The sequence below is a fragment of the Melanostigma gelatinosum genome (assembly GCF_949748355.1).
Source record: "Melanostigma gelatinosum genome assembly, chromosome: 22".
NCBI classification, from domain to species: Eukaryota; Metazoa; Chordata; class Actinopteri; order Perciformes; family Zoarcidae; genus Melanostigma; species Melanostigma gelatinosum.
Genome location: NC_136655.1, coordinates 15,631,965 through 15,753,860, shown reverse-complemented (window position 1 = coordinate 15,753,860; position 121,896 = coordinate 15,631,965). Strand labels below are relative to the sequence as shown.

Below are 121,896 nucleotides of genomic sequence, written 5' to 3'. Positions count from 1 at the left end.
ATTTCAGTACACTGTGATAATCAATGTGCAATATTTGTTTCATATTTTGGGAAATACACTCACATCATCCTGTCCATGATATCTACTCATGCTGTCGTTATTTACTGTTTGAACTTATACCTACGAAAAGTATATAACCCACGTAATCGTGAGCCAGGACGTGCAGGGCTTCCACTATGGAAGTCAGGTGATGTATTGAAGAGCAACAAAGTCTGTGCAGAAACGCACAATGCCACATGGTTAACGTTGCCAAACGATTGGTTAGGTTGAGGCAACAGAACTACTTGATGATGGTCAGAAAAAAAATAACGCTTCGTGTTAAGACGATAACGTAACACCATATGGTAATGTTACTCGATCAGCGTAAACACAAGATTCATTTTTGATTTCACACAGGACAATAACAATGGTCTCCTGGGTGAAAGTCCTGTGTTTGTTCCATCCACCACTCCCTCCATCTCCAAGTGAACTTTCTCACTCTTAAGACTAGTTATTATACCAAGTAACTTTTAATAATGGTGGCTTGATATACTACGTCACTTGCTCTGCACAAATGCAAAAATGCTCTAATAACATTTTAAAAACATTTTGGGATTCAACGTGTCCGTGGTTTGCAGAAATGTATGATACCAACATTTCTTCTTCAGGGCTGTGTGGGGTCTATCACATTTTCAACATCTGCTTCGATTTGAATAATATTTTAGTGTTGGCCAGCCTTCACTTTTGATTTTCATAGTGCACCGAAATGAAACCAAAAAGACATGAAGGTAAAATAATAAAAAACAAAGTTATGTAAAATATTTGTAATAAATGGGCTGAAGGTTGGAAAACCACAAGTGTGGTCCTGCATGGTACTGAGCTGGTCCCAGCGGTTTAGGGGTTTTAATCCAAAATAAGATACTAAATGTGGAGAACCAACAACAAAATGGGAAATCATTTTGAAGACCATGCATTGGCTGATAACCACCCCCTTAAAGTAGATACGCTCTCTAGCTGTCACCCCAAATGTCAGTGAGGTCACTGGATCATCACATAAGTTCCCCAGATAAAACCATACTGTCAGGCATAGTTCCAGGCCTTGCCAAATACCTGCCACACAGACAAGTCATGGTATGGCCTACTTCCTGTTTGAGGTGGGCACTGTTCAATATGAGTCTTATGAAAAAAATGATATGAAATGCTCTAAAATTTATAATTGACAGTTTTTTTCTTCTTCCTGAGAATGTATTATATTGTAAATGGGTGAGTGCATGTGTGTGAGAGAGAGATATTCTGAGAATGAATGTGTGCAGTAACTGTGTTTGTGTGTGTGTGTATGTGTGTGTCCGTGAGTTTTTGTGCTTTGTGCCTGTGACAGAGAAAGAGACTGTGTGTGTGCGTGTGTATGTGTGTGTACTTTAGTCCAATTTGTAGAGGAATAATTTTAACGTTTGTGTTAGTCGGTTGTACCCAAAGAGAGAAACTGTAACGCAGTGTTGTGCCATTGTTTGGTCCATGAAACTCCAGTACTGAACGAATTAAAATGAAACAGTAGCAGAAAACAGTCTCGGGTCGTCTCTTTTGTATGTCCCTGTAGAATGTAGAGCAGAAACGGTAGGAGCCCTCGGAGCGGCTCGTATCTGCTCATTATATCTCTTATCTTTCCTCAGATGTGGCTCTGTGTGGCGTCACACACACAACCGGCCCCGGAAGTATGCTTCCGGAATATTTAGCTGACGCTGCTAATGTTGCGCTTAACTTCGAGCGACACAATCAGCGAGGCAGATCTGGATGCTGCGAAACACTCATCATTTTTTCTTCTTCCCATTGACGTTCTCTTTCTTTGTCTTAGAGGGAAAGGGGGGGGGGGGTAACCTGTTTGAAACGCCCCGCTGTCAGGACATCTCCACTCTGTGTGCTTGCTCACCTACTTAAGTAAAGTGGCATCCACTCGTTCAGGAGTTGATGAATCCTGCTGGTTGCTTGGGCTTTTGAAACCAGAACTGACACGAGAGGGTTGAGTTAAGTGCAACCGAACGATGGATAAGATATTCTTAGGCGACCAAAATGTTACAATTAACTTTCATGAACTGAAAACACACATTATAAATTGTTATTATACAACCCATACTGTGACATTTTTATGGCATAGTCAATTTTATTGACTCGTAAATAAAATTGTCATGGCATATTGCATTGTCACTGGGACATATTTAATGAATTAATTTCATATTTTAATGAATAAAATGTACTTTTTCATGATAGTTTTGTGGCATACTAAACTATAACATTATTTAAAACATTTTTATGGCATACCATGATTTTGTGTGCCAATTTGTATGACAAACTATACTATTCTATTTTTAAATAGTATACTATAACTTCTTTCATGACACTTCTCATGACATGCTTTATTATAAAATGTGTCTCCATCCAGTCTGCTGCTTCTCCCCAGACACGTTTGTCTTTTCTCTGAGAATCAACAGCAAAGACCAATGAGCTCCATAAAACAGCTGTAATGTTAGCTTCAGGTATTCAGGAGTATTGGATATCAGAGATAACGATATTCTTGGGAAGTGAATGATGCCTGAATAACCATGTCTATTACAGACCATATCCTATCATAATTTCATAATGAAGTTCATAATGAAGCTAAAGAGGCTACTTAAATTGCTATATAATTGCAAATAAACTTTTATAAAATGTATGGTTACATAGTCAGCATTAAGAGTGGAGAGTGGAGTGATGTTCATGAATAAAATGCCAAAGATGACAAAGATACACAGGATTTGGACAAACCTGAAGACCCACAGTTGCATGGACTGTGTGAAACAGACCACCTGCAAACATCTGTACAATAAAATAAATTGAATAAAGCCATCAGAATTTTGAGTTGCATTCATTTTAAGTAGTGTTGCACATATTCAAACCAACCTTGGTGTATGAAATAAAAAGGGGATATCTCACTAATAAATTATCTTACAATTCTATTGATTTCCATTTATATTGGCCTTTATTAATTCATCATTTAATACAATGAAGCTTGCATGAAATTGTCTATTTACATTTAAATATAGATAATTCTGCTCACAAGAGCAACGTTGTAGTTTTTAAGCTGTTGATAATGTGAGGCAAAGACAGAAATAGGAGAATATGCGCAATAAATTAAAACTGCGCCATGAATAATAATGAAACTGCTGGTGAACATGTTACACATGCAGAGATTATTTACCATAAGAAAACACATTTAAGCAATATGTCAACCATAGTATGTATGACGTCTGTACAGAAACTATTACAGAACAAGCGACAGTTAGCGGCACACATTAGCCATTGAGCCACTTTATTGTATATTTCAATTTATTTCTTAAACTCTACCGTCTTACACTGTTTGTGAGTGTTGTGTTTATTACCAGCTGTTGTTGCCCTCCTCCCTGTCCACCTCTATCTTTTTCTTTCCTCTCGATGTCGTTCATGAGTCTGTAAGCTTGTCCCTTTCGCTGAGTGCTCTTGCACAGGTGGCGTTGATTTCCTCTGATAATAAGGAAAGTAGAATAAAATCAGTAAAAACACCACGCTCCTCACAATATTCTCTAGTTTTTACAACGCATTATTCGGGTGGATTTGTTTGTTCCTCCCAAACAGATAATGTACCACTGTACAGATGTTACTGGTTCTACTGGACAGAGAAGCTGAGATGACTAGTTATAGTAGGACAGAGAGGCTGAGTGGACTGGTTATAGTGGGACAGAGAGGCTGAGGGGACTGGTTATAGTGGGACAGAGAGGCTGAGTGGACTGGTTATAGTAGGACAGAGAGGCTGAGTGGACTGGTTATAGTGGGACAGAGAGGCTAAGTGGACTGGTTATAGTAGGACAGAGAGGCTGAGTGGACTGGTTATAGTGGGACAGAGAGGCTGAGGGGACTGGTTATAGTGGGACAGAGAGGCTGAGTGGACTGGTTATAGTAGGACAGAGAGGCTGAGTGGACTGGTTATAGTGGGACAGAGAGCCTAAGTGGACTGGTTATAGTAGGACAGAGAGGCTGAGTGGACTGGTTATAGTGGGACAGAGAGGCTGAGTGGACTGGTTATAGTGGGACAGAGAGGCTCAGTGGACTGGTTATAGTGGGACAGAGAGGCTGAGTGGACTGGTTATAGTGGGACAGAGAGGCTGAGTGGACTGGTTATAGTGGGACAGAGAGGCTGAGTGGACTGGTTATAGTGGGACAGAGAGGCTGAGTGGACTGGTTATAGTGGGACAGAGAGGCTGAGTGGACTGGTTATAGTGGGACAGAGAGGCTGAGTGGACTGGTTATAGTGGGACAGAGAGGCTGAGTGGACTGGTTATAGTGGGACAGAGAGGCTAAGTGGACTGGTTATAGTGGGACAGAGAGGCTGAGTGGACTGGTTATAGTGGGACAGAGAGGCTGAGTGGACTGGTTATAGTGGGACAGAGAGGCTGAGTGGACTTGTTATAGTGGGACAGAGGGGCTGAGTGGACTGGTTATAGTGGGACAGAGGGGCTGAGTGGACTTGTTATAGTGGGACAGAGAGGCTGAGTGGACTGGTGATAGTGGGACAGAGGGGCTGAGTGGACTGGTTATAGTGGGACAGAGAGGCTGAGTGGACTGGTTATAGTGGGACAGAGAGGCTGAGTGGACTGGTTATAGTGGGACAGAGAGGCTGAGTGGACTGGTTATAGTGGGACAGAGGGGCTGAGTGGACTTGTTATAGTGGGACAGAGGGGCTGAGTGGACTGGTTATAGTGGGACAGAGAGGCTGAGTGGACTGGTTATAGTGGGACAGAGAGGCTGAGTGGACTGGTTATAGTGGGACAGAGATGCTGAGTGGACTGGTTATAGTGGGACAGAGGGGCTGAGTGGACTGGTTATAGTGGGACAGAGAGGCTGAGTGGACTGGTTATAGTGGGACAGAGAGGCTGAGTGGACTGGTTATAGTGGGACAGAGGGGCTGAGTGGACTTGTTATAGTGGGACAGAGGGGCTGAGTGGACTGGTTATAGTGGGACAGAGAGGCTGAGTGGACTGGTGATAGTGGGACAGAGGGGCTGAGTGGACTGGTTATAGTGGGACAGAGAGGCTGAGTGGACTGGTTATAGTGGGACAGAGAGGCTGAGTGGACTGGTTATAGTGGGACAGAGGGGCTGAGTGGACTGGTTATAGTGGGACAGAGGGGCTGAGTGGACTTGTTATAGTGGGACAGAGGGGCTGAGTGGACTGGTTATAGTGGGACAGAGAGGCTGAGTGGACTGGTTATAGTGGGACAGAGAGGCTGAGGTGACTGGTTATAGTGGGACAGAGAGGCTGAGTGGACTGGTTATAGTGGGACAGAGAGGCTGAGGGGACTGGTTATAGTGGGACAGAGAGGCTGAGTGGACTGGTTATAGTGGGACAGAGCGGCTGAGTGGACTTGTTGTAGTGGGACAGAGAGGCTGAGTGGACTGGTTATAGTGGGACAGAGAGGCTAAGTGGACTTGTTATAGTGGGACAGAGGGGCTGAGTGGACTGGTTATAGTGGGACAGAGGGGCTCAGTGGACTGGTTATAGTGGGACAGAGGGGCTGAGTGGACTTGTTATAGTGGGACAGAGCGGCTGAGTGGACTTGTTATAGTGGGACAGAGAGGCTAAGTGGACTTGTTATAGTGGGACAGAGAGGCTGAGTGGACTTGTTATAGTGGGACAGAGAGGCTGAGTGGACTTGTTATAGTGGGACAGAGAGGCTCAGTGGACTGGTTATAGTGGGACAGAGGGGCTGAGTGGACTTGTTATAGTGGGACAGAGAGGCTGAGTGGACTTGTTATAGTGGGACAGAGAGGCTCAGTGGACTTGTTATAGTGGGACAGAGAGGCTCAGTGGACTGGTTATAGTGGGACAGAGAGGCTAAGTGGACTTGTTATAGTGGGACAGAGAGGCTAAGTGGACTTGTTATAGTGGGACAGAGAGGCTGAGTGGACTTGTTATAGTGGGACAGAGAGGCTCAGTGGACTGGTTATAGTGGGACAGAGAGGCTGAGGGGATTGGTTATAGACTATTTTTCCTCCATCATAAGCAGCCAAATTGCTGTTGTTTTTTTCTAGAAAGTATTAAAATAACAGCTTCCACAAAGCGAGGTAATCGATCAAAGCGTGACACCGCCATTTGTTTTCATCTAGGTTCATGTTTTTTTCATTGTGTCTGAGCTGAACTGAGTGTTTTCACATCACCGCTGCATTACACCACACTCTCCTTCCTATCAATCAGCTGGCACCAGAAGAGAAAGTTTGCTTCAGGAAATGAACAAGTCACCTTACAAACTTTAGTAAGGTAATCCATGTCCTCTTCTTGTGTCTTTTTCTTTCTCAGTTGTCTGTCATTGTAATGCTTACTTAAGACATCCACAAAACAATTACATGAGCATGGTTACAGAATAATCAGTGTATTCACCCAGATGTGAATGGCCTATAACTCCGACTGACAGAGCCAGTCCTGTAATGATGGAGTTCACAGCCTGTTTTATTGTTGAGTCCTCATCTACTTTGCTGTTGGTCATTAATCATATTCGACAGGCAGATCTGATATTTCCTACGTGTTCTTTCCAGGACGTCCAATCAGCAGCCGGCATCTGCAGGCAAATGCAACTGTGCCAAATGCTGAGATTACTCTCCCGTCGCTATCTTTTTGACTTTTTACCATCAGTCGCTTCGCTCAAAGTTCACTGGATATGAAGCAATAAAGGCGACAAGTGACAAGAATGTGGCAGAACTGCTTTTTGGTCTAATTACCAGATGAATCTGGTGCATTTAGGGCAGCGATTTATGATACATGTTACAAACCTGCAAAATGCAATGTGTTTTGTTCACAAAATACTGTATATTTGCATCAGAAAGAACGGACGGGAACACACTGATAGATCTGCAGCCTTGTTGCCAGAGCTAATAGCACATTACCACACTTTTATTAACACCATTATAAGACCACAGATATGGCTTAACATAAAGTACAAAATGTGCAAATATGACGGCCAACTAGTATGATGAATCAGAGAAATCATGACAAATTAATTAACGGATAGGGTAAAAAAAAAGAAGTCAAGCCTTACTTAAAACAATGGCCATGTGAACATTGAAATTCCTCCTGTTCATATCGCTGAGAGAGATCCATTTCCAAAGTATTTCTAATAGCCAAAGTAACTATCAAACATTTTTGATAAATAGTAAATAGCGTGCACTAGGGCCCGACATAACTACAGCAGTATTCAGCAGTATTGAGAGTTTTGCTTAAACGCAGCCTTGAAAAATGTTCATGCATCGTATCTTTATATGAAAGTTCGTACGATAACTTACGAAAAGCTGTCAGTGCGCCGGATCAAGCTCCTACAGTGCGGAACCTGTTTCGGCAGCAAAACTACTTGGTTACGTCAAGGAAAAGTTTGTGGTTTGAGTTAAAGTAGGTGTATTGGATACGTAACATAGTAACCAGACTAGTTTATGTACCGTAGTTAATAAAAAGTAAGGTAAATTAAGTCAAAGTTGACTTTTGGTCTCCTGGTGCAAAGTCCTGTGTGCCAGCTTTGTCGCTCTTCCTTGTTGACACCTGACTTCCTCATCGGCAGCCCTGCGTGTCCGCAGTCACGATTAGGGTTGGGTACCGAAAAGCGGTGGCAATATGGAACCGGTTCCTATACGTCCGGTATCTACCGGACCGAAACGCAACGCAGATTTCGGTGCTTCCTTTCGGTGCCTGAGCCGATTGAAATACTTTTTTTACACGACTCTGATGACTCCGTCCTGGCAGCAGGACTCGGTCCTCCGCTCCTCACTCATAGTATTATTACAACGGGGTACTTAGCGCTGCCGCTCATAAGCACAACAACACAGGCACGTGAAAGCTTCTTCTTCTCCTCCTTTGAGACCAACTGGCGGTTGGCAAACGACGAATTGGCGCATTACCGCCACCAACTGGTAAAATAAAATGAGACGTGTCGTATTTGGCCAGAGGAGGAAAATATGCTCATATTTCTGCAAAATAATTGCTGAAGTTTGAAGCTGTAGTGTGTGTACAGAGTGTGTGTGTGTTTTGTATTCATTTATATTTATAGTATACTTTAAACAGTTAATATATTGTTCAATTTGAAGAAAAAACAATCAGTTCAGACACCATTTAGACACCGCTATCGTTTTAAAAGTATCGTTTCAGCACCGGTATCGGAAAAAACCAAACGATACCCAACCCTAACCACGATTACATGGGCTATATACAAATTATAGTGCATTTTTGTAAGTGTAAGAAAGAACAGCGAATGAGAATAGCCTGAACTTTTCAAAGAGAATGAGTCCGCCACCTCTAGAAAAGGTAAAGATATTTTTGCTGAAGGGAGTGGAGCTTTTAGGAGCTTTTAGGATTATTGCTCAGTGGATCCCAATTCATTGACAAATCGACCACATACGGCCAGCAGATGGCGGACTCACTCCAACCTGAGACTGGAGGCTTCCACCTAAACTGGGGTGGTTATGGATGCATGTGTTTGAGCTCCAGATTGTGGTCTATTTGTTCAGCTCATTACCAGCCTCAATCTCAGTCCAATTACCTGCTGATAAACAGGAGCAGAGGTGGTGAGAGGTGTAATGCTGTAATTTGACTGATTAACCCTTACACAACCAATCGTGTGGGGAGTGAATGGCTTTTTTCTCATTTCAGCACAAATGCAAAGAGGATTTTCTCATAAAATACAATTTATTTTTCATCTCCAGGATGCCATGTCCTGATCAACAACGATATATGTCACCGAAAAATGTGTGTCATTGGTGGGTGGATGAAAGGTAACTAAGCACCAGGTAAAGTCCTTGAGCACAATTTTGATGTACTTGCACTAAACCTTCAATTTTAATGTAGTTGATACTTCTACTCCACCACCATTCAGAGGGAAATATTTTTACATTCTACATTTATTTTTTTGAATATTGTTTTTGTTTGTGTCTAGTTGTTTCAGATGTCACTGAGTTGTTACCAGTTCCACTAGTGAGACATTCCCCTTTAAACACCTAATTTCAATAAATGATCCTCACAAAAAGAGAATTATCAGTTGTTAGAGCGTATTTTGTTACTCTACCTCCGTAGGCCTTTCTCATCTATTGGTGAGATGGATCATCGCAGGGAGGTTCAAGGCTGCATCCTCTGGCCGGAGTAATCATGAAGGAGGCAAAGGAGGATGGCGAAGGAGGAAGTCAGGAGAAATAGTGTGAAGAGCGACAAAGATGGATGGATTACGTAGCAAACGTAACGTTGTTAATTCACTTACGTTACTTAGGTTTTGTAACATACTTATCTGAACCCAAACCATGATCTCTTTCTAAACCTAACTAAGTAGTTTTGTTTCAATCAAATAAAATGAAACAGCCATAATTACAAATGTGACTGGTTCACAAAGTGCGGGTAGGTGCCGTTTTGCCCCGTCTGAAGCGTTATAATAGTGGTGATAACGACTGATAACCATGGGTACCAAATGGGCCTACCGGGCCCAGCTCCTGTGGGGCCCCTAAGTAAGAGCTTCTGCACAAGTTTGCATATATTAACTTTGCATTTTTGTAAATCTTGTTGAGATGCTGCTTACACATTGATGCATCAGTAACAACAATTTGATAATATCAAATAGAATATATCAGTCACAGCAATTGTCTACATTTTGCTAATAATACTTCTTTACTTTTTCTTACATCAGATTTTGTTAGCAGGAGTTGTGAGTTATTGTTTTTTCTGCTGGTTCTTTTACTCAACTATAAAGGATTTGAATCCTTCTTCCAGCACTAGAGAGGTGTGTCAGTGTGGAAATGTTGTAACATTTGGTTTTTCTTCATGAATATAATCGGTCAATAATCATACATGCAGATGAGACATCAGGGTTCTTTGGTACTGTGCAGATGGGGCACTGTATGTGTCTTTCTCCTGCATCGGTCCATGGTGGTTTTAACTTGCTTTCTTCCTTTTGGGATATTTTGAGAAATGAGAGAGAGAAGAAGCCGATTCCTGCTCTAACGTCTATCTATATGACGCATGAGTCTCGAAAATAAACGAAAAAAACTGACTTGTGTTTGTAATGAGTGATGCATAGGTCCCTGCACTGATATCATCGGGAAGACATTGACATTATCTGAGCAAATTTGACAATTTATAATTAATTCAAAGCAATAATGTCTGCATTTCCCTTGTTCCTGCTTCTCAGATATGAATATGTGTCTTTGTTCTCTAACTGAACAGAACACTTTGGAACGTTTGTCAGCTGTTTGAATGTGTCAACTTGAGCTTGTGATAATAGTTTTCCGTGTTTTTCTGACATTTAATCAAACAAACGAGTGCTGTACTTAAGTATAATTTTGAGATGCATGTACTTTACTTGAGTATGCACAATTTCTGATACTTGATGTTTTCGAACCACGATACATTCATTCCGAAGTAATTACTTTGAAGATCAAGGAACGTTTATCAAATATGATGCAATGTCATAGATTAAACAATACAGCAATATATGAAGTATGAAAGTATATGTATAAAGTAGCTACAAGACTGCTGCATACAGTATGTATCAATAATTCCAATATGCAATAATAAAGCGTTTTTGCTTTTGATACTTGAAGGCTTTTTTTTACATCCTACTGTAGGCTACTTCGGTATCTGCACAAAGGACCTTTACTTGAGTCTTTTTTAGATCTGAATACTTATTCCACAACTAAATAAATACATAAACTAAAATACATATAATTTATTTAAAGATGTTTTTTGATTCAATTATATTGTTGTCAGTGAATGCGAAGGCTTTGCTGCCTTTAAATCATCATGTTGGATGATGACATGAACAGAAAACATATTTGGTCAGTAGAATTATGGACATGACAGAATCAACTTTTACATTGAAATATTTGTTGGGGGAATAAGGGACTCATGACCTCAGTATTCATTAAATCCTGGACACTGGTGGCCCTGCGTGGCCCCATCAGCGGGAGCCTCAGAGTAAATGTGACCGGGGATAAGCTCTGTGGAGCCGCGCAGCAGCTCTCCGTCCTCCCTCCCTCCTCTGCTCCTCCTCAGTGTACCGCTCACCGGGAAATACGGTGGGAGGGACTGATCCGGGAGAGAGAGAGAGAGAGAGAGAGAGAGAGAGAGAGAGAGAGAGAGAGAGAGAGAGAGAGAGAGAGAGAGAGGCTCCATCGGTGCACCACGGGGTCCGTATTCAAACTGACCAGCGCGTCTCCTCTCAGTGAGCGCACGCACCGTCCTCTCTCCACACCCGTCCTCCAGCAGCCTCACTGCAGCCCACCACCGGAGCCGGTAGGTTGATTTCTCTTCATCATCTTTTAGGTGCATTTACGGGTCAGAGATTTGCACTGCGGCCACAGAGCGCTTACGCATTTCCCCGGTTCATCTCTGCTCGGGACCCTCATGTCTTATTTCCCCTCTCACATGTGAGCGGGATTCTGCGGACGTCTGAGAAGCCTGGCTTTGATTGAACGGTACGCATTCACGTTACCAGATATAACGCATTCTAGCAGCGGAACGCTCTTATGTTGGATCAGGTTTCAGCAGCATCGCGGACAGTACAGGCTGGAGAGGCTTGTGGAGCCTCCATGTCTCAGAGAGACCAAAGTTTTATTGTAGTGTAGTTAACCAGAGCGCAGGCTGCAGATTCTGAAGAGTGGAGGGAAACGTCTTCACTCACCACACAACACTGAAAAGGGATTCAATGTCTGATTTTAATTTAGGCTTACATTATTATATTACTCAAAGTAATCCATTGAAACAAATAGTGTGTGAGTGAATTAAATGTGAATTTGGCCATAATAATTAATAATTGTTCAAGAGTAGCTCCAAGAAAGAAATGTTCTTATTATTCTTCCGTCATTTTCCCATCTCGGGTGATTCTATCTTGTATTTTTTTCCCTCCTCATTGGTTGTGAATGTATTTTACAGAGCTGTAAGTCATGTGCATGAAATCAGATAATATAGCACCACACTCAGATGCACTTTAATTTTTTGTGTGTCCATATGTAACAGAAATGTTTTTGCGAATAAGCGGAGGAAATTGCCACACGGTCTAATGTGACGGCCTCCTGTTAAATAGGAGAACGTGCCCAAGAGGAGAGAGCATGGATCAGACAGCCTGTCTTCTCTTTCTGCATTTATTAACCGCTCTAGAGCCTCAACAGCATTCCGTACAGTACAGGACTCTCTCTGCTCTATCTGGATCTGGATCTGGGACTGTTCTGGTCCGTATGGATGCTGCTGCTGCCATCAACTTTGTTCCTCCTCTCCTCTCCTCTCCTTTCTTCTCTTTACACTGAACAAGGTAGGGGCCCCTAAAGTGGAGCCTCTGTGAGCTTTAATTGTCGTTAACATCTCTCGTTGCAGAGAAGAACTCAGTCGTGTCAATAGCAGAGCTCCAAATAGTCCAGCCTAAACATCGATGTCCATTTAGTTTGTATCGTTGTGCATCTTCACCAACAGTTAATACTTCTCCTTCTACTTAGATAACATTTTTACATGTTTTAATTTTTTGCCTGCTGTGAAAACAAATTCCTGCTTTGGAAAAATAGCTGTTCTGCATCACGGACTGTAATTGAATCTAGTTCATCTGAGTTCATAGTATAACTACAGAGCACGAGCATGGGTGAAAATCGATATGTTGGCATGGTTTTGTATTTAATCTTGAAAATACAATTTGAATTATGTTTTAATCTCTTTCCAAAAATATGAAATGGTAGAGATATCTGGACGATGTGCTCTGTCTTTTTCATGGGACAAGTAATCATTCTCCTTCTTTGTTGTATTACTTATCTGTAAATCCTGGTCGACACTTTTCTCTTGATATGATTTTATGAAGTTATCGTTCCTGGGTAGATGCATATGTGTATATAATGCTCTTAAAAAACATTGAAGGTGACTTTTTCACTCCACTGAGGATGTCACAGGAAAGAGAGTCATGTTTCTCCTAAGCCTGAAGAAAGCAAATGACTGAATATTTCTGAATGTATTTAGTCGTCTCAAAATAAAGGGATATTCCTTTTAAATCAAGATAGTACTGTTAAGTGTTACTTATCCATAACACCATCCATAACAGGCAAATCCACACATCTCTTATCTTCTTGTGGGGATTCTGAATTGCAAAAAGTCTGCTCTCATATTAACGTCAATCATAAAAGTCAATCAAACAACTATAATGACGACACAGAGAAACAAAACAACCATAAAAGCGACTGCAAAGAGATGCAAAATGACCAAAAAGAGACACAGGATGCCCCCAAAGAGACGCAAAACAACCACAAAGAGACGCAAAATGACCAAATAGAGACACAAAACGACCAAACAGAGATACATAACAACCACAAAGAGACGCAAAACCACAAAAAGACGCAAAACAACCACGAAGAGATGCTAAATTACCACAAAGGATGAACATCATGTGTTAAAAGCATTAAGTAGAAAGTGAACAAACCCTATCATGATGGTGTTGTAGAGCAGTGTCTAGAACATTTACTGGTGTGTACCGCGACGCTTTACTCGTCAGTCTGTCGGTGTGGTGGGCTTGTTGACTCTTCCTGGTGTGGGCACTGCAGAAGGAGCGGGTGTGCAGAAAGCAGCGGTTAGAAAGGGCATGGATTTAAATTGAATCTGTTGCCATTAAAACTTTGACACATATTGAAAGCTGATCAAACCCTAACTTTTGACTTCAGACAGTCAGAGTGAATACATTTGGGGCTGAGATTGGACAGGCGGTGGTGTTATTGTTGGTGAGCTGAACATTCAGTCCTCCTGTGTGGCGCTGCACGATCCAGAAAACTGCATTTGGGCCCAATGTGTTATAATCTCGCAGCATCTGCTAATGCATCTTCCTGTCTCACACTGGCAGTGGGAGGGGGCTGTCACTGTCACATTCATGACAACAGCAACACATTTCAATGTGCATGCACAGGCCCGCATACACATCAAACCGCATGCACGCGCAGAACACACAATGCTCGTAATGTATGCACTCCTGAACACACCGAGCACGCTGGGATTTGCCCGCAACACAACAACCACGGTGTGAAGCGTATCTGTCACGTCGGTGGGTTGTCAGTGTGTGAGGTTGCAGTGAATGAGAACTGCGAGATGGCGCGCCGACATCGCATTGGCGGTCCAGGCCGACTTTGCCAAAGACGCCTGTCCCCAAATTATCACCTCCGTCTCCAGCATCCTCGTCATCTCAGCACCTCTCAGCGGCTCCGCTTCCTCCCAGCAGTTGCCAGAGCCTCCAAAATATGAGCTGCACAGCTGACTCCATTCTTGATGGGCGACACCTCACTCACCGGGGACAGGATTCTTTATATCTCAGGAGCAAAGAAATGAAAATAATATACTGTAGCCTGCACATGCAGGAAACAAGAAACTTTGAATCGAAAATAAATAATAAATCGTTCTTGAGCTATACTTTCCAGCCTGACTTACATTCCGCATCCGCATTACCGTTTTTCATGAATTTAAATATCAGATTTAACCTCCACTAACAGATACACTTGTACTACACTCGCTGGAGGGGATGCAGAACTCGCATTGTAAGCTTTCGAAAATCACCACAGTTCTGTCATTTAATAGATCGCCAACAATTTAGTGTTTAATCAACCAGGTTCTTAAATCCAGGGGTTGCATGCCTTTGTCCTTTCTAATTTTCCATCTGTATTTTCTGTCAGGCTATGCATGAATAATTGTTTTATCAGGTTGTTGTTGTGGAGGCCTGCCACATGCAAATCATCAAAAAATGAGCAAATCAAAAAATCTAAACGTCACACACTTTTTGGGACTATTTGTGTTCATTCGCGTGAATCGCACAAATCGCGCTGGATGCGCCGGAGAGGGGGCGTGGCTTATCGCCCTGAAAGCCATTCAACTGTCCGCCATTAACCATGAAAAAATAACCTCTATTTCTGCTTAGTACGTGTTCTGGAAGTCACAGATATCCCGGGAAACTAAACGCCGTCATGTCTGGTTCATAACGTTGTCCAGAGGAGCTCCGTGGATTTTATCGAGCTGTATTCACTGTCTAGCAAGCCACACGTTGCTGTTTATTACAGCTGTATGAACACTAAATAAACTGATTTGGCTGTAAACAGCAATAAAGCGACAAAAAGGGACTCTGAAATAACTACGTAATGATGCCGATTTGTAGGTTACTGGTCTTCTCAATGGAGCTCTGATGGATCGGTGCTAGGCTATGCTAACATCGTAGCAGCTCCACCAGCACTCAATAACGTCACGTAGACGTAAATACGGCAGCGTCTATTCATTGTTTGTACCGTATGGTTTACACACACACATGCATACACATAGTTTGGTCCGGTCTCTGTTGATATGAGGTATCGTAGAGCTCTGGGTGAACACAGACGGCTACAGGATTTATTTCCTGATTCAACAACAGCAGTCAGTGATGACAGGAGAAACATCTCAATGCTGATAGGCTATCGCGCTGGGGCGTAACGCGAATATTTCGCCGAAGTTGAAAAATTTCAACTCACACATTTGGGCCGATTTGGCGTTTGATGCGAATTTGCGTCAAACTCGCTGCAAATTTGCGTCGCTCCAGTCTCATCGCGTCTGTGCATTGACTTTGTATGTAATCTACTCGCGTGAATAATTCGCGCCGCGTTTGGTGTGAACGCACCATAAGACGTTTTTGTGTTCAAGAACTTTGTTGAAGTTGTTTTTGAGCTGAGATGGTTTTCTGCTGCTGATGAATAGATCAGTTGGTTGGCAGCAACAATTTTGATGATCGATTATTTGTTATAGTGATTTAATTAATCCAGCAAAAGTGGCAAATATTCTCTGCTTCCAGCTTCTCAAACGTGAGCATTTAGAAAATCTTTTGCCTTGGCCTGGTGGTCAGACAAACAAGACATTTGAGATGTCACCTTGGGCTCTCAGAGCTTGGGGGACATTTTCCAAGGATTCACAAGTTTATCGAAAAAAAAAAAAAGATTGATATTAATTGAGAATAAAAACCTTTTGTTGTAGACCTAAAATGTTCCGCTAATTTATGAATTAGTTGATCAACAGACATTTTCAAAGAAAAATACTCACCATAGCTCCACCCCCTTAATAGTGAGGATTCACTGCTTCTTCTTTGATGGTAAATAGAATATCTTGGACTCACTGGATACAACTAGATCCCTGATAATATCAGTTTGGGATATTGTGTTCGGCATTTTTTCATTATTTTCTCACATTTTATAGAACAAACGATTAATCAATTAATAAAGAAAATAGTAAGCAGATTGGTGCCAGGGTTGGTTATTGAGAAAACATTGAATCATAATTTGGTGGAAGGAAATGATCCTTAGAAATCAAAGGATTTGTAAACTATTGTCTCTAATATCTAAGAAGTTAGTTTCAGGAATTGTCATGAAATTGTCCCAGGAAAGGTACCAGAGATGACATAGACCCCAAAATATTCAGTTTACAATGAAACAAAACAAATAAGTAGCATCTAAACTTCCCATTGAAGAAGAAACTATTTGGCTTCATAGATGACTTCAAACTGTGAAATCCATTATTTTTGCTCCACCATTTCTCAAAACTCCTGTCTTTACCACACATTCTTCATATCAGCTCTGCTCTGTCGTTTTCATAGAGAAGAAGAGAAAGAGGAGGAAGGAGGTGATGTCCTCTCCCCAGCTGACCGTGATTGTTTGCTCAGCAAGGGTTTGAGCCCGTCAGGACGCCTCACAGCAGCCTCTCCTCGAGCCTGGACTAGCTGCTCGCTATCCTGGAGCAAAAACAACAAGTAGCTAAACTTCCCCTCCCGACACCTGGCCCTCCTACACCCCGCTCTGCTCCGGTCCCCTGTGCCATGGCCTTCACCCTGTCAGAGATCATGGCAGCAAGACGGCAGCAGTCGCAGGCTCAGTCACAAGCCCAGCGAGGCAACAGGACGGCGGTGGAAGTGGACGAATACAGCACCAACCCAACTCAGGCCTTCACCTTCTACAACATCAACCAGGGACGCTTCCAGCCGCCACACGTCCACATGTGAGTAGATATAAGAAACAGGTGGTTAGGAGCATACAGCCATCATTTACACTTAGAGCCCATTTCATTTTGTTGACATTTTGGTTTGCATATCCTCGGATATAACACAGCTTCTCTAACTTCCATATGTTCCGCATTGGTTTCAGTTTTAACTTGAGTTCATATAACCAAGAATAAACTGTCATATTGATGCTCAGAAAGAGCGGGGCTCCAAAAAGCATCATTTTACATTTCCGAATACCCACATGTAGAAATGAAACATTCTCCATGAACCCATATCTGTATTTCATTACTTTGTGACTCTCCTACATGACATCTCCTTTTCCACTTCCACCCGTCTCTCTCTTGTGGTGGGGTGCAGAGGAGGAAGAGGAGGGGGTGGAGGCTGGGCTGGGTGTTATCGTACCTGGAGGAGCGCTCGCTAAAGTGGGCCACGGTTATTCACCAGCTCCCCTCTTTCCCCCCTGGAGACCCCATGGATCTGCACACTCGCTGCAGATCCCACAGGACTCTGCTCTTTTTCTATATCTGTGCTTTATTGTTTTTCTATCTCTGCACATTCCTTTCTGTCTCTCTCAGCACCGTGCTTTTGTTGTGGCCTCTTGCTTCTCGCTACGTCTCTCCTTTACTCCGCTGCCTCAGTCTGTGGGGATGATGTTCTGCTGGATACCAATTCAAACTTCTTTCATTGTCAGCGTCTTACCACAGAGACTTTGCATACAGCCCTGCATCTCTCTCTCTCTTCTGTATTTTTTAAGTTATCCAAGAGCCGCAGTGACCGTTTTTTTCCTCTCCCCTCTCCCTTAACTTGCTTGTATTTTGCTGTCCCTCCTCGCTTCAGGGTGGACCCGATGCCCCATGACGCGCCCAAGCCGCCGGGCCACACCCGCTTTGTGTGCATCTCGGACACCCACTCCCGCACCGACAGCATCCAGATGCCGTACGGAGATGTGTTCATCCATGCCGGAGACTTCACCGAGCTGGGACTGCCCTCCGAGGTCAAGAAGTTCAACGACTGGCTAGGTTAGCATCTGAGGGAGTTGTGGTTCTGGATCCAGAGTGGGTCAAGGCCCGGGTTTTCTCTATCTGGTTCCCATTGTGACGGTCAGTGTCAGGCTACAGTTACTATGCCACAAATTTTTAAGATTGCTTTCATTAGCAGAGGATTCTCAGGGCAAAAATGCTTTTGTTCCGGTTTTCACTGTAAATTAAAGGGCCAGATCAGGGGTTTTACACATTTTACAACATTGACTGCAAAGATATACTTGACTTTACTGTTGATGGTTTTCCCAAGCATGCCATAAATCGATTTCCTCCTTAATGAATAGATTTGAGTCTTCTCTTCCTTGTTGGTGAGTTCAAGGACGCTCTGAGAGCATCAAAGCTTTGAGTCAACTTGTGAACAGCACATATCCTAAGCACATATGTAATAAGCAACACTATTTCCTAGTCTGCTTCGTGTTTGTCCTCTGTGTTCAATTTTCTTACAACAGAGCTCATGAATGCATCGCTATGTGGCAGCCGATTCCCAAATCTTTGAGGACTTCCTTGAACACACCACAAAGCAGAGTTGTTTTTATCAAGGTTCTCTGCTCATAACTGCACTTCCACACAATGAGAACTTTGACAAAAGAGTGAAGTAGACTGAGTGTTCACTGTGATGTACAGGAGGTCTCTGCAAGTAGATTTTTTTAGCGTAGCCTACTGACATTAATTGGAACCAGCCGCTGTCTGGAAATAAGAAGAAAAAAAATGGAACTGGTGCAGTGCTTTGGAACACAGACCACAGTATGTAAGTTGTGTGAAACATGCAAAAACCCGCAGTATGGTCCTTTAAGTGTGATGTGGTACGGCGTGAGTCTGGTTTGTGTTACGTTGCTCTCAGCTCATCCCTGTAGTTTAACACTGACACCACTGATACAGAGCAGGCTTTCAAAAGCCGATGGAGCGGATGATCCTCACAATTTGAATATTTACATTCCACTTTTAACATTTGACACTATTTATAGACAGACATTTAACTTATTTTTATGTTCTGACTGCTTCTCCATATTGACAGTTTTCTTTGTTAAGGCCAATCTATTGGAGCATATGCATGTCTGTCACTCTGCCTGATGTTAGATTCGTTGTTTGTTCACTTCCATGAAGGTCCTTTGGACCCCTGGTCATTGGTCCTGTTCTTGTTAAGGGGTCGCTCACATTGTTTTATTCTTTTACCTTGTTGTTCACGGCACGATGTATTGAAGCACGTTGTGCGCACATTTTGCACATTTGTCCGCCCCTGTAGGTACGATCAAAGCTTAATTGGCAGGGTCCGCCTTTCCGCCGTGGGATTCACATTGCTTGAAAAATATATATATGTATATATATATTATATAAATACAGTATTTATTTATATATATATATATTTATTTATTGATTATAGCTGCTTTTAACACAAGATCGAATGGGGTTTGCTCAGTTGTAATGATGGCTCAGCAGTCATCACTAATGCAGCGTTGACGCTACAAGCGATGCAGCAACAGTCATTTTTAAAGGAGGACGTTCAGCTACAAAGTGAGGTGTCGCTGCGTGATGGAGGTGACATGCTACAAAACAAAGTTGAGCCGGTCTTAACTTTCCTTAGCGCTCCGTTGCGACGGTCTTGAACACTGCCCCTATTTTTAGGCCTCTGCTCGACAATTGCATACCCATACTAAAGAGAGTGTATTTCTGCAACTACATGGTCTATTTTAATAATTTTTGATTGTATAATACAGGTAACACTTGTGAGATGTGCTGATATCTGTAAAATTGTGTATATGTTACTGGTTCCTTTAACAAATACACATATGGCACAGCTCAAATTGAAAAAGTTTCAGGTTCGCCAGAAAAAAAGCACTTGTGTCTAAAATATTACTTGAAATAAAGCCAAAAAATTTCAATGGCATAGCCACAGTCATAGCACAACCGGTTTTACAGTCTCTAAAACTGATTTGACTTCGATTGAGTGAAGCAGGCCAGCATAAACCAAGCAAAGGCATGCTAAATTATCATTTTTCGAAGCATTTGGTTGCATTGCTATATTCAAATTTTGTATAGTATATAACTAAATATTAGCTATATATTCACTTGTCTTACCACTAAGAGTGTTCAATAATCCTAATAAAGCAGTTTGACACCATTTGGAATAATTTTGAGCAGTTATGAATGTCATATCTATCAATCATAAAACTATATGAATCATAATTTGTGTCTGTGTGACTGTAAAATGGGCTGTGCTTGCTCGATTTTCACAAAAGACACATTTTTCGATGTGGGATAGTCCAACGGGAGCCATGCGGGGGTGTTTGACAATCTCCTTGTCTGTTTACTGACTAAAAATCGGAAAATGCTGGGCGAACCCCCCTCCCAACATTGGTCCAGCTCACAGTTTCGCCTGCCATTTCCTCATTCAGTGCGCCAGCACATTGATACCACTCACAGACACACATCACAACATGGGGCACACAGCTGCGCCAAAATCCGCTGGAATAGAGCCGTTTTTCGTCCATAAAATCATCAAAACGTACGTTTTTTTACCCAATATTTTTTGTCGTGACCTGTGGCTGATATTGGCATGTATCCCCATAACTTTTGAACGGTTTGAAAGAGAGTAATTTCGAAAACTATACGCGAAGTGGGGTCGAAGCATGGTCCTCTGGATGTGCTCATCCGTCAAAATCGCTCCGTGCTTTCTCATCAGAGACCAAAACAAAGAGGATGGTACTGCAGTTTTTTGCCCAGAAAAACGTGGTTTTGTGGTAAAACTTGTAGTGTTCTTCTAGATATGATCTTAGTTCATGTATAATTGTGTTTTGCAGTGTGTAAAATGGCTCCCGTGGTTCTTTCAGCAACCGGAATGAAATGACCCCGTATAAAGCCAGTGCATCATGGAAAAACGTTTGTCTCGGTGAATCTACAACAGTGGAGGTATAGCAGAGCGGTCCCCGCTATCATCTCCATCATCATCGTCATTGTCGCCGGTGTCATCAACACCTTCGCAAACCTCCTCCGAGAATGGCGGAAGCCTGTTAGTGGACGCCTTTGTGTATTTGTCTCTTTCTCTGAGGGAGTGTGGGGGGGGGAATAAGGGGAGGACTTGTTGTCCTTCTCCTCCTCTTCACACACACACACACACACACACACGTGCGAGCTGCAGGGAGCACGAGCTACAAATCCGCTAGCCCCGCACTCCAGCGGCGAGAGAGGCAACGGGAGAGACGGGGAAAGAAAAGATAAACCGAGCCAAACGCGCCTGCTGCTGCCTCTGAAGTCACTTTCTCTCTCCTCTCTTCATCCCTATCTCCTCTCCTCTGCCATTGTCTCCTTGTCTCCTTGTCCCCCTGCAACTCTGCCAGCTCTTCCTTGTCTGCTCGTGTAAATATTTATAATCCGGCTATTCCAATTCTTTCTCTCTCTATTTTATTCCCCCCTGCTCCCCGTCTCTGTCACACACACTCACACCCACCCACACACATACACACACACACACACACTCGCACCCACACATACACACAGTCCCATTCTGTAGGCTACAGTAGATGAATATAACTCCTGCTGTTCAGTCTGCGCAGAGCAGATTTACAGGGAGATCCGGTTGAGCGTATTCATTAGACGGTTCAAGCTGATCAAGTAACGCTATCTGCTCCCAAACTTTCTACTCTTTTATTTTTCTTCCGATGGAGTCTCCTCAATCTTTTCTTAATCTCTTCTTTTGCTCTTATTTTGTGTCGTGCATCTCCTTCAGTTTATTTGTTTAACCTCTTGTACCTCTTTTCTCCTTCTGTCTTCCTCCAAACTTTTTCTCCCACCTTTATTTCCTCTTTTTTTCTGTACTGATTTTCCCTTTTCCTCTCTTACTCTTACTCTCATACTCCAAACCTCTCCCCAATTTCAGCCCTCGGTGGCAGCTCTGTGCGATTCTTCTCTCAGCTCTTATTTTTAGCAGGAAGTCAGTCGGCTTCAGGGACCGCTGGCAGCCGCTCAAGGCTTTGTCAGGTGCGGCGAACGCTGCAGGAGAGGCGAAGGAGAAGAGAGGAACGGAGAGGACTGAGGAGGCAGGAGATGAAATTCATGCAGAGTAGAGAAAAAGGAAGTTCGAAAATTAGAGGAATGCAGGGAAGGAGGCGGAGGAGGAGGTTGAGAAGGACTAGAGAGGAGGAGGAGGAAGACTTCTCCCCAGAGGAGGGTTGCCTTACCTGGGTAAAGTCACAGCTCACAGCCCTGGAGACTGATGCCAAACTTCTGCCCTCTGTTGTCATAGTGATGCATGCAAGTCTAGCTGTCAGTCACTGTATGAGGACTGTGTGTGTGTGTGTGTGTTTCTATAATTTTGCAAGTCACTTTACTTATTTAAGATTTTGTTGAAACCATTGGATTTAAGTAGTTGTACAATTTTGATAAACAGGTGTTGAAGTCATTTGTCATCCGATCATCTTGTAACACGTGAGAACGTGCTAATTTTCTTTGTTTTATACAGTTTTAAATCAAATATCTTCTAGCTAAATAAATATAGCTCTGGGAAACTATGACGGGCGATTGTATTTTCCGAAGGTTTATAGAATAAAATTATCAAGACATTAATTATTAATGGAAATAATAGTTGGTTGGAGGCCTCAATGAGAATAATTTTCTACATATCGTTGCAAATCCCTTGTTTCCAAAGAATGATTTCTTCTCCTCCTATTCCTCCTCTAATGTAGAGTTCAGTCGCGTGTGACAAGCCAGTTAAATATATCTAGAGGATCTGCACACTTTTTCGGTCACATGATATACAAATCAATTCAGCTTTATTGGTATAATACTTGCGTGCCATGCAATACAGTCTCGTTATAAATGTGTGACTGCTCTTTGGGAGAGAAAAAACGATGCATCAGTGACTGTTATAGTATGAAACCATAATGCGTTCATTAACATTTAAGACTGAAGGTTTGTTTAGGATTATGACATAAAACTCTCCCTGCTCTCTAAGGGGAGCAGTAAAATAACAATGATACACACATGCGTTCACACATTACATTTAAAGGGGCGTACCATATGACACTTTGCCACTTTACACCAATTCTAGTGTTTTTACAATTTTTGAATTAACTTTTTTCCAGGCATCCATTAATTTCCATCAACTTCCGTACAGTATGAAAATCAAATAGCATATGCCTGACATTTGCTGAAAGAGCAACCTAACACTCCATTTCTGATTGAACATGACTGTCTTTCACAGTCATCTAACTAATATAGGCCGAGCCTTTTTCTTTAAACATGTCCTTCGCTTTTCTGGACAACAGTTCATCCGATCAACGTTTTGGTCTGCTTAATTTTCTCTGTAAAAGGGTAAAAAGCTGACATTGCACTAAACACTATAGACCCGCCAATAACATCAATGGATAGTTTGATAAAGAGAATACACATAAAATACTAACAAAAGTTTATTTAAGTGACCCTTTAAGTTGTGTAAACCAACACATTGAACATCCAGTCAGCTTTAGTTTTTTTTGTGTCAAAGTTACATTTTCAATGTCTTGTAATGCAGTGCAGACCTTTATCCAGCTGCACTTTAACTGTATTACAATGCAATAATAGTGTAACAAAAATAAATGCAGACTTCCTTTTACTGTGATGATTACACAATTTAAGCAGGAATTAAAGATTTTTTAGACTTGACAAAGATGATGGTTCCTGGAGCATCCTAAAATCAAAAACTGTACGGCACAAAAATGTTAAATATACATAATTTGTATAAGGAGCTATAACTTGCCATCCAAGTGATTTATGTTTCTATTAGTGGTTGTGTTCTTTATAATCATGGTGACTGTCTTCATAAGCCTGTGTGTATATGGAGGTCCGCTCTTTGATAGGTTGACAAAACCCAAGGATTCAGGTCCCCTTTTGGTAATTTCTCAAAATTAAAAGGAAGTTTGCAGTAATATTAGCAGAAAAGACCGTAAAAGTACATTTTCTACTCTATTTATGTTTTTTCAAAGTGACTAGAAACAGAAGTCCACACTTTGTAGTGTAGAGTTACGGTCCAGTGTTGGTAATATAGTAACTCAATGTATGTGTGTGTTAAAGGTGTAAAAAAACAAAAAACAAAAGCACATTGGAGCTTGTGAGCCTGAGGAGCTGTGATGGCCAAAAAGACGACTGTAAGCGGTGTTGAAAAGCCTCCGTTTGTGCAGAAGCCAGTGTTGGTTTGTCGGGGATGGAGGCTGATTACTCGGGACAGGTGAGAGGAGACACAGAGGAGAAAGATTGAGAAAGAGGAAGGGAGGAGAAAGAAAAGGGTTATTGAGAGCGAGGGGGAGACCTCGGGCTTGCAAGCAGCAGCACTTCAGACCAATTGTCTCCAATAATGGCCTCTTTGATCACAACTCGTGGCTGTGAGCACACACACGCCAACAGGCATCCGCACGGATTTCGTAAGCCGAGCCAACGCTTCTCTCGGTGTTTGCGTGTTTGTTTGCGCATGCCGCCCGCTTGCCGTAGACTTGAGTGACATCTTTATTCATGCCCAGTGATGGCGTGAGCTAGCAGAGCGGAGCGGGAATACACTGCAGTGAATGTTGTTTAAATATGGATCTCATTGTGTTCGGGAGTTGACTCGAGGTCAAGAGAGGAGCAGTTTTAATTCTTAAAGGCTTTGTACTCTCTTCTTGTGTGTCTGACTTCAGTTCAGTGCGCTGCTTTACTGGCATCACACACAGAGCAAAATACTTACCGTACTTTCCGGACTATAAGCCGCTACTTTTTTCCCCACGCTTTGAGACTGCGGCTTATGTACAGATTTTTCCGTAGCTTTGCGCCGCCAACACATTTAACATAAATATTGTAATGTTCCACTTACGAGTCGGAGACAGGGTCCTTGCAAGCGCTCTTATTGCCGAGCAACTCCCTCGAACATTATCCGTACAGTGTTTTCAACAACCACAACTTCCGGTTCCGGTCTAACACAACATTTACTAGCTCCCGACACAGAACAGTTAACCCCCTCCTCCCCTCTGCTACCAGCTGTTACTGACAGGGTCGCTACAATATGGATGAAGTAACTTTGACGTTTGACCTACCTCTCACTAGGACTGTTAACAAAATTGGTTGAACAGCAAGATGCTTTTAACAGTACTAAAGTTGTCTTCTTCTCTGAACATCATAACATGTCCGACTCGCTAGCTTCTAAGCTAATTTTAACATTACCGCCAATGGGGAAATGCTAACCGCGATTAGCATTAGCGAATATAATATATCTTCGTACATCTTTTCATGCAGACATACTTACATTACAGACTGAGGTCTCTCAAGGCTACCAAACAGAAGAAGTAAAACGAAGCAGCATGTCTTCTCATTAGAATCTAAAAGCAACGAGGCAATGGAGTGGTCTCACTGACGTCACGATCTCCTTAGTTACGAGGTCGGTCGGCCATGTTGGAGTACATACAGATCCTCCATGGCGGCGAGTAAACAAGGAAGTGCGGCGAAAATACAATACTTTGAATCACTGGATAGTGCATCAAAGGTTCGCTACCTTGCCAAATTGAAGGTTATTGGTAACTTGGATCCTTATACGATGAGTGCAGATCGTTTCAGTGCCGATCCTACTTACCTTCCATCGGTAAACTACGCCAACATCTACACGTATCTCGTGAACACCCCGAGTCCTTACACGAAAGACGAGCTGGAGTGCTACAAAGGGCTCAACGCTTATAATCAGTTTGTCAGTGGATGGGTCCGAGACGTCAAAGCAACGGTCGTCGACAATTCTCATCTCGTCATTGGAAGAGTAAATATATACAGATCTGGTCCGATATTTAGCAATATTCAATGTTTACTCAGCGCAAACAGACACGTGTGTTTGTTTACATTGTACGTGCATGTCATTGTGTGCGTGTGTGTAGGAATTCACTTTCAACTAACTCCTAACTTCATCCCCCCCCCACACATATATATATATATATATATACACATATATATATATATACATGATACGACGTTAAACTCATATCAAGCAATGCTGAGGCTGCATCTCTGTGTTTCGCCTGTTGTACACGCTCGACATCTCTGGCACCGACTGCTGTCACGGGCCGATGAAGCTTCGGTAACCTTCTTATGTCCAAGTTTAATTTATATTTCCTTTATTAAATACTGTTCACAAACGAATTTGCAAATAAAATCACTGACCACTTATAAAGTGATCCGCACATACTCGAGTGTACCCCAAATTCGATTCCTTTATATCCCGAGAGATGCGCGACAGCCATTTCTGGCGACGTCGCTTGGATAGCTCCTTCGTGTCATTTCCTTGATGTGTAATAACCGCTGGCAAACCAAAGAATGATTTCTTGTCTCTATCAGCTCTGCTGCCACAACCAAAGACAGCACAAAAGTTCACCATGATCGATAGGTTCTGCGACTCAGCCGTGCATGCCAGTGGCTGTGTGTACTCCAACATGTACTCCAACATGGCCGACAGCTAAACTGTGACGTCACACGAGACCACTCCATAACTGTTGTTGCTCATAGCTCTGAATAGCTGTTGTGCTAGCAGCAACTGGCCAAGCCAGTTAGCCGTAAATGCTGTTCAGAGCTACGAGCTACGTAGACACGTTGCTTCGTTTTACTTCTTCCGTTTGGTAGCCTTGAGAAAAACAGAAACAACCTGCCTGAAAAAGGCAAAAAAAGCTTTGTAAATTTGAGGGGAGCTGCAGAGATGGGAGCTGATCCTCTGGGTTAGTCAGTGCATGTGACACCTCTCACATTATATGTAGTAGTTTCATGCATTCTTCAATGCAAAACTATATATTGGTGCAGCTTTAACAAGTGCATTTTGGAGGTACACATGCATAATAACGTTTACAAGAAGAGAGCTTGTGTCACGGGAGTTCACAGGTAGGACCCAAACGCAAGACCACAGGAGACAGAAGTCAATGGAAACAGGTTTTATTTAGCCAGACTAAGACAGGAAGGTGTGGAGCCCGTGGTCCGAAACCCGAGTGGCAGATCGACGGTGTGAGTCCCGTGGCTCGACACCGGAGGGCTGGCAGCTTGACGGCGTGTGTAGTCCGTGTAACACAAGGCGGGCAGAGCGGCGGAGTGTAATCCGTAGAACACAAGGAGGGCAGAGCGGCGGTGTGTAGTCCGTTTAACACAAGGAGGGCAGAGCGGCGGCGTGTAATCCGTAGAACACAAGGAGGGCAGAGCGGCGGTGTGTAGTCCGTTTAACACAAGGAGGGCAGAGCGGCGGCGTGTAATCCGTAGAACACAAGGAGGGCAGAGGATGCCACGGGGTTGAAGCGGGTGAAAGACGGCACGACATGACAACCCCAGACTGCAGGACCAGAGTTTATATAGAGACAGGGGGCTCACACAGAGCACATGGCACACAATAACAAACAGGGGAATGACAGGACACATGAGGAGAGGAGATCAGGGGAAACACACAACGGGTCAGACAGGGATCCTGGATCCTGACAGCTTGTTGGAACCAGGCGGCAACCTCTCTACTGACCTGCAGGGGGCGACTCCTTTGGTTGCAAAACAAAGTCAGATTGTATGGATGTCGATGAGAAAATTACTTCTTACTTGATAAACATTGTAAACATGAGTTTATGGTTTCAACCACTAGTTTCAAGTCTTCAATACAGCTTGATGTTCATTTAGCAAATTATGGTCCATTTAGAGTCAAATAGACCATAACGCAGATTATGCTTTAGGGCGGGCTTACTGTGATTGACAGGTCACTGCCGCTACCAGAGCTGTATACAGCATCTCTACGTTAACTTTCTTTTATTGGTTGCTAAAAAAACAACACGTGGCAGCCAAAACCCAAGATGGCGACGCCGAAACAGCCAAACTCGCCAAACTCAAGGTTTCAAAATGGCAAAAACCAATGGGTGACACGATGACAACGTCCACTTCTTTTTATACAGTCTATGGTTGGAACCAAAGTAATCATTTCAGTCTTGGTATTGATATTATGTGTCAGTGTATCTCCTAGTAAAACCACCACAGGCCTCTCCCTCTCTCTCTCTCTCTCTCTCTCTCACTCTGACTCTGGGCTGCGAGGTCTACAGCCTTTAGCATCTCAGCTACAACTCTTTATTTACCGCCTGCTCTACTCTTTTCCCCTCAACTGCTGAATAATAGATGAGTGACGACCATGATGCGATTGCCGTGTCGGCGGTTTAAATGCGAGTGTGCTTTTTCTTCTTCGCCCGGGAGAGTGTGTCTGCCCCACTCTGCAACTTTACAGCCATGTATGTGTGTGTGATTCTTGGCCCTCGGCCTTCATCTTCTGTCAGGTGTTGACCCCCCCCACACCTCCCTTTCCAACCTCATTTTCACCTCAACTTCCCTCACTCTCCTCTTAGCTTGCTCCCTTTAGCTTGGTAACAGCGAGGCATTCAACTTTCATCACTGCTGTCTTTTTCTAGCGTGCTCTTCTTCTCTCCTCCCTTGCTCACGCTCTTCCTTCCCTATTTCCCTCATTTCTTCCATCGCAACTTTCCTCTTTCACTCGTTTCTCCTTCCTCCCCTAAGCCTCATTTATTTTCTCGCTCTCTCCACTTTCCTTCCTTCCTGCGTTTTTTCTTCTTCCCCCTCTCCTGTGTTTACCCAGCAGTGAGTGCTGCTGGAGGAGAGCATAACGAGGAGGTTTGACACTCCTTTATGGTTTTTAATATTGGGGAAACTCGACAGAATTTCAAGTGACTCACTGTAAATGTAAGCAAACTGCCTCCCATCTGTCCCTCACTGCTTTTGTGTCATCTATTTGCACACTTAAAAGACTGCAATCCTTGCGTGTGTGTGTGTGTGTGTGTGTGTGTGTGTGTGTGTGTGTGTGCACGGAAAGCGACTGGATGTGAAAATGGTCTGCGAAACATCCCCACTTTTTCTTTCAAACAAGTTATTTTCTTTCATTCCTCCAAGTTCAGAAAACAAGCAAGCAACAAGCAACAAGCAAGTGAAGCCTCTGTGGATATCACTTATGAAATGAAGGAAGTCTTTCTCATAATTTTCCCTCTCTCTCTCTCTCTCTCTCTCTCCCTTTCCCTCTGTCTCTGATTTGTTTTCTGGGTCAGTGTCGGTGCATGTAATTTGCTGTATGCAAACTGTTGCTGAATTTGCATTCGCCATTTCAAGCAGAACTAGACAGCAAACAAACGGAGGCAAAGCTGTTAGGGAGTCAAACACAGAGTGGAGGGGAGTCAGTCTGTGTACAGATATTGGCATGAAACACTTCTACGTGCTATTGAAAAAAAACAGCAGTAATAGCAGTTGTGATTAGTCAAGCAAATGTGTTACAAGGTTATGGCAGTGGAAACAGCGGGTCTTGCTTCAGTTGGATTTGATTGAGATGTGTTGAACTGAAGTCTTTACGAGAAGTTTTTATCGTTTCTGCCACTTTGGACAAAACTTAGACAAAAACATAAAGGTCCCTTCTGCAGAAAACTGCAACGTTCGAGTGTTGGACTTTATCAGGTGGCTAAATGTTGCCACCTGTCATTAGAGATCCAGTTCCAAAACAGACACGGGACAGATGGCGAGTGGCCAGCCATCGAAATCATCAGCATTCATCAGAGGCCCACGTTGCTCGTTCCCGAAAATGTTGCAGCTTAATCTTCAAACCGCATTATCCTGTAGGCAACACCGTCACGCTGAACGTGGAAGTGGAGCAGACAGGATGAAAGAGACAGAGATGGAGTGTAGGAGAGAGAGCGAGAGAGGAGGAAGACCACCTACGAGGCTGCTTGATGATGCGCTGTATCCGTCTTTGTCACTGCTTCTTCTTGTGTGTGTGTGCGCGTCGTGGAGTGTGTTTGTGTGCGGCACATTATGTTTGGGCGAGGACATTGTGGAGTGTTAGGAGGTGCTGCTGTACGCTGATAAAATGTGTGTTTTGGATGCACGGCTCAGTAGGTGTTGTTTATGTACGCCGTCTCATAATTGCGGTCTGTCTTTGTTTTGCGTCTGCTTGTGTGATTGTGTGTGTGTGTGTGTGTGTGTATGATGGCGTGTGCGTGTGGGCGGGGAGTTAAACGAAACGGGCGAGTATTAAGTTTAAGCTGAGGTGAGAAGGCGGAAACTTTGCTGCTTCTCTCCCTTCCGTCATCCATCTGTACCTTGTTGCACGTCTTTCCCTTACACACCTCTCATTTTCTCTCCATGTGACATACGTTCTTCTCTCACATCCAGTCTCCCCTCCTGTCTCTGACGAGTACACCCGCACACACACACATATGCTGTGGGAGGAATTAAGACTGATCCGAGCTGAGTCTTTAGCTTGTCTGTCTTTGAACATCAGTGTCGTTTCTTTTGAAGCCCCCCGTTTTAATTATTGCGTTTCCATTCATGCATACTCAGATAAAGGCCGGCTAAAGCGGTACTGTTTGGCTATAATCTCACTGTGTTCTATACATACAGAAAATGTACAGAAGCTGTGGGGCGTATGTGCACAAAGGTGCACAGGAATATGTGAAGACAATAAAGTAAAGCCGGAAAGAGAATTTGGTATTAAAGAGTTCTGGCCATTCTGCTATTACCACAACTGTCCGACATGACAGGTTTACTCAGATTATCTAAATCTCAAACTCATCTCCAAGACCTGCTTTTAATATGATCCGCCCAATAAATGGTTGTCATCAGTTGTCATTGGGAGCATAGATGTGAGGTAAGATTGCCCTACTCTTCATCCCTGTTGGCTCAGTAGGCTGTTATCTGTTTGTAAGATGGATCGCAGCAGGGAGGTTCAAAATGTTTAGGCGACGACCTCTAGTGGCCATAGCAATCATGACCGGAGCAAAGCAGAAAGAGGTGACGTAGTATCAGGCGGCACCCTCCGTTTCTTCGAACTGAAACCAATGTGAAAGCTCCTTAAACCTGCATTCTTTCTAATAGCCATCAGAGGGCGACTCCTCCGGTTGCAAAAAGAAGTCAGTATGTATAGAAGTCAATGCGAAAATTACCCTACTTTTCACTTGATTTATTACCCCAGTTAACATTGTAAACATGAGTTTATGGTCTCAGTCTCTAGTTTCAAGTCTTCTTCAACAGCATGATGTTCATTGAGCAAAGTATGGTCCCTTTTAGTGTCAAATAGACCATTAAGCAGGGTATGCTTTTGGGCAGGGGTGCCCACACTTTTTCGGCTTGCGAGCTACTTTTAAAATGACCAAGTCAAAATGATCTACCTACATTAAAAATGCTGAATATCTATTTATATATATATATATATATATATATATATATATATATATATATATATATATATATATATATATATACTGAGTATACTTTATATTTACAGTATATGTTGGCGTACCTTGCATAACTGCATGAACCCTTATGGCACAATACAATTCTGCACATTTTTGGTCATTACCTTACTCTGATGACTTGCACTGAATGGGATTGGCCAGAGTTGCATAGTTCGGACAGTAGCTGCTGGTATCCGCCTCAAGCAGACTTCATATGATCATCAGTCATGGTGGAACGGTGTATGGACTTAATGTTCTTCATGTGGGAAAAGGCTGACTCACATAAATAAGTAGAGCTGAATAATGCAGTCAAGAAGGTATCACATGTCCTCATGTTTGGGGACTTTTCCTCTGTGAGGACACTGTCCATGAGCCCTGGACTTCAGCTGAATGTCAGCTTGCAGTGTCAGAATCTCATCCTCCACTCCAGACGAGTTCAGGTGAACCAGCGTTGACATTTTTGATGCGAGTGAATCAACCTCAATATCTTCCCGAAATGTGCAGCACATAAGTGTAGCAACTGGCTCGAGTAAAGCAAAGTCTTGAAAGCGTTTGTCAAACTCTGACAGACACTTGTCAATCTGCTCTGTGTAGCGCGCACTGTCGAGTTACGCACACGCCTTCCGGTGAGTCTCCAGTTCTGACGCGAGGTTTTGGAAGTTTCCTAAATCATGGCGCTACAGATTTAGCTTCTTTAGTATAAATAAATTGGAAGGTGAACTAATTAGCTCGCCGGAGTTTTGCAGTAGCTCGTGCGGTTGACCGCGCATACGTGGTGACCCGTGTGTTAGAAAATCAAGTGGCAAATGGCATGAGGACATCTAATTGTTTTTTGAATGGGGTGCGGGCAGATCGCATGCCATTCAAAAAAAAATCGCGATCGACGTATCGGGCACCCCTGCTTTAGGGCTTGGCTACCTTGTGATTCACAGGTCACTACAAGAGCCATATACGTTTGCAAAAAACCAAGATAGCGACGGCCAAAAGCTAAGATGGCAACCGCCAAAAGCCCAAGAATGGTGAGGGCCAAAATGCCACACTCAAGGCTTAACCAGTCCACAAACCAATCGGTGTTGTGAACTGGAGACTACGTCCACCAATTTTATACAGTCTATGTGAGCTAAGTGTGGCACCCTCAACATTTTAATGGCTACAATTATTTGCGGAATTATTATTGTATTAGTTTGTTATTACCTTGCTCCCCCACCATTAGTTTCCTCTGGCTTCGCTCTGCCTCCCCGACAGTACGGGCGAGACGGGCCGGTGGTGCGCCCGACCCCGCGGGGCCGGGATCCCACCTCACACGGCACGCTAGCCCTCACTTTCATTGCGCCACGGGGTTTGCTTCACCCTCTGATTTGCGCGTGCATTAGACTCCTTGATCCTTGTTTCAAGACGAGTCGGATGGGTTGCCAACATCGGCGCAGACTCCTGAGGCATTTTACTTGAGCCGATCCCCGCTCTCCCAGGCTCTAGGTCGGCTTGGAAAGGCTCGCGGCACCCCGCCCGGACCTCGCCTCGCCCCCTGCGTGACTGTCGACCGGGGTGTCCTCAGTGCGCCCCAACCGCGTCACCGGGGCGGAGATCAGCTCAAGTAAAAGACATCAGGGGTCTGTGGCGGTGGGTTGCCAACAGAGGGTGAAGCAAACCTTGTGGCGCAATGAAAAGTGAGGGCCAGTGCGCCGGGTGAGGTGGGATCCCGGCCCCGCGGGGTCGGGCGCACCACCGGCCTGTCACGCATGCACCGTCGGGGAGGTGGAGCGTGAGTGTGTGCGATAGGACCAGAAAGATGGTGAACTGCGCCTTGGCAGAGTGAACTCAGAGGAAACTGGTGTAGGCCCATACGTCTGGTGTAGACGTGCAAATCGGTCGTCCGACCTGGGTATAGGGGCGAAAGACAAATCAAACCAGAGGTTTTTTCCCTTCTGCATTCACGTGAATATGGTCTGTAGAAAGTGTTGAATCATAATTACCTGAAGGCAACGTGGTTGAGGAAGTGACAGTGAAAAATGAAAAACTGAAAAAAACTGAATCAAAATTACATTCAACCCAAAAAAACTTTTTCATGAACTTTATTTTGAATACATTGCTGTATTTTTCAATGTTCAAGACCACAACTTGAACTTTCAGGTTCACATATTTTTTTCAAATGAAAAAAACTATTGACCTGGATTTGGCTCCATACAGGGTGATACTTCATCTCGCCAATAGGGGGCAGTAGCGTTTTTTTGCTATGGGTGGCGCTGTAATTCTTGTCTTAGATAAGTAAGTTAGATCAGCCGTAAGAAAGGACAGTCGAGATCGCAGATATGAAGCAGATATTCATCTGAGACTGTCTTCTTGTTGTATTCACAGGTAAGAAGTACACAAGCGCCATATACATTTACGTTAAGTTCGCTTGCTTTTGCGGTGCCATGTTGTTATGTTTATAAAGTGTTTAATGCTGAAACATTAGGCAGCTAACTAAGGCTAGCGTCATTAGCTAAACGAGGCTATTCGCGCGCTAGCGGTTTAGCGCTATCGTAACGTCAGTAACCTGGCCTGATAATGGTATTGTTCCCATGTAAGATTATATACAGATAAATGGTGTGTCCCGTGACAGATATAAGCAGTAGTTTGTTAGGTTGTTGTCAGCTGTTCACAATTCATGTAATCTTTGTGTCAAGATAAGGAAGTTAGACCAGCCGTAAGAAAGGACAGTCGAGATCGCATATACGAAGCAGTTATTCATCTGAGACTGTCTTCTTGTTGTATTCACAGCACAATAAATTCATCTGGAAAACTGAATGGAAATTTTCATCATTCAGTGTGTAACACACGCACCAGATATAGTCTGATGTGGTCATTTAAAAACAACAAAATAACACTTTGAAATTACTTTAAATGCACACACAAATACTTCTGCGCCATGAAAACTAAGACCCAAGCTTTAATAAACTGGACTTTCCCTTTAATTTAATTTTAGCAGAAGGTTTTGGCTGCTGCTTCTAGTACACATGCATTCACTCTAACTGACACACACACACACAGACACACACACACACACACTGGTATTAATCTAATCATTTTGGGTTGGCAGGATATATTTGGCCCCCCTTTTTCCACAACTGCACACACACAATCATCGACGTTCTACACACACACACACACAAGCAAATACACTTTGGTGTTAAGTTATTTGGCAGGGCGTTTTGGCTACTAGTCTTTGGTATCTATGCAGACACACACACTTAGGAATTAACTTTGTCTTGGCAGGCAGGACATCGCTTGGTTTTTTTTCTGCATGTACACAAATACACATACAAGAGCACACACGCACAGACACACAATGGGCAGTAATCCCCCCTATACATGCCAGAGCTTCGGGCAGAGCAGGGATTTTCCTCTTCAAAGAGCAGACCACCCCATCGCAGCCTCGGAACAATAGTGGCCGAACTCCGGAAGATATCCTGTGGCGGCGGTGGGACTCCACAGACACACACAGATACTGTAGCCTGTTATGTATAGGCACACATACAATTACGTGTCAAAATACACAAACAATATGCTTATGCACAGACTCTCGGGATCATGTACGTACCTACAGGAGTGGGAGGACGGAGGCTTTTTGTGGCGACAGACAGCAGATCTGGGACGTGTACGACTGGAGGCAGGCAGACACTTGACTAAAGAGCAAAGACGCTGAGCGAGAAGGGATTGAAACAGAACCAGAGAGGAATAAAAGGATGAAGGGGCAGACGGAGACACTGAAGTCCAGCTGTTTCCACTCACTTCCAGCCTGGGCTATAGTCCTATGTTTTCACTCAATCTTTGTACTCCTATGCTCACTTTGTGTGTGTGTGTGTCTTCTTGATGCGGCGGAACATGAGGTGGCCGTCCCCGCGCCGCCGATTCACTCGCAGACAAATTAAAACAGTTTGTTGCTTAAAAAGCAGCCTTTTGAATTCAAAGACAAAAGATGGCGGGGCGACAAAGAGCGGCCCGCATGTTGTGGGGGAATGTCGGGGCCCAAATGTTTAGATGCCCCCCCCCCCCACACTGCACACTTCCACCCACATCCTCTTCCCTTTTCTTCTCTGTCTTTTGTAACAGAAGCAACACATTCGTATGTGATGCAGAAATTGTCTTTCTGGGATTGATTTGTTTTTCATTGTGGACACGCACAATGAGAGACTGTATTGTTGAATTTCTTTCTTTCTTGTATTGTTATTCTCATATTTACAGCAGTTGAATTCCTACAATAAACAGACGCACATACACTGGCCGCTTTTAGTCAGAATCATCGCTTTGTAAAGTTCAGCTAGTTGGTATTCGCACCTCTTCATTTTGCACTTTTTGTTTTACTGGGGGAAACTTTGAAAAAATTCATCCATGAAATTGAAATTGAATTCTGCTAAGTAAGAGTGTGTGTGTGTGTGTGTGGAGGAAGGTTAGGGTATTTGTGTCCAGCTGGTGGAGTTTTATATTTCTCCCCGTGATTTACTTCTCTCAGTTTACAGTTGGCCGTCAAACTTCATGGGTGAAAAATTGCTCATGTTGCAGAATTTATGAGGAGACACAAAGTGGGTTTATTTGTAGAAACATTTTATGAGCACCGCCATGTCGCCTCGCTGTCCGTCTTCCTCAGACACACATGGACATACACGGTACGTCCATTCCCCTTACTTATTTTTTGATGTTTGCGTTTTTTAGGCATTTAGCTGATGATCTCATCCAAAGCAGCTTTCGTTCTTCCTCAGCTTGTCTGTCTTTGATTGTCACCGTGGTGGCTTTTGGATGATGCCGTTTGAACCATTGCATTTCTTTACATTCATTTGCAGATGGAGGTGGACAAGATTGTACTATCGAATGTAAATGTGTCACCCCTGAGATGAGATCCTTGAACCGACACGGAGTAGAAAATAAATGTTTATTTCAGGTTTTAGACAAAAGGCTTCTTCTTGCCCATATCTCATTTATTTTTCATATTCACTTTATATTTTACCTATGCATGCAGTCTCAGGTCAGTCAAGTTTTCATTTCACACTCAAGCTGCTCCCGTCTTCAAAGACTAAAACAACAAGCTAAATGAGTCTCCAGGTAGATGCTGCACTCCAATGCAGCATCTTGGCTCCTTTCCTGGCGAGCTTTATTCTTCTCCCAAGAAGCTATCACAGTCGTCATTAAAGCTACAGAGAAAATATGCGCTGTCTAAAGTTTGTAACATTTTTTTAAAGCGGTATGAGATGCAATTAAACAAGATTTGTACATACTGTAAGCAAAGACCCTGGAAACGAAAAGCTTGACACGGCTGTGTGATAACTGCATGTTGATTCCAACTCATTTTTATAACTGAACTGTTCATGTTTTTGCAACACATTCTCACTCCTAACTCATTAGATACTGCAGCTTGGTCAGGAGGGATGGGACAATGTAGTATTTTATCACAAACCACACTCACAATAAGTTGATCGTTGTGAATTTTGATTATCGTGAATATCATCCATGACGAGTGACTTGAAAAAGCTGTCTAGCTCACGATCATGGTAGAGAAGTGAAGAATAGAGCCTGATTCAGACATTGAATAAATCAATTATCATAAAGCAAAGAACAGACTCACACAATTATTTAAAAAAATAATTGATCCTTTATGTATGCAATGGGGACCTTATGATTTATGATAACCGTATTTAAGATTGTTTGTGTGTTTTGCACTTAAAGGAAAAAAGAGGCATGTCCTATCTGTGATTTAAAAGAAACAAGGTGAAGTAAGTGTAAGATACAGTTACTCCACTACGTTTCAGCACCATTTTAAGAGTTTAAGCATACTTGGATGATTATCGGGATAATATGGCAAATCGCAATTATTTTGGCCAGGATAATCGTGACATGAAATTTTCATAGCGCCCCATGCTCATTGGTCTGTGGCCCCACGCTTCAAACTAGCATACCCCTCTGGTCTCAGTTTTGCAAATTCCACTTCTGACATGCGTCCATTGTCTTTCCAAAATAAACTTCCCATTTCCCAAGAAACTACTGCGGTTTTCAGGAATCGGAAAAGGATTGTGGTTTGGGCTAGAATGTTGACTTATGGTTTCATGTAGGACACGAACATCAGTGACTTAAATTAAATTAATATTTGTATATTTTTACTCAGTTGCAAACATTGTGTTGAGTTATCCAAATGTCATTTTACTGATGCAGTCTCTGAGTTTGTCACCTCAAAACAAGAGGGAGGACTGTGGAGTTACTGAACAACCAGTCCAGTGTTCGGAGTGGCACAAAAGCTGAACTTTGTTAAAATCTTTCTGAATACTTTGGACATTCCAAGTGCTGCCAAACGCACCGTGGTTTCAAAAGTATCACGTTTAATTGACTATTTCTGTAATTCCTCTCCTACATTCCTCTATATGTATGAGGAAAAGAGAACTTCAGGAACCACAGTGCAGAAACACAGCGGTAGACATTCAGCGTACGGTGCCGGGATTTTATGCATTTTTGGTAAGAAGTCAACCCTGTTACCTTCAATACTTTGTTTGAGATAAAAAAATACAGGTGGTGAGTTGTCCTGCAAGCTTCAATAGGAATTCGATCAAAGATAATGATCACCGTTTTTATTTTGGAGCGAAGTAGTCCTCCGACCTTGGTTTATACGTGGACGATTGAGCGAAACGCAACTTCAAAATGTCTTCAAAGTCTGATAGACAGCGGTGGAAAACATGGTTTGATTGTGCGGTGTTGTGTGTGTCCGTGTGTCTTTGTGGAGGTGCAGCCCCTCATTTACGGGGCTTTTTTGGTGTCTGCTTGACAACTAAACACGAACCCTTCTGCCAAACAAACGGGAGCTGTGTTGGGGGAGAGGGGGCGGCCCCGGCCCAAACTGCAAGAGATGGGCACTCTTTGACAGCCTCTTTCATCTTGTTATTATTCCTCCTTCGCACTCAAGGATTTTTGGGCTTCCTAAAGTATTTCTGTCGCTCTCTTCTTCCTCTATCCCCCCTCCACTCTGTCTCTCCCCCTCTTTCTGTCACCGGGCTGTGATTGGCTGTTATGACAGCGCCGTCGCCGGGCTGTCAGCCTCTTCTAAAGCTCAGTTTAATTACTCCTTTTCACCAACGTGACACGCTCACACACAGATGCATGCAAACTCGCACATGCGAGGGAAAGCCACTCACAAACACATAGACCCGATGTGCTCAGCTGCACGAAAAAAAATAATAATTGTGATTGAACTCGCTGTCAGCCGCTCTACCTGACAAAGCAGACCCCCAGATGTTTGTCAATGTTGGCCCTCTGTTTCCTCAGCAGAGCTGTAGATTTGTGAAGGGCCGGCCGGCGCTGGGTTTGATGGGCACGGATCGATCCCGCGCCCGCTGTGCCAGGCTTTGAATGGCTAATTAAAGCCATTGAGAGTAGGAGAATGGGGGGGTGACGTAAAGGAGTGGGTGTTTGATTATAGGAGGACGATGAGTGAGAAAGGGGGGAAAGATGAAACGGTGTTTGCCGTATAGCCAGTAAATATTTAATATTCTGAATCGTAAACTTCACAATGATCACTCTTTCTGCTTTCCCTCGTCATCATTCCTCCAGATAAAGACTCCCTGACAGATGCACTCAGCTATGCTTTCATAAATAGAAGACAGCAGTGCACTGGGTTGAGACCTTGACTGATGGTGGAAAGCGTAGACAGATGTACAGATCTGCTAGAAATCAAGAGGAAGACAATGAGAAAGCCACGTCGCATGCGAAAGCCAAGCCGCCTGGGATGGCTTTCATGTCGTCCTCAGTTTTCCATCTCCTCCTTGTAGCTCTCTACTTTGTCTGCCAGCCTTCTTTCCTTCATTTCCTTTCTCTCACTCCCTCCCCATACATCTCCTGTCTCTCCCTTCCATGTCCTGATGTCTTCTTCCATTTTCTATTTCCGCCTCTATCTCTCCCAGGAGGCAAGCTCCCGTTCTGAAAAGTGAATTCCTTAAACCTGCATTATCTCTACTGGCCATCAGGGGGCGACTCCTTTGGTTGCAAAAAGAAGTCTGATTGTGTAGAGGTCAATGAGAAAATTACCCTACTTCTCACTTGATTTATTACCTCAGTAAACATTGCTAGTTTTAAGTCTTCTTGAATACATGTGTGTCAATACAATGTTCATTTCATAAATAATGGTCCATTTTGAGTCAAATAGATCATAAAGCAGGGTGTGCTTTGGGGCGGGGCTACCTTGTGATTGACAGGTCACTTCCACGACCTTGTCTGGTCTGAGAGTTTTCCGTGTTTCCATCTTAGAACTTTGACCCTTTCATAGTGTGTTTACAGTTCATGAAAGTTAATTAGAACATTTTGGGTAGTCTTGTTCAACTTGCGATTGTTCAAAGCTCCAAGATGACAATAGTCAAAAAAACAAGATGGCGACTGTCAAAATACCAAACTTGAGTCTTCAAAACCGTTGTTCGCAAACCAATGGGTGATGTCACCATGACTACGTCCAATTCTTATATACAGTCTATGAACTATGCTTCATCCCCGTTCTTGTCTCCATCCTTTTTCTCTCTTGCCTTTTCCGTTTCCACCCCCTTTTTCTTAATTAACACTTCTCCTCTTCCTCCCCTCTTGTCTTTTCTCTCTTTGTTACCAAAATTTGATGTCCTTCTTTATCAAATTGTGCTTGCTCTTTGCATTGTCCTTGTCACTTCCCAATGAATCCCATCTTCCCTTTACTTTACATTTTTCTTACTTCTACTCAACCGTTTCTCCCTTTTTTCCCTACTCCCCTAACCATTTGTTCACCTTCCCTTACCTTTTTTCACCTCTCTTCTTCCCTCTCTCCATTCCCGCCAGGTACCCTACCCTACGACATCAAGATCGTAATCGCCGGCAACCACGAGTTGACCTTTGACCAGGAGTTTATGGCTGACCTGATCAAGCAGGACTTCTACTACTTCCCCTCTGCCTCCAAGTTGAAGCCGGAGAATTACGAGAACGTCCAGTCGCTGCTCACCAACTGCATCTACCTGCAGGACTCCGACGTCACTGTGCGGGGATTCAAGATCTACGGCTCCCCCTGGTGAGTAGCCCCTGCCATCGCACTGCACACGAGAGAGCGAACATCTCAGACCTTAATTTCTCTCAGATAGTGTCTTTTAAGGGAGGAATAGTCAATGAAACGTTTTTGTTGATGAATCTGAAAAATCTATGTCTGGATAGCTTGCTTGCTGCTGCTTAGACAAGGGAAAGTGATTTTGCTTTTCATTTTTTGTTTTGCCTTTTTTGTTTGCAGAAAACATTTACCAAAGGAGAAAGACCTCCAAAGGTAGCACTGCATCAGTCGATGCTCACAGAGCACACACCAGAAATGCCATACAGACGCATTCATCTTTGAACCTGGGAAATAGGATAATGGTGTATCCTAATGTAAATCCCATACATGGAAAACTATAACCACATGTGTTGTACTTTTGAGGCTAGCATTATCGCCACTCCCCACTCACTGCTCTACTAAGCTTGGTGCTTCCTTTTTGGGGCAACCGTCTCCCCTAAAGATTACGTTCCCATACGAAACTGCATTCTCAGTTACATTACTACTTGGTTATGCTTAGTTAAATATCATGGTTTAAGAGTAAAATAAGTATGTTTTCACTTAACTTGAGTTATGTAAAAGTCAGGGTTGGTATTGTTGAGAAACTAGCAACAAGTGCGCTTTATTTAAATAACGATCCAACCAGAAAACCCAGCCCAGTTTTGCCAACTCCTTTCCAATGAAAGTAGCTAGCGGCTCAAGCTCCAAAAGTCGCTAAACCTAGCGAGACGTAATCGAAAATGCACTTTAGGTGAAATAGAACAGAGTTTTTAGGAGATCAGGCTGTCTGAGGAGTCTAGATCAGGGGTGTCAAACATCCGGCCCGCGGGCCGCATCCGGCCCGCCACGTCATTTTATGTGGCCCGCGAATCCGCCAGCAAAAAAAAAAAAAATAAATAAAAAAATTATTTTTATTATTATTTTTTTTTTTTACAAAAATTAAAAGTTAGATGTGAAAATAAAAATATCCCCATGGTCGAAATTATGAGATAGAAAGTCGAAGTGATGAGATAGCATGTTGTCTGTGTGCCGACATTAAAACGATCACAACAGGTGGACAGGAGATGCAACAACCCATAAAGAGGATTTCCAACAAGTGATCGTGCCTTTCTCAACATGCGTACTTCTCTGCACTTGTAAACTCGTGGACTTGTGAAACGTCATCAGTCTCAGCCCAAGTACTGTTCCAATTCAAAGTTCACATCGAGCGGAGATGTTTGAGTATAAAAAAACTTTGAGTTGAGCCATTCGCGCCGCCGGTCTCACCGGGGGCTATTTGTGTTCATTCGCACTGGACGCGTCGGAGAGGGGGCGGGGCTTATCGCCCTGAAAGACGCTCAACTGTCCGCCATTAACCATGGAAAAAATAACCTCCATTTCTGCTTAGTACGTGTTGTGGAAGTCACAGATATCCCGGGAAACTAAACTAAATATGTTAGGAGTGGTTACATTTACAACCGGCCCTTTGAGGGCGACCGTGATGCTGATGTGGCCCCAGAGTGAAAATGAGTTTGACACCCCTGGTCTAGATGTTAGGTATTAACAGTGTGCATGTCTTCACGTAATTCATTATTGGCTCACTGAGCCATTAATCACTGAGCCAATAATGACATAGCGTCAAAATATAGGTATTATCCAAACACATGTTCTTATTATTCATCATGTGTCAAGATATTGTGGAGGGTTAAACAAACTGTTTCATCTTCCAAAATTATATTTTAAGACGTATATTATTTCAGTTTTGTTTTCATATTTTGCATATATTTAAATTCATTTGTGTTTAGTCAAATAACCACATGGCATATGTATGTGAGGCGAGGTAGTATTCCAACATAGATAAACTGTACACATTCCACAGTGAGTGGTGGGGTTGGGGTGGCCCAGCAGCTCACTCTTTGCCCTGGTTCCCTTAGCAGCTCAATCCGGTCATGACTTGGTGCAAAAGTTAAAACGTTGCTATCGTGACATTGCTCTCCTACTGTCCTCTTTTCACCTTCATCTGTACATCTTTGAATCATGAAAATGAATAATTTATTTGCTTCTTTATTGAGCTTTGACTTGCTTTCTTTTATTCTACCGCAACTCCTCATGGACAGGCAATCGTATGTGTGTGTAAGTGGTTAGGTGGTGGTCCATGATCCTCTTTGTGTGTGCGTGTGTATTATGGTGACAGGCTATGTTTGAGTGTGTGTGTGTGTGTGTGTGTGTGTTTGTGTGTGCCCCCAGTTCTGGGTAATTGGTTTGCTGTGATAGCAGGGTCCCCTGAGTTTATTGTTTAAGCCACTGCAGAGAGTTGCCTCAGGTGGACCGAGAGGAAGATAGAAGTGGAAAAGAGAAATGAGGGAGGGAGTGGACAGAGGAGAGATGTAGGAAAGAAGGAAGAGGTGATAATGGATGGAGAGAGAGAGACAGAAGACAGACAGACAGACAGAGGGAGGGATGGAGATTAAGGGAGAGATGATTTTATTCAGATTCACCGGCTGGCCCTGGCTGGTATAATAGGGACATGAGATGACGAGTGTGTGTGTGAGTGTGTGTGTGTGTGTGTGTGTTTGTGTGTGTGTGTTTCCGTAAGAATATCTCTGTCTGAATGTGTCAGTGTGTGCTGTGGGTTTGTGAGTGTGTGTCCCAGTGTGTGCTCTCACTTGCCTTGGACTGCATGCCGGTGTGTGTGTGTGTGTGTGTGTGTGTGTGTGTGAGCCTCGGGGTGTATTCCTACAGCACAGAGGGGCTCCAGCTGGACGCTCCGTGTGTCTCCCCCCTCTGCACTGTCTGGTTCCCCTCATCCCTCCTCCATCTTCCTTCCATTCTTTCCTTCTTTCTTCTCCTTTCCCTCTATCCGCTGTAAACCTCCTCCTGCCTTTCCTCTTCCTCTATCAGTTCCTCCCTCCTTACCGCTCTTCATCTGTTCACCCTTGTTCCTTTCCTTCCTCTCTCCTCCTCACTCATTTGATGGGCTCTGCATGTAGATGGATGGCACACACACACACACACACACACACACACAGCAGCCACCTCCTCTCTCTGGCAGGAGTAGCGGGACGGTGCCTGTTCCGGTGCCTTTGTCGCCATGGCAATGCCAGGCTGGCGCTGCTTTATGGCTTTTGGATTACCACACCACCCCCTCCCCTCAACACACCCATTATATCACCATCACCTCCACCACCCTGAGGTGGGTAGCCTGTCGAACTATCTGACCAGCCTGATTATCTAAGTGCTTTTTAGTCCATCTGTGAGTCTGGAATCTGACTGAAGTGTATCCAATAAAGATCCGGGGTTATGAGAGATCATTCTCCGGGATCATTCTGTCCTTTTGACAGGCAGGGATCTCACTATACACTAATATCTTCCTCTCTATGGAAGTCTGAAATCATCCATTTTTTAGAAATTACTTTTTCTTTCTTATGTTCTCCACGTAATCTTGAGTGAGGACATATAAAGACCGCTTAATCACACAGCGGGCGGGCGGATGGGTAGGTGGACGGTCCAACAAACGACGATCCTTCAGCCAGAAGACAACAGTTCTTTCGCCATCTGAAACGAGAAATCAACGTTGATGTTTTTTCACGTAACTTGCACACTTCAGTAACGGCACTTATATTAACCCCAACGACGATCTCTTCCTCAACCTAACCATGTGGTTTAGTTGCCTAAACCTAACTGAGTTGTTTCCCGTGAATACGAAAGGATCTGTTGAGGATATTTTGAAATGATCATATGCATGTGACAAGCGTGAGTTGAGACGAGTTGCAGGCGTTCGTAGGAAAATGCACGAATATTTCGTAGAATATTATACAAACCGTTGTATGAGGATACGTTACCCACTGTGACTATTTGTCTGTCTATCTATCCTCTGTTTCACCATTTCCTACATACTGATTTGTTGTTTCTTCATCTCTGGCCGTCGTCTCTTCTCATTCTCCATCCTGTCGTCTGTCGATGTCTTCATCACTTCCTGTCTCTTTTCTCTTCGATCCCTCCACCCTTCCGGCTCCACGGGCCGTTTACAGATCAGAATCTCTATGCATTGGAAGATTTTGACTTTGGTAACCTACACATGCTTATTATTTTAGAACGTCACACCTGCAAGTCTGATGCAAATTTTGTGAAATAAATAAAAGCCCCCATTAGATGTACCTAATTTAGAAACATTGATTTATTTGCTAAACAAATACAGTCCAGATGAATTGTTGTTTATAGAGCAATAAACAACAGGAGCTTCGCCACACATGACAAATGTTCTGTAGCTATATTTAGGCTGCTATTTTTATGGGATGTCAACTTTCTCCAAAGGAAATCTCTCACATTTGCTCTCTCAGTGAGCCTTTAAGCAAATTGTCCTTCCGCTTCGAACAGATGATGATTCTAGTGTGGTGAGAGTCCATCCCAGTGTATTTGTCATTATTTCCGTCTTTTTTAGAGCAAAGTGCAAAAAAAATCTCTGCTGCAGATTTGTTAACTTGTAAGATTAGAGGATGTCAGGTAGAAATCTTTTGCACAAATAAACAATGTAGATGAGAGAACATTTTTGAACCATTTCAAACGCATCGAATTATGAGGTGTTATCTTTCATTCATTAATCAAATCAAGCTTCATCTTTCTATTACTGGCCTGAATGGTGCTTTAAAAAAAGCTACATTTGAAATGAAATATTTACACAGAAAGTACATAATAGTTTCACCAGCTGGTAGCACATATCTTGGATGCTCAGGATCTCAGAACTACTCTCCATACTCATAATTTAGCAACTAAGATTCTCAGCAGCAGAGACCAATCTGGCAACCTCGGCTGAGTCATTATTAACAATGGGCTGCAAGGATCGGGACACGCAGCGTTGCATGTTCGTGGATCTGCTCCTCCACGAGCACAAGGCAGATTCATTTACTTCTCCAGACACTCCACAATTGATTAGTCGATTGAAACAGAAATTTAGCAGTAATAGCAATAATAATAATAATCATGTTAGTAAAGTAAATACTCTGGTCTTTGGGATTTGGAATGGGCATTTTCACTTTTTCCAGACAATCCATCCATTTTCATAGAAAATAAATTCGATTCTGGCACAAAGTCCCTCTGCAGGCAACACATTCTCACCGAAGCTTGGTCAGTGCCCCTCTGCGTCTGATAGCGACGCCCCGCAATACATTTTAACATATAAGACGCGCCGGGCTTTCAGCTAACTCCAATCTAAACCCATCCAAATCAGTATTAGAGGATCAGGGATTGGATGGGTCAAACAAACACAGAACTTTCACCCAGGCGACAGATGTTCGTGTCCCGAAACCAAGTCAATGTTGACTTATTTAACATAGTTTTGTTATGCAAGTTTCTTAGCCTACGTACTGGCAGTTAAGTAATGCACATACTTGTTTCACTTAACGGACTTGCATGACCGTGGGAGTCCTAATAACAGGACTAGAAATAAGTCCTGTTATTAGGACTTATTATAACTCTTGGGCGTTCCAACTGAAAACAGGTACCAGGTTACAGTGCTACTTGAAATACGATCCAGGTCGAGTGTGGCTCGGACTGCATTTTTCTGTTCAAACCCGACCCTTGTCCGACAGGCATTCTGTTTTTTTTTATGTCTGAACCATTTTAAACACAGTCAATGTAAGCAGAGGCTCTGAATTTGTGTTACCCTGTCACGCTGTTGTTGTCACCATGGTTACAGTCATTATATATGCTCACGTAAATAAACCCCAGCACTGAGCAGTCTGGTCTAGCCCAACAGAGACAGTATAGGTACATCATTTTCATTTGTTTACACTATATTTTAACAAAAAAGATCTTGAAGCACCATGTCAACTAAGCTAAACCCGAACATCATTTGTTGACAGTTGCCCGAACCATCGGGTATCCTCACTCTCGATCCAGGAAGTCCAGTTTGAGTAACAGATCCAAGAGTCTTATCAGAGGCCAGAGCACAAAAACACAAAAACAGTGCTTCATAGCAGAAATGATCAGAGCACCAATTATTTTATCTTTCGTCACCACAATCAAGAATTTCTAGAGACATCAGTCTTTAACAATTGCTCACAAATGTATAGCATCAAACGGCTCAGTAATTTCCTCAAATAGCTGGTCATTGTAGTTTTTAGCAAACATTACAAGGAAATGGTGCAATTTTTTGGGACTACTTTCAGCAGTGGATTAACCCCCATTTAGTTCTCTAGTATTTGTGGCAGCAGGACTGTGCATGTGGGATTCAGTTAAAATAAAATACAGTGTGATCATGGTGGTGAAGGAACATGTCACCCAGTGCAACATTGATGTGTTTTAACCACAATGGAGCTCTACGGCTCAGAGGAAGAAGATTTATCAGGCTTTGATACACAAACTATACTTGTTAGTAGATACATTCACTGTTTGGGTTTGGGTCTGTTCGTGTAAAAATATGTAGATTATCCCCAGCCTTATCCTTTAAGCATTTAGCCTATTTTCCAGGCGACGGAAGACGTGTAAAACTTTGACAGGAGACTATTTGGCTCGAGGGTCTTTGACGGATGCTACGAATAATTGAATTTTAGGGGGCAGCCCTAATAGCTTTGAAACTAATAGGTTAGAGACTTGAATCCAAATCCTAAGGGGACGTTTTTTAGGGTCAAGATATAAGTCTTGGTCTTCAATCACCGTCTTGTCTTTGAGTACTTTTCACTGTTGAATTCGGCATGAAGTTTGAGTCAGTGGGTCAAGAAAGAGACAGATAGAAACAGCAAGGGAGGACAGGCAGGGGGCAGATGAGGAAAATCGTCTATATAGGTTGGTACTAATGGGTTAAATCTCTTTAAATGTTTCTAAAGATGGTCTCTGAGGAATGTAAGGCAGGGAAGACAGACATCTTGTTCACAGACACACACAAACAGACACAGGGATGAGAGAGACAAAGTAGTATGTTTGTTGACGGGGGATTTGCACAGAGCGACGGGAGAGAACCTTTTTCCGTCTTTAAATGAAAACGGCAGAAATGTATCGCTCCCCACTGCTCCGCGTGGAATAATTAAGGACGGAGATGCAAAAGACTCCTTAATTAGATTTTTTAATTATTGAGGATTCACTTCTCCTTCTATAGTGGCCCAATTAAGAAAGCTCATCAAAAACTAAAGAGATGAAGAGAGGCCTCCTCCTCTTCTCTGTCCCCCTCCCCTCACAACCCAATCTCGTCTTCCTCCTCCCTCCACTCTCTCATTTGACAGAAATGGACTACCTGTGTTCCGTTTGATGGCTTGTCCTCACTGATGAGCGTAGAAATGGAAAGGACTCTCGCCGACTTTAATTAACTTGCTTGTTTTCACGGCCCCCAGTGAACGTAAAGGAGAGCAGAGAGGTGGAAGACGAGAGGTACAATACAGCGGTGGTGCGCCAAGCTTTTCCTTTAATGATAATGAGTCTAATGATGGTGGATATGGCATGAAGGTAATTTGACCATCTTTCTCGGCGCTGAGTGGTCGGAGTTTGCTTTGTTGTCCCTCTGACAAGGGGACACTTCAGAGAAAGAGAAGTTTGAATGATGGAGAGAAAGAACGAGCGAGTGACTGAGCCAACTGCTCTGCCGGTGGTGTTGCATGTTTTAGCCCATTAACTACAAATTGTGTTAGGTTACATTACTGCCAACCATTTTATAAGACATTCTATCAGTTCTTTTAGACCTATTTCCTTCCTTCCAGGCAGCCGTTGGTTTCACTTCATTTCCGGAAGCTATGAAAATCAACTTGCAGAAACTTAGGTAGCAAATCCATTGGAGTGAACATTTAGTGGCCTTTGTTTTCCTCAGACGTCGTGTGGTAATGCATTTGCAATGCGGGAGGGGGGGGTTTCAAGACCAGTCTGATTTCCAAGATGTGAGAAATGGCCACTATAAAGCCGAGAGTTAAGTCCTAAAGACACACAATAAGCGGATACAGACGCGGTGCTATTCTGGCCATTTCTTGCATTGAAGATGTTGCTGTTTTGCTGCCAACTCTCAAATCCCACCAGCAAAACAAAAGCATAGGCAATTTGTTCAAGTTCTTCAAATCAAAAGTTCCTGAGAAGCAACTTTTTGTGGTTGTGCAAATAATAACTGTCTACTGGACTCATCAGCCTTATGTTTTCTGTGCTCATTTATGACTGGACAGTATGCTCAAGGACCTATTTTTTTGACTGTTTTGTTCCGCCATTGACTGCTGACTCCTCTTAACGGGCTGCAAGTGATCAACCACTGCTTCAGTAGCTTGAGGCATGTCCTGCAGTCAGCTATGCTTAGAACAAGCCTTACACAGTCTGTTGCAGGCCACATTTCGGCTCAAAAGCTAGATAGCTATATCCATAGAAAGTCTCATTTTGAACTGGAGCATCTGCAGATTAATTCCACACCTGATATCTTGATCTTGACGATCCACTAAAGTTAAACATGATACAAGATGAAGTGAATCCATGTTTCTGTTATCTTCGTCGCCATCTTGACTGCAAAGCTTTGTCTATACTCGCGCTTGACGCCGTAACGCGAGCCTCTGCATTATTCTCCGAATTGTCAGAGGGAGTGCAAACAACTGTGAAGAATCAAAAAGACAACGAGTGTAACCCATAGACAGTAGGTGTAACTGGCAAAAAGCCATAAACCAACCTCCACAATGCCGTTGAGGGATTGTATTTATCTACAAATTCGTATCTTATATTCATGGACTACTTTATTGCCTTTGTACAAGCCCTGTAAAGAAAGAAGCCAAGTATTGCATGCATGGTACATGGTAGAGGGAGACATACCTGGGGGAGATATGCTCTCTACTGAGTGCACTTTTCTAGTTGACATAGTTATCTGTAATTGGGCAGTATTTAGGTACAATGCTACTGTACTGGCACACAATATAATAAAAATAAAATTCCCAGAGCAATGTCATGCCAAAGTCATGGCATCTCTTTGAATTTATATTGTGCAGACTTGGGAAGCTGCTGTTCTTCCATTTCCTGGGGAAAATTAGAATGAAGTACATGCAGGATTGACTTTTTGGGGACAGCGTGGTTCCTTCAGAGCGTCCGAGCTTTGACCAAGCAGTTTGCCCTCTTCAGAGCTCGCAAAAAGGCAGCTCATAAAGCTAAATTCGATGGCGCAGTAGAGCAAACGTAGCTTTAGCTTAACAATAGCTGCCTCGTCTTGCCAAATGGCGTATGAACGACACACAACGCTGTTCCTGCTTTTGGTGTCATTTAACGCCATTTATTCTGAACTGGCTGAAGTGAGTTTTAGCGTGAATATGCTATGCTCAGGGCTTGGGACTTAAAATAACAAGCGACGCTCAGATCAAGTGAAGAGACGTGATATAAAATGTGAGAAAGACTACTTGTGGTGGTTTTGGTCAAACTAAATCTAACACAGGATGCAGGAGTTCATGTCTTGTCTGAAACCAAAAGTGTTGTTGAATTATTTTGAAGTTTGTGACATGTTTTTTCATTGTAATGTTACATTGTTTAGGTACATACTTCCTTTAATTACATACATATTTTAAGCCCAAATATTATGTTTTTCCGAATTCTAACTAAGGTGTTTTATTGCCTTAACCGAACCCCAACCATTTCACGTTAACCCCGGTGCATGAAATTGTAAGTGAAAAGCTTAAAATGCTTATCTAAGCTAAGTAAAGCTAAGTAAAGCCAGTGCGGAAGTGTCTTAAAACTTGCATTCTCTCTACTGACCAGCAGGGGAAGACTCCTCCAGTTCTAGTTTTAAGTGTTCTTCAATAAAGCATGATGTTCATTTAGTAAATTATGATCTATTTAGATTCAAATAGACAGTAAAGTGGAGTATGAGTTGCACGTTTGTGACACGTGGAATGTTCCTTAAAGTGGCGTGCTATTTATACGCTGTTCCACGAGATTGCATTAGTTGTATCTTTGTGCTACTGAGTCTTGGCAGCCAGCATTTTTTTAGTTCTCGATGAGAATGTGGTCCGCATCATGTGCCGGTTTGTCTTAGGCACATTGCCGAACCTTTTTTTGAAGCCGAAAAATACACAGCACCTAAAATGCTCAGTGTGATAGATGGGATTCTGTCGGAGTAATGTAATGTATGCACGGCTTGTAGTCAATGGGCCAGAACATGCAGCACCACCGGTGTGCTCCTTTAAAGATGTAAAGAGACAGAGAGCCGTAGTTGGGAGTTCATGCGTTTCTGGGCCTCCTCACCAGAGCCCACACTAAATTAACATCAGATTCACTTTGAGACTCCCAAATCCCCCCCCCCCCCCCCCCCTGGGGGCGCTGTCCTCTCCTTTCTCGCCTCACCTCCTCCATCCCACCATTCCTCCATCTCCCACCTCCATCCCTGTGGAACTTAAACTCCCACAGCACCCAAATAAAGTAGCCTACGAACACTGAACATTAATAAACGGGTACTTAAGGGGGTTGGTGGAGGAAAGAAGAAGACAAAAAAAATTGGCCTACTTTAACACTTGTCACTTTCCCACCCTCTCACGCGCCCCCATTCTTTTTTTTCTCCCCCACTCTTCTTCAATTTCATCTCTTCTTTTCTGCTAAGTGTCTGCCAGTCTACAGCCCTGTAGCTGAATAAACAGTTATGGAGGGAGGAAGAACAGACGAAAGGACATTTACTGTGTCGTTTCCCTGGAGGGATTTCTCTTTAAATTACCTGTTAAATGGCCTCCAGGGGCAGGACTTCGTCGTGCGTGGGTGTGTGTCAGTGTTTGTGTGTGAGCTTGTGTGTTATGGCACGCTACGGGGCATTTCCCTCCATTTCACACATGCCTTCCCTCCCCAAGGCACGTGGCATTGTCGAGGAGAAAAACTGAATTAAAGTGATTCTGTCCGTATGTTCCTCCTCGCCTCAGTCTCTCCAGTCTTGCCTCTACACACACACACACACACACACACACACACGGCTCCCCACCCTTTTCTACTTTCCGTCTCGCCAGTTCATCAGCGAGCGGTTATGTTCGGTGTTTGACCACAGAGTCAGGGGAGTCGGGAATGCCGCGGACACTGCAAAAAGTGTCCACGCTGGAGAGTCGTATCGTCTCGCTGTCTCTTCTCGTGCTGGCATAAAACCAGCAAATGAGATGATTCTGCTTCCTCAAAACGCAGTTTCATTTATCGCAGCAATTTTGCAGAAACAAATGTGTTCGCCGTGAAACAACGCAGATTAACTCAGAATGATCCACTTGCATTAAAATGAGCCTTTCAAGCAAGATAAACATGTTGATGTACTGAAATTAAGTCACATTGTCTCACTGTTTTTCCTTTAAAGAGAATACTGACAAACACACATTTGCATACTCTGGCAATGTTAGGATTATTTAATTGGAATTCTGGGTGCTATTTTATGGTGAAGTGCTGTAATTTATTCTTTTGTGCTATATTTATCAGTGCTATTAAATAAGTGTACATTTACCATAATGCCTATTGACCTAAAGTCATTGCATTTAACTGTTGCTTTTCTATGCAGATGACAAAGCATCACTGGTCGAAACAAAAACTTGAAACAAAACTATTTGGAGTAAAATAAGTACCTTTTTATGTAACTTAGGTTACATTTGTAAGTTACGTAGCATCCGTTTTGTATGTGCAGTTAAGTTAAGTCAACATTGGTTTCATAACGGACATCAACAGCGGACTCCTGGGTGACAGTCCTGTGATATTTTGATCCATCCATCCACCCTGATGTAACCTGACCCCGCCTGAACAATTGTCATTGGAAAGTGTTTGGAAAAGGGCAGGCACTTTCAAAAAGTATTTGGTAGGTGATTGGATGAACCATCTGTCCATCAAACTCTTGCCAAAGCCAGTCAGGAGAAGAGTGGAAATATATTTTCGATGGAGAAAAGCCTTCAGTGTGGTTCTTTGCTCTTCTTTCCATGAAGACATTATCTCTAGTTCAGATAGAGCTGATGCTATTGAAGCGTCTCACAAACCTAAACCACGGCTGTAGTTACCAGTAGCTCCTCATAGGACCAGTGGCGGCTGGTGGAAAATGTTCTAGGTAGGGCCATCCTATCAATTTCAGCAAACATCCCAGTATGATTTAATGCAAAAAAAATGTAAGTATCAAACACGCAACTTTGCAGTTAAATATTTAACATTTATTCCAACATGAAAAAAAACAGAAAACAACACTTATATAATATAATATAACATGTTCATTTATTGAGATGCCCCGATGGACCTTGTTATAGGAGGTAAAGATCAGGAGAAGTAAACATGAAGTGTAATTATGAATACTGATGTTAAATTAAGCTATGATGAGTTTTCACTGTTAATTTAACATCTCTATTACATGTTGATGCCTCCATGACCAAGTTAAGCAGATGAGACTGAGGACAACTCTGTAGAAGAAAAGATGTTCACTTTGTCTAATAATATATGTAGCTTAACAGAGTTCTCATGTTTCCTTACCTCCTCATCCCTCACTCCCTACCCTGGTGTTCTCATGTTTCCTTACCTCCTCATCCTCACTCCCTACCCTGGTGTTCTCATGTTTCCTTACCTCCTCATCCTCACTCCCTACCCTGGTGTTCTCATGTTTCCTTACCTCCTCATCCTCACTCCCTACCCTGGTGTTCTCATGTTTCCTTACCTCCTCATCCCTCACTCCCTACCCTGGTGTTCTCATGTTTCCTTACCTCCTCATCCTCACTCCCTACCCTGGTGTTCTCATGTTTCCTTACCTCCTCATCCCTCACTCCCTACCCTGGTGTTCTCATGTTTCCTTACCTCCTCATCCTCACTCCCTACCCTGGTGTTCTCATGTTTCCTTACCTCCTCATCCCTCACTCCCGTAACTGTCCGTGCTGGATCCGTCCCCGTTGTTTTAAAAAGCTAAATAAGTTATTAGCATGACGTCATCCAGCTAGCCAAACCTGTCTGGTGTACAGCTAGTACAGAAGCTTTGCATGTACTGCTTCCCTTTCCCGCTAGTCTGCTGTCTGATTGTGAGGTCAGGCTGATCTGATATCAGCTCTTTGGCTGCAGAATCTCCTCAAAGTTCTCCTCTCAAACGGGTCTTGGAGGAGGAGTGCTCGCCTGTAGAGACTTCTCCTGACGAGAACGCGCAGCGAGGGGGGCCTGATCGTTCTGGCCCCAAGCTGAATCTATTTGAGAGCGCTGATTGGCTAAATTGTATGTCACTCATTTATATGTTCAATCAGCAATTGGCTAAACTGCTTCATAGACCCGCCTCTTTTGGGCAAAAACGATTTTGCCCCCCTGAGTCGTGCACACAGACAGAGAGCACGAGCAGACGAGCACACAGGCGGAGAGGACGAGCAGGAAAAGCATATATTTTGCGCAGATATCATATTTTACACACATTACTGGGTACATTCCATAGTTCAAAAACACAAATATTGACAATTTGTATAATTTATGATTATTAATAATTTTTTCTTTTTTTTTCTTTTTTTGTGTGGCTCAAGGTGGGGCCATGCCCCATTGCCCTCTGTTGACCAGCCGCCATTGCACAGGACGCTGATTCGTCCATCCGTTGCTCCCATCATAACTACAATGGCCACTGGCTGCTTAACAATAAATATGACTCGTTATAAGCAGCTTTAGCAAAAGAGCGATATTTATGTTTTTTTGGGGGGAGGCCGGTATGGATAGTTGTCCATTAAAGTTTCCACAAATCCTTCCCCAATAGCGATGGTATTACTAGCATTACCCTCCATAACGTTAAAGCCACGGTAGACTGGGGAGGGGCGGGTTGCACCATGACGCAAGGCAAAAGTGTTGGTCGCTGTTCTGAACAGCCACACTTAAAGGCTGGGTGAAAAAGGGCCACGATAACATATAAAGTTGGGGGCAGCTGTACACAGTCTCTCCTTCAGGCATTCCTGAAGTCACGCTCCGTGGTTGTTTGAAGAATGAAAACAAAGAGAGGTCTTCGAGCAGCCTGCTCCAAACCAATTCTGCCTGTTGGGATCATGTTGGTGAGGCAAAATGCAACATCTCCACTGTTGCTCTCCCGGAATGTTGAGGCAATGCCGTTCCCCCTTTGAGTGACATCAGTGTTTTAATATCAAACAATTTGAGTATTTGTTCCAATCAAAGTTTACAGCTTATACACCGTGTTCCTAAAATGTCAGTGTGACACATTGTTTGTCCCTTCAGTAACACTGAAACCATCAAATGCCATCAAAGTGAGTTGAGCGTAAAAGTAACCTCAGCCTTCTAGATACAAATGATTAAACCAAAATGTGTTTTGATGATTATTAAATTAAAGAAGGCAGATCTGTCTTTTGTTTAACTATCATATACCATATTGTCAAGGGTTTTTGCTTGCCAGTAATTCAGCAGTTAGCAGTTCATCTTTATCTTCTGTGCTGCCTAAAGGAAGCTTCCTCGGCCTGAAGAAAGATCCAACATGTCTTGAGGCAGCATTGCATATTCTGGTCTATTGAGACTGCTGTCTGTGTTGTGATTGGTCTGCCATGAGGGATTTATCCCCGTTGATTGCTGAATGTCAGTGTTCTAGTATTTCTAGCATGGCTCACCGGAACGTTGAGTTGTTCCCATTTTTCCAGTGAATCACTCGTCCCAGCCAGTTTCTTTTTTTCATGAACAGCTTAAAGTGTTTTTTTGGATGCATTTTTCCTTTAAATCTCATCAAATGGTTTGTTAAACTGGGTACTTTTCCAAGAACTCATTTGCATTTGAAACAAGAGCAAGATTTTGAGTTGTTTAATAAAATGATTATAGATTCTTTAATTTAACATGAGGTTCATATTTTCTTGCACACTATTATTTGCCTTGAAAACGAGGAAGACAAACTCTTAACAGGTGCGAGGTTCAACTCTCTGTTTAAATGAGGTTGCAATGTGAGCAGGATATTTTTTGCAGCATGCGGAGACCACAGGACAAGCTCTCTTCCGTCGAGGGCAGCCCGGTGCTCCGCATAGTGTGTCCCTTCTGCCACGTTGGCACCGGGGCGAACAGTTCTTGTCATTTGCCCCCCACCCTGGAAGCAGGGGAGGGATCCATCATCCCGCTCGCTGCCCGACCAACCACCCCAAAAACTCCTCCACTTACCCCCGAACAAACCACCAGCGCTGGATGATCTGGTTAATCTCCACGATTCACACGCTGAAGCGCGGAAGAGGAGAGGAAAAGAAGACTCCCTCCCTCTTTCTATCTCTATTGTCTTTCTGTTAATTTCTTGCCCAGCCACCCCCCCCCCCCCTCCACCCCCCCCCCCCCCCTCGTTTCCTCCTCTCCACCGGAGAACTTTGAAATAATTTGCGTCTCGTGGGCTTTTCTAATTTCCAACTAAATGGGACATCTGTTTGAGAAAAGGAAGATTTGCCACGGTTGCCAAGGCAACTATCACTCTGAAAGGAAGAGAGGGGGGAGCGGTTGCGGGAGGCAAGAAGAAGAAGGAAAAAAAACATGTCCTTTTATGGACAGAATTAGACTTTGGTGGAATATTATCCCTGCAAGACAAACAGCAGCAGCGCCTGTTCTCTCTTTCTCTCTCTCTTCCCGTCCCTCTTCATGTCATCCTCCCTGTCTTTATCATCTCTCATTCCACTTTCCCCGTCTCCCACTGTCTGTCTCCATCGGCTCTTTTCTCGCTCACGCCCTCATGTCCCCCCTCCCATTTTTCTGTTTCCCTTCCTTCCCCCTCTCTTTTTTCATCTCCTTCTCTGTCCCTCATGCTGCTGCATCATCAGAAATATCATCGTGAAATCTGCCTCCAATTAGAGGTCTAAACCCCCCTGTCCAACCCCCGACGCCCACCCGTGACAGCTTTTCCGCCATCTGAAACGTCTCATCCGTGGGGCTGAGGCGCACCTCACACTCCCCAGTAATTGGTCATTATTTAGAACAGGAGGGGACAAATGTGCTTCCCCCAGCGCTTCTAAATGCAAGTTAAGCGGCCCTTCATTACACCGGCACTAACAGTAAGGAATGGTGGCTCTGTAAAAATGTTATACGCTGAAGTCCAGACACGACAAGGCAAGGTGGGGGAATGACTTCTCGCTCTTCCTTACCGCGACATTTCATGGAGGCTTGTTTGAAGGTAGAAAGTTGGAAAACAGGTGAAGTGGTGCTGAGTCTGTTTGTATTACGATGAAATCTTCCAACCCGAAGGGAAGGAATTAGGTTCATAGAAGAAAGCAAGGAAAAGGGTTGTTTTCTGTTGACAGCAGTAGAGCAGAAATTGTCATTATAACCATCGATACTGTTTAAAAAAACAATCAGCGGCAGCAGCGGTGCTTGGCATAACAGTCCATTGGTCGCAAAACTCTCTCTGACAGGTTTTTGCAGTAAAATGCTGACACAAACCCCAAACCAGCGCTTGACTGGAATAAAAAAAGGTGGCGGTACTCGAAGCTAAGCATGCCTAGCAGAACCTGCAGCACAAGTCATGCACAAGTAAAAAGATAGTTCAAATAACTCCAGAGGCATTTTTCCCCCTTTATAAGAACACACGTTATGTGTCAGTGGCTCTTAGTCCAGTTGATATCCTGGTGCAAATTCAAACTTCAGCACCAGACTTGTCTGATTTTCACACAGAGATAAGAAGAAGGCTAGAGTGGTACCCAGCAGCACCTGAGGAATATGTCATAAAGTAATAATGCTGTTTGAAACATCAAATCTTTTCAGCTGTTGCATCCTCGGGCAGCAAGACGCTCTGGACTGAGGCTGATTGTCTTCAACCTCGAACTTTTCAGGTTTCACTAGCCCTGTGAAGCCTCCAGGCAGATAAACGCTGCTGTCAAATCCGACCTGTTTGGTGGAACTCAAATTAATTATGGTGCCGTGATTCGACTTTTTTGTTTTTGGTGTAAGAGCACACCAACAGCATCATTTTGTGATAATGCCCAGATCAGGTCGTATTCTACCCAGATCCGATCATCCCCTGATCCCGTCTAATTCTACACAGATCCGGTGTTATTTAATCCAGATCTAGTCATCTTCGAGTTAGACTGAAGGTGACCACACAGTAACTATCCTCCTGTAATGTTACGGTACACAAACATTTTTTGGACCTGTTTCTACTTGTCTGTCATTATTTAGTGACAGTACTCAATGGTGAGTGCAGGTCCAACTCGAGCTCTGCCCCGACCCACACACCTCACTCTACCACCCCCAGTATCCTCACTCAGGTGCAGTTCCAGGCATCTCCAAATGACACATCAACTCACCCACCTGCTCTGTAAGCACGCACATGCCACACCGTGGGAGGCTGGGCTGGAACTGTGTGCTCTGATCCTGCCCATGCGCATCCAGCAGAGATCCCGATCCACCGAGGAGGCCCCCCCATGCTCATCCCCTCTTCCTGGTTATGTTTTTCCACCCATCTGCTTGTGTTCCTCCTCCTCCCACCCTCCAACCCTCAAGTTTTCACACCTTTCTATCTACATTTTTTTTGTTCCCTTAAACAACTCCGCTTCGGCCGATTAACGCGGCGTTAACGTTTTTTCCCAAGTCGCTGTTCCCTCCCAGTGAGAGTCGTCTCCAGCGGGAGCTCATTATCGCCGGGCATGAAGTTGACTGCCAGGGTCCCGGCTGATTTGTCACATCCCAGTTCCCTCCCGCCGCCGAGCCCGGCAGATTGGGGGTGTTGTTGAGTTGGTGTATATGTGTGTGTGTGTGTGTGTGGTGGGGGTTGGGGATGGGGAGGATTCGTCTGGAACTGCCTGCTCTGGGGAGCGTCAAAGTGTTTTTCTACGGCCCCCGTGTTTGTTGCCGTCTTATTCCCTGACAGTAACTCTTGTCGGCGGAGAGGGACGACGGCGAGTCACGTGTCGCGCATTGAGAACATTTCCATGTGCCGTTTGTCATGTCGCTGGTATTGTTTACAGCGATTCATGCAGTTTTGGTTTATGGCTTTGTATTGTGCTGTGAAATGGAAATGGCGCAGAGCTTCATCCACTTACCAGATGCATGAGATGAGGCTGCGGAAGGAGGAAATCAGCAACGCAGGCACAGATTTATGACTTAAATATACATTTTTCACCATGTCGGCTTCATCAGAGTGGGTAGATCAATTCATCCTGAAGCTTTACTAAAATATTCGGTGTCAGCACGGTATTTCCTATGTTGTTTAGAAAGCAGGGTGGAAAAAGTTACATATGGTCCACATATGACTCTGGGATGAGTTGTGTATTATGCGGCTCCTGCAGGCCCTCAGCATCCATTAAAGTTACTGTTTTTTGACAAATAAAATGAAGTCGCAAAGGTCAATGAATAGATGAATGAAAGGACGTCCTTGGAAGTGCTTGATTAAAAGTCATTCAAGGGTAATTCATCATTGCACCTTTCCAATCCAAACATCAAGGCCTCATTTTTTCCACACCTCAACCAAAGCGGGCCAATTTGAGTCCTTATAAATCGAATATGGGTTTTCCTTTAAAGTAGAATTCTAGGGACCCGATGAAATAGGCTTAATTGTTTTAAACGACCAGTTGATCCCAATTAGGGGGTTATAATAACCACTCATCTACTATCTCCTTTTGCTGACTGGTAGGATATAAATTAGAGACTCCTACAGTCAGCGATAGATATACTGTGGGGATAAAAATCAATAAGAAGGTGGGCTGGGTTACCAACCGCATTAGGGCCTCAGAACGCAACGGCCCCTGAGATCTCCCCATCCTCTTCTTTATTTACATGCTCCCCCTCGGTCGTGTCATCAGCAGACATAGGATGTCTTTCCACTGTTATGCTGATGATACACAGCTCTACATCAAAACTGCCCCAAGCCCCTCTGCAGCCATGTCATGTCTCACCTCCTGTCTTGGGGAGATAAAGGCGTGGATGAGCAACAACTTTCTCCAGTTAAACAGTAGCAAAACCGAAGCCCTCCTTGTTGGCACTCCACACCAGGTTCAGTCATCCTCCATAACTCATCTCACCTTCGACGGTCAGGTCATCCCCCTCGCCTCCACAGTCACTAATCTGGGAGTTAAGTTTGACCCACACCTGTCCTTGAATGACCATATAAAACACCTGTGCAAAACCTCGTTTTATCATCTCAAAAACATCTCCAAACTCCGCCCCACTTTAACCCTGTCAGATGCAGAGAAGCTCGTCCACGCCTTTATATCCTCAAGACTGGACTACTGCAACGCACTGTTCACTGGGATCACTGCCAAGAACATCCAGAAGCTGCAATACATCCAAAACAGCGCTGCCAGGATCCTGATGAGAGTCCGGAAGTATGAGCACATAACATCCACTCTACACTCACTACACTGGCTCCCTGTCTCATTCCGGATTGACTAGTCCTACTACTCACACATGAATGCATAAATGGACATGCACCTCCCTACCTACAAGATCTCATCACTCCCCAAATCTCCATCCGCACCCTCAGATCATCAAACAGCTCGCTTCTCCGGGTCCCCAGCACCAAGCTCCGCACCATGGGCGACCGGGCCTTTGGCTCGGCAGCTCCACGCCTATGGAACAGTCTCCCTGACCACCTAAGGGCAACACAGACACTGGTCTCTTTTAAGACTGGCCTAAAAACCTTTTTATTCAGGAAAGCCTTTCTGACCTAAGTCACTGTCAGTTATTTCTTTTGTGTTTCCGTTCATTCACTGGTTTTTATTTTATTATAGTTTTTTATTTATTTATGTTTTAACTATGCTTTTTACCATGTTTTTACTATGTACTGGCTCTGTGGCACTCTGAGATTTAAAAAAAAAATGAAAAGTGCGTTACAAATAAAATACATTATTATTATTATTATTATTATCTCCACACTTACTGTGTGTCAAATAGTTTGCACTAATTTAATTGAAACTTTGTTTGGGAATAAGACCAACTGAAACAATAAGGGTCTTCGTGGTAACTTAATTAAGATGACCAATCTTAAATAAGTGAACTTGCCATTAATGTCAAAATCTTGTTTTCAGACTATGATAATTTTAGTAAATCTGGAGCCACTTCATTACAATAAGTTACAAGGCTTTTTTTGTCATTCATTGATTGCTGTCAGGATGTAATGAAAAATTTAAGAAAAATATCAATACATTTTTTTAACCCGACCTTTAACAACCTTTTAATGACGCGACAGAGCTGTTGACAGATCCATCATTGCAAGCGTTGTCTGCTCAAGCTTTGTTCAATTCTACAGAACTTTATTTTTAGTTCTGGTCAAGTTTTCAAAGATTACGGACAGAAATACAGTCATGAATTCAATGCTTGTGAAATGATGCATGGAGCCCCGAGAATCTTCTGTATGATTTGATGCAGTCGTAAAACTTTAATCTTGTTTTTGAATATTTGATTTAGTCTATTTGTGATCTACCGTCACTGAAGAATGGCTCTGTCACCGTCTGCGGTTCAAAACTAAAAATACAAATAGTTTGATCACACTCCTCGTAGGACCACATCTACTGAACTGAGGATGTGACATGAAACCCTTCCCGGGACGGCTGGAATCGGTTTTGGCTCTCCTGACATCAGACTGGACTGGAGAGCAAAAAGCAGCGGATGAGAGAGAAAGACGGAGAGGGAGTTAGAGTCATGACAGCAGAGGAGAGCAGGATACAGGGGACTCGGCTATTCATCTGTCACTAATCCTGTATATCATTCCTTACGTCTGCCTGTCCGGCTCCATCCCTTCCCCCTCTCTGCATCTGTCTTTGCTTTCACTCCTCGCATCTTTGTGCGTTGTTGTATCTCATTTATCTTTTTCCCCCCTATCCTCATTTTCCTCCACTCTTGCTCTGCGTCATTCTCTTTGTCTGCCTATCCATCGCTACTCATCCCTTCTCCTCCGGTTTCTTCTTTTTCTGCCCACACTTCCACCCATCTACGGCAGCAGACTTTCTTTGACTAAGAGCAGGAAACATCCAGGGGACTGAGACCTGCCAGGTGTGTGTGTGTGTGTGTGTGTGTGTGTGTGTGTGTGTGTGTGTGTGTGTGTGTGTGTGTGTGTGTGTGTGTGTGTGTGTGTGTGTGTGTGTGTGTGCGCGCGCGCGTGCGTGCGTGCAATTGACGCATGCCTCCAGGAGTTTCAGCAAACAAGCACATTTTACAGCCTTGGGGATGGATGGATGGATGTACGGTGTAGATGGATGGATGGATGGATGGATGTACAGTGTATATGGATGGATGGATGTACAGTGTAGATGGATGGATGTACGGTGTAGATGGATGGATGGATGGATGTACGGTGTAGATGGATGGATGTACGGTGTAGATGGATGGATGGATGTACGGTGTAGATGGATGGATGGATGGATGTACGGTGTAGATGGATGGATGGATGTACGGTGTAGATGGATGGATGGATGGATGGATGTACGGTGTAGATGGATGGATGGATGTACAGTGTAGATGGATGGATGTACGGTGTAGATGGATGGATGGATGGATGGATGGATGTACGGTGTAGATGGATGGATGGATGTACAGTGTAGATGGATGGATGTACGGTGTAGATGGATGGATGGATGGATGGATGTACGGTGTAGATGGATGGATGGATGTACGGTGTAGATGGATGGATGGATGTACAGTGTAGATGGATGGATGGATGGATGTACGGTGTAGATGGATGGATGGATGTACAGTGTAGATGGATGGATGGATGGATGTACGGTGTAGATGGATGGATGGATGTACAGTGTAGATGGATGGATGTACGGTGTAGATGGATGGATGGATGGATGGATGGATGTACGGTGTAGATGGATGGATGGATGTACGGTGTAGATGGATGGATGGATGTACGGTGTAGATGGATGAATGGATGGATGGATGTATGGTGTAGATGGATGGATGGATGGATGGATGGATGTACGGTGTAGATGGATGGATGGATGTACGGTGTAGATGGATGGATGGATGTACGGTGTAGATGGATGGATGGATGTACAGTGTAGATGGATGGATGGATGGATGTACGGTGTAGCTGGATGGATGGATGTACGGTGTAGATGGATGGATGGATGTACAGTGTAGATGGATGGATGTACGGTGTAGATGGATGGATGTACGGTGTAGATGGATGGATGTACAGTGTAGATGGATGGATGTACGGTGTAGATGGATGGATGGATGTACAGTGTAGATGGATGGATGTACAGTGTAGATGGATGGATGTACGGTGTAGATGGATGGATGGATGTACAGTGTAGATGGATGGATGTACGGTGTAGATGGATGGATGGATGTATGGTGTAGATGGATGGATGGATGTACGGTGTAGATGGCTGGATGGATGTATGGTGTAGATGGATGGATGGATGGATGTACGGTGTAGATGGATGGATGTACGGTGTAGATGGATGGATGGATGTATGGTGTAGATGGATGGATGGATGGATGTACGGTGTGGATGGATGGATGGATGTACGGTGTAGATGGATGGATGGATGTACGGTGTAGATGGATGGATGGATGGATGGATGTACGGTGTAGATGGATGGATGGATGGATGTACGGTGTCGATGGATGGATGGATGTACAGTGTAGATGGATGGATGGATGGATGTACGGTGTAGATGGATGGATGGATGGATGTACGGTGTCGATGGATGGATGGATGTACAGTGTAGATGGATGGATGGATGGATGTACGGTGTAGATGGATGGATGGATGTATGGTGTAGATGGATGGATGGATGTACGGTGTAGATGGATGGATGGATGTACGGTGTAGATGGATGGATGGATGTACAGTGTAGATGGATGGATGGATGTACGGTGTAGATGGATGGATGGATGGATTTAAATGAGAGGAAGTTGGTGTGATGGCGGTGCAGTTTTTGGAGGCAGCTGCCAGTGACAGCAATCACTCGGGAGATGGATTGGGAATAGAATCTGTCTGAGAAGAGGAAGGCAGATTATTCACAGATGTTTTCAGCTGGAGAGTTTTTTTGTAGCGCACAGCTCTGGTTGGACAAACTTTTCCTGCTGACAGAATATTAAATGATTTCAGTGGAAACAGTTTATAGTAATCACGTCTGTACTGGCCAAATTGATCAGAATTAGATGATTATTATAACTCATAGTTTTGTCTTTTTAATTAATTATTTATCTTTGTTCTTTTCTTTAGCTCTATATCTTATTTGCATTTGAATACATGATTATAAGCTTTGAAACAGACAGCTTCGCTATTTACTGAATAGATTGTTGCAAAGTACAACTCTTTCAAACGCTTTTGAAATGACTGTAAATGAAATGACTGTACTGTGTATAATTCAAATACACTGTAGCCCTGCTCAAAGTGGACATTAAATCACCGAGTATTGTCAATCAGCGTTGCCACATGGGAAATATTAAACTATTGTACCTGTTGGGAACAAAGAGGTGCATGTTTGAGTTATCACCATATAAGAAAACTAAATTATTGACATCATTAGAATCATTAATGTCAGTAAGATTATTAATGATTATTAATAATAACGGGGCACCACCCTGCGAACAGGGACCAACAACCAAACTATAAACTAAGTCTCATAATTAGTATTCACTCACAATGTCAATAGTCAAAGTACTGTTACACATTCAGAGTGAAAGGTGAAGGTTTAAGTTTGAGCAACAGACCACAGCTGTTATCACAATTGTGATAACAGAGCTCACTAACTCCACTTAAAATTGATCGAGCGTTTTGTACGGTGTAGCATCTGGGCGCCAACAGGGACGTCGTGGTGCATTCAGGTGTACATTGTGAAATCTGAGAAAGTCAAACTGTTGTTTTAAAGTATCCTCCTGCCATCTGGTGGATCTTCTTTTTTAATTAACAATGATTCTATAATTAAAATGTGACCATATGGCCTTGGTGTGGGCACATAAAAAGAAACCGGTATTCATCATGGTGACATGCAAGAATTTGAAAATGTTCGTGACAGTGCTGGAAAAGAAATGGAATTGAACAGTGACCTTAAAATCTAAAGCAAACTGTGAATCCCCTAAACTATGTATAATCTACAGTATGTAATTTCAAATAACTCCTCTTTGACTTTTGGCTTTACACAGGACACTAACACCAGCCTCCTGGATGAAAGTCCCATGTTTTACCCACACACCCCAACCTCCTCACTACACTGATTCATCAAATAAAAACGATGCATTTGAACCTGGGAATTTGTGTGTGTCAAACATGACAAAGGATCCTGGTGGACTTTCCGCATTGTTTCCGTGCCACCACCACGTCACGTTAACAGGTCATGGTAACTTTACTCATTTCTCTGTAAGATCAACCGGCTCTCAACACAAGGTCTGTTAAGTAGCTGTAACGTTTTCAATCACATCACATGTTATTCTTCAGCAGATGGAGATGGCAAACTGTCATGGAATTGCAGATGTTTAATATTTGGGAGATTGGGGTATTGATTAATTGAGGGTTTGTTCCACCAATTTGTCAAATAAACAATATAGAGAACATTTTGTGCAACCCAAGCAAAGTATAGTGGTGGTGGTGAGTTGGGGATGGATTGAGTGAATGGTGTTGGGGCAACAGACACACACACACACAGTGATAATGGCGCTGCAGGCGAGTCTCCGTCACATCTCTAATCCTCCTTATTGTCAGTCAGATATGCTCTGCCTTCCAGCACTGTCTTCCTCACCCCATCCACCCCTCCCACACTGTTTCAGTCCCTCCTCCCTTTACTCCCCAATTCCTCTCCCTCTTTCTTTAACTCCCTCATCGTGCTGTCACCCATTCCCGCTTATTCTCTCCCTCTCGTCTTATTTTCTGTATTAATTATGGAATGTGTCTTTCGCATCCTCCCTCTCACTGTCTGTCTCTCTTCCCTGCTGTCATTCAGTGTCTAAGTCTCTGTCTCTCTCTCTCTCTGTATTCCTGCTGTGAGGATCAGCCTGAGCTGATCGTGTGCTGATTGTGTGCTGGCCCCGCGATTGAACATCAAAGTCTGTGTGCAAACGGGGGAATCGAATGGTGTTTGTCTGCACTGGTTTTCAGTCGCAAAAAAAATTATGAAATTGAAGAACTGTCTCCCTGCAACATGTAAAACAACTTGTTCCCTCTCTGCGTCCCTCTAACTCGGTGCCCCGCTGTGCTGGAGGGGCCCACCGAGTCAAACTCTCACATGTACCACCTCGGGCTATGTGAGTGCCCATTTTGCCTGTTTGTGTCCACTAGCCGCCGCCGTGTTTGTTGAGTTCTAACTGTCATAATTTGCCAAAACAGGCACAGATACGGTAATCCCCTTTGTGCGGGACGGAAGCCTTCACCGCTTTGACGTGTGGCTTCTGTAAAAAACCTGCTCTTGTTGTAAATCTTCTGCTGAGAGAAGGAACTTTTTTAATTCAAGTCTCGTCTCTTGTTGTTTTTTTATTCCTTGACTTTGCAATCAGTTGACTTGTGTCGTCATCAGATCAGAGGTGTGTTTTTTAGGGAACAATGGCTCTCATGCTGCCATTCTTCTTTTTGTGGCAGGTCTTGTCATTCAAGGCTCGACTTTAATATTTTTCAGTTCAATGTCAATAGCTCACAATTTAACTCCTGAACACTTGTGGCTGTCAGTAAGTCTAGCCACAGACTGTTGGAGGAACCTTTTGGAACTCAAATTCGCTACTTCATACTTTTAAAAGTGGATCAATACAGCAGCCTTGTAGCTGTAATTACTCAGTTGGAGTTGTTATGCTTTTAGATATGGCATTCAAAGAAGATATGAAGTGTTTGTGGAGCCGACGAAAGCCCCAAATTTGTTAAATGGACTTACATTTGTATAGCACCCTTCAATTCCTCCTCCGACTCAAAACTCTGTTACACATTCACCGATTCACACACACTGCTGATCAGGATCTAAACTAATGCTCATTCACACACATTCACATAGGGAGCAATTTGGGCTTCAGGGTCTTGCCAGAGGACACTTCGAAATTCGGACCGGAAGAGCCGGGGATCGAACCTCTCTACTTCGGTGCCACAGTCGCCCCATCGTACCTTATATCAGCCACTGATGGCAGGGGAAGCACAGGAAGCAGTGAGGGAAACCTGGCCTCTGACTGCAAGTGATGTAGTATATCAAGCTGCTGTCATAGAAAGTAACGTGGTAATCATAACGAGTATCACAAACGAGAAAGTCCAGCAAGGACAGGTGGAAGAGGTGGTGATTGAGTCAAACAACCATTGGATTTTTCACCAAGGAGGCAGCTGTTTGTTTGGAGCCTAAAGTAAATGTTGACTTTCTGCTGTTTGGTGTTACACTTGTTACATAGCGTTACTTAAGAAAGTCTGTTAAGGGCTGTTGTTATTATAATTCTTGAGTTATGGTTGTTACGTTACGTTGTGTTGTTACTTTTAGTTACTTTGTTATGTTACGTTGCGTTGTTACGTTACGTTGCGTTGTTACGTTGCGTTGTTACGTTGCGTTGTTACGTTGCTTTGTCAGGTTACGTTGTTAGGCTACGTTCTTACGTTACGTTGCTATATTACGTTACAGCATTATGTTATTACGTTGCGCTGTTACATTACGTTTTTACATTACGTTGTACGTTCTTATCCTATAATTTTTACACAAACCATTATATTTTTAACCAATTAGCTTTGTTGCCCAAACCTAATCAATGCTTAGACAATGTTAACCACGTGGCATTGTGCATCTATGCAAGTGTTATACAAGGCTCATGTGAAATATATTTTTGATTCAGACACGTCCACATTGTCGGTTGAAAGAGATAGATGGGCAATGAAAGTTTGGAAATAGGGCTGAGGGAAAGCACTTAGATAAATAGGTATGACTGCATTCATCAACAAGCTTCTTCATGTATCTGCTGCATATCAAACACAGAAGAAAAAACCCTCCACAAATGTGTGTGTGACTGGTGTGTGTAAGAGGACCGCCACGCTCCACTCCCCCAACCTGCCTCCCAAGCTGTTATTAGGGTCGTTAAGTCATGAGTAGTTAATTAAATCTAGCAGAGGTGATCACGGTTGGGTGTTTTCACTGCGTCAGTGCATGTAGTGATTAGCACGGGGTCTGTGTTACACATTAGGATGGACCTTGTTACAGTAATCCATTTTAATTCTTACCCCACAACCACGGCCCTTCCTCACCTCCTCCTCATCCATCTCTTTTTTGTGTGTCTGCATGTGTTTGCTGTATTTTTCTTTCCCTCCTTGTATGTCTGAATCTGAAAAGTTTTGGTATTGGTGCCAATATATCAGACCTGAGCTGCAGTAATGATACCATAGTTTTACTTTCATTTCATACAACTTGAACAGCGTTTTATTTTAAAACCCTGAATAGGCTGCTTTATTCAGTTTGTTTATCATCGATAAATCTCATAGCAAGACCAAAACCAATATGTGTTCAAACTGTTAGTTCTTACTAATGATATCATCTTTGAAATAAGGTGACAATTACTTTGATGTTTTTTTTCTGGTGACAGCTGGTCACGGTAGTTTTAAACAAATGTTACTCAAACTGGAGGGACTATTTTTAGCGGTGGATTAATCTACATTTGTTGCTCTTTTTTGGTGTCTTTGTGGGACAGAAGGTTGGTGTGAATGGGATTGAGTCAAAATGAACTACGATGTGTGTGTTCATGTTAATAAAGGAACCTGTCACCCAGTATGACAGTTTGGCTCATTCAGATCAGGTTTTGATACATAAACAAAAGTTGTTAGTTCACATAATATGTGTGTCATTGTATGAATATACAAAATCAAACGTCAAAAAATAAGCAGAATTTGAAACTTAAAGCTGCTCAACTCAATACTTTTATAACGGATCTGCTATCGGTACTTTAGAATTTCCGAGGTGAGATCTCCTCATCTCAAACCTCTCTGTCTCTTTGACTTTGTGCTTTACTCTGACACACACTCCGACTCCGGCTCAGTACAGTGTGAGACACGCATCATGGCAGAGAGCAGAGAAAGACCCAAAGTGTGGCTACATTTTACTCCGTAGATGCTGAGAACTCTCGTTGTCATAAATAAAACCCTCACAAGTAAAGGAGGAAACAGCAGCAGTTTATCACAACATGTAGCCAACAAGCAGAACATCAATCTGCAGAAATGTGCAGTTTTCTTCTGTTTGTCGAGCAGTCCATCCTCGTCCACTGCAAGTATTAAGCTTATCACTTAGCTACTTGTTTAGCTGAGAATGTATTTTAAAGATTTCAGAACTTTTAAGTATCTGGTATCGATAAAACCCTAACAATACCCATCCCCACCTAGGAGGCCAGAAAATGAATTAATGCTGCTATGACTGTGTGTGATAAAAGAAAAATCTGTGCCAGCATTTTATGCCTTGGACACAGTTTGGCAGATATTCAAAAAGCACTATAGTTTGATACCCCTGTGCTTCACCTTGTCTCCAAACTCTGCCTCTCTTTTCCCTGCTGGAACTCAGAATACCTTCACTGTTCACCTGCTTTTTAAATATTCCCTCTCAAACACCGAAGGCGGCCTCTCAGAGACCAAGCTGCTCCCCTCCCCCCCCCCACCCCAAAAGGAGACGGACAGGGAAGTGGGGGAGAGATGAAGAAGAGGGGAATGAGAGGGAGAGAGGCAGGCATGGGTGCTCGGCAGTTCTCGGCAGAGGCCTTTAATGATTCATGGACTGACTCCAGTGATACGAGGGGGCCTCCGTTCGTGAGACACACACACTAATACACACCCGGTGATGCATGCAAGCTCAAAAAGTTAAGCAAGGAGCTGTACATTGCCCTGTTTTTGTTAAGTCTTCAAAAAGCATTTAAGAGTATAGCCAGTATGTGTGTGTATGTGTGTGTGTGTGTGTGTGTGTCATGAAAGTAACGCTTTTGAACGCTGTTGTTTGTCTACTGAAGATATACACACAGACTTTTCTCCTCTTTAAAAAAAGAAAGAAAGCCCATAACAAATACCAGCCCATCACATGAGCAGATTCTTTTCATATGCTCCACGCTTCCCCCTCCGCCACATTAACACAAATCACTTGTACCACTTGCTAATCCCTCACCTGATAAAAACATCACAATTCTGAAGCAGGGATATTATCCGTGGAATTACATTCAGTTAGCTCGGCAAACATGGGAGCGGGTCTCTCTGGCGGAGAGCGAGAGAAGCTACGGTCAATTCCTCTGCGAGAGATAATCTCTTTTTTAGCAACCGCGATGGAGACGCCCATGGGTCGGCACGCAGACCTTTATTTCCCGGCACAGGCGGATGCCGCAGAAAGACACGCTGCAAAACGAGATACAAACCGTTTGACAAAAGACTGACGCCTTCTCTTACAGAATGATTGATGTCAGTCAAATTAAAGAAGCCGCGGTGCTTTATAATCCTGCTGACAAAATGATAGACTGGATCATGGGTGTTTTAGGTGTACTGAATCATTTTTCTTCTTTTTTTACACTAAATTGGATAAACAGCTTCGAAAATGATCAAAAGGAAAGTTTTTTTACTTGAAAGTGTATTTTTCAGAAGTTTTGACAGGAACTCAAAAGCAACATTGATCAATCACGGATCACTTGTGCGAGCATTTGAAGGATCATGACTGCTTTATCCCATTAACTAAAATACGGTATATCCTTAACATTGTTGCCAAATCAGCTCTCACATTGTCCAACTTCCCTGGCAACCGCTGGTTCAATTCATTTAAGTGCATTATGAAAATCAACTCCAGGAGCCTGAAAGTTGTTGCAGCTAATGCATGGCAGTATAAAGTCGTTCTTCTTTCAGCTGTTATCGGTATCATCCCGTTCTGATGTGAGGGTCCTGGGACAGAGGATGTCACATGTGTACAGATTGTCAAGCCCTCTGAGGCAAATTTGTGATTTGGGCTGTACAAAATAAGTTGAATTGTATAAATTGAATTGAATCATTGCCTGTAATGCACTGATGCCCTCTGTGTGACGGTGCGTTCACGAATGCTCCCACGCTCTTTATTGTTCTCTTTTTTCTTCTTGGTTAAATATTCTGGCCTTCACAAAAACGGGATGTGGTATCGCTCATCATTGGATGCTGTGCCTTAAATACCAATCCCTGCTTGTAAACGAAAAACAAAGTCAGGAATTTACATTGAGTGTTTCTCACTAAAGATAGGTGTGTTTTAGTGTGTAGATCAACGGAATAGTGTGAAACCATTGGTGGGAATGGGTTTCAGGTCACCCACGGAAGGGCAGGATTCAGAGACAGGATCGCAATTTCAAACCCGACTGCTGCTTCAGCACCACGGACAGCACAGTTTGGCCCCGATCACACAGAGACAAGCCGCTAGCACACGTGCGCTCACAAAACCATTTTGCAACTGGTGTCCGCTCCTGGATTAAATCTTGCGTCGTGTTTTCTAAAAGTTTAAATATTCTCAACGTTTCAGCGGCAGGCACGGAGTAGCACTGCCCGTCAATGTCACAGTTGGCCCAGACAGACAACCAAATGGAGCAAGAGGCGGGCTTTAGAACAGCACCACTGACTTCCTGTTTTAATGACAGTATATGTGATAGGAACGGACAGAGGCAGACGAAAGGGTAATATTAGAAGTTTTGAATCACGATGAACATAATATTTCCCTTCCTCCTCATTCAACAGCAGAGTAACAGCAAGAGCTCCATGTCCGCATTGAATACTTTTGTCCCCTGTTATTTACGTTTGATAGCTCCACCGGCTCATCAGCTGTTTTGTCCGACACTCTTTGCCAACGGGCGTTTTTGAAGCGGCCGCACCTATTGCGACGTGTCCCGGTGTGATCGGGGCCTCAGGCTACTGATGTTTCCGAGTCATGGTGGGAGGCCGTAGATTCTAACTGGCTCAAACCTCAGTCAGATAAAGTAGCAATGAGTCAGGCAGACTAGACTAACATAGTCTGCCCCTGCACTCTCCCTATATTAGGAGATGGAGAGAGGGTGGTGGCAGGTGAACACGGGGGATGCACTCTGGTCAATTTGTTTTAACAAAAGGAATGACATCCTCCCTCAAATAGCTTTCTGTATGAAATGGGATGCAAACATTGCTCCATAGCGCTGCAAGTGATCAACACCTGCACAGGGTACCTTTATGTTTAGGCAACAAACATCAATCTGATTGAGCTCAGGAAAAGCTTGTGTTCCTGCTTAAAAAGCTATCGTCGAGGTAAGGGAAAGCTCATGGTTGTAGTTCAAATAATCCGATGCAGATCACAACCTCTGCAGTCAAAGTTGTAAATCCAAACATCCACCTTTCACACAGGGAATGAAGACAAATGAAATCATTATTTGAATGACATCAAGACGTTGCTTCTTTGGAAAACAACATAATGCAGTGAATCTCTTCAAGTTGATCAAGTAGATTTTCACAGGAAGCTGATATGAAATGGCTGTCTGGAAGACAAGAAATCAATCTAAATGCTGAATATGCTTTCAAAAATGGTTGTGGATAAGGTCAAGAGAATATGACTAGTTAGTAAGATATGCAAAAGTGCAATACGGACCTTTGCAGGACTACTGTGTAGGATTTAGTTTCCTCCTCACATTTTAACATAAAAGTCTTTCTCTAGAGTCAGTATTTGGTTTGTCCGTTTTGGGCCACTGTAGAAACATGGCGGTGCAGTAGAGCCCCTAAATCCTGCACACTGGTCCTTTAAGTTGACTTGAACGGCATCCACCTGTTCTTTCCATCCTCATGAATCCTTGGGCTGAATACGACTCTATTATAGGTTATATATATATATATACGAATAATCAGTGTAAGGTGGTCGTTTTTTGAGGGAAACCACAATGTCTTCTTGTTTGCTCTCTCTTCATCCCTCCATTCACTCTGGGAGTAACGGGAGCATCGACCACACCGCCAAGCACATTTCATTTTAATTGAGACGTCCATGTGAAGACGGACATGAATATTACATTCCACAGGCCCTATTAATATGCTACGGCCAGTCTAAATGTTTTAATATCAGCCGGGTAAATTATTGAAACTGTATTCATGGGAAGCGTCGGATCATTCATTAGAAATGTTTAGTCTCTGATGTTCAGGAAGTGATGGAATTATAATCGCGTGGTGCTCCAGCCAAAATGTAGGACGTGATTTCCCATGATGCACCGCCACATGTGCTGGACCACCCCTCCCCTCCCCGGCCCGCACGCGACATGGAGTCTCCGTTTTTAGCTTTCTTAATTAGAGAGAAGGACAAGGAGACTGTGTGTGACAGGTATTTCTTCCTATTTTCAGGCCAGTCTCTCTGTCTCCCCATCTGTCTCTGAAGTCCCCAAGCATGTCAGACTCACACACACACACACACACACTCACACACACACACACACACACACACACACACACTCCGGAAATTATTCAAAGAAAATCTTCATCTGATGTGCCACTGAGCACAGACGCGTCGGGCATCGGCCACGGCGATAAAGTTGGTGTTTCGAGTGACTGCACTTGGCAATTTAAAAAAAGCCGCTTGCGCAGAGGCGGCACACACACACACACACGTGCGGCGCGTTGGAGAGGAAGATGGATCGGAGTACAGATTGTAAGTGACATGTTAATTTCTTCTCCGTCACTCACGACCGCGGCGTCCGTTATCAAAGTAAAGGGACACGAGCCCCAGCCGTCAAGACTCTGCCGTTCTTCTTCTCTTCTTTTCTCCTTCTCTACTTTTCTTCTTCTCTTCTTTTCTCCTTCTCTACTTTCTTCTTCTCTTCTTTTCTCCTTCTCTACTTTTTTTCCTCCCGTCGCCGAGCGTTCCGGGGCCCGACTGTGATCAAGGAGGCGTTTAATGTCGCTTTCTGTTCACCCTGCCCCGCCCCCCTGCTGGGGATCCTGTTTGATTCGTACACTAGACGACTGCTATTCATCTTGAAGGTCAAGATGTTAAGACAGTAGAAGGAGGAAGACTGTTTGTGTGAGGTGCAAAAAGAGAAGTGAAAGGTCAAGCTGGAGTTCCACAATTTCTCCTTATATTTTTCAAACACAAACCACTCCAGGCCACACCTTCAGGAGGTTTTCGGTTAGAAAAGCACAATCAGGTTAAGTTCTGTTAGAAGCAAAAAAAAAAGGTCGGATTAGATCGTGACTTATTTAAGACGATGCTTAAAAAACGCAGCTACAAAGAGGCCAGATATTTGCTGCCCATGCGCCAAAATGTTGCATATTATGCTAAAACGTTGGAAAACTGCATTAACAAAGTGATGACATTAGACCCTTGTCAAAGATAATCCCAACCGTACAGTCCAACCAACAATGTCAGCAAAAATTGTGGTGTAAGATGCACAAACAAAATATTTCCCCCGTCTTGCTTTGCTGTGTGGTTTAGTGTTTTTTTTTTTGTAACTGTCATGACACAAAAAACGGTACCTGTGACACATTTATGGAAAGCATTAACTCATGCATCATACCTAACGAGCAGGTATGCTGAACCATACGAACATTTTTGGCTTTACACAAGTCTAAAATAAAAATAAACATACAAGGTTATCTCCAAACACGTTCGCTCAACACTTCCATTGAAATGCCACACTCAATTGTCAATCACCTGCACCCAGAATGCACCTGTGAAAACACCTGTAGCCTATTAGGTCACTTAGAATCAGAGCTTGAACACTTGAATTACTCGGATAATAGGTCGACTGATAGGTCGGTTTGACTGATGGCTGTGCAGCCGCCTGCAGTCCCACAGAAATCAGCGTTTTACATGGAGTCTATCAAGTCTGTCATTTATTTATGCGCTATCGCCATAAATATGTGACGGACATGGAATTATGTTTTACAATGTAGACTGCATCTTTTTTTCAGAACGCTATTCTTCACTCCGTAAAAACTCCTAAAACCTTGAACGCATTATTCTTTCTGGCCGGTGTACAGCTGACAAAGTGGTGTTCCTATCATAATAGCTGTTTTTAGTTTATTTCTACATCAAGTAATCAAGTATATCATGCAGAAAATCAGTATCAGAGTATCAGATGAATAATTGTCTTTTTTCTGCTCCAAACTATTATTATTATATCGGTCAAGCTCTAAAAAGGATTTTAAAATGATTTAACGTGACTTAAATGCTTCCACATAGTGTGCATTATATGATTATAACTGATCATGTTTCATTATAATCATTATAAGTCTGAATGACTCATTAATTACTCGTAATTATTATTATTATCATATCAATGCAAGGAGAGATAGTGTGACATGTGACATTTGATAAAAAAGAGTCAAAGCATCCATGACATTTGTCTGTACTTGCCACAGTGACCAACCCATCTGTTCTTCTTACTTCCTGTGTGTGTGTGTGTGTGTGTGTGTGTGTGTGTGTGTGTGTGTGTGTGTGTGTGTGTGTGTGTGTGTGTGTGTGTGTGTGTGTGTGTGTGTGTGTGTGTGTGTGTGTGTGCGCGCAGGCAGCCCTGGTACTACGGCTGGGGCTTCAACCTGCCACGGGGTCAGGCTCTGCTGGACAAGTGGAACCAGATCCCCGACAACACGGACATCCTGGTGACACACTGCCCCCCACTGGGTGAGACACACATTACAACACACACACACACACACACACACACACACACACACACACACGCACACACTTAGGCTCCAACATATGTCTAAAGTAAATTGTGTGTATGTACAGATCACTGAACTGTGAAAATAAATGATGATGTAGTATTAATTTACTTTGGTTCCACCAAATAAAACCGTTGTTATTCAAAATTGTAAATTAATTAAATTATATTATTTTATCTGAATATTTATTCAAATCAAAGAAGCATAAAATGTACACAAGCCACTGTTGGAGCAAGAGACGAAGCAGCAGGTAGAGATGGTGTTGATGTGAATGGTAATACCAAAGTATAAATGTCTTATCAAAAGACAGCCAAGATGCATTGGCAGCCTGTCGTGATTTTACAGTTTATTGACAGTTAAGTTTAAGTCCAAGTGTTAACAGACATTGTGTTCTTCAATAATACTTAGCCTAATCTGATGATCTGTTTCCAGTTGTATACAAACTTACAATAAATAATTATAAAGGTTCTTTTCCCCACTAACTGTCCTGTAGCTTCCATCTGAGCTGCGGTACGAACAACTCAGAACTCAAAAATGTCCGACCTCCTATAGAAAAAATACAATATAAGCTCACTCAAAGTCGGAGTTACTTGTGAGCTCAGGACAAACCCATCTACCATGACTTCATGAAGAAGCAGTGGTCTGAAGTCACACAGCAATAGAAGCCAACATTGTAAATACTAAACCAACTGAAAGGCAATGTTCACGCTGTATTTGATTAACATAATAAAAACTATCGTACAATAAAACTTGTTCTCCTAAATTGATGTCAAAATATGTTGCGATATGTTATTAGGTAGCTGGGTATGGTCAACAGTCTATGATAATTATCTTGTTGAAAATGCCAGAAAAATGTCGATGCTGCAAAAATCAAATGAGAAAACTCCGACCTCCAAGTTGTCTGGAACGCAGCATAAGTTTCCTCCGAGTCCTGACCTCAGTAAATCCAGGGGAACACATAATCAACCTCTGTTAACATGTCTTTGCCTATTATTTGTATTATTCTTCCTAAAATGTATATGCAAAAAGAAAAAGATGCACCTTGCAAACACCTGAACAGATAACTGAAACACACACGACTCCATCTGTTTGTCTGGGCCAGAATACCTGTGCCTTAAAAAAAGGTCCAAATGTTAATCTGTCTCTCAGTCCTTTATTCATTCATTCATTTAGTGACCTAAAAGTAGTCACATTTAAATGTATTGAATCTAGAAATACTGGCAACAACCTATAAAATTGCCATCATGATTTATATTTTTTCAGTAGAGATGATACAGTAACATGCAACAAAAAGATCCCCGGCTGGAATTGAACAGGGGATATTGCAAATTGACCCTTTGCTAAGCCCCCCCCCCCCCCCCCCCCCCCATTGCTGCTACTCCATCAAGCTGTAAGAGCTACCATGGAGGCCCACACTGTCACTAACTGCACTTTCTGAAGAATTATCTTATCTCAATAGATCCTGCGAAACACAAACTACATAAACAACATCCATCTTCAGCTTTTACACAGAAAGCATCAGCACGCTCGCTGTAGACGCTGATGAATCACTGACGTATTGAGTGGATGAAGGTAATCCAAGCGGTGACTCACACACTCCGGTCATCTCGTCCCGCTCTGCGTGAAAACACACTTCACCTTCAGAGATTATCAGCCTTCTTTGTGATCGCCTTTCAGCTTTTACGTACGTTTTCTTCCTCACACAAGCAACTAGTGGAGCCTGAGCCGGGCTCGAACTGCCGAGCCTCTGATTGAAGGACGGCCCTGCTATCCACTTCACCCCTGATATCCTGCATGCGCGTCTCTGCCTCACACAAACAGACGCTCGTGCGCATACACACTCTCCTCCCTCTCTCTGACTCTCCCTCTCCCTCACACACTTTCACACCTCATCTCCTGCTGCAGCTGTGGTGCTCAGTGTGTGTGTGTGATTGATTTCAATGTCTGAGGCTCAGCCGCGAACACAGACGTTTATTTTCCATTCAGCTTAGCGAAGTGTCTCCAGCTATCTGCTCGTAAGCCACCGGCATATGGAGCAGCTACAGCAGGCTACTAATGCATAAGACACACACACACACACACACACACACACCCACACACATATATATAGACCCTGAGTGACAATGGAGGGAATGGCATGAGAAAGAAAAAAAGGGGATGGAGGACAAAAGTTTTGCTGATGAAGTGGATTCTTCAAAGCGGCAGAGGTCAAGAAAAGACATCCTTTTTTAAAATATTTTTTAAGAAGGGTGTGAAACGAATGATGGCCGAGAAGGTGATGGAAAAAAAGGAGTTGTGAGCAAGACATCGTTTCGCACTGCAGCAAAAAGCTCCCGTCTTTTATGAGGCGCGATAAAACAGCAGATCGGCAGCTCGAGAGGAAAAATATGGCCTCTTTATCTGGCTGTGAGGAAGAAGTTAACAGCAGAGAGAGAGACAAAGTGAGACAAAAAGAGGAAAACAGGCGCAGTGCCCAAAGCAGCAGCTGCTTTGAAACAAGCAGCACATGAGAGCAAAATACCCCGAGACAATAAAAGCCCTCGTAACTTCTCACTTCACTTCCGCCATCTCCCAAGGCTTGTAAAGAACACACTTACTGTTTTAAGGCAGCTTTTTTTTTTTTTAGTTAAACTGATATTAAAAGTATGTTTTTTACAGATAGAGACATTTCGAGGAGAAAGAAGTCAGACCGTATTACTTTACCATCATTATTGATTCACTGCCGGCTAAAACATGGCCGTGTTTATGTCTGTGTTGAGTATGAGATGGTCCATTAACTTTGTCCTGAGTGAGATTCTTTGCACTGTTTGGTGGTAAAATGTATAAAGAATCACCCATAGAAAGTCTTTCTCTATATATTTCTTTTATTTTGTCCAAATCATGAGACTTGCTGTTGCCCTGTCGATGCTTACAAGCATACAATTACCCGAAATGGCCACAAACTCGTGTATAGTTTTGCTAGGCGATTTCAAACTACTGTTCAAATTTGACTTTGAAACTTGAGGTTGAGACTCGAGTTGCAAAAATGAGGACTCACTATTTGGGATTAAGAATTTTCTTTGACTAGTCGATAAACAACTGAGTCTTTTCTCGGACTTGTACATTAAGACTTGAGACTTGGCTTGAACTCGCCCTTAAATACTTCAGATTTGACTTAGTCTGGTCCTAAAACTAGAGACTTACCTTCCCCTATTGTGAGACATGACCTTATAACTCAAAACATGGCTTGGACTCGCCCATAAAAACTTGAGAATTGACTGGGCTTGTCCTTAAGATGTGGCTTGGCCTCGCTCTTAAAGACTTCAGACGTGGCTTTAATCAGTTTTAAACCGTTGGTTTGTTGAAGGCCCTTTCGTGTTTTAAGATGAAAATGTATTAATTAATCTTGATTTATATCTGTAATCTTAGAGACAAGGTTCAATCAGAAGTCACGCCAATCATTTTCTCCATAGACATTTATCCAAAGGCGAAAAAAACGTAACTTTGTTTTTGAGTTTTTTAAAGCTTCCAGGCAAACTGTGCCTTGAGTTGCTCAAAGGTCTTTAAACCTCCCTCCTGTTTCTTGAGTTGCTGGTCAGGTCTAGTCCACCTGCTATCCCACAATGCTTTGGGAAAGCAATTTACATCTTGTAGAAAATGAGTGGGAGCTCACTTCTTACCACACCACAGTCTGTGGGTTCACAGTTAGGGTTGCAATGTCATCGTCTTTAAATCTGTTCATCTGTCCGGCCATCATTTTGGTCCAAAGATCAAGATATTTATCTACTTGCCAGATTTCATAGAAATCTGCTCTGGTTATGGTAATCTCATGATCAATTTGGAGAAGATGCTGTTTTTTGAAATGTTAGTTTCTGCACTCTATTCAAGGCTTAAGTTATAACAAATAACAAATACATATCATTTATGGAAACCGTGGCAATTTACAATATTTTTTATAATAGTTTTTACAATCTTGAATTTTAGAGACAATAATTTGATCAAAACAATGCAAGTCCTGTTTCAGTTTATTTTCTCATTTGATCATTTGTTCTTTTGTTCACTTCACTGTCTTTTCTTTCTTTTTCCTTTCTGTTTCCTGTCTGGGCAGAGCGACAGAAGGCAGAAAAGATGGAGGCACGAGCTCCTCGGTCATTTTATTTCTCCGACTTGATGCTTTTATTGACTCAGCATCAGCAGCATCCCTCCTCGCAGAGCAGCCACTAAATCATACACACGCCATGCTTAATCCTTGTCACACACACTGTGAAGTCTGCATCTGTGTGTGGCTGTGATTGATCTTTATTTTCTATGGTTGCTTTCTGAGTCTTTTTTTTTTTTTTTCTTGGTGCTGCGATGTGCAGTTTGCCATTAGACAAGGAGTCTGAAATGGACAGCTTCGTTTTAAAATGTGATGTATGACTTTTTGAAGGGAGATGAAATGTCTAACCGTCGCAGAGACACATTCAGCCGTGTAAACACAGAAAATCAACCCAACAGTATCATCACACTGCTGCCCGCATTACTGAAATGATCCAAACCGGATCATTACTGTACAACACTTTATGTAAGAAAGTAAGGATTAAACAGTTCATTGTTTTGTTACTATTTTAAAACAGTCAAATATGACTGATAACTAAATGTATTTTTTTAGCATCTATTAACATGGTTGATCACTGATACAAATACAAGCAGACAATGTTACGAATGTTGAGAAGGGTGCTTCTTAGTCTGCCTGAAGTTAGGGTTGAGTTGAGTGGTAATTATACAGCACATATCCCACAATGCAATGCAATATTTAGAGGACCTACAGTTACCCGCTCTATGAAACGTGGCATTGTTCTGCTATTCACTGACCCTCCTCTCCACCCACAGTAGGCTCGACTGACCACATTGCAGTTTAGCTCGCTGTCCATCTCCACATTATAGTGACAAACATAGAATATTACAAAGCGGACAAATATTATAACAGATTTATAACAGTGGAAGAATTTATTTCGCCAACTAACCATTACACCACCTTATCATCTCATTTTGGACTACAGTTCTTCATATATGCCATGGCGTTTTTGCAGGCTCTGTGAGAAGCAGCATGTTTAGTGAAAAGTGTGTTTGATTTGTGTGTCACTGTGTGCAGGTTTCCTGGACTGGGTCCCGAAGAAGATGCAGCGTGTGGGGTGCATGGAGCTGCTGAACACAGTCCAGAGGAGAATCAAGCCCAAGTTACATGTTTTCGGACATATTCATGAAGGTACTTGAACGAGTTTGTAAAACACTCAACTCCCAACAACCTCCGCAAAGCAGGTAGGCCAGCTTGTATGTTAAATCCAGGGGTTTAAAATAATTGAAAGGGACTTGGTTGAGCCATTTAAATACCTGTATAGCTCTTTTCTAGTCTTCCGACCACTCAAAGCGCTTTAACACGACATGTCATTCATCCATTCACACCCATTCATTCACTGATGGGAGGGGCTATGCCAAGGTGCCACCTGCTTATCAGAACTATCTAACATTCCTACAACATTCACACACTGTAGGCACAGCTACGGGAGCAATTTGGGGTTAAGTTTCTTGCCCAAGGACACATCGACATGGACTAGTGAAGCCGAGGATCAAACCCCCGATCCTCTGATTGAAGGACGAACCTACTGAGCCACCGTCGCCCCATTTCAACATTTTAACCGTCTCAGATCTTCTCTGTGGATTTTGGCAGTTGGACAATAAGAAGACGCAGAGTCTTGGTGGTCCTTAAGTGAATGAATCAAACTGACGCAGTGGAAACTAGAATAGTGCCCTCAGATCTCCGGCAGGTGTGTCTGCAATGACCACTGCTGTATTATTTGATTGAATACAAACCTCAATCGCCCATCGTCTCCAGACAGCAAGCGTACCACTCCCACACCAGATTTGAATCTACTCAGCTGTCTGCACCGGCTCCGGGCAGCCACGCATCTCAGCTGCTACGTCCCAGGTGTAATCGCAACCTGAAGCAGTTTTAGCTTTCAACAAAACGTAGTTGATGGTTGGAGGTTGATGCCCAATAAAAAAAGGCTCTGAATGCATAAACGTATCTATATTTTACAACCTTGTCAGCGCAGTGTGCTGCTCTATGGCTCCGTCCAGTGACCAGTTTATAATTCCACACACTCTCCCTTCACTTTTGCGTGTGTTTATTATTGCACTGTTTATTCATGTGCAAACTGTAACCAACACTGTACATTTACTGCCACTACACAACTTCACTGCTGACGTTGTTTGCGGCTTACCTAGGCGTGCACATCTGGACAGAAACTGAAACAGTTGTTGCGCAGACCGGCCGGTTAAGAGGCGAGAGGAGTCAGCAGTCAGCCACAGAATAAAACAGTCAATGACATCGCTTTTCAAACATTGTTAATCACCGCAACACTGAGAGCATACAGTTATTAATGAGGACAGAAAATATTATGCTGATGATTCCAGCAGTATACGAGATTAGCCGTGGACAGACACACACGTGATACACATGCACACGCACGCATACGACTGAACACATAATCTCCCCTCAGGTTTACACGAAGGGGAGATTATGCCATTGGCTAATGTATATGAATTCAATTATATCCCCACATACATACAAACATGTTTGCACTGTGATGGTTTTTATTCAGGGGTGTATACTAACTATGAACTAAGCCCTGCCCCACCCCCTTTTATTTACCGAATAGTCTACACATCTTAAGGCTCACATAAATCCTTATGACCTGAATTCATAGAATGCAATATCATATTTTGCATCAAAATAAATAAGAGGGACCTCTACTTTCTCACAATCTGAAGGCGGCAGTTACTTTACATACATTTTTATACCCGTCGCTACATCACTGTGTCTGAATCATTCTCACATGTCCCACCTAAACATTAAGCTTATTATTTAAATCAACCAATCACATGTATCAAAAAGCCATGTATTATCAAGGGTATTGTTTTTTCCTTAAATTAAATATTTTTAAGTTAATTAAACTGACTAAGACAATTCAATTCTAGCCATGTAAACTTAGATAATATGGAGATAATGTTCAATCATTTTCTTGAAGAAAATGCTTAAAGTGTATGTGAAAGAATAGCTGAGCAGCCACATCCCTCTGAGCATTACATCCAGGCCAGCGAGGGCAGAGAGGCCGTCTCCCTGGGCTGAAGGATTGCTTTTTGGGGTTATCAGGTCAGCGCTGAGCCCGTGCAGCGGTCCCCCACCACAGAGAACCAGATTAGAAACTAGATCACACTTTATATTCGGAGAAAGAGGCTGAAAGCAGCTCTCTTCATTAATGCGAGGACTCCGAGGGGGAACTCGGAAAGACAGCCATTATCCTCAGCGTGTTTTGTATTCATGTATTCCAAATCTGAAAGCACCAACATGGACATCTGCTCGGTTCCAAGAGATGGTGAACGTGACACCTACACTTAAAAGAAAATCACTGGCAGTGCAAAGTTAAATTGTACTGTGGTTCTTTCTGAGAGATGGGTGTTAACTTATGCTCGACAAAATGGTAACACTTTTACATCTGCCATTTGGAAGCAACGTCGATCCAAAGTGCCTTTGGAGCAGAGATTCTTTAACTGTAGTGGTGTTAGTGTCACACTCATGCATACATTTGCTCAAACTGGATTCTCACCATTTTGGAAATGATGAAGATGCGCTGCCAATAACTCTGGTGTTTGTCGTTTGGTCGTCTAAGAGATTAACTCCATGTTTTTATTACGATCGCCATCAGATGCATCACAGTTGCTTTTCGTCCCGGGGTCCACTGGGATTGCCAGTTCTTCCCCTGATTATTTCATCATATATTGGTGGATATTAACTGAAGATTTGCATTGGGGAGGCAAGGTTTTAGTGGTGAGCAGTAAACAACAATGTAAACAATTCCATAATGGGTCACATTGAAATTTGCACTGTAATAAAAGAAAAACTGCGTTGAGTTCTTTCAATTTAGAGGCACACAATAAAGGAGGAGAGAATAGAAGTGTATACAAATAGCTGCTTTATGACCGACTCAGCAGCTCAGCAAATTCTGCCTGAAATGTAACATCTGGGAAAGACAGGTGTCAAATCTACAGAAGAGTTTTATGGTCAGGCATTAGGGGACAACATGAGAGAAGGAAGACTTCTATTTAGCATTTCTAGAATAATGTCAAAATGTCAAAGATTAGATAGGATTGTTGAGAATAAGGTTGAACTTTCAGCATAAGTGCCAGGCATATGATTTTTTTTTGCTTCTTTGTTTCTTTAATCTTGAGAATAAAGTCAAAATAATGAGAATAAAGTCGACTTGTTGAGAAAAAAGTTGACATACAATTCTAGAATAAAGACTAAATGTCAAGAAGACACGTTGAACTTTCAGTATTAGTGCCAGACATAAGACTTTCTTTTGCATATTTACAATAAACATAAAATGGTGACAGTCAATTTGAAATACCATTTCAAGAATGAAGTCTAATTGTGGAGAATAAAGTGAAAATTATGAGAATAAAGTGAAAATGTTCAGGATATAGTCAACATACCATTTCAAGAATAAAGTTGCCTTTTTGAGAATAAACACGAAATGTCATACGTCGTACTTTTAAGAATAACTCAAGTTGCTACCCTTACCACATGCTGACGTTCCAGTTTAATCTCAAAATGCCGTAAGATTTTAAAGAAATCTTCCTTCTCTTATCCTCTGTCTCTCTCTTCTCTCTTTTTCCCTAATGCCCAGGTTACGGCATGATGACCGACGGCACCACAACGTTCGTCAATGCCTCCGCCTGCACCGTCAACTTCCTGCCCATGAACGCGCCCATCGTCTTTGACCTCCCGAACCCCGGGAGGACCACATGACTAGAGGAGGATCCCCCCAAAACGCCTGCCGTCGATCAAGAGAACAGAGCTAAGAGAGGCAGGTGAGGGTCGGCGAAGCAGATTCTGTAAATACAAGACAGGTGTGTGTGTCCTGCAGACGGAGCGGACTAAAGGGAGGGGACGCTTCCTTTTTGCTGTTATTGTTATTTTATGTGCCATCATTTCTTCATCTGAGTCTAAAAGCAGACAAATGGACGAGTGGAGAGATGCTTTTCAATGCGGACAATTCTCTGTCCTCTTTTACTGCACTGACAATCTGATGTGGTCTCAGAGACGAGAGGCACTGCACCTACGTCGAGCCATGTAACACGCTCTACGTTGTTCTTCACTCACATTTAAATGAACTGAACCCATTAGGACTTAAAGTGAAACAACCCAGCGCCTCGTCTACGTGAGAGTTTTTGGCTGAGCCACGACTCAACAGCAGCGACGTTACATTGGCCCCCCCGGAGGGATTTTAACAGAACTTTTCAACCCCCCTCATCTTCCTTCTGTTTCTCTCCCTTCCTCGGGCCCAGAGATTGATGGGTTTTTTTTGCCAGTGTGTGCGATCAAAGCGAGTGTGTGAGGGCAGCAAGCGGTCTCAGCCAGGGGCTGTGTGAGAATCGGGGTGTCAGCCATGTTGACACCGCTCCCCCTGGGCCTCATTAAAGCCCTCATAAGCCTCTTAACCGTGCCTAGAGGAGGACGCGGAGGAAACCACATGCGACACTTCCCCTTTGTTTAGTTTTTGTTCCTCCCCTCTCCACCACTCTTGCCATGTACCTCCCCTTTCACCTTTTTCTCCTCTTCTTATATTTTTTCCTTTTCTCTCTACTAGTCACGCTGTGAAGGACTAGCATGGCTTGTTAGCTACGACTGAGAGGGCTGGCTTTTTGGACAGGTGCTACATGCTAACGCTACTCCTGGACAGTCAAACCGGTGGTTGTTTCTAGGACCGTCCCTCGTGTCGGGAGAGACGGAGACTTTTCACCCTTTTTAAGAGTAAAGCTGTAACTACATGTACTGTAACTGGTTTAATGTAAATGTTCTCTGTCAATGTAAAGAAAAAAAAAGGTTTTCTCAAAGATTTCCAAGCTGTTGCAAGCTTTTCAAAAAGACTTCATATTTGTGGTTGTTACATTTCCTTTGGTCTATTTCTTAGTAATGTAAATGCTTTTGATGGTATGTTCTTCTCTGTGAAGCTACTCTGCCCCATTTTGGTGATTATTAACTCTTTCATGTCTGTGTTTTAAAGAGAAAAAAAAGTCTTTTTTTTCTGCTAAAAAACAACCTTGTTAGAGGTGGTCTAACAAGACCAGCTCACACTTTGATCTCGCTGCTCTCCGACATTATGTATGAAATGTTCCCCGGGGCTGCAGCTTACTCTCGCTTCCTCAGCACATCAGCATTCATTGTGCCAGCTGATGTCTTAATGTTTCCAAACAGGTGTGTGTGTGTGTGTGTGTGTGTGTGTGTGTGTGGATAGCGGTGTGTGTAATGTTATGTGGCACAGGTTGAGTTCTAGGCAGATCCTCACTTCTTCAAGGGGCAGGTTTAGTATTAAGATATGGTGCGGCGAGAGTAGGGGCACTGCAGCTTCATAAAACACAGACAAATATAGAAATCATAATTGCCAATTTGACAACACATGCATCTTAATGTAGGAAGTCCTGGTGCTAATCTAGATATTGTACCACCTGCAGATGATTGTGATAAACCTATACAGACACTCTGTATCTCCAATAACACCGGGCCCACACAGTCAGAGTGATAGCAGTGAAATACATGCATTTGTTAGCTAACTTTTCAACACCACTGATACATCAACATCAAAAATGTAATTAGTTATATCGACCAAGGAGTTCATGATATCAGTTTGGCTTATCTGTCAATAGGATGACAGAAAAACGACTCACCTGATTGTCATGAAACTTGGTGGAAGGGTGTACCATACAAATGTTGGAGCTGCTCAGATTCATGGAGCTGCTATTTTTAACTTTTGTGAACATTGCGCGGGCATTTGGCCTTGGCAGAGCTCTGCGGTCTCAGGGTGCACTTCTAGTGTATTATGTATTTGCAGCCCTTTTTTAAAATGAGGCATTTGTCAATTTAGTGAATATGAATATACTGGCAATATTTTCGTTGCAGGTTTTACGAGTAATTAAACTAACTGTAGAAGCAGGTGGAAGCCTCATTGAAGTCCAAAGACAATGGTTGGTTTATTGACCGCAAATAAAAAGCCTGCGCAGAGTAGGTGAAAGGGTTTTAGATTTCTAATTGTGAACATAATGAAGTAAACAAATAGTCCACAAAGAGGTTGCATGGCAGACAAATAAAGGCTGCTTGCTAATAACGGCTTAGAAAGGTAAAATCTTATCTTATGAAACAGAAACATTGCTCTTAATACTCAAACATTTCCCATGAAATCTTGGTGATGATTTATTTTTGAATCCCTTGTCTTTTACTTACAAAACCAGAAGACAAACTTCCAGAACAGAGTAGCACCTCCATAGCTGACTCATCATTCTCTGTGGACAATATTGCGGCTTTAAAACGGTGGATTGTTTTTTGAGTAAATTACTTATTTTACCTTCACAATCTTGATCAATTCGATCCGACAGCATTTGGAACATCTATATGAGCAACAGGATTTTATTATTTGATCCCCATTCAAGTTAGCACAGGGCTAACCACAAGCCCTGTGCTAACTTGAATACAGCTGTGGACTTGTATTGGTTGCATGCTCCATTCATACAACAATTGTGGGTCAGTGTCGGCCTGGTGTTCAAGGTATGCACATTTCCTGATCCACACTCCATTCCAATTGGTAGCGGTAATGCACTATGACGTTGTTTGCCAGGAGTTTAACGCCATTTAGCTGTCTTTATATTACTGTAAAGGCAATTTATTCAAATGTGGGTAACAGCGGATCTCCTCACACAACTTCTCTTCAAAACATCTTCTTTTTCTCCGTCTTTGCAAACCAGCTAGAGGGGCATACACCACCAAATGGATGAGAGTGCGGAACGATACTAGAGCATGCGCAGTCGGTCACAAATGTTAAGCTGCACACAGACATCCACATGGCGTCCGAGCGGCCATGGGCAGATGATGACATTTACAGCACGCAGACAGAAGTGGCGTCTGTGTGAGTGTATTCAATACAAATAATAAGAGCGAGTAAAAGGAGGAGTGCTCAGCCTCATCGTTTAAAACACAAACTTAATTATCGTCTACGGCGTTCCAAGAAAGGAATAAAAGGGAACTGTTAAAAACCAAAATATGGGAGGAACTTTCATCTCTCAGTTTCATGAAGAGCCGTCTGTTTGGGCCGACTCTCCACTTCCAGTCCTCATTTAGACGTCTCTTTGATGCTCCTCTGCTTCAGTAGCCGTGTTATGTGTGTTTCCTGGGTTTTTTTCCGAGAGGGAAAAAAAAGAAAAAAAAGTGCTGTACTATTTCTTGATTTCTTTCTTGAGGCATGCTTAAAGGAGTTAATGACTTCTGCTACTCAGACAATCTGCATATGAAGAGTTTTGTTCCAAAATGAGATCTGTACTGTTGAAAAAAAGGGGCGGGGGGGATGCCACCCACACATGCCGGATGATTGACAGCTAAAACTTGAAAGCAGAATGTGGTAGTACTTTATGTGGTACTCAATAAAGCATTGTTTGTGTCCTTGGTAACATTTCTATTGGCTGGATACTTCAACGTTACTGGATGGTTATGAACTTCAGCTCTTTTTTTTTGAATGGACATATAACATTTTGGAATGAAAGTGTTCATATGGTATTGTATTTTGCCATCGTTGTTCGGGACATTTTTTGGGACAGGAAAATGAAAACCCAACAACTGCAAAAATGTAACTGTGTTGCTCCTGGAGACAACTCTAAAATGTAAATGACCTCTCTTTCTTAAAAACCACATGGATTCTGCTGGTTCTGAGAGATTGTTCACCGATTGAATAAAACCTTATCTGTGACTGCTGGATCATGCTTCCCTTACTTCCATCCTCGCTCTTCCTCTTTTGTCTCTCTCCCATCCTTTATTAGAGGTGGCGAGGAAACTTTACCCGTCCTGTTTTTTCCCCCTTTTGTTCCAAATCAAAGGCATCTATGTCTCGTATCAATTATAGAGCCCAGAGCAGTGAGTTAATTTCCAGTATAAACCCTCGCCGCTCCGTCTCCCATTTTACTCCGCAGGTCTTCCACACCTCTGCGCATTCTAATGAGAACCCTCGTTCAAATAATTACATTAGTAATCCCAGGGGGAGACCGGGTAATTTATTCACGGATGGCTTTTTTACTTTACCATTAATACAACCAGCTTTTATATATTATTTTCTTCCTCCAGGTCCCTCCCTCCCTCGTTTTTTTCTGACTCTGCCTCTCCAACCAGGATGCTGAGCTTTTTTTCTCAGTTCTGATCATCCCCTTTTCTGTTTCCATCTGCTCGTCCCTCTCCCAGCTCCCCTCAGAGACTCAGTCAATTGTTCCTCTCCTTCTCTGAGAGCTTCTGTACTACCTTGCTGCGGCGGCAGCGCTTTCCTTTGAATGAATGACAGACGTCCCCTCCGTTTCCTTGTCATCCATCTCACTTTTCACTTCCCGTGCGAACAAAAGATGCGCCTGGTCCTTCCCGCCGTCTGCATCATAACAAAAGGCACTTTATTTGATTGGCTTTGGAACACAAGTCAGTGTCAAATAGTCAGGCAGGAGAATACGGCTCTCCTTGTTCATCTTTATTTTTTTCCCCCATATTTTTTCAGTCGTCAAATCCATTGATGAATCTATTTGTCGAATCAGTGAAAGATCAAATTTGGAATCCTAAAGTCTTGCTGTGAGGGCCAGAAAAAAACACCAAGAGACCCTCAACCCTTCCCATATCAGTTTGAGAATTTGTGATCATTTTGCCCACAAAACATGCACGTAGAATATGCACCATGTAAACATAATATTAACCAAAGTATTAAAAGTAGTCCGACACAGGGCCTCTCTAAAGGGCCGTCTTAAAACTGCAGTTTGTAACTAATACAAAATATAAATATCATATTTGCTCAAACTGTCAATATATCCTGCATGAGACAGAGATTCTGCTTCCTTTGCCTCCTCTAAGAGCTCCTAATGGCATTTGGAAGATTCCACCGTGCCTGAAGAAGCCGAGGAGTCTTTAACGCAGCTGTCAATCGCTGCTGGTGAATTTCAACTGCCAAACTAGGCAGCGCTGATCAAATACGATTTAAGATTCTGTTACTTCGTCGCCTATTTCTCACAGTACACGGAAATATGTTCTCAGAAACATATTTTCGTGTACTGTTCATCTGTCAAATGAGAAAGTTCCCTCCGGACAGTGGGATTTTATAAATCTAAATGGAATCAATCAATTTAAGATCAAATTAAATCAGAATTTTTTTTGGTTTATTTGTATATTCTATGTACGTACGTTGAGAGCAACGTAAAAACAAGAGTCAAATTCCTTGTATGCGTACCCATTCATGGCCAATAAAGCTGATTCTAATTCTGTTGTAGAGACGTTTTCAGAGGAAGCTAATTTGAGGTGCACCATTTCATCTTATATTTTGCTTTTTATAGCACATATTACCATATAACTAATTTACAATTAAATTAAATAACCACAAATTATAACCAAACACTAAAACTACGGCCCCCGAGAGTCGGGGCCCTCGGTGCAGCTGGTAACCCGGCCACCCTTGTTGAAGCAGCTGTATGCAGCTGGGTGAAGGTCAGAGAAGAAAGGCCCAAGTAGCAGATCCTCCCGGTGGAGTCGACATCGACGTAAGAGCTGAGGTGGAAGAACTCCTCCGCCGACAGTGTGACGCTGAAGTGCCGCGGCACCTGCACGGAGACAATGGCAAAAGTTGGAGTGTGTATGTGTGCCCGTGTGTAGGTGTGTGTGTGTGTGTCCTGGTGTGTTAGGTTGAGGGGTTTAGGAGATGTCATCGCTAACCAGCTTGCTAATTGTTTCTATCGATCGGCTCCTTGTCGTCAGTGGATTGCACAGCAGGTAAGTGGCAGGGACAATAAAACAGGAGTGTCAGCTGCTGTTCTCCTGGGCCGAAACGTCAGCGTGGTCTTGTTGCAACCTTCAGCTTAATTGAACAATTCACTGATTGGCTGTCAAGTGAACAGGTGTGTGTGTGTGTGTGTGGGGGGGGGGGGGGTCTTTTTACTCTCCTTCAGACATTTTGATAGAAGGGACACAAGCGGAGCTGCATCAATAATTCATAAAGAACCAGTTTATCAGAGTGTTTGGTAGGACCCCTACTTTCCTGAAGTCCTGCTTGGGGACACTTCCTGTGCGGGCGGGGTCACACGTCAGGAAGCGGCGGCGGACAGAGGTCCAGGAGGAGCGGACCGTATTGCTCAGAACCCCCGGGCCCGTCTGAAACCATGCGGGATCGCCATCAGACCCCCAGACAGAAGGAAAGGAACAAAGGAGAAAGAAAACAACACATAAAGGTGAGAGCACCCACATGATCGGTACCATTTTGCTTCTTCACAAGCTGAGAACAAAGTGTTTTTTGTGTCTGTAAACTTGCGCACAAACACACCATCGAATCAAATAAGATGCAGGGGGTCTCTGCAATTCTACACAGATGGTCGGTTTCTGGTCGAGACAATGCAGGTCTGTGATTCCAAAGTTGGTTTGGAAAGGTTGCAGCTCATGGGTTGCCAGATAAGGCCCTCACCCACGCTCCACTGAAGTTCGGGGGCTCGGCTTAGTCTCTCAGCGGGAGTCCTTTTAGATCGTGCCCACCCGTGTGTCATTGTTCAAAGCTTCATATACACCTCCCCATGCCAGACAAAAAGGCACCGCAACTTACCACAACTTTCCCAGTTTGCTTGTCATGGGAAGCGATAGTCGAGAGCCTGGGGGTGGGAGGTCCCCGCTGAGATTACACAATCTGGCAACCCCGCCGTCGCCCACCATCGCCACCCCCTCGCATTCCATAGCCACCCACCCACTTCACTAACCCAGCGTAGACTTGCAGCCAATAAAACTACAACAGATCAGACGCTAAACGCAGGAAAGGAATGTGAATTTGAAATGTGCTAATGTGGCGCTCAGCGTGGATATGTGTAGCTGAAAGCACGAACGTGTGTCCCAATTTCACATTGACTCCAACTGCGATGACGCGATGCATGAGGGGAAAGTAGATTTTCAAAAGCTTACATGCATACGGAAGTCATTTGACTTTTCAGTATTGCACCGTGTAAACAAAATGGAGGAGAAGCAAAAGAATGACAAGTAATCTGTGTCACCTTTAATGTTAATATTTAGTTTGGTACCACTTTCTAATAATATAATCATTTAATGTGTAACGATTGGCTTGTTAATGGTTAATTCATGGTTAACTAATCTAACTAGAAGGCAAAGAATCTCTGTCTGTGTGTCCTTTGAATATCTCATTAACCGTTCAGCTGTTCTACTGAACACTTGGCAGGTGTATTGATGGGAACACAAGGATGTGCAGTGTCGAAGTTGGTGCAATTTGGACATGCGACACACTCAATATTACCGTAATCAACTTTGAATAAACAAGCAATTGCAGCAGCCGGGGGCAGGGCTTCAGGGCTCTGTGGACTGATTCAAGTATGTCTTCAGGCCGCGGCTCATTGACTGCAGTTCACTTTTGCTGCCGGATGCTTGATGTTCTAATGTTACAACCAAACTCTTCTTCACTTTCCTGGAGTCAACGAGAGATGAGCGCTTCTCGACCACGCTGCAAGCAGCACTTCCTGCTCCTAAAGGGCACCACACTGGTACTCATGAGCCATGTAACATTATTTGTCTCACAACAGATATGTGCAGCGTACTACAACAAATGTTTTTTACCGGCGTAAAAGGAGTTTATGTCGCTCATGCAACGTCTTGGTCTCTGCTGGTTTTAGATTCAGCAGGAAGTGACGAAGGAAGCTGTGATATGACACACGGCCATTATTGATGATGTCAAACTTCACAACAAGGTGATGTTCAGAAGAAAGGCTGCACAACTACAATGAAAAATCAACTTCAGTTTTGCACCAAGCAGCTGATTCTAACGGCATGTCTGCACATTCCACTTGCAACATGTTTGAAAAAAAGCTGTTATCATTCGGAAATAAGTCTTAGTAAGTTAGATCATTTCACTTTATAGCAATTCAAGAACATACTTGACACAAGATATGTTTTGGAATCACCTACAAAGATGAAAACTCTGGTTTGAAATCAAGACGGTACATCATTTACATACGTAACGTAATGCTGTCTCCAGAATGAAATAGCAGCTTGATGTCTGGTCTGAGTGAACAGGCATCTGCACGTAAAGTAGCGCCGAGCTCAACTGTAACTGGTCCTTTCTTTATATTTTTAAAAACTATTAACACATAGTGGCCGTTATTTAAGGCTACAAAAAGAAAACAGTGAACATTTCAAATCGTTTTTTAATTTCAGAACGTTCTTGAAAACGATGTCAATAAAGAACAGAATTACATTTTTAAACGTGGTTCTGGGATGTAATTACAAATAACATTGGAAGTCGACAAAGTTCAATTAATGTTGGAGTTTAAACGGGTTGTTTCTTGTTTCTATGACCAAACAAATACTTCTGCATGGGAGTGTATGTATGGTAGATATGTATGTATGAGTATGTGTATGTTCTATGTATATATATGTTATTATTGTTTTGATATATCTCTATATATGTCTCTCTCTCTATATATTTTTTTTTTATCAAGCTGTTTATGACTGTAAACAGATCTCGACTCCCTTTGTATATACAAAGACAATTTCCACCTCATGTTATTTGACAGCTGGAGTGTCTTGTAGTCTGTTTATTCTCCCCAAACAGCTGATGTACTGACTGTACAGACACTAGCAGCAGAGCTAACAGAGGCTGTCTGCGTGATTGCTGTGACACAGGCTGCAGGGCGACGTTCTGACCACGGAAAAGGCATTTACTTTATTTTGTATGGAAATTGTAAAAAATCATTTATTTGAGCGAGCAAAAATATAAACAGTGCCTTGCATAAGTATTCACCCCCCTTGGATGTTTCATCCTTTTGTTGCTTTTATACATGAAATCATGGTCAATATAATTTGGCTTTTTTGTCAAGAATTTACAAAAAAACCTCTTTAATATCAAAGTGAAAACTGATTTGTACAAAATAATGTCAATTAATTAAATATATATAAGGTAAAGTAAAGATTGCATAAGTATTCAGCCCCTTCAGCTCAGTATTTAGTAGATGCACCTTTGGCTGCAATCACAGCACTGAGTCTGTGTGGATGTGTCTCACTCAGGCTGGCACATCTGGACACTAAGATTTTTTTTTGCCGACATCTTTCTGTATTCATGTTCCCCTCTACCTTTACAAGCCTTCCAGGGCCTGCTGCTGAGAAGCATCCCCAGAGCATGATGCTGCCGCCACCATGCTTCATGGTGGAGATGGTGTGTTTGTGGTGATGTGCAGTGGTTGGTGTTCACCAAACATAGCGTCTGGTCTGATGGCCAAAAAGCAAAATTTTTGTCTCATCAGACCAAAGAACCATCTTCCAATTGACCTTGGAGTCTCCCACGTGCCTTTGGGTGGATTCTTTCTACAGTGTCTTTCTCTTTGCCACTCTCCCACACAGCTTGGACCGGTGAAGAACCCGGGCAACAGTTGTTGTATGTACAGTCTCTCCCATCTGAGCCACTGAAGCTTTGAACTCCTTCAGAGTGGTCCTAGGTGTCTTGGTGTTCTCCCTCATCAGTCCTCTTCTTGCCCGGCCAGCTCTAGGAGATTTAAACAAGTGCCACACTCCTCCCATGTCTTAATGGTGGACTGAACTGAACTCTGTGGGAGGTCCAGTGAGTTGGAAATATTTGTGTATCTCCTGACTTGTACTTCTCAATGATCTTTTCTCTGAGTTGCTTGGAGTGTTCTTTTGTCTTCATGTTGCAATTGTAGCAGGAATACTGATGAACCAGAGACTGGACCTCCCAGACACAGGTGTGTTTATACTAAATTCACTTGACACACATCAACTGCACTACTTTTGAGGCTGCTGGCATCAACTAGCTGGACTTCTGTTGAATTAGGTCAGTCACTTTAAAGGGGGTGAATACTTATGCAATCATTTACTTTACCTTATATATTTTTAATTAATTGACATTAGTTTGTAAAAATCTGTTTTCACTTTGAGATGAAAGAAGCTTTTTTTGCAAATTTTTGACAAAAAAGCCAAATTATATTGACCATGATTTCATGTATAAAAGCAACAAAAGGGGAAAACATCCTGGGGGGTGAATACTTATGCAAGGCACTATATATACTCTGCTCAATACATTTATTCCTATGTTTGCTATTATCCATATAAGTGCACAATAATAACCTCTTTCATTCCGTTTTACTCGTTTTCCAACTCATACATCTCTTGCGCTGTGTGCTGTTTTTAGACGACTGAAATTGTGGCACACTGTAACAGGGACGAGTGCACAGAGCGGGGATGAGCAGGGGGGGGATCCCGTGATTAAGTGTGCAAGGGTTTGTAAGTGCACAGAGCAGGACATTTGAATAAGTGACAGAGGTCAGTCCTCTGGATATAAATCTATTTCTGTGCTCAAAATGTCCATCTGTGCACTCAGAATATATACAGTCATTCTGTAGTTTCCAGACTTCTCGTAGGAACATACTGAGCTTTGCAGAGCAGCTGGTGTCTTCAGGCATCACAGATCATACTGCAGCATTCAGTAAAAAAAATGTAAAGAATATTCTCAGACTGACATTTATAACTGAGCTTAAGTGATGTTATTGTTTTATTATTTTACGATGATGATCATTTCTATAGAAACAGTAGGTTTGACAGATGACAGATGGGTCGCCGGTCTATGTGTATTCATTTCTCTGCCATTGTCGTTGCTGATCCGCACTTGCAGCCTACATGTAGGATGTGTCGGTTGGTCTTTTTGGTATTTGTCACGCTGCTGTCGTTTGTTGCAAAATGTAAATACGGGAAGCCCCCATTGCAGAGAGAAACAGTTAAATAAAACAATAATATGTTTTTTCAGAAATTGTCAACAAATACAGTCGTAAATGAGCACAAAAAAATATTAGGCTGACGAATCGAGTATTATGCGAGATTAGCCGTGGGCAGAAAGACACACTCTCCCCACAGGTCTACGCCTGGCGGAGATAATAATCATTTGCACTGGGGGGGGCTGGAACCCCAAAGCGAGTTACACACAGCACAGTAAATTGGCTTTACAGATGACTAACTTTCTCACACAGTCAATAATTATCAGCAAAGATGAATTGGATTTTGATTAGAATAATTAAAGAAAACATATCAGACTAAAAAGAATGAAACTGGCAAATGCACTGAAATTCAGACTTCTCTCCTCATTTGTAACCATGGACTGATGCCAGGGTGTGTTGTTTCAGCTTGAAAGCACCGGGAGAGTTGTTGGAAATGTGCTTTTTCTCTTAAATCTCTCCTCTTGGAATTTGAATGCACTGGAATATAAGTAAAGAATTTTTTGATCTGGCTTTACCTGATCATTTGTGAGTTTCAGACAGTGACGATCACGAAGCTGTCTGAACTGCTCTTTGGAGACGGTGGTGCTGTTGGAGGGGTTCAGATCCATCAGCTCTCTGATGATTTCATACAAGTGACCTGAGACAATTTCCTGGATCTGCTGCAGATGCTCCTTGACCTCGGAGGTCTTGGTAGGGATAGGGGATCCTGTCTTACTCAGGCACCTCTCTGATGTCTGACAAGAATAGTTCAACATTCTGGGGCTAATACATTTAGGTTATTGTGACTTGCTTGATACAGTGAATGCAGCTCGGTGAAACACTTCCAGATGATGTTACAGACGTGATACTTTTTTTCCCGATATATCTGGGACTTTCACAACAGACAAGAAGGCCATGAACGCCTGGAGGATGGACAGCCACAGGAAAGTGATCAGCGGAGAAAATGACGACGAAGAAAAATGAAGCATGTTCGAAATTCCCCTTATACAAATTAGGTGCTGAGGCAGTGACTAGTTCTCGCAGCCTCTCTCGCAGAAGGACTCTTTCTGGCGCTCGGCATCAGGAGAAGCAGGGGGGCGCTCACACCTCTTCTCTGCTCTATGGTCAAACGCAGACAGGAAATCCATGTAAGCTAGCTTCTTGCAGTTATCATCCATGGACACCTCGAGCCTAAATAGAGAGGAGGGAGGAAGTGCGACATAAACAAGTTGGTTTCACACTGAATGATTTCAACTACCAGGTGCAGTTTTTAGCCTGCACAGGCGATAAGGCATCCCAGTGGATTAATCCTGCAGAGACCTTTTCTCCAGCGCCACCATGAGGTGGGATATTTAGTCAAATTACCTATAATGACCTTCCTATCAGCCTCAGCTGTTTAGTGCTACAGAATGCTAACATGCTCAAAATGACTATGAGGAACTAATAACTCATGAAACAATTTAATGCCGGCAGTGACCAGCCAGCTGCGGATGGACCCAGATCCGACTTTACAAATGAGATCTAATGATGGTATTAATCTAGCAAAATCTGAGTGGTGCTATTTTTTTCATTTCTGTCTTTAATTGTCTCCAATGTATGTCTTTACAGAGAAAGTAAAATATGCCGCTGACTTGCGCAGGTGATATACATGCTGCTCTCTGCGGACAGTGCAGCCATAGGTTTGTAACAGGCTCCGCATCTCGTCCACTGTCACTGTGCCATCTCTGTTGGGTTCCAGGTGAGTCAGCGAGTCGCTCAATCCCTCACAGTTCTCCTGCAAAATCTGTGTATGAATAGAACGACAAGAGCTGGTGATACAAACAGAAACTTGTGCTGCTTTGATTTCATAGATTCAATTCAGTATTTCTGTGCAGACGAATAAGTAAAATATTTTTCCCTTCAACTTTACTCACATCAGATGAAGAAATATGAGAAAATAAACATTTGAAAACTCTCCACAAGTCAAGCAATTGTTATACATCTGAAAAAAAATGTTTTTCGGCTCTTAGAAATCTAAACTTTGTTTTCACAAAGCTAATAGATTGCGAACCCTATTGTACAACTAAACTTGAAAATGAGTGGAATTTAAGAAGCCCTGCTTCATGGCATTGAATAATATTTATCAAGAAAAATGTTTTTTATAAGGGCTTAATAATCACAGTGTGTGCAAAATGTTTATACGCAGTGCTTAAATGTTTGTTCATCCAAACCCCCTGGGGCAAGGAGCTTGTTCAGGAGAGTAGGCGCTCTAATATTATTAATAATCATTCAACAAATGTAATAATGAAATGTACTGACACTGCATATGTTTTCTGTTGTGGCTTTTGAGGGCATATTTTTACATTTATATCCTGCCCTAGTCATTGAGGAAACTATACCAACTGTGTCTATTATGTTGACTGTTTTTTATTTGAATGGCTGCATGTATTTTATATTTATGTTATGTTTATGTTTCAGATTCTTTAAGTTTAAATCACAACTTTTTTCATATCAAGCTTCATCAATGTTTTTGTTGTTACAGTGTAGTTCATAGATATCAAATAAAAAATATTTATTTTGTTTATTTAATATTGTTGACACCTGGGCCTTCCAGACTAGAAAAGCCGGTTTGCTCTGTCTCTCCCTTCCTACAGCTGACATCCACCCTGCATTATTTGCACCTTCAGCACCTCCATAGCACACAGGACACATCCATGCAGTGCTTTCACTGTTGATCGGCCCACTCCATTGTTTGTTCAGTGTTAAAGTTAGTTCAAACAACACTTAGTTTATTTCAAGTGAATCTCTTGCGTGAACTCCTTTCTTAACAAAGCTCCCGAGCCAGTGTGTGATAACTGGTCAATGTCTCTTAAACTAGCAAGCTCAACCCCTGCTACTAAAGTCCGTCCAATACTGCATATGCCACCTACTTAGAAGGCTAACTAGCTAGTTTATGAGACTGGAATATTGTTCAGCATCAAAGTTTAGTTAAATGGTTGGAGTTCTGCTAGTCCCCAAAAAACACATTAGGTTTTAGGCCATAATGTTCCATAAAAGTTACAGCATCTTTAGCCTTAGAAGCTCAAGGTAGAACTGCTTCTCACCCATTTTATAAGGAGTCCGTAGAGGTAGTTGGGTATCTGGTTAACACGGGATCTCGGGGACACCGGACTGGGGACACTGGGGCTTGGACTGGGGCTCAGGGGAGCCGGACTGAGGGGACTGGGGCTCAGGAACTAGAGATCACTGGCATTCGGCAGCGGTGTCAGGAACTGGAAGTCGCTGTGGCTCGGAGGCAGCAGCGGCAGGAACTGGAGCCCGCTGCGGCTCGGAGACGGCAGCAGCAACGGCCGGAACTGGAGGAGAGCGCTGCGGCTCGGGGGCGGCAGCAGCAACGGCCGGAACTGGAGGAGGGTGCTGCGGCACGGAGGCGGCAGCGGCAGGAACTGGAACCCGCTGCGGCTCGGAGGCGGCAGCTGGAGGCGGCCGGACCGCCGACAGGACACGGGGAGCTGGAGTCGGCCGGACCAACATGAGAAAAGTAAAAAATTGCGTAACGATAAATTGCCAAATAACATATGAAATTTTGGCTCGTAACCCAATTTGATCAGACCAGGCTGCCACAACACAACTCTACAGGGAAACTTTAAGATTTTGGTCCTGGTTTATTTGGTGACACCTGTGTTTACTGCTGCTAATGACAACTGGTCCTTTACCAATACAGGTTCCAGGTTTTCATTTGAACAGAAAAAGAGCAGCTCATGAATCTGATTCGAGTGTAAAGCGCTCACCATGCTCCATGCAAATCTGCACACCATCCCCTCAGCTGCATTTTTGGCCTTTAAATCAGGCACATAATTAAATTCACCATCTTTGTGTGGGAATTATACCCAGCAAATTGGAATATTTGCTCCATTTTGTGAATTAATTTGTGTTTTTTCCACACTCCAAAGAATGCCCTTCATGTCTTCAAGCACACTGGGCATTTAAACTGCCTGACCTAATCTACATTTAATTAGAAGCACACTTGTATTCTAAATCTAGGAGACCTGATTTTTATGCCTTGCAAACATGACTAACTTTAAGTCCTGGCTTTGTTTGATGAGCCTTCTCTTTTTTTGTTATTCTTTCTATTGTCTTTTTGGGAGGTTTTTTGTTTAGTAGATACAAATTAGAGCGATGCCCTGCTGCTCTGTTTTCTGCCTCCAAAGCATATAATTAGCCCAAACAAGCAGAAATGAGTGTGATTCTGAATCTGTGTGCTTCTCTGCTCCGCTAATGAGAGACGAGGAGGCTCACTCTTACTCTATTTATAATCCGGGATGATTTCTCCAACGGCTCATGTGCTAAGAAAGACATCATTTTACAGGAAGCAGGGGGCTTATGTTTGATCACCGTGGGTGGGGTAGGAGTCGGGATGTGAGGCAAGATGGAGTGGAGGGGGACGGGAGCCTGGTGGGGAGTAGGAAGGGATTTTGAAAATCTCTATTTAAGCATTGAAAACCCAGCCATGCAGAACTGATGGGATTTTTGACGCCGCTGGTCAAGATGTTCTGGCTGCCGTTCTCCTTTCTGTCATTCAGGCCAGGCTGCATTGGCTTTTAAGAATTGGGACCAGACTCATTACAACAAAGTACACATGGAAATTTGACCTGTATCTTTCACGTACCATCTATGGAAGATTTTAAATGATGAAATCTAGCTGTAAGGAATCTCTGTATTTGTGCCTGTGAGTCCTTCGCATAGCTCTTAAACCGCTCATCTGATCTACTTTACACGATGGGTGTATTGCTGAGGACCCAAAGGAGTGCTTTGATGTACAGTATATATATATCTATATATATATATATAGTAGTGCTGGGCAACGATTAAAATATTTAATCGCGATTAATCGCATGGATTTTTTGCGATTAATCGCATTGTTATGGCAAAGTTCAATAATGAATTCAAAAGTAGTGTATTGCGCACTTTTATTTTAAAAGTACTGCTATATGAACAAAAGGGCAATACCATTTGGTTCACGAGATGCAGGTAGCATGTTTTATACTTAATGTGAATATAATTCATACTTTGTTGGCATCTTATTCTGAAAACCGGATGTTCGTCTGAAGAAACCGTCTGTTGTCTCACGTTAATGTTTCCGCTAACTTTCAAAGTCCTTCGCTTGCTCCCGATCTGTGCCGTTTAAATGCGTTTACCGTGAATTTCAGCATATAGGTGCACTAAAATGACTGACTATAGGATGTTTGCTGGCTTTTATCCCACTGTTCTTGTCATCCTCTTGTTGTTATGTATATGTATTGTCTCTCAATAAAAATAAAAAATAAATTATAATGAATTTAAAAAATGCGTTAACGCGAGATAAAATAATTGTCGGCGTTAATTAATGAATGCGTTAACGCGACATTAACGCGTTAACTTGCCCAGCACTAATATATAGATATGACTTTTTCCTTTGTCATTTGTCACAGTGTCATCTACAATTTAGTACAATTGTAGCGAATTGTACTGAGAAAATGTTGAAGTTGTAATAAAATTCTTTTCTTACAAAAGCTGAAAAAGTTGCTGAGATGTACGTCTTCAGTAGGAACTAATGGGTTAAGAGCTAAGAGCAATATATATTGCTCTTAGCTCTTAACCAGGAAGAAGTCATAATGTATTGATATATGGACTAATACCTTGTTAGTTTTGGTCTCTGGGGTTTGTTGAAAATGACTAGAATATCATAATTATAAAAGATATCCAGCACCAATCCATGTGGAGATTGGTGGGGTTTAATGTGTCTGCTTTGATGTTGAGACAGTCGTGTAGCTTTTGTTCCCCACTCACCGTTCGTATGTCAGTCTCCGACAGCGTCCCATCAGAGCCGTGGGTGATGGCCCTGATGCGGTCAGTCAGGCTGCTGTATTGTCGCTCTAACCTGAATCTCATCCTCTGGGAGACAATGTCCAGGATGTTGCCGGTGTCTGAACTGACCTGCATGACGGCGGAAGGTCGCTGTCCCCTGACTGACTATGGGGTCGACTGAGGTGAAGTGCATGGCCAAAGGGCAGATAGTTTGGAGCACAGTACAGAAGGGGGACTGCAATAAAAGCCACAGAGGTCTAGAGGTCTCACCGAGTCTGGATACACAGAGAGAAAGTTTGAGAGTGAGCTGAGAAAAACCCAAAGCTTAGTGTTGCCAGATCAGATTTTCCAGCCCAATCACAACTTAAAATCCACTCAATTTAATAAAAACCAGCCAAAATCATAACCAGAAACCTGTGTAAACCCGTAAAAAACAAAACATATCAGCCCCTAAAATGATGCTGTGGATGGACTTGGGCTCAGACCAGAGGAGGGAGGAAGTTACACTTAAATTTAAAAAGACAGCTGTACAAAATAAGATATTCATGAGTTAAACTTAATGGCAATTATGTTTTCATTTTCCCCACACCAATTATGAGACATCACCACATTTACTGTAAACTAATTAGACCAAATGAGTCTGGCTTCATCCACAACTACATGCTATTTATTTTTCCAGAGCATCACACAGAAAAGGCGGTCAGAGTTTCTGACGCTGAAAGCCAAAGTGAGGAGACACAGAGGGTTCATCATTTGGTCTTTGAAGCTACTTAAGACACTAACAGGCCAGGAGGTCCAGTGTAGGCAGAGAGTTTATCCTAACTAAAGGAGTCAGGTGCATCTTGTTAATGTTCCAGCCTTGAAGGACACTGATTTCCATTGGTTCTGGATTGACCTTCGTGCAGCTGCTTGCAGCTAAAGAATCAGAATCATATTCAATTGTCACTTGAATTTCAGCGAAAAAGTAAACAAAATGCAAAACTATAATTGAGCTAGCAGAGCTACATCTCAATATACAATTATATAATTGTTGGAATGCTGTTAAGCATTCCAACAATAGCATTGAAACATACTTTCAGCTACAGACACCATTTCAACTTTACAATGTTGAGAAAACCCTGAACTATTGCAGCATAATTCAGCTTTCCGATATCTTTTAAACTCTTTGAACTGCAGCAATTTAACTTTTATGATTTTTCAGCCCTTTTCTGACTTTATAATGGGTGTGTATTGCACAGCTTAGAGTGCGTGATGTCACCGCTAGAGTGAAGAGCAGCTTGAGATTCTTGTGAAAAAAACATTTGTATTTTTCCACTGTGTCCACAATCTTCACTCTTCATGCATACTTTCTGGATGTAGAAGTAGCTAATCTTGTCCTTGTCGTAGAAAAATTACTGTGGAATCCCACAGATTTCCACATTTGACACGGAAGCCGTTAATTGAGAGGAAAACCAACTTTCTGCTCCATAGAGACCAATGTTAAATTTTGCTTCAAAAACATCTTCCACAGAACACGGTACCCCATTTCTAGTTCGCCAGTTAAGCCACATTTTTTACACTACAGACACAATTTTTACAGGATCTGTTCTTCAACTCATCCTTCCTCTCAATTATTAATATCGGAGCAATAGGCGCTACGGTTATGGGAGTTTTGATGATTTGTTTGAGAGGTGTTTCCCTGTTTTATCTCCATGAAAAAACTGCAAGGATTAAGTTTCTGATTAAGCTAATTAGGGATGTTGGCAGTGGCGGCTGGTCAATAGAGGGCCATGGGGCATGGCCCCACCATGAGCCACACAAAAAAAAAAAAAAAAAAATTATAATTATCATAAATTATATAAATTGTCAATATTTGTGATTTTGAACAATGGAATGTACCCAGTAATGTGTGTAAAGTATGATATCTGCGCAAAATATATGCCTGTCTGCTCTCTGCTCGTGCTCTCTGCTCGTCCTCTCTGTCTGTGTGCTCTCTGCTCGTGCTCTCTGTCTGTGTGCTCGACACTCTGAGAACGCGCAGCTGATCGTTTTGGCCCAAAAGAGACGGGTCTATGAAGCAGTTTAGCCAATTGCTGATTCAAGATATAAATGAGTGACATACAATTTAGCCAATCAGCGCCCTCAAATAGATTCAGCGTGGGGCCAGAACCATCAGGCCCCCCTCGCTGCGCGTTCTCGTCAGGAGAAGTCTCTACAGGTGCCCGCGCCAGCGCGAGCACTTCTCCTCCAACCCCCGTTTCAGAGGAGAACTTTGGCGGAGATTCTGCAGCCAAAGAGCTGATATCAGATCAGCCTGACCTCACAATCAGACAGCAGACTCGCGGGAAAGGGAAGCAGTACATGCGGAGCTTCTGTACTAGCTGAACACCAGACAGGTTTGGCTAGCTGCATGACGTCATGTTAATAACGTATTTAGCTTTTTAAAACAACGGGGACGGATCCAGCACGGACAGTTACGGGAGTGAGGGATGAGGAGGTAAGGAAACATGAGAACACCAGGACACACATGGAGAACTCTGTCAAGCTACATATTAGACAAAGTGAACATCTTTTCTTCTACATAGTTGTCCTCAGTCTCATCTGCTTAACTTGGTCATGGAGGCATCAACATATAATAGAGATGTTAAATTAACAGTGACAACTCATCATAGCTTAATTTAACATCAGTATTCATAATTACACTTCATGTTTACTTCTCCTGATCTTTACCTCCGATAACAAGGTCCATAGGGGGCAGCTCAATAAATAAACATGTTATATTATATTATATAAGTGTTATTTACTGATTGTTTTCATGTTGGAATACATGTTAAATATTTAACTGCCAAGTAATAATGCGTGTTTGATACTTAGATTTTTTTTGCATTAAATCATACTGGGATGTTTGCTGAAATTGATAGGATGGCCCTACCTAGAACACTTTCCACCAGCCGCCACTGGATGTTGGTAAACACCCAGACTCACAGACACCCACGCACTCCTCTCTCTCTCTCTCTCTCTCTCTCTCTCTCTCTCTCTCTCTCTCTCTCTCTCTCTCTCTCTCTCTCTCTCTCTCTCTCTCTCTCTCTCTCTCTCTCTCTCTCTCTCTCTCTCTGTCTCTCTCTCTCTCTCTCTCTCTCTCTCTCTCTCTCTCTCATACAGTCATTCAGGTCTTGGAGACTTTTAGAGGACCCCCCCACCACACACACACACACCCCATTTTAAAATAAAAGCCGCACACACATGATTTAGAGATATACATGTTGCAGCTCAGCCAATCAGATATGAGTATTCTGATGAGTTTCCTGATTCGAGTGACATTTACACACCGCGACACAAGAGGGAGAGATGAGGAAAGACATGGCAGAGTAGGACAATAGTCATGTAAGCTGTAAAAGATAAAACATACTACAATCTCCAAATGAGAAAGTTTGCCAGAGATATCAGAGTATCTTTCTCTCTCTCTCTCTCTCTCTCTCTCTCTCTCTCTCTCTCTAATTCTTTCTTCTCTCTCTCTCTCACTAATTATTTTTCTCTCTCCCTGTCTGTGTATCTCTCTCTCTCACTAATTCTCTCATGTCTCATTCAGGACATTCAGGTCTTAGAGACTTTTAGAGGACCCCCCCCCCCCCCCACACACACACACACACACACACAACCCATTTCAAAATAAAAGCCCAAAAGAGTGAATTCTAACTGAAATGCTTGAGATGAAGCCAGGCATTTAATAACCTGTTTATGTGTCAAACATTATGATTATGTCTCCTCTCCCCCTCCCTCCCCCACCCAGTCCCACCCTTTCAAAATAAAAAGCCTCATGGATTAACTGTATTTAAACATTAAACTCAAAATTAGGCTTTTTTGTTGAAATAATGAATGCTCTTACTAATACTGCGACAACCACTACTACTACTGCTAATATTTCTAGTATTACTACTACTACTTCAACTTTTGCTGTTGCTACTATTACTACTACTGTTACTGCTATTACTGCTACCATAAATATTATGACAACCACTACTGCTATTACTACTGTTAGATCCTGGGGTACTTCTGGCCCGATACGGGGCTACTTACTGACTCAGCTCTCTATTAAAAGATTGTCGAGCTGGTGTTCTTGCGAGGGAACTCGCCTGGCTCTTCTAACTGCCGTTACTCCCGACGTCTAACCTGCTTCTTCCGGTCTGAGTGCACTCGGTCGAGCGGCCACCCTGACCCCGGGCGCTCCTACCAGTCGCGTCGGTTATGGCAGCTTCCCTCTTCTGGATCCGTGCTCTTGGTAAATGCCAGGTTAGGTTTTAACGGCTAGGATTACTTCTAAAACCATAAGGGATTGTTAAGTGGATTCGGTCTCTAGGATAACCTTACAGAACTCAGTTGTGAGATATACAATGGATTTAACTTTTTACTGCCACGAGGATCTTTTACTACTTGAGCAAATGAATGCACTTGAGAAATTTACTTTAAATGCAGATTAGATATTTATTGCAGGTTATATTTAGTTAGTTAGCAAGGGTTAAGCTACAGCTCACATTAAATGTTACTACACTTGATTCGTTACTTTAATTTTCTTCTTCGATTATACTCATTAGTTTTTAGATGCCGAGACGGCTCGGGTGGAGCTGGATCTTCAATGGTTCGGTGAAAACGTTCTTTTGGAGTTGTTAGGAGCGAGGGTCCGGCCGGACCCTCGGTCCTCCTGCTCTGCAGCAGAGTCCGTTCAACAGTCCTCAAAACTCAGTACAAAGTCTTTCTAGGGCTGCTGCGTCTTCTCCGTTGTTCAGTTGTTAAAGGCGAGCAGTGGGGAGAGATCTCCGTCTTTCAATTCTTTGTCCACGAACTGTGGTCTTCTTTCCGTGAACAGAGACGAAGTCCTTGAATACTTCAGTTACGATCGTCCGTATCTTCTTCTCAGAGCACTTGGACGGCTCTCGTGTAGAAATCCCAGTTTGGGGCTTGCAAGCGTCTCCTTTTATCCTTGTTTTGGGCTATCTGTTCTCCCCCCCACCTTTCCTGAACGCATGATCTTCACCCCTCCTTTTTGTGTGTGCGTTTGTCTCCGGAAAGCACCCGACTTTCTTCTGGCCTGTATGACTCATCTCTTGCAACAGATTTCCATGTCTTATGACTGATTTCCGACCCACACCCAAAAACATCTGTTCCTGACTCACTCAGTCTGCTGACACACCATGACTTAACACTTTTTCCACATCTCAGCTCCAGTACACAGAACATTATTATAATCAGTTTTTACATTTGTTAAATCACTCTATGCATTAAACATTCGTTATATAATGATCACAATCCTTATCTTTCGATTATACTTTAACTATTGATTTCTGAATATATGCTTTGTGCTTTTATATCCTGACTTTCCCCTGAACGTGTATGGAGGCAGCTCTCGTGATCTCAACTCTTCTGACACTACCACTACTATTATTACTTATACCACAACTGCTACTACTGCTATTCCTGCTACTACCAGTACTAATACTACTACAGCTATTAGTACGACTGCTACTCGTACTACTACTACTACTGCTACTTCAAAAACTGACTTTACTATTACTACTACTTATTCTACTACTACTACTGTTATATTAAATACTACGACCACTACTACAGCTATTACTACAACTACTGATACTACTCCTTCGACTACTTCTTCTTCTAATTACTAATACTTCGACTACAACTTCTACTACTACTGCTACAACTAGTACTTATTCAAATGCTACTAATACTTATACTGTTAATAAAACTTCTACTACTACTACAACAAATATCACTACCGCTGGAATTCTTTTAAGCTACAGAAACCGTTCGAATATCAAAATGTTCAGCTCTTTCAGGAGAGGTGTGATATGACTTTTCATACTTGTAATCTTTAAACTTTTTGAATTATTAAGCTTTTTGCAAATGTTTTTGAATTGGATATCTATTTTCATCAATGTTTTTGCAATTAATTTCAGTTTTCAGCATTCCAACGCATTTTCAGCAGGAAATGCATTTTCTAGTTATTATTACTGCACTGCGTGTGTCTGGATGTGTTTCTCACTTGTTGAGGTGTGCTTCAGAGATGGGCGTGCCATAGCAGCTCAAGACCTTCTTCAGTACTTCCCCCGTGACGTATCCAGTGCACTGAGGGTCAACCAGCTCCAGAGCTGCCAGCACTGAACTGAGCTGCTCACTCAGCTTGTCCAGCAGTAAATTCTCCATCTTAATAAAGTGTACACACACACACACACACACACATAAATCAAACAGTGCGTTAATAATTAACCTCTTTTTTCTTTTGATCCAATCTTGTGTTGTCTCTCTGTTTGATCACGTGGTGTACTGTATGCTGTGTGTGATACGTGTGATATTTGATCTCAGTATGTTGTTAACACACTCACTCTTCTCTTATCAGCACACCGTGTGGTATGCCTCTCATTTGGTGATGTCTGCTCCTCCTGGGGACAAAAACATAGTGCACTTAGTACATATTTATGGCCTTACATGGAATTGAAGTGCACACACACACACACTAGCACATTGTTAAACAAGCATACAGCAGTGTCTTCAGTCTCCTCTGGGACATCCAGGAGCTCAGCAGTGTCTGCAGTAGAGGGTGGTGGTGTCGTGTTGCCTGTGGGAGCGGAGCTGATGCTGAGGTTGTATCTCTCCAGAGCGGCCAGCTGGATGACCCCTGTGTGTTCCGGATCCAGAGCATTGAGCAGCGCTGTGATCCGTGACTGTCGAGTTCGGGGCCGGGTCCCACCCGGTCTCTCCAGTGAATGTCACAGGTCTGCTCTGGTGATCCAACCTGCCCCCTTCTGGAACTAAACCAAACTTTTAGTAGAAAAGCCAAGTAAAGGCCTCAGTATGCTTTAAATGAACAACGTTTACAAAGTGTCATCTGACCACCTCTGAATGACCACACTCAGAGGCAGATCTAAAGCCGGCATACATAGCTTCCTCCTGTGGCATCCCCAGGGTCTCCCTCCAAGAATTCTGTGTTTTGACTGTTATAGGACAGTGTCTGTTTGAAAGGCTTGCCCTGTCAGAAGACGTGGCCATTCGGAACGCATGCCTCTTGCAGCATTCCTGAGTACCGCTCATCACTCATTAGCTTCAGAAAAGTGAAAAAGAGTTTGATTGTGAGGTTAGTACATCCAGCAGCAAAAGTGAGCTGCAGTCAATGAGCCTCAGCCTGTAAAGGCCCGCTGTGGATGACTTGCTCCACTCAGTCCCTCAGAGTCCTGAGCTGCTTCACAGAGCGCTGTTCACTTGTTCATTCAAAATTCATTCAAATTGAATGCATTGTGTGTCCAAATTGCAGGACACTGCACGTCCTTGTGTCCCAAGCGATACACCCGCCAAGTGTGAGGTTGATCTGATTCTCGAGATATGCGAAGAACACACAGACAGACAGACAGACAGACAGAGATTCTTTGCTTAATATTTAGATTTTCATTCGTGCCATCAATTGGTTGTACACATGAAAAGTGACTGAAGAAATGTGAAAGTATAAAGAACTGTAAAAAGTAGTATGCTATCCAACAATAGCAATAATGACACATTTGCTATACAATATCTTGCTTATTACAAGGGTACTTCCTAAAGAGATTTTAAAATGAAAAAAAAACTTGAATGACAATTTCTTTTAAATGAGTTTCTTGATTTAAAAATAATTTTATTGTTTCAGCAAAAAAAAAGGTTGTGTACGGAGATCAGAACTACGTCCATAGCAACGATCTGCTAGAAATAACAGACTGTAGAATGACATAATTGACCAATCAGAACAAAGCTGTGTAATAATATGGTGCTAATGATGGTATGGCACAACAGCGACTCCATCTGACGTGTATGTTACGTTGGGAGTCACACACATACAATGTGAATCATAGCAATTCTTTCGAGCTCTTGAATGCTTCCCCAGAGGTAGTCTAAAAACCATAGTTGGCTTCGAACCTGCCTGAGTAAAAAAGCTCATTATTGGCTGGCGGTGTGAGGACACTCTTGTTTGATCTCCCACCCGCCGAATAGATTATTAAAACAGTTGATGGATGGATATTTTTTTTCTCCCATGCCATTAAAAGGAGGAGATTTTGGCAGACAGATATGTGTGATTCATATCTGGGAGAGGCTTCACACACACATACACACACACTTCCTCAAACTTGGAAGCCGACTGTTGTTTTTGTGAGTGGCGGCAGCAACATCAAACATAACGGTGAATTAATAGGAAAATTCCACCCCCCTCTCCCCAAAGTTTTAGTCAGACTCCAAAGTTTCATCCAGCTGAAGTAGACTGATTTGGAATTAAAGAGGCAGAACTGGATGCGGAGGCGTGTTGAAGGGGATGGCTGTCAGACGAACATATGGCTAGTGACTGAGTGGCTAACCGTTGGCCATATGCAATCATCTAATCATGTTTATGGCCATCAAAAAGCTGCGGATGATGATTGGCTCATCTGTAAAGCTGTCTGGCATTTATATCTAAAGCACACACCTGAGCATGTGCCTTTGTCTCTGAGCAATCTGCTGAGATTAGTCCCCTGTGTCCTGTCTGATCACATTCAAGATCACTCCCGTCTTGTCTGTTACTGCAGTTTTTTTTAAAGGCGGTGCAAATAAACGAAGAGGTTTGAATATGCATTTCAGTGTTTAGGAGACGCATCGCTCTATTGTTTGTCTATTTACTTCCCTAGTCCTGACTCCTACCGCGTCCAGCAGGTGGAAAATCTCATTCAGTCGAGGGTAAAGGTCCTGGAGATCCAACCCTGGGAGAGGAGACAGGTGTAAAGGAAAGGAAAGAAGACGGTATATCATAATGGATATATATGGTCATCAATCCCTTATAATTCCAAAGACCTCTCCCAGACCAGCAACCATTGCTGCATCTCAAGTACATTTCCGGTGTAATGTGATCTGTAAATCTGCCAGCTCAAGACCTAAAAAAGCTCCTCTAAAAATCCTCTGCCACGGCTTTAGTGTGAGCAGTAACTACTGCAGATAGATCGGGGTTCTGGCTGAAGAAATGCTAATGGAGCATTGTTTGTCAGACACATTTTTAAAAATTAAGGTTTTCTTTTGAACAGCTGTGAAATAAAGAGCTTTGGCGCTGGAAATCAAAATCCAGAAGAAAAAACAGTAAGGTAGCATGATGTGCTGTCCAAAATGTTTAGGGCTTACACTCATATACTGTAGGGCATTTCTGCATTGGACTAGGGTTAGGGTTAATATTGAAGGGTAACTTTTTACAGTATTGAATGAGAGTGTAATGTCATTTTTCAGGGCAACTCCTCATCGTCAATGTACGTCCTGAAGAACTTGGTTTTGCTGCTGACAGGCCGACAACATTATGGAAAGAGCCCCTACAGAGAAATAAAACCTTTTTGCTTTCACTTTCTAGTCCGTTTGTTGTTGTGCGTCTCACTCTGAGAATTCTTGTTCTGAAATGTGCGTCACATTGTGGAAATTATACTAAGCTACGCTTTCTGAACTCCAACACAAAAAACTTTGACCAGCACACATCTATCCAACTCTCACATGGCACATATTTCGTTTGCAGCCTCCAAATGAACTAACAGGTGCGTATAACATAACTACCAGGGTGCACAATACGGTTCTTGGTCTAGTTATTGTGGTGGAAAAAAACTATTCAATAGTACAGAGTGAGTCCTATGATACTGAAATTAAGAAACATTGAGAAAGGAAGTTTGTCCTTAGAATCTTTATTCTCTGTGTAGAGAAGGTTCAATCGTCATCCAGACCGCAATGCGGTCTGAAGGAGGAAGGCACCTAGAGTGTTGGTTGTGTACGACTTGGTGGGATAGGAGGAGTTCATCACTAGGACATCTGGACAACAGTGATCATTGAGTGATTAACCATTGAATGGTTAATCACTGATTGGTCCACTGATTACATCCCCATTCAGCCCTCTATCTAAGTTGACAGTATCATGCCCTTGATTAAGACCCACACCCAATATTACTCAACCTGAGAGGACCCCTACTGACCATGTCTGACATTGATTAACTTTGTTAATACAAAAAAGGCCAAAACACTGAGTGGTCAGACAATAGAAACAGATAGATAAGTCAGTGGAAATTAGCAATCACAGTTATCAAAAATCATTTATAAATGGACGTTGCTTTTAAACAGCAATCAACCGCAGAGCAACCCCTAAAGACAGCCCATTTTGTGAAAGAATCCTTGGAAATCAGTGCAACAAGAATATGCATAATGTGGCTAAAATCCAACTGCCTATTCATGCACGCTTTGAACTGAGCTTTGCAGGTTCATTTTTTTTGTTGAAATCTTGGACAATTTAAAACGACAAAAAATGGACTCAAAACACCCAGCGATGGACTCAGCCAATAGCCGATATATTCGTCCAATTGCCCAACCATAGACTCCATGGCCATGGTGTCACGGGAGTTCACAGGTAGGACCCAAATGCAAGACCACAGGAGACAGAGTCCGATGTAACAGGGTTTATTTAGAAGGTGCGTGATGGTGTGGAGCCCGTGGTCCGACACCGGAGGGCAGGTGGATTGCCGGTGTGAGTCCCGTGGCTCGACACCGGAGAGTACGTAGACCGACCAGTACTCTACACCCGTAGCAGAGAGAGAGATTAGAACAGGAAGATACAATGGGGTTCAGCTCACGGAACGGCGGAGGCTACCGAGGCAGAAGACAATACGGACTGACAACCCAGGCCTGCAAGACCAGGGCTGATATGCTGCCGGGTAACGAGCCAGATTGTCCGCAGCTGTGCATCCATCAGGGAGTCTGGAGGCAGAAAACACCAAGCACATGGCATAACAAAACAAACAGGGGAATGACCGACACATGAGGAGAGGAGATTGGGGGGGGAAACAGAGGTTAACACACAATGGGTCAGACAGGGATCCTGACACATGGTATAAGTGGAATAATACCCTCCAAGTTTGTACAAAAACCTATGCTATCTACAGTGGGGCTTCCATTAACCCTTTGTGCTAATGGTAAATGGCTGTGAGAACACTACGTTTTTATTGATCCTTTGCATTTACTCACATACACGTTTATATCGGCTTTTCTGTACGGCCAGAACCTGCGACTCAATGGACTGGCAATTATGTGGAGCTCACACTGAACATAAACACCTGTCGGTTTTGTTATTTCGAATAAAGTTGATCCAAACAAGATGATTGCAACCTCAAGAGCGTTGCCAAAAAGACAGAAAAGCAGCATTACTTTGTGGAATTCTCCTTTCAACAGAAAGTAAGTAGAAAAAAAGACAAATATGGAGCCGCAGATGGCTGGGAAATGCAGAGGTCTGTATCACAGCAGACTTAACACAGAAGATAGGAGACCTGTGAACATGTGATGGCCTCACCACACGTGTGAAAAGGGCCAAAGACTTATTTTTAAAACCGCCCTGTCGTTATGAAGATTTGTGTCGCCTTCTGCCGGTCTCACGAAGTGGCCAAGGAAGTGTTTCCATCTCACCGGCCCCGTTGCTCTCACACTGTAACTGCAAACACACAAAATCCATACACATGCATGAAAAATGTATTACATAGAATGGACGATCGCTAGATTTTGAGATGAAAAGAGTAAAGGGCAAGGGGGTTGAGGAAGAGTGGGTTTGTGGAGAGAGGGAAGAAGAAATAAAGATAAATAAAATATGTCTTTCCTTACCAGCTGGTCGGCTTCTGGAAGGAGTGAGGGTTCATGGGAAATATAAAGCTGCTGAGAATGGCCCTGATGAGATCCTGTTTTACCAGGCCAGGTGACCAGGCGCTTGCCACATGCAAGCTAGGTTCATGCATGATAGGTATAAAAGAACACACTGGTGTACATTCATATTTAGAGACAGACCTTGTTTTTCTCTCCTCAATAAAGACAGGAAGTGAGTCATCTCTGGTTGCCATGGAGAACATCCCAGTGCGGCTTTCGAGGATGCGAGAGAAGAGCCCTTCCCCGACTGCCGCCTTTCCTGCAAATTAGCCGTGATTACCACACTAACTCAGGAGCTGATTTTTCTGGGCAAACATTTTAATTAGAAGTGTTCCCTCTGCCGTTTGCATCATGACGCACCACTTAGAGCCAATTTAGCCATCCGTCTTTAAATAGGATAATACAGGGGAGAAGGGCCAGATGGTGACACGCAAACAGGGGGATGTAAAACACACAAAGTCGTTCAGTCTGTACCTTGTCATAGAAGAGAGTTTGCAGCCTCCTGTGTCGCAGTACTGATGGGGCATCGCACAGACCGGAAAGATATTCTGTTCTTTGTTTCCTCTGTTTGACACTTCTATAAAACACAATCAGTAGAATAACTCTTGAGTCTCATGTTTACTTTATAAAAATATGGCCAAGATAGTTTGAGACTAGATTTTGTGAAATAATTGGATTTTAGATCTGACTTTGCAATTGGTTTGAATTGTCTCGTTTTTAGTGGTTCCCCAGAGCTTGGTCCAGACTGAAAAATATCAAAAACCATTGGATTGATTGCTGTTAAATTTGGTACATATTTCCATGGTGACCAGAGGATTAGGTCGAATGATTTTGGTGATCCCCCGATTTTTCAAAAAATTCAAAGACTATTGGATGAATTGCCATGTTTAGACATTCATGTTCCCCTCAGGCTGAATTGTAATTGGCGATCCACTGACCTTTCATTCTAGCGCCATCATGTCAAAATTTGAATTTGTCCAAAACGTTGTTTTATTTTCCATCAGCCTCAGCAACCAATACAATAAAACCATGGAAATATGTACCAAATTTAACAGCAATCAATCCAATGGTTTTTGATATTTTTCAGTCTGGACCAAGCTCTGGGGAACCACTAAAAACGAGACAATTAAAACCAATACATGCTGAGGATGCATCAGAATTGTTATAGTGTTATAACAATCGTAACGTAACAACCGTAACGTAACAACCGTAACATAACAACCGTAACATAACAACGTAACGTAACAAAGTAACGTAACAACGCAACGTAACAACGCAACGTAACAACGCAACGTAACGCAACGTAACAACGTAACGTAACAACGTAACGTAACAACGTAACGTAACAACGTAACGTAACAACGTAACGTAACAACGTAACGTAACAACGTAACGTAACAACGTAACGTAACAACGTAACGTAACAACGTAACGTAACAACGTAGGGCCATCCAATCAATTTCAGCAAACATCCCAGTATGATTTAATGCAAACAAATGAAGGTACAAAACATGCATTACTACTTTGCAGTTAAATATTTAACATTTATTCCAACACGGAAAAAAGCAGTAAATAACACTTTCATAAACACGTCAAGACATCTTATTTTTGTCACAGGGAATTCAGGATAATATATATATACAGTTTATTTATTGAGATGCCCCTATGGACCTTGTTATAGGAGGTAAAGATCAGGAGAAGTACATGAAGTGTAATTAGGAATAATGGTGTTAAATTGACCTATGATGAGTTTTCACTGTTAATTTACCATCTCAATTACATGTTGATGCCTCCATGACCAAGTTAAGCAAATGAGACTGAGGACAACTGTGTACAAGAAAAGATGTTCACTTTGCCTAATATGTAGCTTGACAGAGTTCTCCATGTGTGCCCTGGTGTTCTCATGTTTACTTACTTTCTCATCCCTCACTCCCGTAACTGTCCGTGTTGGATCTGTCCCCATTATATTAAAAAGCTAAATAAGTTATTAGCATGACTGCATCCTGCTAGCCAAACCTGTCTGGTGTACAGCTACTAGAGAAGCTTCGCATGTACTGCTTCCCTTTCCCGCTAGTCTGCTGTCTGATTGTGAGGTCAGGCTGATCTGATATCAGCTCTTTGGCTGCAGAATCTCCGCCAAAGTTCTCCTCTCAAACGGGTCTTGGAGGAGTAGTGCTCGCGCTGGTGCTCGCACTCGCCTGTAGAGACTTCTCCTGATGAGGACGCGCAAGCTCCCAATCTATTTGAGGACGGCGATTGGCGAAATTGTATGTCACTCATTTATAACTGCTTCATAGACTCGCCTCCTGTGGGCCATTTCTCGATGCTGAGACGTACAGGAAAAGCATATATTTTGCGCAGATATATTTCACAAATATTGCTGGGTACATTCCATATTTCAAAAACACAAATATTGACAAATTGTATAATTATTTTTATTTTTTTTGTGGCTCAAGAAGGGTCGCTCAAGGTGAAGCCACGCCCCATGGCCCTCTATTGGCCAGCCGCCACTGGTTCTTGCTCTTTATATATCATGTCACAAACGGCTGCTCCATATGCAAAAGAGTCATACAGAAAAGAAAAAAATGTCAAGTCCAGATTCAACGCGTCTGTGGTTTTCAGTAATGTACAATGCCACTATTTTTTTCTGCCAACTGGACTGCATAAGTAAATACAGCCTTAAAGAGCAGCTAGCATGGCTAGAGACTCATTCAAGTTTTGTAAGCAACCTGGTTGGAATGCTGCTTCCTCTCAATCACATTCTCGAAATCTACATTTCAATTCACTGTATCCATACCTAGCTTAGTGCAGACTGGAGCAATCTTGAAGTCATGGCTGTCCAGGAACAGTTTGTAGGAAATGGTGGACGTGTTATTGGGACTGTAGTGATTCCAGAGCCAAGAAAAAAAGCAAGCAGAAGCTGTACGTTCATGTTTAAATAAACGTTACAGTTCCACAGGTGATCTATAATGTGAAGAACATTCAAGTCAATGACAAGATGATAAAAGAGGTCACGCTTTACGCTTGGCTTTATCTGTTCTAACAGACAGACGGAGCAAGTGTGTGTGTGTGATAAAGAGAGTCCTGAGTGCTAAAACCAATTAATGCCATTGAAAATGAACCTGTCACACACAATCCTCTAGAGCCGCATCAAAAAAAGTTGAGGAACGTTTCTGGAGTGGATTTGACTGCAGGGCCCGAAGTTTTAAAAGTCAATTAGCTCCCTCTCATCCTGAGACAAAGGCTGACCACAAAGTTAGTGCTAGTGATGTCCTAGCAGACAAACGACTCCCCACCACAGGGGAATACTGGGAATAGTCAAGGCTGTGCTGGTTGTATGACGTGTGTATGTGCAATACATTAGAATGTGTACACATTAGAAAAAGATCATTTGAATTTGATTGTATGCACACTTTTTTATGTCAGACATTTAATTGTGGAGCTCAGATGTCATACAATGTGTGTGAGAGAGTCTGTGCATATGAAAACAGTTGTGAAAGGAACATGAAGGAAAAGTTATTTTATAGCAAAGCAAACCCAAAAGCTTAAATGTTCCACACCATCTAAGTCTTTTGCTGTTGTTCTTGTCCCAGGATTGAATTTATCACAAACAAGTGAAGTGTAAGTGGAAAGTTAAAAGTGATGAGTGTGTTTAACGAAAGAAACAGGGGTGTCCTGGGGATGACAGAGTCAGTGGGGGACCCGGGCTTTGTTAATTAGCCCGACTGCGGACGGGAAGAAACTGTTTGTGTGGCGTGAGGTCTTGGTTCTGATGGACCGCAGCCTCCTGCCAGATGGGAGGGGCACAAACAGATCATGTCCAGGGTGGGAGGGGTCAGCTACAATCTTTCGTGCTCGCTTCAGGGTCCTTGAAGCGAACAAGTCCTGGAGGGACGGCAGATTGCAGCCAATCACCCTCTCGGCAGAGCGAATGATGCGCTGCAGTCTGCCCTTGTCCTTAGCCGTGGCTGCAGCGTACCAGACGGTGATGGAGGAGCAGAGGATGGACTCAATGATGGCTGTGTAGAAATGCACCATCATTGTCTTTGGCAGGTTGAATTTCTGTAGCTGCCTCAGGAAGTACATCCTCTGCTGAGCCTTCTTGGTGATGGAGCTGATGTTCAGCTCCCACTTGAGGTCCTGGGAAATGATGGAGCCCAGGAAGCGGAAGGACTCCACCACGTCGACGGGGGAGTCGCACAGGGTGATAGGGGCTGTTGGGGCTACGTTCTTCCTGAAATCCACAACCATCTCCACTGTCTTCAGAGCATTGAGCTCTAGGTTGTTCAGACCGCACCAGGGCAAAGAACGCAGCCTTGGGGGGAACCGGTGCTGATGGTCCTGGAGGCTGAGACGTGCTTTCCCAGCTTCACATGCTGCTTCCTGTCGGACAGGAAGTCTGTGATCCACTTGCAGGTGGAGTCTGGCACCTGCAGCTGGGAGAGCTTGTCATGCAGCAGAGACGGGATGATGGTGTTGAAAGCAGAGCTGAAGTCCACAAACAGGATCCTGGCGTAGGTTCCTGGGTAGTCCAGATGCTGGAGGATGAAGTGAAGGGCCAAGTTGACTGCGTCATCTACAGATCTCTACATCTACAGACCTCACCGACCCAGGAGTGGGTCGGTGAGGGTTTTAAGGTGAGACAGGACAAGGCACTCAAAAGACTTCATGACCACAGAGGTCAGGGCGACGTGCCTGTAGTCATTAAGTCCTGTGATCCTTGTTTTTTAGGGACCGGGATGATGGTGGAGGCCTTGAAGCATGCTGGAACGTGACATGTCTCCAGGGAGGTGTTGAAAATGTCTATAAACACCGGAGACAGCTGATCAGCACAATGCTTCAGGGTGGAGGGGGAGACCAAGTCTGGGCCGGCTGCTTTGCGGGGGTTCTGTTTTAAAAAAAGCCTGTTTACATCTCTCTCCTGAATAGAGAGAGTCGTCACTGGGGAGGGGGGAGGGCAGAGGGGGGGCGCTGGTATGGGTGATACAGAGGCATGGGCCCCTGCTGAGCTGGGGGAGGGGGGGCTGGTGGTCTGGGGCTGGTTGATGGGGCTGTGGGGGATGGAGTCAGGACTGTCCCATTGTCTTTGAAAGCGACAGCAGTACTCACTCAGCTCATCTGCCAGGTGGAGGTCATTCATGGAGTGGGGGGTCTTAGGCTTGTAATTGGTGATCTGTCTGAGACCTCTCCAGACAGAAGCAGAGTCATTGGCTGAGAGCTGATGTTGCAGTTTCTCCGAGTACAGTCATTTAGCATCTCTCACTGCCTTGCTGAACCTGTACTTTGACTCTTTGTACAAGTCTTTGTCCCCACTCCTGAAAGCCTGATCTTTCTGCAGTCTTAGCTGTCTGAGTTCTGCTGTGATCCAGGGTTTGTCATTGTTATAACTCACCCTGGTACTTGTTGGAACACAGCTGTCCTCACAGAAGCTGATGTATGAAGTCACAGCCTCTGTGTACTCATCCAGACTGTTGGTAGCAGTCCTGAAAACATCCCAGTCTGTACAGTCCAAACACGCCCGAAGGTCCTCCAAAGCTTCACTGGTCCACTTCTTGAACTTCTTCACCACAGGTTTGCAGAGCTATAGTTTCTGCCTGTATGAGGGAATCAGATGGACCATGACGTGGTCAGAGAGTCCCAGTGCAGCACGAGAGATGGCGTGATAGGCCCCGCTGATTGTTGTGTAACAGTGATCCAGAATGTTCTCCTCTCTGGTAGGGCATTTAATAAACTGACGGTATTTAGGGAGTTCATGGCTGAGGCTTCCTTTGTTAAAGTCGCTAAGGACAATAACAAGAGAGTCCGGGTAGGTCCGCTCCACACACCGTATCTGATCGGCGAGTGTCCGCTGTGCGTCCTGCACGTTGCCCTGCGGTGGCATGTAAACACCGATCAGAATGAATGAAGCGAACTCGCAGGGGGAGTAAAATGGTTTATAATGAAGGATTCCAGATCAGGAGAGCAGTGCTGTAGGATCACTGTTGCATCGTTACACCAGCCACTGTTGGAGTAGAAACAGATTCCTCCACCCTTCGATTTTCCGGAGAGCTCTGTGTTGCGGTTCGCTCTGAACAGCTGGAAGCCCGCCAGCTGGAGCGCAGAGTCGGGTATCGATCCTGAGAGCCAGGTCTCAGTGAAGCACAGAACGGAGGATGAAGAAAAGTCTCTGACTCTCCCCACCAGTAGCTGAAGTTCGTCCAGTTTGTTGTACAGTGAGCGGACGTTGGAGAGAAATATGCCCGGCAGCGGTGTGCGAAATCCACGTGAGCGAAGACGAACAAGCACTCCGGCCCGTTTCCCTCTCCGACAGCGTTTCGCTGCATGCATTAAGGTGAGCGCACCTTTGACGAGAATGTCCAGTAATTCCACAGAAGTTAAACGAAAAGTTGGAAGTAAGTCCGCTGGAGTTGTTCCCCTGATGTTTACGAGCTCGTCTCTGGTGAAAGAGCTCCGGGTATCGCAGCAGAAAGCAGTATTTACAACAAAAACAACACAAAACAATGCACACCAACTCGTCGAAGCAGCCATATCCGGCGCCATCTTGAATATATCTGTCATGTTTCTCCATGCAGCTTTGGTGAGTTGATTGGTTTTCCCCCTTCCCCCAAAAGTTCAAAGTTCAAAGTAGCTTTTATTGTCAATTCCTTGCATGTCAGGACATATAAGGAATCGAAATTACGTTTCCCACTCTCCCACGGTGGAACATAAAAGTGCAAGCACGACACATAAAACACTTCCTAGGCTAGGTAAAGACAGATATCCTAGTTAAAACATATACTGTACTACGATTAAACATTCAATACATCATTAGGTGGGGGGGGGGGGGGGTTAGTCCTGAGAGTATTCCTGGGTGTGGGGGGGGGGGGGGGGGGGGGGGTCAGCTTCAGCTTCCCGTCAGGCTGGAGGATATGATTGGGGGGAGTGAGGGGAGAGAGTTCAGTGTCCTGACAGCTTGGTGGGTGAAGCTGTTCTTTAGTCTGGTGGTGCGGCAGCGGAGGCTCCTGTACCTTCTTCCAGAGGGTAGGAGGCTGAACAGACTATGTGCAGGGTGACTGGTGTCGCTTGCGATTTGAGTGGCTTTCCGGGTGAGGCGGGTGGTGTATGTTTCCTGTAACGAGGGGAGTGGGGCACCGATGATCTTTCCGGCTGTCTTTACAATGCGTTGTAGTGCTTTTCTGCTGTGTTGGGTGCAGCTACCGCCCCACACAGTGATGCAGCTAGACAGGATGCTTTCAATGGTGCCCCTGTAAAATGATTTCAGCACTGATGTGGGGGCTTTTACTCTCTTCAGCTTGCGGAGGAAGTAGAGGCGCCGCTGGGCTCTCTTTGCCAGTGATGCGCAGTTGGTGGCCCAGGAGAGGTCGTCACTGATGTGCACCCCCAGGAATTTGGTGCTTTCTACTTGCTCCACAGCAGCACCATCGATGGTCAGTGGCGGGTGTACAGCTCACAGGTGTGTCAAATTTATAGCCTCCCCACCTTCTTTTCCTGTCAGGTTGGAAAAGGGCTATTCTGTGTATTTCTGTTCTGCTACAACTGACTATGAAGAAGTACCTCAAACAACCCAACCTCTAAACCTCCAAACTATCCCTTTAAGGAGGAACTTTGTCATAATGTCAGATGTCAAAATGTCTTTCACCCTCTCTCCAATCTGCTAACAATAGTCAGTTATGATATTTTTTAAATGTTGCCTTTCTACAATGTGCGAGGCAACTTTGCAAGATAAGGAAGAATTGTGATTACGGAACCAAACTCCAGTATCCTGCACGAAAGTCTGACACAGTTCATGACCACCCGTACCGCTACTTTTACTCGCGTAAAGGACATATTACTTCCAGCATTGGTACTGAACGCTGGAATTGGATGCAAGTCATGCGCTGCAGAGCCATCCAAAATGTGCATAACTCCCAGAGATACCTGGCTGCATTATTGGCCCTACTCATAGGCAAAACTACTACACAAAAAACTTTTTCTAACACAATGAGCAGTCCAGGATCACAGTAGAGGAGCACTGAGGAGCATGTGTAATTTGGACCACCCTCCCTCTCCTGGTTGATGAGGGTTTGGATCAGGCTAACATTGCTGGAGTCCATGTTGCAATGTCCCCGTCACGCACCAGCTTGCTCAGTATCGCTCCGGGGGCGCCACGCTAACCGCGGAGGAACAAGAGCAGCAATACTAAATATAGCCCCGGTGACTCTTGGGTAATCAGAGTCTTCCGTCGCCCAGAGAAGGCTCCATCTAATTGCAGTCTGATTAGACGAGCTGCCAAGTCTCTCAGTTAAAAAAAGAAAAAGGCGTGGAGGGAGCCTCCCTCATGTGCGTGTTACACTGACATTGTCTCTACCAATACCCAAAATAGAGCAGATGGAGTAAAGTCCAGCAGAAACACACAAGATGCTGACCTATGAAACGGTTTGCTTTATCCTGCATTCACCACGTTTCTATAATTCCTAAATTCCACGTCTTTAGTTGACTTTTGAATCTTCAGGGAGGTGTTTCTTTTTTATTTCATGTTTTTTGTAAAACTTTGAAAATCGTAATAACTTCCGTTCAAGCTTCCTTACAAGCACAACAATTAGCCCCCGCATTTACACCACCTTTCATTCTGCCGGTGTCAGGGGGGGGGGGAAAGAAGAGGCGCACCACAGCAGCCTGTGGTTTTTAAAAAAAGATCAAATGAAGTGAATTTATTAAAGACAGATATAAATATGATCTCCCCCCTACCCTTCCCCCTCCTTCTCCAACTTGGAGGATTCTGTGCTAATTAGAAATGTGTTAAAATCACAAAGGAGGGAGCGAGGAGATCATACTGTATTAATGAACAGAGACAGGGATATCATCCAATCTCCATCTCTATCTCTTTCTCATATCTCCCTCTGCACCCCCCCATCCTTTTATCTGCCTTTGTTTCCTCCTCTTCTCAATTCCCTCACAACTTTGTTTCCCTTTCTTTCTTCCCCCTTTTGTCTCTCAGCCCATGCCTCCCTCTGCCTTTTTTCTCCCACAAATTCCTTGATAATCTATTTTTTTTATCTCCAATACCCCCCCCCCCCTCCTTTCTTTTTTTTCCCCCTCTCTCTCCCAGCTCCCCCCATCCTTCGGCAGTGCCAGCGCTCCATTAGGCAGCTGTGTTCTGGTTGGCGTGGTTGGACGCCTGGCGCTGTGCCGGTCTCGGAGTGTCTCAGTAGCCCTCGCCCGTCCGTCTGCCCACCCAGCTCCGTGGTCCTTAATTAATGAAAGCTCTGTTGTTTTTGTTTACCGGCCTGTTATATGCTAATCCAGCAAGCCCCATCCTTCATGTCTGCCTGTTACCCTCTCAGCTGATTAGTATTGAACAGCCATGACCCAAAGTCGAGTCTGATAGCAATCTGATTTAACTGTGTATTCGGTTCCGCGTTTCAAGGGTCAGTTCCACAAATTGCGAAAGAACATATTTCTCACTCACCTCTAGTGCAGGTAACCAGCCAGTTTTGGTTTTCTTCTCTTTTTTTTATTGAGATATTGGGATATCTTTCTCCACCCAAACAACAACAGTGTCTCTGTAACTCAGGATAATCCACAGAAGACTCAGAAGATGCTGTGTACATCACAAATGAATTCATAAAATCGAATTTATTAATTCCATGTCACGGTTGGGTTTTGCAATGTGTGAGTGTGATGTTTGTGTTTGTGTGTGTGTCTCTCTCCTGATCATGCTCATTCTCTCCACCTGTGCCAAATCACCTGCCCCTGGTTTTTTCCTCTGCAAACCCCACTCACTTCCACTCACCTGCCAGCATTCTGCTCATCACCCCTCACATACTCCCCTGCTTGCCCTGTTCC

At 43.2% G+C, this 121,896-nt stretch overlaps 1 protein-coding gene across 2 annotated transcripts; it reads left to right on the top strand.

The window, feature by feature from the left end:
- The first annotated feature begins 11,177 nt into the window (after nucleotides 1-11,177).
- On the top strand, nucleotides 11,178-87,505 carry mpped1 (metallophosphoesterase domain containing 1). Of its 2 annotated transcripts, XR_013773014.1 has the most exons (8): nucleotides 11,178-11,300; nucleotides 16,630-17,027; nucleotides 17,869-18,050; nucleotides 40,106-40,331; nucleotides 74,559-74,674; nucleotides 79,832-79,945; nucleotides 83,427-83,610; nucleotides 84,390-87,505. XR_013773014.1 is itself a non-coding variant. In XM_079294556.1 (7 exons), the coding sequence occupies exons 2-7, from the start codon at nucleotides 16,849-16,851 to the stop codon at nucleotides 83,546-83,548; spliced, it is 939 nt and encodes a 312-aa protein (XP_079150682.1). In that variant the 5' UTR covers nucleotides 11,178-11,300; nucleotides 16,630-16,848; the 3' UTR covers nucleotides 83,549-87,505. The 2 variants fall into 2 exon arrangements, 1 of the variants encoding a protein (XP_079150682.1); XM_079294556.1 differs by having other exon boundaries at nucleotides 83,427-87,505.
- The last annotated feature ends 34,391 nt before the right edge of the window (nucleotides 87,506-121,896 follow it).

Bases quoted from the DNA above. Each gene is read 5' to 3' on its own strand.
- mpped1 (XM_079294556.1), top strand. From the start codon at position 16,849: ATGGCCTTCACCCTGTCAGAGATCATGGCAGCAAGACGGCAGCAGTCG. The intron at 18,051-40,105 runs GTTAGCATCTGA...CATTCCCGCCAG, and splicing joins GAAGTTCAACGACTGGCTAG to GTACCCTACCCTACGACATC. The intron at 79,946-83,426 runs GTACTTGAACGA...CCTAATGCCCAG, and splicing joins TTTCGGACATATTCATGAAG to GTTACGGCATGATGACCGAC.